The sequence below is a fragment of the Macaca nemestrina genome, chromosome 16 (assembly GCF_043159975.1).
Source record: "Macaca nemestrina isolate mMacNem1 chromosome 16, mMacNem.hap1, whole genome shotgun sequence".
Classification (NCBI taxonomy): domain Eukaryota; kingdom Metazoa; phylum Chordata; class Mammalia; order Primates; family Cercopithecidae; genus Macaca; species Macaca nemestrina.
In genome coordinates this window covers 93,531,801-93,675,979 of record NC_092140.1, presented here as the reverse complement: position 1 = coordinate 93,675,979, position 144,179 = coordinate 93,531,801, and the positions used below count along the sequence as shown (strand labels likewise).

The following is a 144,179-nucleotide window of genomic DNA, read 5'->3' as shown; positions in this document are numbered from 1 at the left end:
CTTTGAGTAGGAGAGTGGCAGGATTTCTTTGTTTTAATTTTTAAAAATGCTACTCTGGCTATTGTTGAGAATGGCTAATAGAGTGTAAGAATAGAAGCCCCCCAGTTTTATTAAGTTATATTAGTAGTCTAGACAATTTGTTCATTCATTTCACAATGAGAGTGATAGAAATTGTGAGAAGTACTTGGATTCGTGAGGTATTTTGAAGTTACAGTTAGTAGCCCTTGCTGACGGATATGGAAGTGTGAGGGAGATGAATCAAAGATGACTCCTAAGCTTTGAGCTAGAGAAACTGAGTGAGTGGTGTCATTTACTGATATGAGGGAAGCTGGGTGGGACATATTCTTCAGGATAAAATATTTGGTGTCAGGGTTCATCAGTTTCAGCATGTGATTTATTAGTATTTACATAGTCTTTGGGTGCTTTGGATATTTGGATTCCAGTCCTTTATGTGAATTTCTGTTTGAAGGTGGAAACAGCTTCTAAAAAAAAAATGTAGGCATTTTACATCATCTGGCATTTCTAAAATCTGAAAGCATGTAACTATTAAGAATTTATTATAATACCTCCAATTCATCATTTCTGAAACTAAATGAATAACCTTTCCTTCACAAATCTGATCATCTTTGTATGTCTGAAAATGGAATTAGTGTCTAACTAGTAATGCAAATCTATAAATTTGCTTTAATTCCTGTCCCTTACACCTGTATACAGACTGTCATCAAGTCCTGTTGAGTTTACCTCCTGATTATTCCTTGAGTTTTTCTACTTTTTTCCACCAATCTTCTTTAAGTTCTCATCATTTCTTTGCCTCTTTGTTGGTCTCACATTTACTCTTGCCCCGCCTCAAATTCATTTTCATAATGTAGCCAGATTGTGAAGTACCATGATTTCATCTACCCTCCAGCAGCAGCAGCAGCAGCAGCAGCAGCAGCAGCAGCAGCACAGTAGCAAATAATATAAACCTTTTATCCTTTCAATGGGATAAAATTTTAAGACACCACTGATTTTAGGATAATGTGCCTAAATTTATATACTTTTAATATAAATCGCTTTTAGGATAATGTGCCCTACAAAGCTCTACATCATGGGTCACTCCTATTTAGCTAATTCTTCCGTCATATTTTGTGTTTTATTTCATTGATTTCTTTTTCTAATTTTTATCTTTTGCCTGTACCAATATCTAATTCACTATGCCGATAAGTTTTTATATTTGGTCCAAAAATTCTCCAAGTCTTAATTTTAAAAACGTCTTGGTCATTCCTTGGCTATTCTTGTTATTTTTGCTTATTCAGTATTGAGTCTTCCCACTGAGATAGATTTTTTTAAGGCCCTCCTTTCAATACAGTTTTTATTTTCTTCTTAGGAATAGGCTTTGCACCTTTTAAAATGTTTTATGGGTTGTATTATTATTACTTGCTATTTCCATTATTTTCTAATTGGTATAACTGCTATGCTTTTTTTTTTTTTTTCTTCTTTTGAGACAGTCTTGCTTTGTGCAATAGAGCAATCTCAGCTCACTGCAACCTCTGCCTCCCAGGCTCAAGCAATTCTTGTGTGTCAGCCTCCCGAGTAGCTGGGACTACAGGCTTGTGCCACCACACCCAGCCAATGTTTTGTACTTTTAGCAGAGATGGGCTTTCACCATATTAGCCAGGCTGGTCTTGAACTTGTGGCCTCAAGCCGATCCACCCACCTTGGCCTCCCAAAGTGCTGGGATTACAGATGTGAGCCACTGAACCCAGCTGCTATTTTGTTTTTAGCTGCTTTGTTGAACTCTAATTCTAACAGCTTTTCAGTTAATTATCTTAGATTTGTTAGATAGATAATACAGTCTGCAAATGGTTTTGTCAGTATTGTTTCATGTTGTTCTGATATGTATACAAAATGTCTTTCTGGTCTAATTAGCATTGGTTGGTTCCTCCAGAGCATTGTTAAATAGAAAGCATTCTGCCTTTTCTAATTTAAGACAGTTTCTATTTCTAATCAGGTTATTAAAAAATAAAATCTGGAATATATGTTTAATTCCATGTTTGTATGGAAGTTTATGTTTTTAAAAATATAATTTAATGAATTATATTAATATACATCATATATAGAATAATCCTCGCTTTGGTAGGACTAACTCAGCTTGGTCATGCTACTAGATTCAGTTTGCTAACATTTTACTTAGTATTCTCATGTCCGTCTGAGATTGCTTTATAATTTGTCATACTAGCATTATTCCAGTATTGATGTGAGGAGTTTTTGTTAGCCTTCTAGAATGAGTTGGAAAGTTGTTTGTGTTTTTCCATAAACGTTTATGTAGTGTAGGAGTTATTTGCTTCCTGAAATTTTCATAGAATTTTTAAGTTTTATTTGGTGCTTTCTAAAATTTTAAGTAAAAAAGTGTTTCAGACATGCAGGAAATAATACAGCAGACATTGATTATCTCATTAATAGATATTCATGATCTAATTTCCCAAGTTTAAAAGATACTAACGATGCTGTGTTTCAGTTTGCATTAACTTCTCCCCCTCAACACACACACACAGGCGCACACAGATGCACACCCTACCCACTTCCTGTGAGTGAGGAATAAGATCTCAGAAACGTTTAGCAAGCTGTGTTTCTTGGGTTTGAAGGATATTCTATAATTGTGTGTGTCACAGACGCTGTGGAGTGATTGATTTGTCTCTGTCCCCTTGGTGGAGAAGATAAGCTCACTTATATAAAAAAGCTGTGCACAAGCTGCAGTCCCTTTTTTGTTTTATCCTAATAATGTGTATCATTTTCATGCATGTGTTCATCTTCATTTTACTTATGTGCATTTAAAATAGCTAGGACTATTTCGTCTTTTTAGATTTTTTTTGGAAAAAAGACATCATAGTTATCATTTTGAAACCTGTTTTTCACCCAACACCGTGTCTTTGAAATATAGCCATGTTGACATTCGTTGGTCTCCATTTCTTCACAGTATAACATCTTTTAAAATGGGATGCTTCCTAAATCAGTGGTGTCTTAAAATTGGCAGCATTTGCTTAATGACAGAATAATGCTGTACCTTATAATTGATGTTATCTTGGATTTGATTACATCCAGTAGTTAATTCCTCATAATTACTGTAAAGCATTCTGTTGTTGGAATATACGACAGTTAATCCATTTTTCTATCACAGTTAATCATTTTTCTTATTGGTAGATAATCAGGTTGTTTGCACTTTCACTTTTATAAGCAGTTCGAAAGTAAACATCTTCCTGTCTCATAAACAATTATTCTGAATGGAAATGTTGAATTTAGTAAATACGGGCATTCTGCTTTCTAGGTATTGTCAAATCGCATTCCTAAGTAGTTATATTACTTTATGCTTCCGCCAACAATGTGTAAGAGCTTCTGGCCGGGCGCGGTGGCTCAAGCCTGTAATCCCAGCACTTTGGGAGGCCGAGACGGGCGGATCACTAGGTCAGGAGATCGAGACCATCCTGGCTAACACGGTGAAACTCCGTCTCTACTAAAAAATACAAAAAACTAGCCGGGCGAGGTGGCGGGCGCCTGTAGTCCCAGCTACTCGGGAGGCTGAGACAGGAGAATGGCCCGAACCCGGGAGGCGGAGCTTGCAGTGAGCTGAGATCCGGCCACTGCACTCCAGCCTGGGCGACAGAGCGAGACTCCGTCTCAAAAAAAAAAAAAAAAAAAGAGCTTCTGTTTGCTTTTCATTTTTAGTTTGGTATCAGTTTGAAACTGTATTTGTGTTGTGAGCTAAGGATCTTACTTTCTCTTTTTCAAATGGATAGCCGTTTGCCTCAGTACCATTAGTTATTGAATAGTTTATTCTTTCTACTTGACTTACAATGCTCTGTCTGCCGTATACTAAATGCAGGCAGTTAGAGGTTGAGATCTGTTTCTAAGCTTCCTTTTCTATTGCATTAGCTTATGTATGTAGTATATTTACTGTAGTTTCATAGTAAGGCATTTCTTTATTAATACTCTTCAAAATTGTCCTGGCTATTGTATTTTTATGCCTCTACAAGAATCTTTAGATCATGTTGCCAGATTCTGGGGAAAAAATCTTTAGGATTTTTATTAGAACTACTTTAAAAATACATATTTGGAGAAAATGGCCATCTTTATGATATTGAATCTTCCCATTTATGAATATGGCTGGTTAGTTGGTCAGTCTCTTTGTATCGATCTTGCTTTTTTTTCTATCAATAAAGTTTTACAATTTTCTTCATAACAGTCTTGCACATTGTAACTTTCTTTAAAAGTGGCTTTCTAATTGTTGGTGGTGGATAAGAACACTAGTTTAGTCTCCATATCATCTTACTAAAAACTGTGTGACTCCTTTGGTGCTTAGTAGATTTTTTTAGGAGCTGAAACTTTTATTGCCTTTTAGCTGCTTTTATGGTTGGTTAAGCCAGATTGTTCCTTCTACCTGGCTCAATTTTGGTAATCATCTTTTCCTTGGAAATCATGCATTTCTAGGTTTGAAAATTTGTTAGGAAAAGTTTTAACACAGGCTGTTTTATTTTGTCAACCTCTGCAGCATCTCTCTATATTTTGTTTTCTTGAGTCTAAGTTTTTTGTCAACATTTTTTCCTTTGTCATTGGAATCATTAAAAACTTCCAAGAAGCAGCTTTTAGTTTTATTGTTTGAGCATTTATTTCTATAATTTTTGCAGTGATATTGGTTTCTTTTTTCAACTTCACTTGCACTTAGTAGTTCTTTTAGTCTCTTGGGTTGAATGTTTAGTTCACTTACATCTTGGTCTTTCTTGTTTTCTAATATATGCATTCCTCTTCTAAGTACTTCTTGATTATATCACATAGGTCTTGTTTGGTGGTGTTCCCCCTTTTGCTCATTACTAAATAATTTGCCATTTTAGTTTTGATTATTAAGCCTAGTGTTTTTTGTTTTTTTATTTGTTTTTGTTTTTGTTTTTTCCTCTCGAAGGAGGAAAAAAATTTGGGGAAAGGCTTGAAGGGAGGGGCGTATTTTTTATTTTATTATCCTTTTGTTATTCCGATATAGCTAAATTTATGGGCCAAGAATGTCACTTGTATAATTTTGTTGTCTGTATTACTGAGAGATTTTTCTGTGGTTTTATGTATGCCAAAAAGAAGGCTTATTCACAGTGCCTTGTATCAGTTTGTGTGTATCTGTATTTTAGATTGAGCTTGTTTATTTAGGTTACTTAAATTTTTATATCTTGTTTTTATTGTCTGTCAAACTTTCTGGTTTAGGGGAGATGGTTTTGTTAATGTCTCCCACAAAGATTATGAATATTTCTCCTTGTATTTGTATCAGTTTTTACTTTATATATTTCAAAGTTTTGATGTGAGGAGTCCTGTGACTGATACTTTATTCTTGATGCATTGTATCATGTCAGCAGTATTAAATACCTGTTTTCTTCTCTTTAATGCTTTTTGATTGAATTGTATGGTCTTAATCTTGCTGTGCTTTTTATTAGTATTTGATTCTCCTTTTTATCAACTTCCCTGTGTCAGTTTGTGTTCCATCTGATTAAAAAACAGCATTTAGCTATTTTTATTATTTATTTTTTTCCTCCATTTTCTCTGTTCTTCTTCTGGAGGTCTTAGAGTTTTTGACATTTTAGAGCCAGCTGTCTTCCACATCTCAGCTTTACCCTGGCAACATTTTTTTCCAGCATGTGCTTCAGGCTATAGTTCTTTCTCAGGATATACTTTTTTCCCCAGAATTTGTCAAGATTTCTACATTTCTTTTTCTCATCATTGCGGATTTATCTAGTATATGTCTGTGTTTTTATATTATCTCCCATCGTTTTATGAGGGAGGGTAGTTGCCAGTAATCATTGTTCTGTCTTGATCCTATGGTGTCCCTCCCTGATTCCAGCACTTAGGTTTTATTCTTACCTGTTTTTTGGGGGGCACAAGAGTTTCATAAACCTGTATTCAATCCATCATCTTTGAGTCTTCCTCAGCTGCTTCTTAAAAGGCTGTTATCTTATAGCGTGTCATTATGCTACTACTGTTCATCTCATAAGTTGGAGTCACTTCAGTTCCTCAGGGCTTCTGCTAGCCACCCCAGTTGGAGAGCGGCTCATTTTTTTGGAGCTATTATTGGAGCGTGTCAGTGACTATAACCCGTCCTTTTTTTAGGTCCTGTTCATGACTTCTGTATATCCCTTCCTTTTTACTGGCCCCTGTGACACTATTCTAACAGGGTTTTCTTCCTGCCTTTCTCTATCCCCCTTATTTTCACTGGTGGTTTTTCTTCACTTATTACTTAATTGGCATTGCAACTTAATGTAAGAGTCATCAGCTTTTTGTCTTGTTTTTAAAGATAAAAAATACTTGTACTGACTTTTATACAATAGTAGTTGTACTTCTATTATCCCTTGAGAAAATATATATGTATATAGATAACAGACATACTACTTTGGTAGAGCCATATCATTAATATACACTGATTTTAAAAGCACTTGCTTTGAAAGATCTCACTCTACTACCTTCTTTAATCATCACAACAACACATATATGCTTGGATAAGTATAAGGCAGATAAATGAAGTAAATCTTGCAAGGAAGCAATAACATTTCATAAATTTACCTATTCTCAAGGGTACTTTTTTTTTTTTTTTTTTTTTTTTTTGAAATGGACTCTTGCTCTATCACTGCTGGAGTGCTGTGGCGTGATCTCTGCTCACTGCAGCTTCCACCTTTTGCATTCAAGCGATTCTCGTGCCTCAGCCTCCGGAATAGCTGGGACTACAGGCGTGCACCACCATGCCCAGCTAATTTTTGTATATTTAGTAGAGATGGGGTTTCACCATTTTGGCCAGCTGGTCTCGAACTCCTGACCTCAAGTGATCTGCACACCTCGGCCTCCCAAAGTGCGGGGATTACAGGTTTGAGCCCCTGTGCCCGGCCTCAAGGGTACTTTTGACTATACCTAAACTTAGGCAGTAACTTTAGATTTGCCATGCTCTGTAAGTTTTTACTCCTCTCCACGTACATTTGAATGATACTACATTTATGGGGAAAATATTTGACACTTCATATTGGTGTAGATGTGTTTATTACTTGTGTTAACTCCAGGTGTAAAGGAAAGGGTCAATAGCCAATGGAGCCTTCATTCTACTGGCTCTGCAAACGTAATAGATGTGTGATCACAGGCAAGTCATTTTTATCTGTCTCCACTACAGTTTCCTCATCTGTCAAATAGGCAAAAAATAGCTCTTAAAAACTAAAGTGTCATCAATCAAATATGGTGTGTGTGAAAAATCTTTGTAAAGGATAAAGGACACTACAAATAATAGTTAAAATTGTTAGCCTTTAGTTATCAAAGCATATGTCATGAATTCAGTTCACGGGGATCCTTGCCCACTTGTGAATAAGAGGGTAAGAGTTGGTATTTAAAGAAAACAACTGCAGAGATATGATACAGATATGTAGCTATAGATATCTCACTGAGATTTATATGAGTCAGAGCTGGAGAATATCCAAGCCATGTTACCGTCTTCCAGTATCCACTTCTCATGGGCTCTCAAATACCGGACAGTTGCCCATTGCCTGCAGTTCATCTTGCCAACTGGTTTTGTTTTGATTCCTATTATTATGTCTCAGGCTGTAATCTCATCCAAACCTGATTCTGAGACCAAGTTCTGTGTCTTCTTGCCTTACCCTCTGCTTTTGACCTCTTAAACTAGAGCTTATTTTAAATTGCCCAACTTGATTACACTGTAGATAAAACTAAATACTGTGACTCTGAGAAAAAGTAAACTTTATTTGTGCTACAAATTATTGGCAGCTCAACTCTGATGAGTAATTCCCAGTCTTTGTCCCTTGCTGACTTCTGGACTTTATGATCTCTAATGACTGGTTATTTGTTTTACTTATTTTTATTTTTTAGAGACAGAGTCTTGCTCTGTCACCAAGGCTTGAGTACAGTGGTAAGTGATCATACCTCACTGCGATGTCGAATGCCTAGGTTCAAGCGATCTTCCTGCCTCACCCTCCCGAGTAACTAGAACTGCAGGCGCATACCACCATGCCCAACTAATTTTTAAAAATATTTTTCATAGAGACAGGGTCTCCCTGTGTTTCCCAGGCAGGTCTCAAACTCCTGGCTTTGAGCCATCCTCCTGCCTCGGCCTCCCAAAATGCGGGGATTACAGACATGAGCCACTGTGCCTGGACTAATTACTGATGATTTGGATTTCCTGTGACTTCATCTTCCTTTTTCTCTTCCCACCACAGCCCTTCTGCCCACCATCGTCATTGTGATATCTCATTTTTTCAATTACCTGGGATATAGAGTGTCAAGGAGTCCTGAGTTTTTCACTTTTTAAACAGAAGACATTTTACTTTCCATGCTGTTGCAACTGTTGAAAACAGGAGGATTTAAATAACTAGGAAACTTCAGTTAAGAGAAAGTTGGGGGAAAGCCTAAGTTTATACCACGAAGTAGGAAGAATATCCACCAGATATTTTTGGACTAAAACCAAAATCAATTGGGGTAGACTTTTCAAGCTCGAGAATGAATTCTCTGAAAGCGTCACCACTCTGAAAAACCCACTCGAAGATTCGCTGGTAGGTGTGACAAAGATGATTAAAGGGCTTCCACTGGGCCCAGGACACATTTTGGACACCCCTGCAGTAACTCAGTTCATTTATCCTAAGTGACAAGGGGTGTGGAATTGATAAATCTCGTTGAAACACTGCACTTTCTGCATTCTAGCCTTCGAATATATCTTGAAGTGAGAAATCACCAAGGAAAATACAGCTGCACAACCCACTTGCAGGTGGAGACTGAATTCAGCTGAGAGAAACAACAGATGGGTCTCTAGAGAACACATGACAGGCTTCACTGTCAGCCATGCCTACCTCATGCTCTACGAGGCAAGGCAAAAACTAAGGATGGGATCTGCCCCCTACTCCTCAGAGAGGTGCTATCATGAAACTCAAGTTGAAGCTACCAACTGTTTCAGGTGGCCAATCTCTTACAATGCTATGGATTTTGTAAACAGAGGGCCTGGATAGTACCTGCCCTTCTCAGAAAGTGACTAATGGCAAAAAGGAACCAGCAGGAGAACTATGAATAGTTACCACAATCCAACATCTCTGCCTTCCTACTCACCTCTGTCCCCCTACAAAAGAAAAAAACAATAGCTATCAAAAGGATATCCCAGGAAAGACTTCAGACATTCTCCATACAAGCAAATAAATTAGAGAACTTGAATTCTGAAAAAGAGCTCAAATAACTCATGATGAGATAAAAATGAAAACTGTGCAAAAAGTTACATATCAAAGTGTATAAGGGGTCAAAATAAGGTAGATCTAATAGAGATGTTACATACGGTAATTTTGAAACAATACACCTTTTCAAGAAACACTGAGTCGTGTATGGAAATTGGCTATGAAGCCAAAAGAATCTCAAATTACAAAATTAAAAATGAATTAAAATGAAATATCTAATTACCTGGAATTTTTAAAAAATATTCTCAGGTCAGGCTGGGCGCAGTGGCTCAAGCCTGTAATCCCAGCACTTTGGGAGGCCGAGACGGGCGGATCACGAGGTCAGGAGATCGAGACCATCCTGGCTAACACGGTGAAACCCCGTCTTTACTAAAAAATACAAAAAATTAGCCGGGCGAGGTGGCGGGCGCCTGTAGTCCCAGCTACTTGGGAGGCTGAGGCAGGAGAATGGCGTGAACCTGGGAGGCGGAGCTTGCAGTGAGCTGAGATCCGGCCACTGCACTCCAGCCTGGGCGACAGAGCGAGACTCCGTCTCAAAAAAAAAAAAAAAAAAAAAAAAAATATTCTCAGGTCAAGGAAAAAAATGACAAATATTTATAAGGTGGCTCTAATAAAAATATGTACTAAAGGCAGAGTATTGCTATACTATATATATAGCTGAGACTGGCTTTGCAGCCATACTCGGTTTCATCCTCAGTTTTGCTGCTTACCAGTTGTGTAACCTTGAGCAAGTTGTATAACCTCTCAGAGTCTCAGTTCTGATGGATTTAATAAATGTAAAGAAGTACATGGCACATAGTAAGTGATCAAAAAATATTAGCCATTGCTAGTATTTTCCAAGATGGCGAGTGTGGCTAAATGGAGTAAAGATGGGAGTTTTATATGAAGTCAGGGGCATGGAAGCACAGATGTAGGACCTTGTGGACTATTAGAAGGACTATAAGCAAAAGCCATAGGGCTTTTGAGTGAGATGGGAAGCCACCCGAGGTTTTGAAGAGAGGAGTCATATACTCTGACTTCCATTTTAAAACGATCCTCTGGCTAGTGTGAGAGGGGAGAGCTGAGGCAGAAAGACTAGTTAAGGAAGCGGTTGTGCTAATCTGGGTTATCTGTGACTGGAACGGCCTTGATAGATGAGATGGTAGTAATGGATGCAGTGAAAAGTGCTTGGGTTCTGGATATATACTGAAGGTAGAGCGAACAGAATTTGCTGATATATTGGGTATGAACTGTGAGAGAAAGTACCTGGCCCACGCACTGGAGAGAGGAGTTACCATTAACTGAGGAATACTTGTTATTACCAAAAAACAAGGCTAAACCATAAGAAGAGAATAAATAGTCTTCCCAAAATATGGTTGGGCTCTGAATTCTCCAAGGAGTTATGAGCTGTACTTAACTCATAGCTGACCTCTGTGGGAGTCAGCCTGCACCCAGATCTGAGTGGGATTGGAGCCTAAGCTGACTCCTGGGGACTTCTGTTCACTTTGTTCATGGGACGATAGCCCCCAGCCTGTGGGAACCTTCGGATGATTGGACAGTGGACAGTCATGCACATCTGGCAGATGGTGCAGGAAGAAACTGCGAAGTGACGCTTTCTCCACTGATAGGAGTATGGGATGAGAACTCTCTCTTGTGAGATCACCATTCAAGTTGGGGAATACTGAGCCTTGCTTCTGGGGATCAGCTGGCTTCCAGCTTTCAAAGAGGGGCTAGGAGCTGTCCTTGGTGAATATGGAGAGGAGCAAACTGAGTAAAGGCAAATGTCGGAGGAAGGAATTTGTCAAATGAAATTATGTTCATTGTGTAATCTCACCTTTTTACTACCTCATTCAAACAATGATATATTTGATGTGATTGGATTTGTTTGGGCATATTGGTGGAGAAACTAGATTCCCTGTACAAAGTGACACAAGGCAGAATTGGAGCCACAGAGACACTGGCATTACTGTTTTTGGTATTTAGTGAGTTGCGAAATCACAGGTGACTTTTGATAGAGCAGACTTGGGGCACTATTGGAGTGGGGGAAAAGAAGGCAGAAGCCAGACTGCAGTGGGGTGAGCAAATGTGAGTTCAGGAAGTGGAGATAGTGGAGGCTGATTTGGAGAAGTCTGGATAAGGAGGAACAAGGAGATGCCCTTTTTTTTTTTTTTTTAAGGATAAACCAGAACATTTTTTCCCATTAAACATACATATATTGGGGTACCTGCCCACAGCCTTTTTAGTCCGCCCTGGCACATTGCTTCTACTGAGTTGGATGATCTTGTCCTCCATCTGATGCTACCTCACAGGGAAGAGTTGGCTGTCCACAATGGCCTATCTATGCACTGATTGACTTGTTGACTTGTTTGGATTTTCCTGTATGAATTAGAAGACACAGACATAGTTTTCAGTGAGTCATGGACAGTAAATAAAAAATCCATGGGCTACTCTGGGCCATATGGAGAGGAAGTTGAGGGAAAGCCTGCTGCAGGACAAAGGTGGGCGAGCAGATGTGTGGAAAGAAGAAGAGAAGTCCCTAGAGATTCCGTGAGAGAGAGGTGGCCTCAATCTGAATCCACCCCTGCACCTTCTGAGCCCTGTGGCCTTGCAGTAACCACCTCCCCACTTCCTGTTGTTCAAACTGGTTTGAAGGGATTTCACTTTCTGCAGATGAAAGGACCCTGACTGGAGCAGTCTTCTTGGACCTCTTCATCTTCAGCCCCTTTTTGCTCAGATGTGTTGTACAGATAAATACCAGAGTGTGTGAAGGTGCTGTCTTCACCACGTTATTCTTTTCTCTTTTTAGAGACACGTTCTTGCTCTGTTGCCCAGGCTGGAGTGCAGAGGCACGATCACAGCTCACTGCAGCCTTGTACTCCTGGGCTTGAGCAGTCCTCCCACCTCCGTCTCCCAAGTAGCTGGGACTACAGGTGTGTGCCACCATACCTGGCTAATTTTTCAGTATATTTTGTAGAGACTGTATCTCACTATGTTGCTCAGGCTGTTCTCGAACTCCCAGAGTCAAGCAATCCTCCTGCCTCAGCTTCCCAAGTTGTTGGGATTACAGGTGTGAGCCACCCTGCCTGACCTCCATCAAGCTATTGTTCTCCTGCTCACAGCTGTCTACTACACAGTGAAGTGTAAAATCAACAAGCCTTTCACATCCTGCTTCATCCTACTTTCTAAACTTTTTCATCATATTTTCTGTTAACTTTACTTCTGCCAGACTGCCTGTCCCTGGCATTCAACATACTGTATATCTACACCCTTAGGCCTGGCTTACATCATTCTACTTGCCAGTGATCTAGGCCCTTTGTATTCAAAGTGTGGGTCAAGCAGCAGCACGGACATCACCTGGGAGCTTAAGAATGCAGAATCTCAGGGCCCACCCCAGACCTCCTGAGAATCTGCTTTTCAATAAGATCCATGGATAATTGAAATTCACCTTAAAACTTGAGAAAAATTGGTCTCTGCTGCCGGTGCAAATATCTCTTCTGCTTTAAGTCCTAGCCTAGGGGTTGTTTGTCCCATTATATTTTTTTTCTGACTGTATAGTGATAGTGGTTCGCCTCAACCTGAATTCCTATAGCACGAGAAACAAATAGTAATAGTTTGAGTACTTGCTGTGAACTGATCACTAGAGTAAGCTCTTTGTATGTGTCAATTACTCCTCACAACAATCCTGTGAAGTATGTTTATCACCATTTTATGGATAAAGGAACCAAGACTTGGAGAGTAACTTGCCATGTTCAAACAGCTCGGGTCAGAGCCAGAATTTGGATTTAGATCTTTCTGATTCTTGAGCCCACAAAGCATACATATCTTTATAGTATCAAGACTGAGAAAACCAGTCATACTAGAGCATATGACTCTGAATGAATACCTCAGAGTATTAACTGTAATGACTTGTCATTATCATCTTGCTAACTTACAGCTGTGAAATTATCTGTAGAGGAAATTAACAATCCATTAAAGAAACTGATTACTTTATGGCCAACCCATGCATAGCTTCTGCCACTTCTTAATTTTAGTGTTTTCACCATTTTGAGGTGGAACATCGTACAATTTGTCGTCTGTGCTTCTATAAAACAGAGACTTTTAAACGTTTAAAAAATACTACATAAAACTGCCACAGTGCGTTGCACATAATAAACATGTAACAAATATGTACTGAATTCATTTGATTCTCACAATTAATTGTCTCATAATCATCCCTGATTCAATCTCTAATAACACATCCAACACTGAATTCCTGGGCTTTCCACCCATGCCTACCTCTAAACCCAGTCCAGCCTCAGCTTTCCCCAGCTCTGTCTGTAGCAATTTCATTCTTTTAGTTATTCATGCCCAAACCCTGAAGTCGACTCCGTTTCCCTCACACATCCTTTCTAGTCTGTCAGGAAATCCCATTGACTCTTCTTGCAAAATATATCCAGGATCTAATCACTTCCACTGCTACTTCCATCCAAGCCACTATTATATCTTACCTGGTTTATCAGTTTGCTAGGGCTGCCATTAAAACTACTACAAACTGGGTATCTTAACAGAAATTTATTATCTCACAATTCTGGAAGCCAGAAATTCTGGAGACCAAAATTAAGGTGTTGGTAGGGTTGGTTCCTTCTGAGGGTTTATTCCAGGTTTTTCTCTGGCTTGTAGGTGGCTGTTTCCTCCATGTGTCTGCTTATATCATCTTATGTATGTATCTGTTGTTTAAATTTCCCCATTTTATAAGGACATCAGTCATATTGGATTAGGCCCACCCTAATGACCTCGTCTTAAAACCTCTGTAAAGACTAAATAAGTCCAAAAAAGTCACATTCTGAGGTAGTGGGGGTTAAAACTTCAATATATCAATTTGAGTGGGTAGGGGCACATTCAACCCATAACATCAGGACTGTTGCGGAAGCTTCTTACCTGGTTTCTCTGCTGCTTCTCTTGTCTCCCAGAGCCCATTCTCCACACAGCAGCCAGAGTTACCCTTTTAAAATGGAATTCAGGTCATATGTCTCTTTTGCTTAAAATTCCCCAATGCATCAACATTGGAGTGAAAGCCAAGGTCCTTACAATGGCCTCACAGGCCCTATGACCTCGTCCCTGTCACATATCTGACTTTATCACCTCCTGCTCTCCCCTCACAGGCTGTGCTTCAGCCCCCAGGCTTCCTTGCTGCCCCTCTAATGTACCAGGCAAGTTTCCTTCCATGTCATAGCACTTGTATGTTGTATTTCCTCTTCCTGGAATATTCGTCATCCAGGTATAGGTGAGTCTTGTTCTCATCTCCATCAAATCTACTCAGATGTTTCTGACTCAACACAGCCTTCCTGACTTCCTAATTTAAAATGTCATCCCCTGCCCCAACCCTCCTTACTACTCTCTTATGCTTTACTTTTCTGCATGGCACTCACCCCCTTCTGGTGTATTGTAATAGACGCTCACATTTTGCTTATTGTCTGCCCCTTCCGTTAGAATATGGCTCAGCGGGGTTTGCTCTCTGTTGCAATCCCAGGGTCCAGCACACTGTCAACTAGCAGACAGTCAATACATGGGCTAAATAAAAGAATCCTGTTTTAGAAATGTTGGAACTGGAGGACAGAGAAGTTAGGCATTTTTCCAGGTTACACAATAAGTTAGTGACAGAGCTTGGAGTAGAACCTTGGAGGCCTCTTGGTTCAAAGCTCTTTGTGTCATAACCAGACCATAAATATTTTCTTTGCTATAATGACATCAATATATATGCTAATTAAAGCTTAAAATACATGTTTTAATTTTTAAAGTCTGTCTCCTGCTTGCAAGCTGTTTCTTTTATTCTTTGAAACGGTGTGTCGCTCTTGTTACCCAGCCTGGAGTGCAGTGGCATGATCTCGGCTCACCACAACCTCTGCCTCCCGAGTTCAAGTGATTCTCCTGCCTCAGCCTCCCGAGTAGCTGGGATTAGGCACGTGCCACCACTCCAGGCTAATTTTTTGTGTTTTTAAAATAGAAATGGGGTTTCTCCATGTTGGTCAGGCTGGTCTCGAACTCCCGACCTCAGGTGATCCGCCTGCCTCGGCCTCCTAAAGTGCTGGGATTACAGGTATGAGCCACGCGCCTGGCCTGTTTCTATCTTAATAGCCAATTTAGATCATTGCATCATCACTCTAATTAGTCTAACCCTAACCCACATTGCAAGTATCGTTAACAAGGCTCCCAAATACAAAGCCTTTCTCTGTTGACTTAGTGGCTGCATCTGGACTGTTAAGTGACACCAATAGTGTTCTTTTATTAAGATAATTATAATTTGTATAAAGTAATACATAAACATGATTGAAAAAATAAAACATGGAAAGTCCTGTAATGAAATGTCCCAAACTCTCAAGGATAGTATATTCTTGAATCCTTACCCCCACCCCAACCCCGACCATGCTTTTCCCTGAACCTGGCTCTCTGGAGCTTTCTGTCTTTCTGTTCCAGGACCGATGCACAGCTCTCATTCTGTGACCTTCCTTCTTTTGGGTAGATTCTACTGTTTGTTTCCTAGATCTCACATCTTCCTCTTAGATTATTTCCTTATTTTGCTGGAGCTCATCCTCAAGTAAGTTCTTGAGAAAGGGTTATGGGAAGTAAATTTTGTGAGTACTTGAATGTTTGAAAATAAATTTATTCTACATTGATGCTTGATTGTCATTTGCCTGGGAGCACAGACCACACCTCTCTAAGAAGTGCCAGTGGCAGTGGTGTGGCTCCCTGGAGGACTCAGTCGGCCACAGGTGAGTGACTGGAAATAGATGGGCTTGCCTCCTTCAGCTGCATGTCCCTCCTTCCCTGCCTGACCTCTGATTCCTCACTCCCTCTGTCATGTGTGCTCTCCGTAGCCTTTGGAAATGTTGGCCTTTCTTTCTTTCTTTCTTTCTTTTTTTTTTTTTAAGATGGAGTCTTGCTCTGTCACCCAGGCTGTAGTGCAGTGGCAGGATCTTGGCTCACTGCAAGCTCTGCTTCCCGGGTTCACGCCATTCTCCTGCCTCAGCTTCCCAAGTAACTGGGACTACAGGCGCCCGCCACCACGCCTGGCTGATTTTTTGTATTTTTAGTGGAGATGGGGTTTCACCGTGTTAGCCAAGATGGTCTCCATCTCCTGACCTCATGATCTGCCCACCTTGGCCTCCCAAAGTGCTAGGATTACAGGCGTGAGCCACTGCGCCCGGCCTGGAAATGACAGCCTTTCTGACCCCTGACTCTTGGCTGCTGTCCCATCCCAGTGGCAGCTGTCTTCCCTGTGGCTTTCTTTCTTGAACTTCACTGCTACCCTCAGTTCAGTTCATGCGTCACGGACACTTTAATACACTCAAAGATCTTAGGAAGGAAAAGTGTTGCTGCAATTACAATTTAATAAAAAGGAAAGTACAACAGAGGTAATTAATCCCTCTGCCTGTAAAGTTGTCTACAGGCAGACAACTTTCCCCTGCTACTGCTCAAAAAAAAATTTAAAGCTGGAGAATTCTAATACAAAGCGCAATGAACTTAAGTGGAAATGGTTTGCATTTGAAGAGATTTATTTAGTTGGCAGAAGGATTATTTCAAATAAGGGGCTTCCTCCATAGATTTATGTGTTTAGAGGTGAGTGAGTGAGTGGCAGAGCTGTTCAGAGCTCAAGGAGGTGGAGCCACAGCCAGCAGAAGACGAAATGAAAGGCAGACCACCCAAACATGGTATGATTGTGCATGGGAAAGTGTGAATGGGTTTGAGAACTGGTTAGAGAAGATATGAGAGATCTTCCATATAAGGGAAGATGTAAAGTAGCTGACTGTATGGAGGGAGAGAGGATATATTGGAAAAATGCTGTGCTGTGAGCCCCCCACTGCCCCTGCGTAATGTGCTGAGCGTCCTGCTGCCGGCCTACCTAGCAAGATCTGAGGGGTCAGGGGAGAGGAGCAGGGGGTGGGGTGGGCGTGAAGGTGGAGGGAGAGCAGCCAGTCTGGGCAGTGCCTGGGAAGCACTCCCCTCCCCTCTGCTGGCCTGGCTGGTCTACAGTCCAGGATCCTGGGCAGTGGATGTAGAATCTGGGTAAGCGGAAGGCCTGGGGTCACTGAAAAGAGATTTTGTCCAAGAGGGTGGCCTAAGATGAGGACTGCTCAGAATTGTAGGGGATTCCAAAATTAAGAGGGAATTCTAGAGTGGGTGACTGAAGGAGAGCCACCCTGAAGGGGCGTGGGGGGTAGGTGGCTCAGCAGGAAGAAAAAAAAGCGTAAGAGGGAAAGAATCTGCCAGAAGCATCTGCCCAGCCCAGAGAGCTTGCCCACCACCAAGACACAAGTAGGAGCTTGCTTTCCCTGATCTCTATTCCTTCCTTGTCGCACCCTCTGGATTTGCCATGTAGCCTTCAGAAATGGCTTTCAGCCATTGTGGACGTGGGCAGGAAGGGAGAAAAACAGCACATCTTCCCCGCAAAGCAGGCCACCCACCTGCCAGCCTTAGCTTGATAGAGGAGGGCAGAGGGAAGGGAGGTGAGTGAAGAATTCATTAATATATTGGACCAAACATTTCAAGTTTGAACTGAAGATGAATGGTTTCAAGTAACCATAGAGTTTTGTATATTTAGTAGTGGTGAGAAAGGGCGTGGGCTTGCTCTCATTCTGAGGTTATGAATAACTCCCCCTCCCCATTCTGAGGTTATGAATAACTCCCCCCGCCCCCCCCCCCCCCCCCCCGCCCCGCCACTGTCTAGGTTATAAGGCAGAGTGGAAAACAGAAGAAGAAGAAACATGGAGTTTGAGTGCACCTCAGTGATTATGCCACATCAATGTACTTGTAACAAGAGCTTTGGCAAGATTCTTTTATGGCTACACCCAAAGCCTTGGGCTCCTCCAGCCCCACTTCCCATAGTTCTCAGGAAAGACTCAATGAAGCTGGAGAGAAGCAGAGGGAAGGGCAGTCCAGTGCTCTGCGCGGTGGTGGGCCGGGGCCAACAGGGGAGAGGGCAGACTGATAGGGGCCATGTGGGTTAGAAAGAAAATATTCATTAGCACTTCCGGAAAGTTCTATGATGAATACACTACACAACACATTATTTTAGATCTCATTAAATGACATATGTTCTAGTTAGAAACCTGTAGAAAAACCATAAAAATTTAGAACAACCTAAATGTATAGAACAGAGAATAGAACTGAGTAAATCGGAGTTTATTCATATGACAGATTAATTAAAAGGGAAATGGTTTGAGGCCAGGCAGGGTGACTCACGCCTGTAATCCCAGCACTTTGGGAGGCCAAGGTGGGCGGATCACCTGAGGTCAGGAGTTTGAGACCAGCCTGGCCAACATGGTGAAACCCCATCTCTATTAAAAATACAAAAATTAGCTGGGTGTGGTGGCGCATGCCTGTAATCTCAGCTACTCGGGAGGCTGAGGCAGGAGAATTGCTTGAACCCAGGAGGCAGAGATTGTGGTGAGCCGAGATTGTGTCACTACACTCCAGCCTGGGTAACAGAGTGAGACTCTGTCTCAAAAAAAAAAAAAAAAAAGAAAGAAAGAAATGGTTTGTACTTGGCAGAAGGATTTCAAATAGGGAACTTCCTTAATAGATGTATGTATGTGTTTAAAGATCGGTCAATGAGTAGTAGAGCTGTTTTGAGCTCAAGAACATGGAGCCACAGCTAGGAGAAGGTTAAATGAAAAAAATTCTCAAAAAAGAAAAGAAAAAGGAAAATACCCCACCAAGATCTCAGTCACATTCCAAATCAAGATCCCTCACACATCTCGCTCACTTTCTCATCTTCAACTTAGATGGCGCCAGAGATCCCAATCAAGATCCTATCTAGAAGGCAGAAATCTCCAGGAAGAACTCCACCAAGACGAATGCCTGCTCTACCCAGGCCTAGGAGAAATAGCTGTGCAGTGGGAGGACGAACGCATCCATCAGCATTCTTGTCCAGGAGTAGCTCATCATCCTGTCCTGTCATTTCTGGTCACCACCAAAGAAGGCTCCCAAAAGGACATCTAGTTTCTAGTTAAGGCGATTAACTAGTGAATACACTAAATGCCATTGAATTGCACACTAAATGGATGAATTGTATGGTATAGGAATTATACATCAACAAAGCTGTATATATACTCTGTGTGTGTGTGTGTTTATATATACACACAACAGAAATTCTAAGGAACCAAGCAATCAATCTAAGAAAAATTGCCAAATAATGGAGAAAATAATATGGTTCATTTAAAAACACTTAAAAGGTAAGCTAGAAATATGCCATATTAATAGATAGGAAGAATCATGTAACAAAAAATGTCAGTTGTCCTCAAATTCAAAACAATTTGAATACAAATCTCATTTGTATTTTCAGGAAACTTGACAATTCTAAGATTTAGGTAGAAAAAATAGAAATAACCAAGACAATCTAGAAGAAGAAAAAGATGGGAATGATTCCCCTATCAAGGCTTAGGATGAAACTTTGCTAATTAAGACAATATGTTGTAGTGCAGGGATAGAAAGTTGACTAATGGAACAGATTAATGAGCCTAGAAATGGACCTGTCAATCTTCGGAAATTTAATTTATGGTAGAGAGGACAATGCAGATCAGTGGTGGAGAAGGAACTGTTCAGTAAGTGGTGCTGGGGCAATTGTCTATCCACTTAGAAAAATATGAAATTGTATCTCTGTTTCACACTATATATCAATATAGATACCCAATGGATTAAGGGTTTAAGTGTGAAAATAATTATTTTAAAACTTTCAGCCTGGGCAAACACTGTGAGAGCGTGTCTCTCCACACACAAAAAAATTAAACAATTAGCCAGCTGGTGTGCGCCTGTAGTCACAGCTACATGGGAGGCTGGGGTGGGAGGGTTGCTTGAGCCCAAGAGGTCAGGGCTGCAGTGAGCTGTGATTGTGTCACTGCACTCCAGCCTGGGTGACAGAGCAAGATCCTGTCTCAAAAAAGAAAAGAAAAAATTTTTAGAAGAAAATGGAGGGCAATATCTTTATTACCTTGGCATAGACAAGGATTTCTTAACTAAGACATAAAGGAAAATATTAAATTTGACTACATTAGTGTTGAAAATTTTCTGTTTATTAAAGGACATCATAAAGAAAGGGAAGAATCAAGCCCCAATCTGGGATACAACTGCAACACATATAACTGACAAAATATTAACATCCAGAGTTAGCAAGAACTTCTGTACAGCAAAGACAAGACAAGGCGGTATAAGAACAGGCAAAACACTTGCGCAGACTTTTCACAAAGAGGAAACAGATGGTAAATAATCACGCTCAACCTCATCACTAATCAGGGAAATCTAGCTCTCAACTAGAAATCATTTTATACCCAGCAGATTGGAAAAATTAAGAAGTTTGCCAATCTGAGTTTCGGAAATGATGTAAATGAAAGAAACTCGCACGACCAGTAAGAATATAAATTGGTACATTGGAAAACAACTTGACATCATTTTGTAAAGCTGTACGTTTGTATATCCTATGACAGAGCAGTTCGACTCCTAGTATATTCTCTAGAGAAGCTCTTGTACATGAGCGTCATGAAACGTAAAAGAATGTTTAGTACAACCCTGTTGATGAAATAGTGAAAATGAGTGAGCATGGATGAGTCTTAGTACCAGAATGTTGAGTGAGAAAAGCTAATCTCAGAAGACTACATACCTAATGAGACATTTTTATGAAGTTCAACAAGCAAAATGAAACCCTATGTTGTTTAGTGATACATATGTTATGAAACTATATATACAAGTGTATATGTATATGACTCTGTATCTGTATATATAAAAAGGTAAGGAAATGATAAAACCTAACATTCAAGAAAGAGGTTATATCTGGTGAGATCACAAGGTTGGGATATAAAAGGAGTACATAGATAGAAGCAACGGTAGTGTTTCTGTTCTGCTTAAATTTCATGGCTTAATAATGGACACTTCATTTATTATTATGCTGTGTGACACATTACATATATTCTTCTTTATATATTAAATGCATTAGATAAGATACACATGACAAATGCTTGCTTTAATTCTGGACTCAGATATTACTGTGCACATCAGGTGGCTGTGGTGGGTAGAACGGGGAGGGCAGCCTACAAGAGCTCATCAGTACATGAGGGCCTGAGGCCCCTCCACCCAAAGAAGGAGCCAGCTCCTCCACCCCCACATCAGGGTCTAGGATTCCTAAAGCAAAGAGGCATTTTCAGTAAGGCTTGTAGTTTTTCTCTCACTTGATCTGCTCTTAGGCCATGTCTGTGTCCTAAAGAGAGAGAGGCCTGTAAGTAAACAGAAAAAGGTCCGTTATCAAAAAACCTCACAAGTCTCTGGGGTAAAATCTGCCCTGATTTGGAACACCTGTAACTGAATAGCGTGTAAAAAGGAAAGGCAGCCATTTCTCCCTCTTTGCAGAGCTCCAAGTGCACTGTGAGGTGTCCGAGGTGAAAGTGATGGCCCAGGATGCCTTCTCAGGAGAGTGCAGGTCTGGGGAAGTGGCCCTCATGCCTCTTTCATGTGACAGTGCCCCTAGGACACTTTAGGTGCCAACAGGACTCTGCTGGGTAGAGGCTCAATGCCCAGGGAGTGTCATGTGAGACCAGATCCTGTGTATCCACAAGAGCAAGTAAGAGAATGTTAGCCAAAGCAGTCTGGAGCAAGAAAAACAAAACTAGCGGCATCACTTTCTGATTTTAAAGCTACACTAATCAAAACAGTGTGATACTGGCATAAAAAACAGACATGTAGGCCATTGGAACAGAGTAGAGAGCCCTGAAATAAACTCACTTATATATGCCCAACTGATCTTTGACAAGGGTGCCAAGAACACACGATGGAGAAAGGACAGTCTCTTCAATAAAAGGTGCTAGGAAAACCATATATTCACATGCAGAAGAATGAAATTGGGTCCTTATCTTGCAGCACATAAAAGTATCAATTCAAATGGATTAAAGACGTAAACATAAGACCTGAAACTAAACTACTAGAAGAAAACATACGAATAAACATTCTTGATATTGACCTGGGCAGTGATTTTTTGAATGTGACACCAAAAGCATGGGCAACACAGGCAAAAATAAGCAAGTGGGACAACATCAAACTAAAAAGCTTCTGCACAGGAAAGAGAATAACCAACAAAACAAAAAGGCAACCTAGGTAATGGGAGAAAATATTTGTAAACCATAGAGCTGATAAGGGGTCAATATTCAAAATATATAAGAAACTTAAAACTACTCAGTAGCAAAAACAAACAAACAAAACGAACAAACCAAATAACCCAACTAAAAAAATGGGTAAAGACCTGATTAGACATTTATCTGAAGAAGACATACAAATAGCCAACAGGTGTATTAAAAGGTTCTCAACATCACTATTCATCAGGGAATGCAAATCAAAACCACAATGAGCCAGCACTTTCCACCTGTTAGAATGCCTGTTATCAAAAGGACAAACAATAACAGGTGTTGGTGAGGATGTGTAGCAAAGGGAATACACACTGTTGGTCGGAATGTAAATTAGCACAGCCACTGTGGAAAACAGTATAAAGGTTTCTCAAAAAATTAAAAACAGACCCAGCATATAATCCAGCAATTCCACTTCTGGGCATATATTCAAAGGAGATGAAATCAGTGTGATTTCTCAAAGTGATATCTGTACTCCCATTGCAGCACTATTCACAACCACCAAGATATGGAAACAACCCAAGTGTCTGTTGATGGATGAATGGATAAAGAAAATGTGAGATATATACACACACACACATATATATATATATGCAATTAATACTCTATTGTGTGTGTATATATGTATATATTATTCATAATATATATGTGCATATATACACATCAGCCACAAAAGAGAAAGAAATCCTGCCATTTGCAACAACATGGATGAAGCTGGAGGACATCATGTTAAATGAAATAAGCCAGACCCAGAAAAAAAATACTGTATGATCTCACTTATATGTGGAATCTAGGAGGTCAAACTGAGAGAAGCAGAGAGTAGAATGATGGTTGCCGGGGGATGGGTGAGAGGGGAGTAGGGAGACGCTGGTCAAAGGGTACAGTTTCAGTTATGTGGGATGGATACCTTCTAAAGAGCTATTGTACAGCATGGTGACTACAGTTAATAATACTGTGTTATTATATATACTGAAATTTGCTAAGAGAGCAGAGATGAACTGTCACCACACACACACGAGTAACAAGGTGAGGTGTGGATATGTTAGCTTGATGGTGGCAACCATTTCACAATATATACATATATCAAAATATCACATTGTACACTTCAAATGTATACATTTTTATTTGTCAAGTATACCTCAATAAAGCTGGAGAAAAAAATAATAAAAAAGAGAAAGACCCTTGGAAATGCCTTGAGGTACTTGGTGACGGTCAATCTTCTGACCTCGTCTGTATCCACAACCCAGGTTACATTTCTGTTTAAGAGAATGAGGTTGTATTTTTGTTTACTGGATTATACAGTGTCAGCATTGGTCATAACTTTCTCTCTCTCTCTCTCTCTCTCTGTATCTAGCTCTGCTTCCCTCTCTTCCCATCTCCCTCCATCCTTTAAGTAGGAATGTTGTGCTGGTCTTGGTTTCCACGCTCTCTCTCTCCCCTATGGCTCCCTCACTCTGCCTTGGCCTGAGCGAGCGTGAATCACTTCTGCTGGGGTGTGCTGAACTGCTTTTGTTCTCAGAGCTGTGATGTGAATGTGACTGCTTTAGTGTTTTAATTTTGCCCTTTCTCTGGTATTGTGCTTCTGAACTCAATATATTCTAAACAAATCTCTTAAGAATTTCTACACAATTGTTAGTGTTTTATGTGTAAATGCCAAGGTTAACAAACTGCTCTGAGAAATTTAATCATAAACTGAGTAAGCTTATTTGAAAATTGAAAGTGGTATTTTATTTGCTCCTAAATATATTTACACATAAAGAGAACATAATGTGATGCCAGACCCCAAGAGAGACTGAGCACATATTAATTGATGCTGATGGCAAGAGCTTAAGTGTATCATTTCATTCAAACTAGGCAGATCCAATTTAATTCAATAATGCAAATCTCTACACAGCTAATGGTTGACAAGCCTTAACAATAGTCACTTAGGTCAGACAATAATCTAAATATGAAAGTTTTGAAGCACTTCTTAGAGATCATTGCAATCAGTTGTCCTATAATGTAAGGATGTACTACTGTTCTTCAACAGGCAACATGGCCTTTCAGAGTTCAGTTTTCTTAGATCAGTTTGAAATGAGATTGTCAGATCAATACATTGAAACTCTGAAATGGTAATCTCACCATTCAAACGATTATAGCTGGCTGTTTAAAACTTGCATTTTGTAAGGTAAACTTTTTACCATGGGAAGTCTGGAGACATCCTTAGATTTTAGCAGAAAGCAACAGCTTGGTTAATTACATGAACTCTGTTGGGCTACTTATTAGAATCCTATTAGGTTTGTGTCAACATGATATAAACATTGATTGCTATCTAATCTCTGTGGATCTGGAGAATTAATGTTCTGATTACAAATAGTACCTGTGTGGTAAGAACAACCCTGCTGTTAATAGGAATAATTGCTGTGAATATTTTTGATGGTAAAACTGGTTTTGAACCTTCAAGATCAGTTTTAAAGACCTCAACATGAAAGGATAGCAAAGAGAATACACATTTCTTTCTAGTTAGAGCTTTTGTTAGGTTTAGCTGCCTTGTGTTTACATATCAGGTTTTTATTCTTTGCTCTATTGCTGAACAAAAAAAAAAAAGAAAGAAAGAAAGAAAGAAGAAAGAAAGAAAAAGAAGAAAAGGAAGGAAGGAAGGAAGGAGAAAGAAAAAAGAAAGAAGATCTGGAACCAAACCAATTCCCAGTGGCTTAGAAGTAGACTTGTTAGCATATTTGAATATAAAATTAGAATTCAAATTCAAAATATCAAGAAGATGAATTGTTGGCAAAACAAGTAAAAGTATGTTTATTGGGAACAAGATTATATTTCAGTGGCAAGCCTAAGGGAGTGAAAAGAGCCATGGATTAAGAGCGAAAAGATGCCATCCTGGCTAACACCGTGAAACCCCGTCTCGACTAAAAATACAAAAAACTAGCCGGGTGTGGTGGCGGGTGCCTGTGGTCCCAGCTACTCGGGAGGCTGAGGCAGGAGAATGGCGTGAACCCGGGAGGCGGAGCTTGCAGTGAGCTGAGATCGCGCCACTGCACTCCAGCCTGGGCAACAGAGCGAGACTCCTTCTCAACGACAACAACAACAACAACAAAGAGTGAAAAGATGTAGGTTCTAGCACTGGCTTGAGATCCTGAAAAATTCACTAAACCTTTCTTGGCCTCAGTTTCCTTATGTGTGAAATGGCTGAGACCTGGTAGTCTGTAATGTATCTTCCCAGCAAGAAAAAATGTATTTCCCTGAAACAAAACTGAGAAGGGATTCATTACATACAAATACAGAAGAATTGCTAGGGTTCCTAGTGGTAGATGAGATGACCATGTCATATAAAAGAAGATTGTTCTTGTGCTGAGAGGCAGCCCTACGGCATCTCTCTTCATTAGACGCCCACTTGTGTCCCTCTGAATCACTCTCTGCTCTTCAACCCTGTGGATGAAAAACGACATAGGTCAATGTCTCCAACTGCTGCTGAACACCTACATTTCACCGTCTTACCATTCATTGGGCACTCAGCATGCAGCCAACTATTTTGAGGAGTGCAATAGTTATACTATGTAGGAACCTCAGGCTTTGGGCTGTACCAAATGCTGTCATGCATTACAGAAGTGCAGCTTCATGTCACCCATGACCCTGGCACAGGTTGAAGTGCTATATGTTTCTGAACATGCCTCTCCAGAGCATGACTTCTCTCATCAGAACTTTTCCTCTAACCATGACCCTTGGGATCATTTGTTAGTTCACCTTTCCTCTTTCCTGTTCCCTGGAGATGCTGGGAATCTTTTCTACCTGGATCCAGGGGCTGTCTTTTGGGCCACAGTATTGTAACACCATATATGTACCCTGAAGCATGCTCTCCTTTTAAGTCTATATCTATATCCATATCTATCTTTTGTAAAATCTCCAAGAGCATGTATAAATGTCCAGGACACTTTATATTATTGGTACTGTTTACCTGGTTTGCATGCTCTGAGCACCAGAATCTTGAGGGTAATAGAATAGTTACTGGGGTCTTTAATAGAAAGTCTGGTTTGGTTGCAAGAAAAAGAAAACTCCCAACTCAATTGGCTTAAACGGAAAGAAGATGTACCACATGTAACAAGAAGTCTGACTCCAGTGTTGACTGACTCATGAGCTAAACACATCATTGAGAACCTGGGGTAGGTAAAGTAATAATCCAAGTTCAAACCTCTCAGCATCCTCGCTTGTCCTCATCGTTGCAAAATGGCTGCAGCAGCTCAGTCATCACATGTCATTGTGATCATGTCAGCAGAAGGAAGGGGATTTTCCTGTGTGTGTGTGTTTCTTGCTGTTAAAAAAAAATACCCTTTTTGTATTGCCCTCCCCAACCACCAGATTTTTATTAGTATTTCAATGACCAGAGTTGTATGCCCATGCCCTCACCAGTTACTGGTAAGAGGAATAAAACTATCGTGACTCCTATTTATTTTTTAATTTTTTTTTATCGTGGCTCCTATTTAATTGCTGTCTTGTTTTATTTCACAAGTTTATTCATATAGGCATAATAAGAGGTGTTAACTAACACATAAATACCTTTTTTTGGGGTATGGCTAACAAAGCTAGAGCCATATGATATTGAAGCTTTAGAATGAACTTTTTTTCTGGAGGCTTCGCACAGTCCCTAGAGGGGTAAATTTCTTATATGTGTGAGAAGAATTTTTATCATTGTTGTTAGCACTATTTTCTCTGAGATACTCATATTTGTTAATATTTCTGGCCTGCTAGGAAGTGAATTTACTGTCTGTGAGGCCTAATGTCACAAGTCATCTAGTAGATGAGTTTCCTAGGAAGACTTTGTAGATGTCATTCCCACATGTCTTTGTTCTTTAATAGTGAGCTTATCATATCTAATTAAAAGGAACTGTTGGCATAGGCAATACCCAATTATATTCTGGTAAGAAAGGGAAATGATCATAAGTATTAATTCCCTCCAGTGGTGAATAAGCTATATCAATTTCTTTAGTTATTTTTAAAAATTTAGGAAATAGAAAATTTCATTGTGAAAAATAAAGAAATTATAAAGTCCACTATCCACATTATTTAATCTTTGTTATTGTTTTGTTGACGAGGCCCATTTGCATGTCCTACTCTACAAAATTGTTATTTTAAAATTGTCTTGATGACATATTAGCTTATAATTTATATCTCATGGGAGAAGATCGCTCATGGGATTTTTTTCTTTTGAATTTTGACAGTTCCTTTGGGACAAAATACCAGGTAAAGACTGCTTTATTCTAGTGTGTGAGTAGGTATAATCTGTTAAACTAAGGGTGAAGGATAGATTAAAAATAACTTTTTCTAATGTAGATTCAAATAAAATATTAATCATAATGCAAACAGTTCATTTAGTCCAATAAGTCCTAGGTAATTTTTGTTATGCTGAGCTTGAGCTTTTGATTTTTTAATAGCAGTTTAATACCATGAAGTTCAGCTTTTTAAAAATGTACAGTTCAGTGGATTTTAGTATATTCACAAAATGCTGCATTAATCACCACAGTTTTATTTCAAAACATTTTTATCACCTCTAGAAGAAACCTCTACTCACTTTTCCCTTCCCTCAGCCCGTGGCAAGTACTAATTTACTTTCTGTTTCTATGTATTTGCCTATTCCGAATATAGCACATAAACAGAATCATAAAATACATGTCTTTTTGTGCCTGTCTTCTCTCACTTAGCACAATACTTTTAAGATTCATCTGTATTGTATAGCCTTTATCAATACTTCCATTGTATGGATGTGCCACTGAATTAGTTTCCCATGGCTGCTATGACAAATTACCACAAAATCGGTTGCTTAAAACAACACACATTTATTGTTTTACAGTTCTGGAGGTAGAAGTCTGAAATCAATTTCTCTTGGCTGAGATCAAGGGTCAGTACGGCCATACTTCATCTACAGACTCGGGGAGAGTCCATTTCTTCACCTTTTTCAGCTCCTGGTGACTGCTGGCATTCCTTGGCTTACGGCTCCTTCCTCTGTCCTCCAAGCCAGCATGTAGCATTTTGCTTCAGTTGTCACATTGCCTTCTGTTCTGTAGTCAAATCCTCCTCTACCTCCGTCATATGGGGACCCTTTGGATTACATTGGGTCCACCTGGATAATTCAGAATCTGCTCCCTATTTTAAGGTCCTTAAGGTAGCCAGGCATGGTGGCTCATGCCTGTAATCCCAGAACTTTGGGAGGCTGTGGCAGGGGGGTCGCTTGAGCCCAGGAATTCAAGACCAGACTGGGAAACATCTCTACAAGGGGAAAAAAAAAAATAGCCAGGTGTGGTGGCATGCAACTGTAGTCCCAGCAACTTGGGAGGCCAAGGTGGAAGGATTGCTTGAGCCCAAGAGGTTGAGGCTGCAGTGAGCCAAGATGGTGCCACTACACTCCAGCCTTGGGTGGCAGAATAAGACCTTGCCTGAAAAAAAATTCTTAACGTGATCACATTTGCAGAGTGCTTTTGCCATATAAGATAAGAACCACAGGGATTAGGGCCACTGGAGGCCACTATTCAGTCTATCAGAACCACGTTTTGTTTATCCATCATCAATTAACGAGCATGTGGTTTGTCTACATTGTTGCTGTTATGAATAAGGCTGCTCTAAACATTCATTTACAAGCTTTGTGTGGACAAGTGTCTTCAGTTATCTTGGGTGTATACCTAAGAGTAGAAATGTTGTGTCACATGGAAACTTTATGTTTAACTTTTTGAGGAATTGCCACAACTATTTATTTATTTATCTATTTAGACAGAGTCTAGCTCTGTTGCCCAGGCTGGAGTGCACTGGCGCAATCTTGGCTCACTGCAACCTCCGGCTCCGGGTTCACGCCATTCTCCTGCCTCAGCCTCCCGAGTAGCTGGGACTACAGGCACCCGCCACCACGCCCGGCTAATTTTTTGTATCTTTTAGTAGAGACAGGGTTTCACCATGTTGGCCAGGATAGTCTCGGTCTCTTGACCTCGTGATCCACCCACCTCGGCCTCCCAAAATGCTGGCTGCACCATTTTCCATTTCCACTATCAATGTAAGAGGGTTTCAATTTTTCCACATCCTTACCAACATTTGTTATTGTCTGTCTTTTTGATTATAGCTATTTCAGTGGACATGAAGTGATGTCTCGGTGTGGCTTTGATTTGCATTTCCCTGATGACTAACGATGTTGAGCATCTTTTCATTGGCTCATTTATCTGTCTTTCAAGAAATATCTATTCAGGTCCTCTGCCTATTCTAAAATTAGGTTATTTTGTTGAGTTGTAACAGTTCTTTCTATATTCTAGTTAGAAGTCCCTTATTAGATATAGCATCTTCAGATATTTTCTACTGTTTTGTACATTGTGTTTTCAATTTCTTCATGTTGTCCTTTGAAGCACAAAAGTTGTTAGTTTTAATGAAATTTACCTATCATTTGTGCTTTTGGCATCCTATCTAGTACCATGGTGACCTACTATGGTTCAGACCAATGGGAACCACCCCTTTTGACACATATAGCTGTGTGGGTTATCTTAGAAAAGCAGGGCTAGAACAGGCGTGGTGGGTTACGCCTGTAATCCCAGCACTTTGGGAGGCTAGGGCCGTCAGATCATGAGGTCGAGAGATCAAGACCATCCTGGCCAACATGGTAAAACCCCATCTCTACTAAAAATACAAAAACTTAGCTGGGTGTGGTGGCGTGCACCTGTAGTCCCAGCTTCTCAGGAGGCTGAGGCAGGATGATTGCTTGAACCTGGAAGGTAGAGGTTGCAGTGAGCCAAGATCGTGCCACTGCACTCCAACCTGGAGACAGAGCGAGACTCTGTCTCAAAACAACAAACAAACAAACAAACAAACAGAAACATGGCTGGCCATCACCAGGGTCCCCTGCAGGTCCCCCAGGTCAGGCAGTTCTTTATTGCAGTACTTGGATGGCTTTTAACCTCAGAACTCTATAAAATCACAGAAAAATTACTTCAATATGACAGAACCCAAACTAGGAAATAAGATCTCTTTGCAGTTTATGTTACACACACACAGGTACTCTCTCAACCATAATTAGACACAGCAAACCATAAATAAGACACAGCGGGGCTCGCATGTCACCTTCCGTCTCTCTCATGAGGGAGCTGGAGGGCGCCTTCGTCAGTGTGGCTGGGCATGGTTTCTGGTTGGATCCTGTCCAGCCTGCTCCTCTGCGAGCTCCCTGACTTGGGAGCAGTCCTGTTCTGTACTGATCTCACCCAGCAAGTTGCTTCCTCCTTTTGAGCCTTTGTTGTCATGTGTATTAAAGTCTTGGCCTCCACTTACTCTCAATCTGTGTTCACCGAATCAACTGCCCAGGGCTGTTGCTAGTGTCACATAACCTGGGAATGGCTTTACAAACAAAACAACACCCGTTCCTGGGACCCGTGGTTCCTTTCTAGTCTCTGACCTGCATTCAGCTGCCTCTCCATTGCATCCCTGCTTTAGCCACAGGAAGGGTGCTTTCTATTCAGCATCTTTTTTCTTTAATTCAACAAAAACAAAAACTTCCAAATTGGATCTTCTCTTGTAGGGAAACGCAATGTCTGTCATTCCTGGGGGCACCCCAGTGGGCATCTCTGCAGCTCCTGTACCTCGCGGTGCTCACTCATTGTGGTATGTCTACTGTGCACAGGTGGGACGAGGACCCCACAGGGCCTGAGAGTCACGTAGTAGGTCTTCAGCAAAGGCTGACTGAATGAGTACAGGTTCATGATGGAAACTGAGATCCTTAGAAATGGAGTAACTCTCTCTAGTGGCAGAGGACGAACTAAGTGGCCTTTTCTAAGTGAGTACTCATCAACCTTTGGGGGAACAGATAGCCAGTTTCATTACAATTCACTTTGCAATTGATTGGAAATACTGAATTTATTATTCAGTTTACTGATGAAATGGAAGCAACAGTCCCCTGCAGCGTGTGTGTGTGCACGTGTGTGTGTGTATGTGTGCGCACGTGTGTGTGTATGTGTGCGTGTGTGTGTGTGTGTGTCTATGTTTGCTGAAGGAGGTGGCAATGTATTTAATAGTAACTTCAGTATCCAGAGCAGACATTTTCTGCTATTGGTTTTGATTTTCTTTTATGTTACTAGATACATTCTTAACAGGATCTTAATGTAGTTAAGTCAGCTTATAACGGCTACGGGAGAAAATAGGCTGCTAGACAGCACATTATAATTCCCCTTCTGAGAAAGGAATTACAGCAAAAGCTGGACCCAGTTGTAAGAACATTAAACTTATAAAAGCAGGAAATTGCTTCATAGGGTGTACATGAATTAACATCCTCTTTGCACTGGTGGTTTTTCCATATAGTACATCACTCAGGCTCAACAACACACAAGTATGCTTTTGTAGCAGCGAAGATTGCATTGCAAAGCTGTATCATCTACTGAAAAAAAGAAAAGAAAAGAAAAAGAAATACCCAAAATAGTTTGGGCTGGTCCAGGAACGAAGGACACTTTAAAGATCGCCTTTCTCCTGAACTCCTACCCTGCCCTCTGCCCTTTCTTGTGGACTGATGGCCTCTCGTGAGTTGGCAGGACTTACCTATCTTGATCTTCTGGTCCCATGTACAACTCGTGTTCTTACACCCAGAGGATCAGAGTCAGCCTAGACAGCCCAACACCATGCAGACAACCATGTCACGGACACTTCAACTCAACTGCAGTGTCGATTTGTTTGCATAGAGGAGCCAGCACTGTAAACGCCAAGCAACATCGCTCTGTGCAGCACAGTCAACCATCTTCGAACTCACCAGAAAGTACCTGCGAGACTTGCGGACTTTTGAGCATATTGCATTGATCATGTTGAAAGGTAGAGGCAAAAAGAACCTGTTCCTCCCGGTGTAGCAGTTTTTATTCTTTTGATTTTGAATAAGAGTAACATTTTTTGGCCAGCACTTTGAAAATGGCCCTCTCTGAAGAATGGTTCTCTGGCATACTTATAAATGGGCGGTAATATTTTTACTTTGGAATGACCTGCAAGGAGCTCCATCTTCCAAAACAGGTGGAAAGGGCATTGGCTCTGGAATCAGAAAAAACAGGTTTAGCTGCAGGCTCTTAACACAGGTGGCCATACTAATCTCCGTACTGTTCCAGTTTTAGTTCGTGTACTGCCAAGGCAAGCACAGCCATAGCCTTTTAATGTGTTTCCTGGCTTTACTAATACATCCACAGAAATGGGGAAGATTGAAAAGATTTAATATTTTTAAAACGCAGATCTGATTCTGTCACTCTCACCCCCACCCTGATTTCCTCAGTGGCGTCCCACTGCACTTGGAATAAATTCACACTCTTTGCCATGGCCTAACGGCCCTGCGCAACCTGGCACTTTCTACTCTCAGACCTCACTTGATACCTCCTTTCCCTGGCCCCCAGCTCCAGTTATAGTCTCTCTCTTTCCTAGAACACCCCAGGCTTGCTCTGCCTCGGGGCCATTGCACTTGTGATTCCCTTTGCTCGGAACTCTCTTTCCCTAGAGCTTCAGCTCTTCATTTGCCTGCCTCTCACCCTTCAGATATCAGCTCAGCTGGGTGCAGTGGCTCACACTGGAATCCCAGTGTCCCTGTGTGTCGGGAGGCCAAGGCAAGAGGATTGCTTGAGACCAGGAGTTTGAGACCAGCCTGGACAACATAAGGAGCACCCCCCTCACTACAAAATTATCTGGGTATGGTGGCGTGCACCTGTGGTCCTAGCTTCTTGGGAGGCTGAGATAGGAGGATCACTTGAGCCTGGGAGGTCGAGGCAGCAGTGAGCCACTGCACACCAGCCAGGGTGACAGAGCAAGACTCTCAGAAAAACAAACAAACAAACCAAAAAAACCAATCCCATTCCCTCACCAAAATTCAAATATCTAGCTCACATGAAAGTAGCACCTTTTCAGAGGTGATAATTTTTTTTTTTTTAAGTCAACTTTTATTTTAGGTTCAGGGCATACATGTGCAGGTTTGTTACCTGTGTATATTGCATGATGCTGATGTTTGGGGTTCATAATTGACTCTATCCCCCAAGTAGTGAGCATAGTCCCCAATAATTAGTTTTACAACCACTGTCCTTCTTCTCCCTCCCCCTGTATTAGTCCCCAGTGTCAATTGTTGCCATCTTTCTGACTGTGAGTACCCAATACTTAGCTCCTACTCATAAGTGAGAATATGTGGTATTTGTTTTTTTGCTCCTGCATTGATAATGGCCTCCAGCTGCATCCATGTTGCTGCAAAGGACATGAATTCATTCTTTTGATGGCTGCATAGTATTCCCTGGTGTATATGTACTTCATTTTCGTCATCCAGTCCACCGCTGATGGGCACCCAGGTTGATTCCGTGTCTTCACTATTGTGAATAGTGCAGCAATGAACATAACAAGCGCATGTGTCTTTTTGGTAGAACAATTTATTTATTTTTGGATATATACCCAGTCATGGGCTTGGTCTAAGTTCCTTGAGAAATCTCTACACTGCTTTACACATTGGCTGAAGTAATTCATGTTCCCAGCAACAGTGTATTAGCATTCTCTTTTCTCCACAGCCTTACCAGCAGCTGTTGTTTTTTGACTTTTTAGTAATAGCCATTCTGACTGGTATGAGATGGTGTCTCTTTGTGGTTTTGATTTGCATTTCTCAGAAGTCATTGTTGACCACCCTATTTAATGTGGGCCCACACCCCAGTTGCAGTCACTCTCTACCATATTTTCCTTTTATTTACATCTTATCTCTTGTCACAATCAGAAGTTCTCTGAGCTATTTGTTTACATATTTGTTTTCTGTTTCCCTCCCCAAGAAGTAAACTCAATGAGGCCAGGCATCTTGCCTGTCTTGCTTTCATGTCTTCAGTGCCTTGGGAAGTCTTGACATGTGGTCAGTGTTCAACAAATATTAGTTGAAAAATTAAATAGGAGGTGATATCAGGAAGATGGTGGAGTAGGCAATACTAGCCTTTGTCCTCCAACAAGAATTAGAGAGCTATCCTTGAACAAAAATAGCACCAGCAGGGCTCAAGAGTCCAATTAAAAACCTGCAGCAACATAGTGGAGCAAAAAATGGAGAATAACCACACAGAAAAGATTGCTGGGGAGATCAATACGCTGGAGACAGCTGGAGATTACGAGGGACAAAGAAGAAGGGCAGGGGCTATGGGTATCAGCTCCCCCGTGGGTGCCACTGTGGTCTCATGCTTTGTGCTCTGTGGAGGACACTGACAGCTTTCGCCACTGCGAACCTCAACAGCCCCTGCAGCAGCTGTGAATACCCTAAAGTTTTCCCAGCAGAGGGAAAGTGCTTGTTGCATGGACCCCAGCAGCCTGCTTTGAAGAGGACACCGACAGCTTTTGCCACTGAAGTAGCCCAACAGCCGTTGGTACAGTGGACCACCCCCTACTCCAAAAGAGGAAAAGAAACTGGTATTGGACCATCCCCCCAAAGAAACTGGTGTTGCACCCTCCTGAACTGGGGCTGCTCCCCCACCAAACCCCATGCATGCCCTGGGTCCCCCCCAGAGTTTTGGGCGCTTTATGTGTTCCTGTGCTTCAGACAACAGAACTGCTGTCATAGTGGGCTATAGACTGCATTCCAGACCCTGGAGCTCCTGTAGCCCATGCCCCGGACCCTGGCTCCCCAGCTGCTGTACTAACACCCACTCCTGGCACACCATCGCCAGCACTGCAGTGGAGAGGGAGGGCGGTGCCTGCATCCCAGGCACCAGGGCTGCTGCTGTCTCAAACCCAGGGGTCATGGGTCTTCCACAAGTACCTGAATTCCCAACGCCGGCTCTGTGGCTACCTCGCGGTTGCTGCACACCAGACAGTAGTGCCACTGCCACCATGAACACGCCTGAGAGCTGGATCTGGCTTCAAGAGGGATCTGTTACAACTTCACCTGTGGGAGAAGAAGAGATCAGGAAGACTCCAGCATCCTTCACCACCCCATAAGCCCTTGCTGTCTTTGTAGACCCTTGCAGCCTTGGCCACTGAGGACCCCCGCCTCTGTGCAGTTCTGTCAGCTGAGGTGAACATTAGTGAAGATTATAGGGAAGGTCCTGGCCAAAGGGATCTCCTGGCACAATAAAAGGCAATAGTTAGTTCTTGCCTATCAATAATTACTTTAAATGTGAATGGATTAAATTCTCTAATCAGTAGACATAGGATTTAAAAAATAGGATCCGACAATATGCTGTCTACAAGAGTTTCATCTTAGCTTTAAGGATAGAAATAGGCTGAAAAAGATCTTCTCTGCAACTGGAAAGCAAGAGAGGGAAGAGGTAGTTATATCAGACAAAACAGACTTTTAGTCAATAACTGTAAGAGGAGACAAAAATGTCAATATGTAATGACAAAAGGTCAATTTATAAAGAAGACATAATAATTATAAACATATATACACCCAACACTGGAGCACCTAAATATATAAAGTGAATATTAAGAGATCTGCAGGGAGAAATGGAGAGCAATGAAATAATGGTAGATGACTTTAATACACCACTTTCAACAGTGGATAGATCATCTAGGCAGAATACTAATAAGGACACATTGGACTTGAACTACGCTTTAGACCAGGGGTGTCCAATCTTTTGGCTTTCCTGGGCCACATTGGAAAAAGAAGAATTGTGTTGGGCCACACATAAAATACACTAACACTAATGATAACTGATGAGTTAAAAAAAAAATCACACAAAAAAATCTCATAATGTTTTAAGAAAGTTTGTGAATTTCTGTTGGGCCACATTCAGAGCCGTCCTGGGCTACATGTGGCCTGCAGGCTGTGGGTTGGACAAGCTTGCTTTAGAACAAATGTACTTAACAGATACATGCAGAACATGCCATTCAAAAACAGCAGAATACCCATTCTTCTCAAGCTTGCATGGAATTTTCCTAGTATAGATCATATGTTTTATCAAATATCTTTTCTGACCACAATGCTATAAAACTAAAAATCAACAACAGGAAGAAAATTTGAAAATTCACAAATACATGGAAAGTAAAAACACTTCTGAATAACCAATGGGTCAAAGAAGAAATCAAAAGGGAAATTAAAAAAAATTTTTGAAATAAATAAAAATGAAAATACAACACACCAAAACATATGAAATACAGCAAAACAGTTCTACAAAGGAAGTTTATAGTGACAAATGCCTACGTTACAAAAAAAGAAAAACCTCAAACAAACAATTTAACTTTACGTTTCAAGAAACTAGAAATAGAAGTGAAAAAGAAGCCCGAAGTCAGCAGAAGGAAGGAAATAATAAAGACCTGAATACAAATACATGAAATAGAGGCTAGAAAAACAATAAAAAAGATCAAGGAAACCAAGGGTGGGGCTTTTGAAAAGATGAAATTGACAAAACTTTAGCTAGACTAAGAAAGAAAGAGAAGACTCAAATAAATAAAATCAGAAATGGAAAAGGCGACATTACAACTGGCACCACAGAAATACAGAAGATTATAAGAGACTACTCTGAGCAATTATATGCCAACAAATTTGGTAACCTAGAAGAAATGGATAGATTTCTTCAGGTATATTTCTATATGTACCCACATAGGTACATATAACATACAGAAATCTGAAGAAATAAAAAATCTGAACAGACCAATAACAAGTGATGACATCAACTAGTAATAGACAGTAATAAAAAGACTCCATCAAAAAACTGTTAAACTAGTAAACAAATTCAGTAAAGTTGCAGGATACAAAAATCAACATATAAAAATCAGTGGTGTTTCTGTACACTAACAAGAAAGTATCCAACAAGGAAATTAAGAAAACAATCCCATTCATGATAACATTAAAACGAGTAAAATAATTAGGAGTAAATTTAATGAAAGAGGCAAAAGATCTGTACACCGAGAACTATAAAACATTGATGAAGGAAATTGAAGAAGATACAAATAAATGGAAAGATATCATGTTCATGGATTGAAATAATTAATATTGTTAAAATGGCCATACTACTGAAAGCTATCTACAGATTCAATGCAATTTCCATCAAAATTCCAACGACATTTTTCATAGGAATAGAAAAAAAATTCTTAAATTGATACAGAACCACAAAAGATCCCAAATAACCAAAACAAATTTGACAAAAAGAACAAAACTAGATTTTAAATTATATTATGAAGCTATAGTAATCAAGACAATATGCTACTGCTACACCCCCCAAAAAACCTCAGACATATAGACCAGTAGAACAGAGAGCCCAGAAACAAACCTATAAATATGCAGTAAAGTAATTATCAATAAAGGCACAAAGAATACACAATGAGGAGAGGATAATCTCTTCCATAAATTTTGGTGCTGGGAAAATGGAATATCCACATTCAAAAAGAATGAAATCAAACCTTTTTTTTTTTTTTTTTGGAGACAGTCTCTCTCTGTCGCCAGGCTAGAGTGCAGTGGCACCTCTGCCTGGTGGGTTCAAGCGTTTCTCCTGCCTCAGCCTCCCGAGTTGCTGGAGCTACAGGCATGTACCACCACGCCCAGCTAATTTTTGTATTTTTAGTAGAAATGGGGTTTCACCATGTTGGCCAGGATGGTCTTGATCTCGTGACCTTGTGATCCGCCTGCCTCGGCCTCCCAAAGTGCTGGGATTACAGGTGTGAGCCGCTGAGCCCAGGCAAGCCCTTATCTTATACCACACCCAAAAATCAACTCAAAATGGAATAAGGATTTGAAGGTAAGAACTGAAACTGTAAAATTCCGGGAAGAAAACATATGGGAACAGTTCCTTGACAATAGTCTCAGTAATGAATTTTTTTGATTTGACACCAAAAGCGCAGGCAACAAAAGCAAAACTAAACAGATAGAACTACATTAAACTAAACAGATAGAACTACATTAAACTAAACAGAGAGAACTACATTAAACTACGAAGTCACAAAGGGCATATAAAGCACAGCAAAGGAAGCAATCAACAAAATGAAAAGCAGCCTATAGAATGGGAAAAATATTTGCAAACCATGTTCCCAATAAGGAATTAATATCTTAAGATCCATGAAGACTCATACAACTCAGCAGTAACAAAAGCCAGATCACCCAATAAAAAAATGTGCAAAGGACCCGAGTAGACATTTTTCCAAAGAAGACATATAAATAGCAAAGAGGTATATGTAAAGATGTCATTAATCATCAGGGAAATAGAAATCAAAACCACAACGACATGTCACTTCATACCTGTAGGGTGGCTATTACAAAAACGTTAAAAGTTAAGTGTTGGTGAGGACGTGGAAGAAAACGATCACTTATACACTGTTGGTGGGAACGTAAATTGGTGCAGCCATTATGAAAAACAGCATGGAGATATTGCAGAAACTTAAAAATAGAACTACCCTGGCCAGGCGCTGTGGCTCACGCCTGTAATCCCAGCACTTTGGGAGGCCGGGGCAGGTGGATCAAAAGGTCATGAGTTCGAGGCCAGCCTGGCCAACATGGTGAAACCTCGTCTCTACTGAAAATACAAAAATTAGCTGGGTGTGGTAGTGGGTGCCTGTAATCCCAGCTACTCGGGAGGCTAGGCAGGAGAATCGCTTGAACCCGGGAGGCGGAGGTTGCAGTGAGCTGAGATCATGCCACTGCACACCAGCCTGGGCAACAAGAGCAAGAGTCCATTAAAAAAAAAAAAAAAAAAAAAGAACTACTCTGTGATCCAACAATCTCAAGTCTGAGTATATATCCAAAGGAAATGAAATTACTATCTTGAAGAAATATCTGCACCCTCGTGTTCATCTCAGCATTATTCACAGAGGCCAAGATTTGGAAACAACATAAATATTAGTGGATGAATGGATAAAGAAAATGTAGTATGTGTGTGTGTATGTGTGTATATATATACATATTTCATTTTATATATACACATACATTGTATATAAAATGAAATATTATTCAGCCAACAAAAAGCTACCCTGACATTTGTGACAACATGAGGATGTTATGTTAAGTGAAATAAGTCAGACCCAGAAGACAAATATTGCAGGATTTCACTTACATGTGAATTTTAGAAAAAAAAAAATTGAACTCATGGTAACGGAGACTAGAATGGTGGTTACCGGGGCTGGGTGGTTACCAGGTAGGGTAGGGATAAAGGGTACAAACTTTGTGTCCTAAGAGGAATCAGCTCTGGATACCTGAACCACAGCACAATGACTATAGCTAACAACAGTATATTGTACACTTGAAATTCTCTCAGGGAGTAACCTTGTGTTACCAGGCACACACAAAAAGGACACTATGTGAAGTGATGGATTTATTTTATTTTAGTTTATTTATTTTTTATTTTTTTTCTGAGACAGAGTTTTGCTCATGTTACCCAGGCTAGAGTGCAACGATGGCATGATTTCGGCTCACTGCAACTTCCGCCTCCCAGGTTCAAGCGATTCTGCTGCCTCAGTCTTCTGAGTAGCTGAGATGACAGGCGCCAGCCACCACGCCTAGCTAATTTTTGCGTTTTTAGTAGAGATAGGGTTTCACAATGTTGGTCAGGCTGGTCTTGAACTCCCGACCTCAAGTGATCCACCTGCCTCTGCTCCCAAAGTGCTGGGATTACAGGTGTGAGCCACCACACTCAGCCAGAAATGATGGATTTGACTGTGGCCATCATCTTACCATGTATACATATATCAGAACATCACATTGTACGCCGTAAATACACACAATGTTTCTCAATCATACCTCAATAAAGCTGGCAAAAAAGAATAAATTCAATTCTATCATCTCTCTTCTTTTTAAAATTTTCACTGACTCTCCTGCCCTCGTACACACATTTGTACAACTAGACACTTCCTAGCACGTGTAGATACGTTTCTTAAGACTCTCATTCAATCCTCACTCATTGATTTACTACGTTATTCATTCATCCATTCACAAACCTATCTGCCTACTTCTTTCTTCTATGGGCTCCTTGAGGACAGAGTGAATGCGTTTTATCTTTGTGTTCCAAGCACATAGTGGGGATGTAATACATCTTTCTTTAATGAATGAATGAATGAATGAATGAATGAATGAATGTTTTCTCCAGAGAGCAGAAGTGAGCAGAGAGTTGGCAAGTGAATTGGGAGGAGAGAAAAATATTTTTAAAATATTTAAAAAATCTAATATGATGCTCTGTGGCATTACATGTGCTTCCTTATATAATTACTGATTTGATCCTCACAAAATCCCACAAATGGGAGCAGATAATACCATTTCCCTCCAGAAATGAAGGGCCAGAGGCCTCGTGAGTTTGAGTCTGGACTGACAAAGTTAGCAGGTAGTGAATCTAAGACAAAAGCCAGGTTATTGGATTCCAAGGGCAGTGCCTTTTGCATCCATCTACGGTGTGTGTGTTTCTGATACAACGCAATAAGATGGATGTTCTCTTTTTTTTTTTTTTTTTGAGACAGAGTTTCACTCTTGTTGCCCAGGCTGGAGTACAATGGCGTGGTCTCGGCTCACTGCAACCTCCGCCTCCCAGGTTTAAGAGTTTCTCCTGCCTCAGCCTCCCAAGTAGCTGGGATTACAGGCACCTGCCACCACACTGGCTAATTTTTGTATTTTTAGTAGAGACGGGGTTTTGCCACGTTGGCCAGGCTGGTCTCGAACTCCTGACCTCAGGTGATCCACTCACCTTGGCCTCCCAGAGTGCTGGGATTGAGGGTGTGAGCCACTGCGCCCGGCAGAGATGCATGTTTTTTTTGTGGCTGATGCACATTTGAAGGCGAATCCACAGAGGACAGCTGACATTGCTTTAGGCAAGTGCAGCATCACTGGAATAACAGCGTCACTGCAAAAGGGCTGGGGGGAAGACCCACTTAGGTGTACAAAGACATGGGATTTTTGGCTCATTTGTTTTGAATCAAGATTCTCAGCCAGGCGCGGTGACTCACGCCTATAATCCCAGCACTTTGGGAGGCTGAGGTGGGCGGATCATGAGGTCAGGAGTTCAAGACCAGCCTGGCTAACATGGTGAAACCTCGTCTCTACTAAAAACACAAAAATTAGCCAGGCGTGGTGGCGAATGCCTTTAATCCCAGCTACTCAGGAGGCTGAGGCAGGAGAATTGCTTGAACCCAGGAGGTGTAGGTTGCAGTGAGCTGAGATTGTGCCACTGCACCCCAACCTGGGCAACAAGAGCAAAACTCCGTCTCAAAAAGAAAAAAAAAGAATCTCAATTTCATTCCTTGACTAAAACAGGAGCTGAGAAACAAATGAAGCATGGGTCAGGATTGGGGGTAGTGTAGGGAAAAGAGTGGCAAGAGTGGGGCATGGTGGGCTAAATGAAGCCAGCAACCTTGAGGACTAGAGAAAGCTGGGTGCTACTTAAAGGGACAATGAAACTTTGGTGGCAGGAAAGTGGCCAGAGTGCCTTGTGCCAAGGTGAAGGATAAAGTGAATGCCCCAAGGCAGGCACTGGGAGCCGGTGTGCCAATACCGGACATTCTCCACATCCACAGCAGTGTCCTGATCTCGGGAAGCCTCTGCAGGGAGCCCTCAAAGCATGGCTGTATGTGTTTCCTATGGGCTCTTTTACTCTCTGTGTACCTCAAGCTTTATCTTTGAACAAGCTGGACTATTGTCTACACTGGATCCTGAGAGCAAAATGCCGTGAAGTTGCAACTTCATTCTTTTCTTCCTTCATCCTTCGGGCAGGGCGCTCTCGCTGTGTCTCAGTGTCCCCTCTGGGTGGTGGAGGCACGGGGATGAGGACCGGCCAAGGAGTCTCCCTGGAGCCCTTGAGGGAGCTTGGAACATAGACAAGTTCCCCTGGCTGTTCGAGGCCATTTCACCTTCGCCAGCGGTTCGTCCCTGGGGGCTCGGCAGCAACCTTGCTCCGTGTTGGTTGCCTATTCCGAGCACTGGCCGCTGCTGTGGCTGGTAAAGGCGTTTTTGGAAGTCCATATTACACCCACCAGCTTCACCTGTCCCTAAAATTTTGAGCCCTAAAATTTTCCTCACTTCTTCAAACAACCCGCAAATGTTGCTGCTTTTCGTAATCGGGGATTTTTCCTAACTCTCCCTCTCCTTCTTTCTTTTGCAGCACAAAATGCCCATGGGAATCACACCCCTGACATCCGTCACCACCCTTTCAACAGTGGCCCTCAAACCTGTCTGGAAAACGATGACAGCTGAACTATATCATTTATAAATCATTTATATAATACCAAAGTGCTGGGATTACAGGCGTGAGTGGGGGCAATTTTAAATTAAGAAAATTCTGTCAATGAACGTAGTCCCCCCTCCCCAAATGGAGATGGAGGAATGATGAAATCCTGACAATGGAGCCCCTCGGGCTGCTGTTGCGAGGAGGCAATATCTTAAGGAAGAAGTAGAAAGAGGGTGAGAATAACCTGGATTGAGCACCTGCTATTGGCCAAGGCTGGGGCCTTACAGTTTTCACCCAGGAGTCATTGCAGGTGGGCCCAGAGGACTGCAGAGAGTCAGAAATGGAACCTCCATTTCTAACTAATAGGAACCTCCATTTTTATGCTCTAGAGGAGAGCTGAGAAGAAGCTGGAAAATATTGTAAGAGCTAACACTTATAATACTGCTTCTGTTACACCAAGCACTGTTTTAGGTGCTTACATATATTAATTTGTGGAATCCTTGCAACACCGTGCCAGTAGGTGTATTTGAATTATCTCCATTTTACAGACAGGAAAACTGAGGCACAAAGAGTTAGTTGCCCAAGGTTACCTAGTAAAGGTGGGATTTACACAAATTATGCTTTTTCACTGCTGCCTTACACCATCTTGCTGAGAACTTCTCCACATACCACCAGTATGCTGGTTCATTAAGTCGTGTGTTTGTGTGTGTGAGGGTATGAGTGTGTGTGTGCATATGAGTGTGTGAGCCAGGGGTGAGCTCTAAGTGCCGGTGGTGCTGAGACTGTTTTGCTCACTGCTTTGTCCTCAGCACCTAGCACAGTGCTCAGGAAATGTTTGTGGAATCGATGCAGGAATAAATACACTTAGATTTTTCTAAGTACAGGCTCCTGTAGCTCCTTTGTTAGGAGTTATTTTGTGGCTGTCATTATGGCCCGATTTTCTTTTTTCATTTGGGTGAAAAATGATTTTGGCATTTAAACAGCATGACTTCATTATTGATTTAAAAAAAAAAAATCTGTCCCTACTATCAAATTCCCCTCTTGGCATTTTGTTACTCTGGATATATTTAGAAGCATCTTCGTAGTGTTCTCCTTCTTTCTTTTGTATCTAGGATGCATTTTAACAAGGAGTATTCTATGTATGCAAAATTGTTGTCTTTTTATTTTTGTTTATCTCCTGCACTCCATAATCGAGGTTAAGAGTATGCCATTTTGATAACAAAGAACTTTCTTACTATCTTTTCGATTGACTGAATAGGCAAAGGAAACACCATAATTGTGTGAAATGGTCTGATTTAGAAACCAATTATAAGGAATGTAATTATCTACTAATGAAATATGCATGTAAGTCCTTGCTTTGCTGCTTCTAATGTCACTGTAGACAAATGTGTAGCCAGGAGAAAATTCACATAAAGTAAATTGAAAATCACCCATTTCTAGATTATGACTAAAAATCTCATGACACCTAACAACTCAGAATCAAAAAGAATACCTGTTTTTCACCTGCAAGTGTCTCACTGTGTGTATGTGTGTGTATGTGTATGTAATATGTATGTTTACATGTGTGTGTGCAAGTATGTGTTTGTGTGTATATGCGATATGTATATGTTTACATGTGTATTTGCATGTGACATGTATTGCGTACATGTATGTATATGTATGTGTATGTGTGGGTGGGTGAATGTGTATGTGTATGTATGTGTATGTGCGTATGTGAGTTTGTATGTGAGTGTGTGTGTGCATATGTGTGTGTGGGGGTGAGTCTGTATGTGTATGTGTGTGTGTTTCGGGTGTGTATGTGGGTGTGTGGGTGTGTGTATGTGTGTGTGTATGTGTGTGTGTATGTGTCTGTGTGTATGGGAGTGGGTGGGTGAGCTTGTATGTGTGTATGTTACGTGTATGTATATGTGTGTGTTGGGGGGGAGGTGAGTGGGGCAGTGGGGGCTCAGACAGGGTTTTTTCTGGTTAAACCTTAAGGTCCACAGCTCCCCCTTTCTGTCTACTGATAATTCTTGATGATTTAATCTATACGTTTCTCTGGGCTACAAAGCCGGAACTCTAAGGTCCTTTTTTAAATTATAAGAACGAAAATAGAAGAAAGCCCCTTTGGTTCTCTTAGGAAATGCATGATTGAGGAACGGCCCGTTGTCCTCGTCAGTTTTCGTAAGCCGTGCACAGCGAGACAAGGGCGCAGAGGCCTGGGAGCCGGCGCGCTCCGGCGGCCTGGGCTGTCGGCTCCGGGGGAAGCAGCAGACTGTGCTTCGGAGCGTTCGCCCTCTCCCTCCTCGGCGGAGCGCTTGTGAAACGTTTGCTACAGCTGGGGCAGGGGGGAGAAGGCAGGGTCAAGCTGCACAGCCCCAGGGCAGCGGCGCCATTCTCCGTGGCGCCAACAGACTGTGAGTGGGATGCTGAAATGTTTGGGTCGCATTTCCCACAGACGTTTGCCTCGCCCATGCCTGTGATATCAGACCACGTTCTCCTTATCCTAAGCCAACCAAGCTTGCCTTATTAAAATATCCTTCATGCCTTCTTGTCCCCACTGCAGTGCTCCAGTCTCTTCACTTCCTGAATTTTGTCAATTCTAAGACACGTTTTGGGTACATTTGAGCATCTTTGACATGGGGATGCCTCTTACAGTCAATGCTGGTCATAGTTTAATTGGTAGCGTGGGAAATAACATAATGGTATACTTTATAATCTGCGGTGCCCTAGGTTTGATGAACTATGACAGCATCTCTATGGGCTTTGCAAAACTGCCTCCCTTTCCAGCCTTGTCATATGCTACTGCTTCACACAAACCCTGTCCCGAAGGATGTTTTGTGCTGACTTATGTCCCTGGAACGCACTTTCTTCCCGGGCGATCTTTGCTCTAGTTTTTCTCTGCCTCTGACGCTTTCTATTATAGCTTCGTCTCTGCCTATGGAAATCCGTCTTCTTCAGGGCCAGCTCAAAGGCTTATCACCACCTGGAGCCTCCCCCCATGATCCCATCCGGAAATCATCCCTTCCTGCCCTCAAATCTTACAGGGATTTGCTCGTGCTTCCTCGTGGCATTTAGAGGCCTTTTAAAAACTAATAATCAAATTATTTCTCTTTCTTAATAAATTCTTATTCTTATCTTTCTTGGTATTTGGAAGCAAAGATATATTTTTATTCTCAAACAGTTGATTTTTCGTGGGCAATGTGGTAAGGAATGTTGGGCAAAACTCAACTCCAATTCAGATGGAATATCTGCAGTCAATTTTATGCAAAACCTTTCTATTTTTTTAAAACACTTTTTGAGGTATGATTGAGATATAAAAACCTGTACATACTTAATGTATACAATTGGATGGGTTTGGAGATGAGTACCATCAGCCTTCCAGATCTACAGTTTCTGCATCTGGGGATTTAACTAACTCGAATCAAAAATATTTGGAAAAAATATACAAATAATACAAATAAAAACAATGCTGTATAGTAACTACATAGCATTTGGTATTATAAGTAATCTAGAGATGATTTAAAGAGTATAGGAGGATGTGCGTAGGTTATATGCAAATACTATATCATTTTATATCAGGGACTTGAGCATCTACAGGTTTTGGTATCTCTGGGGGTCTTGGAACCAATCCCCCCTCAGATATTGAGGGACGACTGAAACTGCCTTTGCAAAAATTATAACTAAGGAAATTATGACAGTGAAAGAGATCAGACCTAACTGACTCCGTCTTGTTCTAACCTTTAAGCTGTCCTTGTTCATTGCTGGGCATAGGCTGAATTGACTTTGGGAAGGAGTTCAGTTTATGGATTCCTTAACTGCTTTTGTTCTGAAACAAAATGGATAATACCCCCCCTTTTTTTTTTTGAGGCACAGTCTTTCTCTGTCCCCCAGGCTGGAGTGCAGTGGTGTGATCTCGGCTCACTGCAAGCTCCACCTCCCAGGTTCACACCATTCTCCTGGCTCAGCCTCACAAGTAGCTGGGACTATAGGCGCTGGCCACCTGGCCAGGCTAATTTTTTTTTTTTTGTCTTTTTAGTAGAAACGGGGTTTCACCGTGGCCTCGATTTCCTGACCTTGTGATCTGCCCACCTTGGCCTCTCAAAGTGCTGGGATTACAGGCGTGAGCCACCACGCCTGGATAATCGCCTTTTCTTGAAAAGACCTCTTTCCGGCCTGGGGACCAGTTTGCCTTTGCAGGACTAACAAATCAGCTACAAGATTAGAAATTACAGTTTAGGAGTCATGCAGCCTCTGGTTCCAAGAGTCTGAACATCCCCAACTTGCTCCTGGGGATAACATCATTACTGTTAAACCTAAGAGCAATGCTTGAGATATTTTGCAGCCCCTGCACTGGATGGATTAGCTGACACCATCAAGACCGGTAATTTGGCTCAACCAGTTCTGCGACCCCACTCAGGAACAGAAGACAGCAAGAAAACCTCGCTTCGACCCCTCCCCGCCAAATTATTTTTTAAAACCCTACACGAGGCCCGGTGGCTCATGCCTGTAATCTCAGCACTTTGGGAGGCCGAAGTGGGTGGATCATTTGAGGTCAGGAGTTCAAGACCAGCCTGGCCAATATGATGAAACCCCATCTCTGCTAAAAACACAAAAGTTACCCAAGTGTGGTGGTGCATGCCTGTAGTCTCAGCTACTCAGGGGGCTGAGACACAAGACTTGCTTGAACCTGGGAGGTGGAGGTTGCAGTGAGCTGTGATTGAGCCACTGCCCTGCAGCCTGGGTGACAGAGGGAGACTTTGTCTCAAGAAAACAAAAAACAAAAAAGAAAAAACTCTGGTCCCTCCCCAAATGCTCAGGGAGACTGAGTTGAGTAATAATAAAACTCTGGTCTCCCACACAGCCGGCTCTGTGTGAATTACTATTTCTTCATTGAAATTCCCCTGTCTTGATAAATTAGCTCTGTCTAGGCAGCGGGCAAGGTGAACCCATTGGGTGGTTACACATTTGGGGGCTTTCCTGGGATTGCCCTTGTGGTTACCTGACCATGGTTTGGTAGCCCCCCTCTGGCAATAGATCCAGAGGCCAGCCCAAGTGGCTGCCTAGTTCTCTTGGACTGGGGGCTGACTCTATTACCATCTCTACCCATGGCGCACTGCCGACCCAATGTATATGGATTTAATTGCAATGGAGAAATAGTCCTGGGGAAACATCCCATAACTGTAGCCCTATCACGGGGTGTGTCTGTCTGTAGCCCCATTGCAGGGTGTCTGTCTGTAGCCCCATTGCAGGGTGTCTGTCTGTAGCTCCATTGCAGGTGTCTGTCTGTAGCTCCATTGCAGGTGTCTGTCTGTAGCCCCATGGTGGGGTGTCTGTCTGTAGCTCCATTGCAGGTGTCTGTCTGTAGCCCCATGGTGGGGTGTCTGTCTGTAGCCCCATTGCAGGGTGTCTGTCTGTAGCCCTATCACAGGGTGTGTCTGTCTGTAGCCCCATTGCAGGGTGTCTGTCTGTAGCCCCATTGCAGGGTGTCTGTCTGTAGCCCTATCACAGGGTGTGTCTGTCTGTAGCCCCATTGCAGGGTGTCTGTCTGTAGCTCCATTGCAGGTGTCTGTCTGTAGCCCCATGGTGGGGTGTGTCTGTCTGTAGCCCCATTGCAGGGTGTTTGTCTGTAGCCCCATGGTGGGGTGTCTGTCTGTGGCCCCATGGTGGGGTGTCTGATTTGGTGAGTATTGTAGGTGCTGTCCACAGCCCCTTTCTTCTCCCGATGTTGGCCTCTCTGGAGGTGCTGTTTTCTCTTGGTAGCCTCCTGGGGTGTCTGTCTGTAGCCCCATCATGAGGTGTCTATTCGTAGTCCCATTACAGATGTCCATAGCTGTAGCCCTGTTACAGGTGTCTAATTGGATGGAGAATAGGGGACTTGTTTGGAGGAACCCTCTTGGTTTGAAACTGGGGCTGGAGTCTGTGTCTTGAAGGCCTTCTGTTCCTTTTACTTGTGTGTGTGCGTGCGCGTGCGTGTACGTGCGTGCGCGTGCGTGCGTGTATGTGCGGAGGGGAACCTTGAAGGAATTGCTGACGAACGAACGCCCGGCAGGCCTAACTCAGGGTGACTGCTCTTCCATTGTGCCTATGGGAGGTTCTCTCTCCCCCCTGTGAGTGGATTAAAGACAACGGGGACCAACAGGAGAAGGTTTGAGCCTTGCCAGGTCGATATTGGGTGCTGAACCAGGTGACGACTGTCTGGTTGACTTGTATTTTGCCTCGGCTGGGATGAAAAATGTTAATTCCGTTCCCCATGCAACCTGCTGGGCAGCATCTTGCAAAGATAAGAATCTCTTGCCTGTGGTTCCGTAAAACAGAAAAGGGTGATTTTCTTTTGTAAAGTGGCTTGACCCCCACAGCCATGGCACAGGGAGCTGGGTCATCAAAAGCCGCTTCGTTTTTCTGGAAGCTGCAGAGAAAGGGAACCTGGAAACCTAGTATGCCAGCAAAAAGGGTAAGAATTTCTTACCGGACAAGTTTCTGGTATTTCTCTTTCTCTCTCTCTCTCTCTCAGTCTCTCTGTCTCTCTATGTGTGTGTGTGTGCTTGAGTGCGAACAGTAAACAACACTGTTTGTCTCCTCTGCAAATGCAGACTGGTCCCCAGGCAAGAAGGGAGCCTTTTTGGGAAAGGGTTATTATCAATTTTGTTTCAGAGTCAAACCATGAACTGAATTTCTTCCCAAAGTTAGTTCAGTCTATGCCCGGGAATGAACAAGGACAGCTTAAAGGTTAGAAGCAAGATGGAGTCCGTTAGGTCTGATCTCTTTCACTGTCATAATTTCCTCAGTTACAATTTTTGCAAAGGCAGTACACCATATATCTGTGAAACCATCGCCACAGCCAATGCTATAAACCTCCTTCAAAAGTTGCCTCTTACTCTATTGTTATTTTAATGTGAATCTTTCCATTTAAGGCTCAATTGGAAGATATGAAAATATAAGTAATTCAGAATATTTTACCCTAAATATCTTATTAATTTTTCTAAAAATTCCAGATATATTTTTTCAAATTAAAAAATTTCAGGGAAAGTACAGAAATTAAAAGATTTTAGGCCAGGCGCAGTGACTCATGGCTGTAATCCCAGCACTTTGGGAGGCTGAGATGGGCAGATCACCTGAGGTCAGGAGTTTGAGACCAGCCTGGTCAACATGGTAAAACCCCTTCTCTACTAAAAATACAAAAATTAGCCGGGTGTGGTGGCAGGCACCTGTAATCCCAGCTACTGGGGAGTTCAAGTTCAATCACTTGAACCCGGGAGGTGGAGGTTGTGGTTGCCAAGATCACGCCATTGCACTCCAGCCTGGGTGACAAGAGTGAAACTCTGTCTAAAACAAAACAAAACAAAAAATGGTTTTAATCTGAATTTTTTGTTCTTCCTTCTCCAGTTCTAAGCCTTTCATTTTTGGCATTGATGGGGCTAGGGAACTAGCCCATATTCTGGGGGATTTGCCTTAAATGCCAGGATGAATGTTTGGGTTCAATTCTCCTTAGCTCTGAGAAGCCATGGAAGGTTTTGAAGTGAGGGAGGTGGCTGAGAGTGACACCAGTTGGGTGGTGACTGTATTTTTCCCTGTCATGGCCACGGGAAGATGAGCATGGCAGCAAGGTCCTCCACACCCAGTCAGCCCACAGTTAGCGCTTTGACTGTGTGTCAGAGAGAGAAGGAACGCACGTGTTTGTGCGGAATGCATAGCTGGCACTGGGCTTTCCATACTGTATGTAAAAATGAGTAAAGCTTTTGACATGCCCTAGGTTAAAAGTGTCAAATGTTGAGTCTGAATGAACCGAAGGATGGGAACACAGTAAAAGTAGATAAATAAGATAGAGACATGATTTTAAGAGACTAAATGAGGAGTTCAGTTAGGCTCCCCAAGGAAATCTGTACTGTCTTGTGAACCCCAAAATATCTGAGTCAGGTCTCAATCAATTTAGAAAGTTTATCCTCAGGAGGTCCTGACAACATGTACCCTTGGTGGTTGGGGTACAGCTTTGCTTTTATACATTTTAGGGAGACATGAGACATCAGTCAATACGTGTAAGATGTACATTGGTTCGATCCGATCTGGAAGTGTGGGACAACTCGAGGTTGGCAGGGAAGAGTTATTATCAGTAGAAAGGAATGTCTGGGTTATGGCAAGGGGTTGTGGAAACCAAGGTTTTATCATGCAGATGAAGCCTCTAGGTCGCAGGCTCTAGAGAAACTAGATCATAAATGTTTCCCATCAGACCTAAGGTCTGTGTTGATGTTAACGCTGGGGGGTATCTAATGAGGCATGTCCACCCCCCTCTTTCATCATGGCCTGAGCTAGATTTTCAGGTTAACTCTGGAATGCCCTTGGCCAGGAAGAGGGGTCCATTCAGCTAACTGGGCCCCTTAGAATTTTACTTTTGGTTTACAGTCTCAGCCTTAGATGAAAAACTTCTTTAAGTTGTTATCAGCGTGTCCGCCTCAGTGTGAATGAGTTTCAGTTTCCACAGAGTAGGTTTTAGAACAGCAGGGGTGAGGAGCTCTCTGCATCACTGGTGTAGGGAAAGGGTGGCTGGGGAGGAGGCTCCTTCCCCATGAGCCCAAAGCTGTCCTGGAGGAAGAGTCAGGGGCCAGGCCTGCTCCTATTTTCCTCTGGGCAAGGGCTGTGCTTGCCGGGTGACCTGCAGGTCCCTGAGAAGCTGAGTTCCATCTCCAGCACCTCCCTTGGAGGACATGCAGTGAATCAGCCACTGTCAGCCTCTGCTGGGTCTGAACGCGCTAATAAGGTGGCCTTTGCAGCACACGCCTTGCACGCACCTTCATCAGCCCTCTTTCCACAAGTCTTATTTATACCTGTGATGCAGCACATAAAGAAAGCTGGGTGAGTCACTAAGCGCTGTGGTGAGAAATGGACTTTCTGTCATTTCTCCTGGAGACACCGAGAGTTAATATTGCACGGGCGGTGAGGCAGCCGATGTCATCCGGCAAATAAGTATTCCAGTGTGTTCTCACTCCCCCATCACTCAAGATTCTTCCCTGCAGGAAACTCGCAACCAAACAAAAGGGTTGTTTTCTTACTCCCTTAGGTGACAGCAATATTGAATCATTGCATTGATCTGTCTTCTTAGGGCTGGCTTTGTGTCTTTGAAGTGAGAAGGGGATACACAGTCTAACCGCACATTTTAAGAGCTTTGCCTTGTTTTTCAGAGCACTGCATGGCAATGGTAACAAGCATATACTGTCCACAGAAGGCCTTGTGGTCTCCCCACGGAACGGTTTATTGGCAATGCAATTTTCTTAATTCAGCTCCAAAGCAATTAAACATATTGAGCATCTGTTATGGGTAGTCACGGGGCGGGGCGGGGGGAGTGCAATAATGAATAAGAAACCATGGTTCACTGTGAGTTTCATTCATTTCTTTATTCAGCAAATCCCTGTTCTAGGCACTGGTGACACCACAGGGAATAAAATAGAAAATGTTCCCGCCTACAATGTTGTTTTAGTATAGCAGGGGCAGGAATCCGTCTCATAGCAGGTAGTGATATGTCACAGGAAGCAGGGTGGCCCAAAAGACTTCTCTGAAGAGGCGGCATTTGGGTACAATTTTGAACACATCAGTGAGTGAGTGTGGGTTACCTGGGGGAGGAAGCCCCTAAGTGAGGGCAGAGGCCCTGAGGTGGGAACCTGTCTGTTGTGTCTGAGGAACAATGAGGAGGCAGTGTCGCCAAGCTTAGGGGGCAAGGGGGGCTCTGCCGGCCGTGAAGGTCAGAGAGCCAGGCCAGAGAGTGCAAGGGTTAGGGGCCACTTCTGGACCTGGATTTTATGTCGTTTCATTTTAAATTTTGCATTTGGGTTTTTTATTCTTTTTTTAGCATATGGGACTTTGAAAAGTAAAGCATTTTACTGAAGCATAACCAACACAGAAACATACAAAATCCTCAATGCATAGACACAGCACTTGTGTCTCTGTTATACTTGTGTAATCAGTACTCAGTGAGAAATCGAATTTCACCACTGCTCCCACCCTAGTGGCCTGTCTCAGTCACCCTCCCCTCCCCACGGAGAGCCACTACCTGATTTCTAGAAAGATAGACTGAGTCTGAACTTTATGTAAGTGGAATCATACAGTATGTACTCTTTTATATTTGGTTTCATTCATTCAGTGTTATGGTTGTGAGATTCTTTCATGTTGTGGGTTATAACTGTTCATTCTTGTTGCTATTTTCTGTTGTATGAACATTCCGCAGTTTATTTGTCTATCCATTAGGGTTGTTTCCAATTTTGGGCTATTACAAACACAGCTGCTAGGAGCATTCATCTATGTGTCTTTTGGTCAATATATATATATGTGTGTTTCTGTCAAGTACAATAAACCTAGAAGTGGAATTGCTGGTTGGTGGGCCATATATGTGTTCAACTTAGTAAATATTGCCAAATATTTCCATAGCGCTTGTATCAGTTCACTCCCATAAACATTAAATAAAAGTTCCCGTTGCTCCATATTCTTGTCACCACTTGGAATAATTCGTATCGTTTTAGCCATTTTGATGTATATGTAGTGGTATTGCATTGTGATCTGAATTTGCATTTCCCTGATAACTCATGAAGTTAAGCACCTTTTCATATGTTTGTAGGCCATAATTAGGAAATCTACTTTTGTGAAGTACCTGTTCAAATCTTTTGCTCAGGTTTATTTCTGTTAATTGACTGTCTTTTAAAAAACAGTTTATAGGAATTCTTTGTGTATGCTGGACACAAGTCCTTGACTGGATATTCATATTTCAAGGAACTTCTCCCACTCTGTGGTTTGCATTTTCATCTCTTAACGATATCTTTTAGGGGAAACTTTTTTGATTTTAACATAGCACATAGGTTTTGATGATAGGCCTCATAAGTAAGTTACAGGGTAATACTGGCCTCATAAGTGAGTTGGGAAGTATTCCCTCATCTTCTATGTTTTTTTTTTTTTTTTTTTTGAGATGGAATCTTACTCTATTGCCCAGGCTGGAGTGCAGTGGCTCAATCTCGGTTCACTGCAACCTCCATCTCCCGGGTTCAAGCGATCCTCCCTCCACAGCCTCCTGAGCAGCTGAGACTACAGGTGTGCACCACCACGCTCGGCTAATTTTTGTATTTTTTAGTAGAGACGGGGTTTAGCCATGTTGGCCAGGCTGGTCTCACACTCCTGACCTCAAGTGATCCACCTGCGTTAGCCTCTCAAAGTGCTGGGATTATAGGCGTGAGCCACTGCACTCTGCTCTGTTTTTTAAGAGTTTGTTAAGAATTGGTTTGAATTCTTCAAATGTTTGCTATAATTTCAGTGGTGAGGCCATCTAAGTTTGAGCTTTTTTTCTTTGTGTATAGTTTATTGATTACTAATTTAATCTATTCACTTCTTATAGATCTATTCAGATTTTGTATTTCTTTTCAAGTCAATTATAGTAGTTTGTGTCTTTCTAGGAATTTGTCCATTTTATCATCTAAGTTATCCAATTTATTGGCATACAATTATTTGTAGTATTCCTTTATAATCCTTTTTATTTCTGTAAGACTGCTAGTCTTACAGAAATAATGTAAGAAAATGTAAGAAAATAATGTAAGAAAGAATGTAAGAAAAATGTCCCCTCTTTTATTTCTGATTCTAGTAAATGGAGTCTTCTGTCTCTTTTTTTCTTGATCAATATAGCTAAAGGTTTATCAATTTATTTGATGTTTTTGAAGAACCAGGTTTTGGTTTCATTAATTTTGTCTTATTTTTCTGTTATTTTCTTTCATTGATTTCTGCTCTGATCTTTATTATGTCCTTACTTTTGCTTGATTTTGGTTTATTTCGCTTCTTTTTCTGTGTCTTTAGATAGAGGTTTAGGTTAGGTTATTGATTTTAGATTCTTTTTCTTTCTTAATATAGGCATTTAGAGTTAAAAATTTCCTCAAATCACTGCCTTCACTCCATCCCATGAGTTTTGGTATGTTGTGTCTTCATTTTCATTTAGCTCAAAATATTTTCTAATTTGTTTTGATTTCTTATTTGATCCTTTTTTAATTGAGAAGTGTATTATATTATTTCTACATATTTGTGAATTTCCTGAATTTCTTTCTGTTACTGATTTCTAATTTCATTGAATCATGGTCAGATAATATACCTTATATTATTTTTATTCATTTAAATGTATTAAGATTTAATTCATGGTCTAGTATACGGTGTATACAGGAGAATGTTCCGTGTGAGCAATGTATATTCCATTGTTTTTGGGTATAGGATTCTATAGATGTCTGTTGGACCTAACTGATTTATAGTGTTGTCCAAATTTCTATCTCTTTTCTCATTTGTTTCCTAGTTGTTATATCTAGGAAATAGATATAACACTATCTATTGAAAACGAGGTGTTGAACACTCCCACTATTATTGTTGAATTGTCTATTTTTTCTTTCATTTCTGACAGTTTTTGCTTCATATATTTTGGTGCTGTGATATTAGGTACGTATGTATTTATAATTGTTATATCTACCTGATGGATGAAACTTTTTATCGTTATAAAATATTCATGTCTGTTTTGTCTGATATTGGCATAGTCATTCTAGTTTTCTTGTGGTTTCTGTTTGTATGATATATCGTTTTCCATCTTTTTACTTTCAATCTATTTGTATATTTTAATCTAAAATATGTCTCAGGTACGTAGCTAACACATAGTAGGATTTTTAAAAATCCAATCTGACAATCTCTGCCTTTTGATTATATTGTTTAATTCATTCACATTTAATGTTTCTAGTTGGATTCACATCTGCCATTGTACTTTTTTTCTATGTGTCTCATGTCTTTTGTTCTTCAATTCCTTCTTTACTGCTTTCTTTTGCATTATTTAAATATTGTCCAGTGATATATTTAAGTTTCTTTAATTATGTTTTCACTATGTTTAAAAAATTTCTTTACAGTGGTATCTCTAACACTTACCATATTCACCTTGGTTTATCAGAATCAACTTCTGATTTACACTAGCCGATTCTAGTGAGATATAGAAGCATTACTTCTGTATAGATTTATTCTCTTCCCCTTCTTTTGTGGTACTATTATTATACATGTTACATTTATTCATGTTAGAAACCCAACAATACATTGCTATAAAAACTTTGTCATTTGTAATCATTTTTATACAGCTTTGCTTCCACCCACCTCCTTTTTTCTATCTTTGACAAATATGTTACACAGAAATACATTACATTATGGAGATTTAATGTAGATATCACATTTCTGTATGTTATGGGTTCAATAATATGAGGAGTCTTCACAAAGTTCATGGAAAATGAATATTATGAAAAACTGTATAGATTTCAAACCTTTTTTGTAGCAAAATAAACTTGTACTAATGTTTTATTAATGTCTGAATAGTATGTAGTTTGAGTTGATGTTGAAGATGGAGACCATGGTGCAGACTATCCACATCAATTTTTGGTGTCCTGATTAATGTACCAATTGAAGAGAACTAACAATAGTACTACAAATAATGCCAACGCCACAGACCTCTCAATTGGTTCAGCTTACACAATTCTGAAGAATTGATGTTGAGCAAAGTTTCCCATTGGTGGGTGCCAAAACTGTTGTGCCCACATCAGCTGCAGACAACAGAGCTTTCGATGGAAATTTTAAGCAAGAGGTATCAAGATCCTGAAGCATTTCTTTGAAGAATTGTAATAGGAGATGGAACATGGCTTTGCCAGTACTATCCTGAAGACAAAGCACAATCAAAGCAATGGCTACCAAGAGTTGGAAGTGACCTAGTTAAAGTAAAAGCAGACCAATCAAGAGCAAAGGTCATGGCAACAGTTTTTTGAAATGCTCAAGATATTTTGCTTGTTGACTTTCTGAAGGGCTAAAGAACAATAACACCTGCTTGTTGTGAGAATGGTTTGAGAAAGCTAGCCAAAGTTTTAGCAGAAAAGTGCCCAGAAAGCTTCACCAGAGTCCTGCTCAACTACTATGAATGCTTTTGTTCATTCCTCTCATAACACAAGGGCAGTCTGGGGAGAGAGTTTTGATGGGAAGTCATAAGGCAGCTCCACCTTACAGTTCTGATTTGGCTTCTTCTGATTTCTTTTTGTTTCCTAATCTTAAAAAAAATCTTTAAAGGGCAACTATTTTTCTTCAGCTATAGTGTAAAAAAGTGGCTCCTAAGTGGGGACATGTTTAACTAACCAGGGACTACAGTTCTTTAGGGTTGGACTAAATGATTTGTGTCATCACTTACAAAGGTATCTTGAGCTCGATGGAGCATATGTTGAAAGGTAAAGTTTATACTTTTCATTTTTATCTTTTAATTACATTTTTCCATAAACTTTCTGAAGGTCCTTTGTATATTATATACATATTATTTTATACAATTGCTTTTAAAATCAGTGAAGAGAAGAAAGGAGAAAAAAATTGTTAAACTGTCTTTTATAATGGCATAATTATCTTCATTGTTGCTCTTTGTTATTTTCTTGCAGATTTGAATTACTGCCTCGGGTCACTTGCTTTCAGCCCAAATCTGTCCACTTTTTTTTTTTTTTAGTATCTTTCACTGGTTGATTCTCCTCTGCCCACCCAGAGTTCATGTTCTCTAGGATTTAGTCTTTGACTTTCTTCACTGCCTTTGAGCAAAAATTTGTTTTCTCATGGCTTCAATTTCCACGTAGTTGACAAGGACCAAATTTGTGTATTAATCTTCAGTCTTTATTTCTCTTTTGATCCCCATATCCATCAATTTACTATATAGCTCCTCCTACATATCCCTCCCCATAGGGTACCTAACACAAAATGTCAAACCAAATTCATTACCTTTCCTAATTTTAAAATTTATGCCATGGGATTCCCCCATCCATCCCAGACTACATATCTACACATATTCCTTTATTGCTTTTCTTCCTTGTCTTCCCTAGACCCAGTGCTCACTGTGTTCTTCACAGCATCTCTGTGAGGCTCCTGTCCCTCCTTTCATACTCACCTCTCCATCTTGATTCTCTTCCTCTGCTTTTATAGCCATTTGTGTAAACTTTTACTACAGTGGCTCTCAACTGGGGACATCTGGCAACGTCTGAAGATTTTGGTTGTCACAACTGGCAAGGGGGTAGGGGAAAGTACTACTGGCATTTAGTGGGTAGAGGCCAATGATGCTACTAAACATCCTACAATGCATAGGGCAGCCCCCACAGCAAAGAATTATCCAACTCCAAATGTCAACAGTGGCAAGACTGAGAATTCCTGTTTTAATGCAAAAAGGAACAAGTTCAGATTTTTTTTTTTTTTTTTTTTTTTTGAGACGGAGTCTCGCTCTGTCACCCAGGCTGGAGTACAGTGGCCGGATCTCAGCTCACTGCAAGCTCTGTCTCCCAGGTTTATGCCATTCTCCTGCCTCAGCCTCCCGAGTAGCTGGGACTACAGGCGCCCGCCACCTCGCCCGGCTAGTTTTTTTGTATTTTGTAGTAGAGACGGGGTTTCACCGTGTTAGCCAGGATGGTCTCGATCTCCTGACCTCGTGATCCGCCCGTCTCGGCCTCACAAAGTGCTGGGATTACAGGCTTGAGCCACCGCGCCCGGCCCAAGTTCAGATTTTGTAGCAGCTGAACAAATATAATTTGGGGGGCCTCTTTAAGCAAAAATATAAAATCACAAATAGAAAACTGGCTAGATTCTTTTTTTTTTTTTTTTTTTTTGAGATGGATTCTCACTCTGTCCCAGGCTGGAGTGCAGTAGTGTAATCTCAGCTCTCTGCAACCTCCGCCTCCTGGGTTCAAGCAATCCTCCTGCCTCAGCCTCCTGAGTAGCTGGGATTACAGGCACGTGACACCACACCTGGCTAATTTTTGTATTTTTAGTTGAGATGGGGTTTCACTATGTTGGCCATGCTGGTCTCAAACTCCTGACCTCAAGTGATCCACCCGCCTCGGCCTCCCAAAGTGCTGGGATTACAGGCATGAGCTTCAGCGCCCAGCTGAAAATTGACTAGATTCTTTGTTTGGGCTGCTATAACAAATGACCACAAACTGTGTAGCTTATAAACAAACAAACAAAAAAATTATCTCTCATAGTTCTGGAGGCTGGGGAGTCCGAGATGGAGGTGCTGGCAGCTTTGGTGTCTGGTGTTGGGGGTCTGCTTCCTGGTTCATAAATGGCTGTCTCTTCACCGTGTCCCCACAGGTGGAAGGGACAAGACAGCTCTCTGGGGTCTCTTTTATAAGGGTAATAATCCTATTTGTGAGGGCTCAGCCTTCATGATCTAACCACCTCCCAAAGTCCCCATCTCCAAGTACCATTACTTTGGGGATTAGATTTCACCATATGAATGTGACGTGTGGAGGACTGGGGTACAGACATTCACACATAGCAGCTAGGAATGCAAATGTTTATCTAGCATAAGAAAAGAAATCACAACAAACTACTGGAGTTTTAGATATCCAGGTCTCATTCTTTAGAGATATTTTTAGGGACATTTTCAGAAATGCCTCCTGTTTGCAACCTGACTTCCACTCCCCACATAGACCACCCCAGGAACCAGTCTAGTGCAAGTAAAGAGCCCAGATGCTTAAGCTTCATTATCTTCAGGATAAATCTGCTTCTGACTGTATCATTTGTCATATTTGCATTGCAATTGTCTATAGCAGGAAGGGAAAGACTAGAAACCTAACACAATTTGCTTCCTCCTTCTAGAAGATGTTCATATGCATGAGTGCGTGTGTGTGTATGAGTGTGAGTGTGTGTGTATGTAGGTGTTTATGTATCTGTGTATGTAAGTGCATGTGTAAATGAGTGTATGAAGATGTGTGAGTGTGCATGCACATGTGTGTCATGAGTCAAAGCATAAATGAGATAAATCTCAACTGCATCTTTCTGCTCAGAGGTGCTATTAAGAGAGGGAGGGGCCTGAGAATCTGATCCCATTAAAAGACTGTAATTTGCACTGCCAACACCTGGAGTCTTCTACTAGCTGGCTCTTGGTTAGCAGTTAACCCAGTGAGCCTTCTCATTTATAAGGCAAGATCTGGAGAGGTACGTGGGCAGGGAAAGAACTTTTCATGACAAAGTCGGAGAGAATCAGGTTTCTCTGCCAGGGAGAGAGGGGAAGCTGGGTGCTCTGCTGGAATGACCCCAGCAGAGTGGTTTCTGGAGTGAGATCCAGGATGCAGGCCAGAGCGGTTTGTAAAAGTGACAAGGCCAGGTGAGCTATGGAGGAGGGAATTTGGAAGGTGCAGAAACTAAGAACCAAAGATGAGTAGGCGATGGGAGGGTGTTGAGCTCAGAAAGGCTGTTTTTATTAAAATATTACAAAATGTAACTTCCCAGTATTGGTGACATTGTGAACACCTAGGCAGCCTGATTTGTTCCTGTTACTGTCTCCTAACATGGGAAGTGAACTCTGGAAAAGAAAAGGGCCTTCATTTGAGCACATCTAAAACATCTGACATCCAGCACAGCAGGGGGCTTGGCTTTTGAATTAATCAATCAATGACTGAGGGATGAATAAGGATGGGAGAGAATCAAGAGAGAATAGAGAGACTAGGTGTGCTAGAGCAGGCCAAATAAGCTAGAGTAATCAAGGCCGGGATTAGACATGAAATCCACAAGATCAAATGCAGCGGGCTGAGACGTGCAGCAGCCACATTTTCCTGGGCAGAGAGGTGAGAGCCCTGCAGGGTCCAATCCAGCTGGGCTGTGAGGACGCAGAGGAGGATCTTTGTTCCGGCTGGGGACTCTATTTCCAGGCTTTTTTTTTTTTTTTTTAAGGCAGCCACTGACCACTTGCCTTGATTATAAGAAATATTGCTTGAGTGACTTTGCTTTGCTTGGACAACACTCAGTGAAGCGATGATGTATGACAACCAATGAGAGCAGTTGTAAACCCATCCCGGGGCCAGCAAGATAATATTGCTGTGTTCTCCAGAAGGTTCCTCTCCAGAGTTTACTATCCTTCTTGTGGCTATAGTTGAATAAACTTACATTTGACTTAAAGGAAGGTGTTTATCTAAGCTGTCTTCCTTTTAGGAAAAATAATGGATACAATGATGTGCAAATCCACTGAGCACCTTGGATGTCAGAACCAGAGGGTCACGTGCCCCTGAGATTTTTTTTTTTTTTTTGAGACGGAGTCTCACTCTGTCACCCAGGCTGGAGTGCAGTGGCGCGATCTCGGCTCACTGCAAGCTCTGCCTCCCGGGTTCACGCCATTCTCCTGCCTCAGCCTCCAAGTAGCTGGGACTACAGGCGCCCGCCACCGCGCCCGGCTAGTTTTTTGTATTTTTAGTAGAGACAGGGTTTCACCATGTTAGCCAGGGTGGTCTCGATCTCCTGACCTCGTGATCCACCCACCTCGGCCTCCCAAAGTGCTGGGATTACAGGCTTGAGCCACTGCGCCCGGCCTGCCCCTGAGATTGAGTGGACTATTGGGGGATGGGAAAAGTGGGGGTGGGGTGAAAGCCGGCAGTTATGTTCAGATAGCACAGCCCTGGAAATGGATCTTAATTCATTTCACATGCAATTCCAGTGTGCTACAGCAGCTGAGCCCTGTCTGCATTTGCTTGTTTATTTAGCAAAGGGAAATGTCCCTAGCCTAGCAGACTGCACGAACTGTTTGCCTAGAGACAGTCACAATAATTGAGCCAACCTGGAAGGCAGGAAATAAGGCTCTAAGAGTAGGTTTTGGTTTCTTTATTTAAAGAGGTATTTAAAAAAATGGCTATGCAATTTTCCATCTCCCCAAAGTGAACCATTTTTTAAGACTTTCTCTGTTTTGTAACTCTTATTTTCTCAGTGTCACATAAAAGGCCCTCAAATAAATATTGCTTCAATACATTTGGTTTGTTTCCAGTGTTTGCCTTTTTTTGTTTTGAGACGGAGTCTCACCCTGTTCCCCAGGCTAGGGTACAGTGGTGCCATCTTGGCTCACTGCAACCTCTACCTCCTGGGTTCAAGCCATTCTCCTGCCTTGGCCTCCTGAGTAGCTGAGACTACAAGTGTGTTCTATAATGCCTGGTTAATTTTTATATTTTTAGTAGAGATGGCATTTCTCCATGTTGGCCAGCCTGGTCTTGAACTCCCAGCCTCAACTGATCCACCGCCTTGGTCTCCTTAAATGCTGGGATTATAGGCATGAGCCATCAGGCTTGGCCAAAGTTTTTGTCTTTTTAAGCAATGATGCATTCAGCCCATGGGTACCTGCAAGGTGTGCATGCATCTGATTACTTCCTTGGGATAAATTCATTTATTCCTACAAATAAATGAGAGCACCTTAGGGTGTGTATAAATCACTTGGTGGGGTGGGTCTTATTTCAACACAGGATCTGATTCCACAGGTCTGGGATGGGGCCTGAAAGTCTGCCTTTTTAACAAGCTTCGTAGGCATGCCAGTGCTGCTGGTCTGGAGACCACACTTCGAGATCCACCCCCTTTCACAGTCCCACCTTCCCCCACTGCCTCTTCTACCCTGTAGGGTGCTCTCCTCACTACTCACACATGTGCCTCATTGATGCCGACATTTAGGTCTCTGCTCACCTGGGTGTGGTCGCTCATGCCTGTCGTCAGCATTTTGAGAGGCTGTGGCAATAGGATTGCTTGAGGCCAGGAGTTTGAGACCAACCTGGGAAACATAGCAAGACCTCATCTCTGCAAAAAAATTTAAAAATAAAAAAAATAGCCAGGTGTGGTGGTGGGCACCTGTAGTCCCAGATACTAAAGAGACTGAGGCAGGAAAATTGCTTGAACTCAGAAGTTCAAGGCTGCAGTGAGCTATGATTTTGCCACTGCAATCCAGCCTGGATGATAGAGTGAGACCCTATCTTTAAAAATAAAAAAAATAGATGTTTGTTCATGTTGAAATCTCACCTGAGGGGATACAAATCCTATACTTTCTTGGAAGCCCAGCTCAAGCTCCATCACCTGTGCTCAGTGGCAGAGCTCACTGGAGCACCTGCTGTGTGCAGGCTCTGTGCTGAGGGTCTGAAATTCAGTGATGAGCAAAACGGATGTATCCCAGTCCAGCAGGAAGAGAGAGAAAGTAGCAAATACACAAAGCAAATCAACACTGCAAACTGTGTCAAAGTCTCTGGGGGAAAAGACTCAATAGAAGATCAGAAAAGGCACCTTGAGGAAGCAGGCAGTGAAAGCAACCCCTGAGGAGGATAAGAGTTAACTAGATGAAGAGATGGGAAAAGCATGCCAGGCAAAGGGAACAGCACATGCGAAGACTCTGAAGCATAAATGAGTGAGTCTCTCACTTCTCTCCATCTCCTCTGATTCCCCACAAACAATCAACTCTGTGTGGCAACACTTAGCAATTAGCCTCATGTCTTTCTCTCTCTGACATTTCATGGATTAGCCTTGTCTTCCCAATTAAACTGGAAGCTGCAACCATATCTCATCATTATTTTTTCTTTAGGGCCCTGAAGCACAATGAGAAGGACAGAGTGGATTAAAATAAAAAGGCATCAGCTGCTTGGCCTGAGGCCCAATGGTGCATGTCCCCTGGAGCTCCCAGTGTGGGTCTTAATTCGGTGATGGGGTTGAAGAGCCACTGCGTGTGGGCGCCAGCCAGCTGCAGGCGGATGTCCAAATACACAGAACAGACCATTTCTACCTTCACGAGTGAGCTACCCCACTGGGGTGCAGGTGGGGAACCTTCAGTTTTGGCCCAGGTGATTCTGTGAGGCCCTCCTGTGCAGCAGGCTTGTTCCCACTCACGGAACAGTGTGTATCAAGCAGATATGACCTTGCTGACAATCTGACCCTCTTTGTAATTCCATCGCCGAACTGTTGATTCACAGTTTCCTTGCAGCCTTTTGCTGAGTGTGACTTAAATCATCTGTGACATTGATTCAATGACAGGAGGCTCACGGCTCAGGGGAAAATGTGCTGTGGCATCAGAGTGGGCAGAAAATGTCCACCTCCTCCTGTTTGTGCAAACATTTCAGATCCAAATTCAAGGTGCTCTCACCTTTGGCTCTGCCTGACTCATGAACTAATTAGTCATATTTGCAGCGAACCAAGCAGCGCTGTAGGAACGACCTGATTTATTTCCTCTTTCAAGAATTTGTTAGCAGCCTGAGCCAGAAATATCTATGGAGCACTTACCATAGACACACATCTGGGAGGGCTGAGATTTAAAAATGAAGGGGAAAGTGGGCAGGGGTGATTCTTTGGTCATTAAACTTAACTTATCAGGTATGGACAGGCAGGTCTCCGGGGAACAAGAGACACATGTTACCTTCTGATCCACGGCAAGAGTGACCTCAGCTCTGCTGTATTCCATGCTTCTGGCTTTTCACAGGCAAACTAGAGCTCAGTGGGGTGCCCTATGGGGAGACCATGAGGCAGGAGCAGAAGCAGAAGCCTTCTAGAAGAGCCTAGCATATTGGAGACCAGAAGAAAGCAGGAGAATAACATTTTATAGCATTGTATTTTGTGCATATTTCACCATGCAAATAAGAGTGTGACAATTAGGTGAGGGCAATAGGGAAGGATAAGACCACATTCATGTTGTCAGTAGTGTTTGGAGAGAGGAACACCAGGACACTAAGAAGAAATAGGTACTCAGGGCTTCATAACTCTAGTTCCATAGGCAGATCAGGCTTTGATTAAGGACTGTACTCCTGGAATAAGTACAATCTTCCTTCATCTTCTTCTGCCTCTTCACTTCACCGAGTTTTTATTTATTTATTTTTTGAGATGGAGTCTCACTCTGTTGCCAGGCTGGAGTGCAGTGGAGCGATCGCGGCTCACTGAAACCTCCGCCTTCTGGATTCAAGCGATTCTCCTGCCTCAGCCTCCCGAGTGCAGCTGGGACTACAGGCACGTGCCACCATGTCCAGCTAATTTTTGTATTTTTAGTACAGATGGGGTTTCACCATGTTGGTCAGATGCTCTCTATCTCTTGACCTTGTGATCTGCCTGCCTTGGCCTCCCAAAATGCTGGGATTACAGGTGTGAGTCACTGGGCCTGGCCACTGTTATTCTTAATTCTGGTGCTGCTCAGTGCTTGGACACCAGGACAGAGTTTACCAGGCAAGTGTCCTTATGTAATGTGCGCATAATGTAATCATTGCTTAACTTGCAGGGTTTACTTTGACAAATGATTTGCTCTCCATAGTGCCTCTTTCGCCTGATTTTTATTTATTTTTATTTTCTATTTATTTATTTTTATTTTACTTTAAGTTCTAGGGTACATGTGCACAACGTGCAAGTTTGTTACCTGTGTATACATGTGCCATGTTGGTGTGCTGCACCCATTAACTCATCATTTACATTAGGTATTTCTCCTAATGTATCCCTCCCCCCTCCCCCTACCCCACGACAGGCCCCAGTGTGTGCTGTTTCCCTTCCTGTGTCCAAGTGTCCGCATTGTTCAGTTCCCACCTATGAGTGAGAACATGCGGTATTTGGTTTTCTGTCCTTGCGATAGTTTGCTCAGAATGATGGTTTCCAACTTCATGCATGTCCCTACAAAAGACATGAACTCATCCTTTTTTATGGCTGCATAGTATTCCATGGTGTATATGTGCCACATTTCCTTAATCCAATCTATCACTGATGGACATTTGGGTTGGTTTCGAGTATTTGCTATTGTGAATAGTGCCCCAATAAACATACGTGTGCATGTGTCTTTATAGCAGCGTGATTTATAATCCTTTGGGTATATACCCAGTAATAGGATCACTGAGTCAAATGGTATTTCTAGTTCTAGATCCTTGAGGAATCGCCATACTGTCTTTCACAATGGTTGAACTAGTTTACAGTCCCACCAACAGTGTAAAAGTGTTCCTATTTCTCCACATCCTCTCCAGCACCTGCTTATGCCTGCTTTTTTTAAAAAAAACTTCTGGTAGCTCTTCCAGTTAAAAGACTATAGTCTTGTCTGTGACGGGGTGTGTGTGTGCGCATGCACGTGCAAAGGAGGGAGCGGGAGAGATTAACGTTGAGTCCATTTGTTTAGAACGTTTTGGACTTGACTATCACCAGAACTAACAGCCTACTCTTCAAAAGGAGCCTAATTCTTTATTTAATTAATTAATTAATTTATTTATTTATTTATTTGAGATGGAGTCTCTCTGTCACCCAGGCTGGAGTGCAATGACGCGATCTTGGCTCACTGCAACCTCTGCCTCACGGGTTCAAACGATTCTCGTGCCTCAGCCACCTGAGTAGCTGGGATTACAGGCACCCAGCACCAAGTCGGCTAACTTTTTTTATGTTTTTAGTAGAGACAGGGTTTCACCATGTTGGCCAGGCTGGTTTTAAACTCCTGACCTCAGCTGATCCACCTGCCTTGGCCTCCCAAAATGCTGGGATTACAGGCACGAGCCACCACGTCTGGCCCCTAATTCTTTTACAAACCAAACAGGAGCAGTCTCTGTGCCTTTGCAGTGCCTAACAGTAGCAGAGGCTGTTTATAAAACGTGGGTCCTCTGGGCACCATTTGAGCCGCGGAGCCTCTAACTCTGAGATAACTTGGTGATAAAGGGTTAGCACATCAAGGGAAATGGGTGTTCCAGTTTCTGTTCCCATCTTTGACCATTTTTTCTAACAACCTGTTTTTAATTCACTGTATTCTCTAAAACCTACCAAAAAGACTGCAGGATTCTGCTTGTAGCAGAATTCTAGAGTCCCAACTACCAGTAAGTAAAGAAAAAACAGCAGCTGGAACACAAAGCCCAGGGAAGACCAGTTTTCAGATGCGAGTGAGTCTGGCTGGGGTTAGAAACTCTGTTACAGCAGGGCTGAGTGGCCTATAGGCCGGCTGCACACAGCTTACTCCGCAGTCTGGGGAGAAATGACAGGAAAGTGAGAAAGCCAAGTCTGTGGTGTCATTCCTCAAACTGGCCCAGATATGCACTTTGTGTGTAGGTACGTGTGGCAGAAAAATGATGACGATTTCTTCCTGGGCATTCCTCTAATTAATAAAGCAGATACAGGCTGGGCGCAGTGGTTCAAGCCTGTAATTCCAGCACTTTGGGAGGCTGAGGCGGGTGGATCACTTGAGATCAGGAGTTTCAGACCAGCCTGGCCAATGTGGTGAAAGCTCGTCTCTACCAAAAATATAAAAAATTACCTGGGTGTGGTGGTGGATGCCTGTAATCCCAGCTACTCGGGAGGTTGAGGCAGGAGAATTGCTTGAACCCAGGAGGTGGAGGTTGCAGTGAGCTGAGATCGTGCCACTTCACTACAGCCTGGGCAACAGAGTGAGATTCCGTCTTAAAAAAAAAAGCAGATACGTCTAAGATGTTCAGCCCTAAATTGGTCCTTACACAAAACTCTTGCTCTACTCAGCTGTGAGACCCTGCTCACCCCAGAGTTTGCTTTCTAGGAACCTTCCAGATCCCCTAGATTTGAATTTCAAAGAGCTTTCTCAAGGGCCTAGAAGTCTATCAGTGAGCCTAGAAATATTTAAAACAGGATGGAACATGAAGATGATTTGTCTCATCTGTGAAAACAATTTCTGAAATATCTCTGGTGGGTCAGGGTCATGGCCAAGGTGGGAAAAGCAATGGCTGCCCAAAACACAGGCTTAGACGATCCCATAGGAGCACATGCTCATCAAACCCTTGATTCAGAGTCTTGGGAGGAAGATGTGCAGAGGTGGAAGAAGCCTGGGACCCAGGGAACAGTGTGGAAAGCAGGACCAGGAGAAGAGTGGGGAGAGGAGAGACAGTGACTCATGGGGTCACCTCCACTGTTGTCTCCAGACCTTTTGCTACTGAGCACCTTGAATGTCCTGGGCGATGTGCTGGTTCCGTGGGGTCCAACGATGCCGTGACTCAGCCCCTCCCACCTGCTTCTCAGAGTCTAGTGGAGGAGTGGAGTGAGGACTGCAACTCTTTTGAGTGCATGGAACACTGTATTATGATAGAGGTTTCATAAGCGCTCTGGGAACCCGCAGGAAGGAGAGAGTCATTGTATCTCGGGCCAGAGGGAAAGCCTTCGTGGAGAAGGAAGCTGAGTTCTTGCAGGAGACTGTTACCTAAGCCTGGGTTCTCCTCTCGGATGAAAAGCCGGGGGAGACCGGGAGGAACAGAATTCTTTTTGGAATACTACAGGGACTTGAAATAAACTCAGGATACTATTGGCATATGGAGACTGTCACCAACTATAAATAGAGACCAGAAAATGTATTCCGAATGTAGAGGAAATCTATAATCTTTGTCAGCATCGAGGCATGTTCCACTCAAGCTGGAGCACTTGGCAGGATCCATTGACCGATCGCTTTCCTTCCACAGGGAGGCTGATAAGCTGCGGAGCCTGGGAGTCTGACATGGTGCTCAGTACTCAGTGCTTGATGCTGAGTATTCAGTGCTCGGGGCTCAGTGTTCAGCACTCCATAGTCATATGGAGGACAGAAGACACTCTGGGACGTTAATGGTTTAATGGAATTCATAGGCTTCTCAATAGCTTAAGTATATATGACAATTATAACTTCCACTCTTCTTGTAGGGAAATCCAAAGAAAACAATTCTTTGGGCTGTAAGTGCTTTCGGCATTTTTCAGAAAAAGCAATCCTGGAATGAAAGAAGCAGATGACGGTTCTGATCCTACTTCCTCTCTGGCCTCAGTTTCCTCATCTGTACCAAGAGGAGGTGGGACCAATGAGGCACAGATATTCCTTTCTGCGGTGACATTTTCTCAGTCTGAGCTCTATGCAACCCAGCAGCTGTTTGCAATTACTTAGCCAGGCAGGGTATGTTCTCTCCCCGCCATACTTCCGCATCTGCCAAACTGAGTTCTTTTTTGGGGTAACATCTGCTTTTATTTCCCATGCGAAGTTGTCTCAGTCGACCACAGAAATGATTACATACTTATTCTGAAGTAATCAGTTCATCCCAAACCTTTTCAACAGGATAGCAAATTTCCCTGGGAAAGGTGACATCTCAGGAACAGAGTTACTCTGGGGTACCATAAATCAGGGAGCTTACCAGTGAGTGTCCTTGACTTTGGTGGGGGTGTGGAGGAAAGGCGGAGATGACCCTGCCATTTGAGCCATGCTAGACCTGAAAATCAGCCTCCTTTTCCTCCCCACTCTTCTCTCCTTTAGAGCTGAGCCGTGGGAGTGGGGTGTGGGAGGTGACTCAGACGGAGAGCCAACTCTAATATAAAGTTTATGGTCGCGTAGGCAAAAGGAGCAAGAGATTTTATTACAGCCAAGAGTAACAAAATTAAATACATTCTATTTCCTTTGATATGTACCTAAAATTCATAAAGTAAGAAAGTAGTAAAATGAATAAACAGTATGCTTGCAACGATATCACGTCTTTTTGAGCTCTTTTACATAACGTGACTAGGGAGGTAGGGTCCAGGGGTGGTGTAGGATGATAGGAGATGCATAATAATTACGGGGAAGTGACTAAGGGTCTGTATAGCAGAAGACAGTACTGGAAAGATAGACTAGCTGTTAGATCTTGGATGACCTTGAATGACAGGCTGAGGCTTTGTAGTCATTCTTATGGTAATTCATCGCAGGGCTTTGAACACTCGGTTTAGTTGGATTTCATGTCTTTCTTATCTCAGGCTGTCCACTGTGAGGGAGAGGGAGCACAATGTATCATCTACCCCGGGGGTGTAGTGTTCTGAGCTCTGAATACTACCTTCTTTTCCCCCATATGATGGTTTGGCATAAACGTTTTCCAGGGAACGGGAGTTTTCCTGTGTCTGGGGGTATTGTTAAACTTTTTAAAGGCAATCATTATGGAACTGATTTGTATTTATTTGGTTAACTAATGTATGAAACACCTGCTGTGGGTCAGATACTATGTTAGCTTCAGGGATACGACAAGTAAATTATGGTCCCAGACCTCAAGTACCTTACAGTGAGGAGAGAACCACTAAGAGATCATTATATTATAATATAGTAAGTGAGATAGGAAAACCACCAGGATTTGTGGGATGATAGAGGTTCAAAGGAAAGGCTTCTTAGAGAAGATGAAATAGGCCCTGTGGGTTAAAGGATAGCTAAGAATTCAGTAAACAGGTCAAGAGAGGTGCAAGTGCTTTTCAGACCGGGAGATCAGTTTGGTGTGTATGGTTTGGTGTTATTAGAACGGAGTGCTTCAGAGAGAGCAAAGCCAAAGACAGATTGTCACACTTGGGAACTGAAAGGAACGGGAAGAAGTGGAGGCAGGGAGTGAACAGGCCTGTTTCAATAAACATGCTGGTTCTACAACTACGTAGAGCTAGAAAATCTCAAATCCTTCTGCAAATACCCAGAAATTCTGGAAAAAATATAGCAAATAATCCTTGTTTTTTGAATGACTAGCTAGCTTTTTGTGAAAGAGAAGAAATCTCTTGGTTTTAGAAACAGAGAAGACTGAAAACCAGAATGGTAAGCTCTTGTTTATTACCTGGGTTAGGAAAGCGGAGGGCAAAGAAGGCCGTCAGTCTCTGTAGTTCAGGAACTTGGATTTTAATGTCCATTTGGCGACAGGACTTGAGGCCATGAGCTGATGAAAAAGAGCTTCAAATGAGCCAAACCCTTCCTTTAATCCAGATGCTTAAATGGCTATACCCTCAGCAAAAGGTTTGAGTAGGAAAATCTGTGCACTGGCACAGAAAGATAAAGGAAGCTAGTTTGTCTTTGAGTAGAGAAGAAGAGACCCTGCTTCCCCCACATCCATAACCACAAGACCACGTTTCATCCAAGTTTTGGGTAGTGAATTGACACTACCCATGTAGTCCAAATCAAACTACCACTACCCAGCAGCCAAACCAATTTTTTTTTTTTCCATAAAATCTGGTCCTAGATTGGAGATATAGCTAGGACTCTGCAGGAATGAATGCAAAAATGTCCTGGAGGGAACTTGTGCATGCAGGAAAGAGCTGCTGTGTATAATTTTAAATATTATCTAAATATTTTAAATATTAAATTAATTAATAACATTTTAAAAATTCAAACATGACCAGGTTACTCTATTGCTCAAAATGCTTTCTTGACTCTGTGTGTGATTCACCAGCAAACAGTAGGACTCTGTTTCTCCACTTCGGTAACAGATTGTTCTGCATTGTCTTCCCAACGTTAAGAGCAAACCAGTGCATTTATATTTGTTGTTTTATAGTTACACAAAGTGCTATTACTCAGGTTCTCTCTTTTTACAGATTTATTTCTGGAATTGCACAAATATTTACTAAACACTTTCCCATCAGTGCCTTGATTCCACATTCATTCCAACTGCTTCTCTTTCTTTACAGAGAAACTTGAAAGTTTCTTAAAAGCCAAACTTTTTCAAAGAAAGACTTACACTGAAATCTCCATTTTCTTACCTCTTATTCATGAGCCAGTCCTCTTTAATCAACCTGAACAGCTCTCATTAAGATCACTGCATCATTAAATCCAACAGAACTTCTTTATTTTCATCTTACTGGCTTTCAATAGCGTTCAACCCAGTTGACACCCCCACTTCTTCAACAACCTCTTCCCTGGGCTTCCATGAAATCATTCTCTCTCCTCTCATATGTAATTCATTATCCAGCCTGTTAACTTGCTTTCTTGGTTGTCTCTTAATTCTTTTACTACACTTCAAGCTACCTTACCTCTTGCATGGATTACTACAGTGGCTTCCTAATTGATTTCTCCTCTTTCCTCATTCACTCAAATTAGTTCTCCACCCTCCAGACAGAATAATATTTAAAAAATTCAAATGTGATCAGGTTACGCTAGTGCTCAAAAGTATGTAATGGTTCACGATTGCTCTTAATATAATGATCAAATGTCCTAATATGGCTTAGGAGACCCCACAAGCTCTGTTGCCTAGGACTCCAGCCTCATTTTTACATACCACTCTTTGCTTCTTGCATGGCAGCACACTGGTCTTTTTTCCCCAGTCTTTCAAATTCACCATTTTTCTCTTGCAAGTGCATTAGCTTTTGCATATGCATCACTTCTTGACCATCTACTTGGTCAAGGCCTACCCATCTTTAATTTTTTTTTTTTTTTTAAAAGAGATGGAGTCTTGCTATGTCGCCCAGGCTGTTTTCAAACTCCTGGGCTTACATAATACTCTCTTCCCAGCCTCCTGAGTAGCTGGGACTGCAGGCACATGTCACCTACTGATCTTTTAGCTTTTACCTCAGAGTTTACTTCCTAGAAGAGGACCAGCTAATGATATATGAATAATTGAATTAATTCTAAGGAATGATAGAATTAGTCAAAGACCATTCTGCAACTGCTGATATAGTAGTCATTGATTCAACCTATGGATCCTCAATGGATGCTGAAACCATTGCGGGGGAAAGGTTATTGAGAAACATATATATATATTGGGGGAAACATATATATATATAAAAACATATATAACATATATATATGGGGAAAGGTTACTGAGAAAAAAAATATATATATATCCCTGTTTGTAAGTTTTCAAAATAAAAAATTACGGAAAAATAGGGAAGGCAAGAAGGGTTTCTGTGGTATAGGATTATAGTTGGAGTCATAATTATGAATTCATATATATACACACACACATATATACAACGCTATACATTGTCTGCAGGTATCTCCCCACAGACCATCTCATATTACCAGAGAAAGATATGTTGCTACATGGAGAGGCTTGGTAGACACCAACTTAACCAAGTGATTTCATTTAGCCTTCCTAATAGAGACAGCCTGATATGGTGTGCCTCCCATTGAGATGAATAAGAAGGACATAACTTCACCAATGAAGTCCTCTTGCCAAAAATGTTTAACCTGAATTGAATAATAATGAAATATTAGGTAAATCTAGGATATGAGATTTTTTACAAGATAACTGGCTGAACTCTTCAAAAGAGTCAATGTTATGAAAAATAAAGTAACAACAACAAAAAAGACGGGAGACTAAAGACTCAAGTGATTAAAAGAGATTAAAATGATTTAACCCAATGCAAATGTGCACTCGCATTGGATTATAAAACAAACAAAATCCAAGGAGATACAAAATATTTAGGACAATCGGAAATTTGAACATGAACTCTATATCCTCATATAAGTATATGAGTATCTCAGATATGAGTATAACAAATAAAAATATTTAGGAAAATTGGGGAGATTTGAATATGAACTTTATAGTAGATGATATTATAGAATGATTGCTGATTTTCTCAGGGATGTTAGTGGAATAGAGGTTATGTAGGAGAGTGCGTTTGTTCTTATTAAATACATGCTGAAGTGTTAAGGGTAAACCGTCATGGGATCTACAACTTATTTTCAAATATTTCAGCCAAAAGAAAAAAAATTCTCTCTTTTAGCAAACCAAACATAGGAAAATAGTTGATGAATCTAGGTGAATAGTATATCCTATATTCTTCCTGTTCATTGTACTATTTTTTCGACTTCTCTGTAGGCTTGTAATTTTTAAAATAAAAAGTTAGGGAAACATAGGGAAGGCTAGAAGGATTTTTGTGGTGTAGGATTAGTTAGAGACACAATTATAAACTCATGTTTAGCTTAATATAGGTACAAATGGATACATATAGAAATAGTTATAGTTGTGTGTATAAGCAAGGGTTATTATGAACACACGCATCCCCCGCTTGCTGTGTCATCTGGGAAGACCTAGAAACAATGACACCCCAGTAGCAATGAGCATAGCTAGCCTCCGGTCTTGGTTCCTTCCTTCCTTCCTTCCTTCCTTCCTTCCTTCCTTCCTTCCTTCCTTCCTTCCTTCCTTCCTCCCTCCCTCCCTCCCTCCCTCCCTTCCTCCCTTCCTCCCTTCCTCCCTTCCTCCCTTCCCTCCTTCCCTCCTTCCCTCCTTCCCTCCTTCCCTCCCTCCCTTCCTTCTTTCTTTCTTTTTCTTCCCCCTTTTCCAAATGTCATCATTTAATTGAAATCTAAAACAACTTCAACATTTTTCCTGTTTTGGTTATAAAATCTTTCATGGAGTTTGAAGTTATTATTCATTTTCATATCTTTCTAAGTGACCTACGCATACTTTTATGTACAAAACCATCTATTTTAATTGACTATATTAAGATCTGAAACTTCCAGACTAGTATAGGAGGTTCATTTTCATAGTTTCACTGTTCTTTCCAACTAAATAAGTAGCTTCTAAAATTATCAAAAAGATGTTTATTCTTCTCATCAAGGGAAAAAAACAAGTAAAATAAATTTCATAGTCAATTAGGCAGTTATGCTAAAGGACAGTAATGTATGTGTAGCTGAATCCATAGTATGAACAGAAGGAACGATGCAGTGAAGGACTGCAGTCCAGGTCTTGGTTTCCACTAGCATTCACCAGTAAAAGAACCAGGGTTCTTTGGAGAAACAGTTGATTCTGTGACTGGGGTAGAAAGTAAAGAAAAAAAAAAAGGAACCTCCCAATGGTGGGTGGGTGAAGGTGTCAAGGTACTACAGGAGGTGACTGAAAGAGTTCCCAATAACCAAAGCTGGGACAACTTGAGCAACAAAATCAATGTATAACCCAAAGCATAAAATAGATATCCATGAGTCCATAGTGAATAAATATTTATATAGTTAAATGCTGAGGAGAGAGAATAGATATATCTCCCGTGCAGACAACTTCCAAGTAATTTGTGTAGCTATTTCACCCTCAAGAAGGTGGAGTGTAACTCCTCACACTCTTTAAGTTTTTAAGTGTGGGATTCCCAGAGTGACCTCCTTCCAAAAAATACAGTTTGGAAAGGTGGGGAAAGAGTAACTTTACAGTGAAGGAGGCTGATGGACACTACCTCAACCAGCTGATGAGGTCAACATCAACAGTCATGACTCATGTTGCCATTACATGGCCTCAATATGATGTAGTAGAGCATGAACTTTAGCTAGTTAATGATGTATCAATATGTTTTATTGATTATAATAAATGTATAAGTTAATGGTAGCAATAGAGATACTGGGTGTGGGGTGTATGGGAACCCTCTATTATGATCTTTGTATCTTTTAAAATAAATCTAAAACTATTCTAAAATAAAAGTTATTTTAAAATGTCAAAAAACAAAAAAAAAAAAAAAAAAAAAACAGGCGGGGGGCAGATAGGAAGATGCTTACTTCTCCAGGGAAGCCTTTCCTGACTCCTGAGGGAGTCAGATTCTCATTAGGTGCTCTTGTGGCACTGGGCTTTTTCCTTTATGAACCAGCAGGCACATTTACATCCTTCTAGAACATAAGCTCTGAGGGCAGAGGTTTGGTTTTCTTCTCCACTGTGTCTTCAGTGACTGGAATCGTGCCCGGCACAGGGTAGACTCTGGGTAATATCTGTTGGGTAAATGTGTGAGAGCACATGGGTTTTTTATTAATGACTCTCTAATAGTCTGTAAGCTTCAGGAGGCAGGGGCTTGGCTTTGCTCACCCTCAGGGCCTGGCCAGAGTTGGTGCTCAGGAGTGCGAGATGCATGAATAAGTGAACACCAGGTGTGTGCTGGGCACGTGGATATGATAAGCAAGACTCAACCTGGTCTACGCTTGGCTTTGTAGGACAGAATTGGCCAAGCTGGAAAGCTGGGAAAGCCATTGTTCATAGGGGAGGAGATCTTCCTCTTGCGTGATGTCTACACAGGCTTACACACTCTCCCTGGCCAAGGAGTGAGGGGACTAGCTGTTTCTCCTCTGGGCTGGGGAAGTGGTTGGTGTAGACCGCTCAGGCCCGTCAGACCTGCAGGAAATAACAATGAGTGAGAGGCCAGTTGGACGCCATGGTCAGGGCAGCCAAGACGAGGAGCAGTCATGGCCAGTGAGGAGTTACAGGCCACATGAGGGCAGGGCCCACATTTGTCTCTGTCATGGTTGTAACCTCAGGTCTAGCACAGTATCTGGTGTGGTAAATGCTTGTTATGGGCATGTCTCCCCCTAAATTCACATACGGAAGCCTCAACCCTCAGTACCTCAGAATGTAACTGTATTTGGAGATAGGGCCTTAAAGAGGTGATGAAGTTAAAATGAGGCTCTTAGTGGGGTCCTTGATCCAGTCTGACTGGTTTCCTGATGAAGAGATTTGGACACACAGAGACACCATAGGTGCATGCCCAGAGGAAAGCCCAGGTGAATGGTAGCCAGAGGAGGCCGCCACAAGCTAAGGGGCGGAGTCTCAGAAGAAAGCAATCCTGCTGCAGCTTGCTCTTGGACTTCCAGCCTCCAGAGCCATCAGAAAATACATTCCTATTGTTGAAGCCGCCCAGTCTGTGGTATTTGCTCACGGCAGCCTGAGCTGAGGAAGGCAGTGCCGTGTAGACACCAAGGAAGTGACCCAATGCTGAGGCTGTGGACCTGTGCCCCGGAGGTCGAGGGCAGCCTTCCTAAAGTACTTCTTCTTGCACTTTGAATGGCTGCAGACCACCTGGGGCTCTTGTTAGAAGTGGGATTTCTGGTTTTCAAGGTCTGGGATGGTACCTGAGCTGTTGGATGTCTAATGAAGTCCCAGGGGAAGCATCAGGTCTGTGGGCCACAATTTGAGCAGCAGTGTTTGGGAGCACTAGCTTAGGAGTCCTGGAGTCTCGAGGTTTGTCTTTGAATTGGACCATCTTTGGTGACTTTAGAAGAAAATGGTGGAACTTATTCAAATTCAATTCAGCAATTACTTTGAGCAATTTTTCACATCAGACTCTGTGCCAGCCTGTGTGCCCCTCCAGAACACGGGGAGGGGTGGCAAGACAAGGGCCTGCCCACACCCCAGGCTGTCTTTTGTCGAGGAGAGCCAATTTTATTCCGCTGCAGGTATAAAGGATGAGGTTTGCCCATCAGTCATGCAGAGCTGCTAGGGAGACAACTTTTTCATCAAAGCTTAAGAAAAACTAGATGAGATTTTGAAAAGAGTGGGAGGCAGCTGGGAGTTATTTGTTGATGTCGGTGACCTTGGTAATTCCAAATGAGATTCTCTTTCATTTTTGTGCCCTTGGGTCGGGCTCCTTCTGCCGAGGCATCATTCTCCTCCCGTACCTTGCCTGTGAGGATGCCGTGCTGACTGTCAGGGGTCAAAGTCAAGCGTGTCCCCCCCACGGCCATTTTAATACACCTTCCTCTCTGCAGAAGCAATCAAGACTCCTTGAGGAACAATGGCATGAACAGTTTCTAGCGTTCACGTGAATCAATAACCCAGTCTTCACGTGACTCATTTTCCAAAGCTCCAGGAAAACAATTTGTGATGAAAATTAGGCTGGGCGCAGTGGCTCACGCCTGTAATCCAAGCACTTTGGGAGGCCGAGGTGGGCGGATCACCTTAGGTCAGGAGTTCGAGACCAGCCTGGCCAACATGGCAAAACCCCGTCTCTACTAAAAATACAAAAATTGGCTGGGCATGCTACTGCATACCTGTAATCCAGCTACTAGGGAGGCTGAGGCAGGAGAATCGCTTGAACCTGGGAGGTGGAGGTTGCGGTGAGCCAAATTGTGCCATTGCACTCCAGCCTGGGCGGCAGAGCGACACTCTGTCTCAGAAAAAAGAAAGAAAGAAAGAAAGAAAATTAGGCCTGAGCCATTGCTGAGAATTACAAGACGGTGGCATTTTTGTTATTATTCACTAATAAATCTATAATAACTTAAAAAAAAAGCCCAAGTGACTTGGTTGTCCCGTGAAGGCAGACACTGGGCTCCTCTGGATTGCCCTAGTGAGCTGGGTCAGGCTGGCAGAGCAGAGCTTTGAAAGGTGCGGGCCAGGCCTGGGGAGAGGCCTGCAGCAGATTCTGCAGGAAGGGGGCCCTCTCTGTGGGACGTCTTGGGTAGAAGCTAGGATTTCTGTAAGGAGTTATTTATAGAGGGCACTGGGCCCATTGAGTTTTTGTTTGTGTTTTTCAATAGAAAGGACCCACAACCACAGTATCTGCTCTTTAGAGTAGAGCCAGCCCTTGGCCCCTAGGAGGGTGCCCCTGGCACTGTGGGCCTGGGAGCAGAAATGCCCTTCAGCGACTCTGCTCTAAACACAGCCTGCAGCTTCTTCCCAGGGCACAGGGAGAATCCCGAGACCCACCCCTTGCTTGTCACTGCCCCTCAGCGGGATTCTGATCAGAGAAGGGTCATTAGAACAAATTCGGGGTTCTGAGACCTGGCCTTCCTCATTTAAAAAAGCCTGACAGCTTTCACCCTTTTTCCCGGCTCATAGTGACATGCCAATTTAGGTGTCAGGCAGGTGCAGTTTCATCCAGAGACTGGGTTCAGCATGTAAGGTTCTGCCCAAATTATACCTCAGCGACTCGTGGAAAGGGCAAATCAATCACTAGAAACACCAACTGAGAGCAACTAATTTAACTGTATATTTAATGTATAATCTGGACATTACCAAATAGACTCTCACTGCTGCGGCTCCTCTGCCTTTTTGTCGTTGCTGTTATGATCACTATTATTATTATCATGCCTCCTCTTCCTGGCTTATCAAATGAAAGCTGTCTCTCCTACCAGCCAAGGCTAGTTACTCCACCTGTGGTTCAGACCGCCCTGCCCTCATCCATCATCTCCTGGAGCGTGATCCTCTCCTGTATCTTCAGCTCCTTCCTCCTAGGCAGGCTGCCTCGTCTCTTTGTCATCGCTAAACCGAGTTCTTTCCTCGCTTTTTAGTGGTTGAAAAGAAAGAACATCCGATTCGGAAAATAAGGCAAGCAGGATTTATTCTCTGGCTAGAGAAGGAGGAGTGAGCACTCGCTCCCAAGACACCTCCCCCTCCCGGAGCTGTGGGGAGCTGGGGAATTTTAAGGAGTTTTGTACGTGCGGGGAGGAACTTTAGACGCGCAGGCGCAGATCATGAGCATGATTCCCCTTAGGGCGCATTTTCAGGAAATGGCGGCCATGTTCTTCTGGACGTGGGGGTTTTAATATGATAATGACCTGTTAATGATCTGAAGGTCACAGGAGTCGCTGGTTCTGGGTTGCTCTGGTTTTGAGCAGTCCTTCTCTTCCTCTGAGAATGGTGAAGGGTCCTGAAGCTCCTCGTCCATCTGGAGTCTTTGTAAATGAGCATAGCTAAAGATTAAGGGACTAAAACAGATTGTTTAAGAAACAATACTGAGCCTTCTCAGGTACCTACTGCTTAAGAAAATAATGAGCTTTTTCAACTGTGTTGCCTTCTCAGCTATTTCTCCAGGACTGCCCTGATAACATCTGGAAAAGCCTCTGTGCTGGTGACAGTCAGGGACAGGAAGGCTGAGTTTCTGGTGCCTGGTGGTTAATGGTGACCTTGATGGTGGTTTCCTCAGCAGGCTAATTCTGCAGAATGGTTTGCGTATTGTTCTAGAAGCAACCTTGAGTCTATTTCTCCAACTCATCTTCCAGCAGATTCCATTATTTCAGTGAATGAACACTTGCCTTTATCAGAGACTTCTGCCCCTCATCATATAATCAGGCACACCTCTCAACTGTCCTGAACATTTCCTCAGTCGTATACCTCCTTCCAACTAGCCTTCATTGCAGTCAAGCATCTTAAAAGCTTCAGTTCTTGTTTCTGCTACCTTATCCTCTACTTGATTTACCCATCCTGCAACAGTTGAGATCTTGCCTTCACCAATCTATGGAAATCACTGTCACTGACCACTTTGTCACTGACCACTTTGTCATCAAATTCAGTAGGGGCTTCTGGGATTTCCCAGTTCTTGTCATACTGGACTCTCATGGCATAGAGAGAATAGCATAGATTTCCTCCTTCCTTCCAGCATTCCACTTTGCTGTGTCCATCAGAAGGCAGTGCAAGCTGTAGAAACCTACTTCTATAGTTACTCTTCTTCAGAAATACCATCTAGTAGTTTTGCCTCTCCACTGGATAAGTGAAACCACCTCCTAAAACCTTTTCACCTGAATGACCACCTCACTCTCTAGGTGGCTTTCTTGCCTCAAGTTGTCTGTCATAGATATACAGGGAACCATGTGCTTGCAAAGCCACTGGGAGAGCTGCAGGACCAGAAGTAGGGCTACCACTGCCAGGATAGAGCTTCAGAGTTACCACTGCAGGTGCAATCAGAGCAAGAAAATTGCTGCTGTCATCACTGCCACCTTCACAGACACCCAGGCCTGCAAAGCCAGTACCTAGACAGGAGAATCTGGCCTCTGCCACACTGGCATATATTAGAGCTTGTCTGTTGGCCAGCTTCAGGCCTGAAGGAAGGCCTTTGTCTCCCATCCACCTGCCAGGTATATCTTATTGGTAGAACCTAAGTTACATAGAATCTAGCTGCAAGGGAGTCTGAAAGTACAGCTTTTAGTCTTTCAGCCTCTGTAATACAGAATAACATAGCATGGAGTGAGATGCTAAGGGCCAGTTGATTAAACCCAGTATTACTTTGGTTCTGTGATTCCTTTCTCTTTCTTGGATCACGTCTTAACAATTTGATTATTCCTTCTCTGCCTACTTTATGTACTCTTATTCCTCAGCTTATTTCTTAAACTCATTGTTGGCCAGGGATCTCCCTGCATATCACTTTCCTTTTCATCCCACTTATTCTCCTGATTGAATTATCATAGTTATGCCTATAATCCCAGAGCTTTGTGCATATTGCCAGCTCCCAATGCACATCTCCAGCTCTTACACTATCGTGGGCTTCTGACCTGCACTCCTGTCTACTGGGCATATCCACATGGTGATCGCACAGAAACCTCAGACTCCACATGTTCAAAACCAAACTTACTAGCTTCTCCAAGCCTGTCTGCTTTGTGTTTGCTCCCTTGATTAGTGACATATGCCCAGTCATCCAAGTTAGAAGCCTAGTGTCAACCTTGCCTCCTCTCTTTTACCCCCTACTTCCAAGTCAGTTACCAGGTTAGTTGGTTTGGCTTCTTTTGTACCTCTCATATCCTTCGTTCCTCTCTGACACCATTATCACTGTTCTCATACAGCACTTTTTCCTCTCTGCTGCATAAGTGAAACCACCTCCTAAAACCTTTTCACCTGAATGACCACCTCATCTTTTAGGTGGTTCTCTTGCCTCAAGTCTATCACCCTCCCCTTCCATCCGTCTTGCTCATTCACATCATTGTGGTCTTTCTAATGGGAAAATCTAAATAGGCATATTAATCTCCTATGGAAAACCTCTTCCATTTCCCTACACTTGTGGAATTAAGTCTAAATTTCTTAACAGAGTGTTATGGGTTAAATTGTGCCCCCAAAAAGATAAGCTGAAGACCTAATGCCCAGTATCTGCAAATGAGACCTTATTTAGAAATAGTCTTTGCAGATTTAATCAAATGAAAACAAGGTCATAGAGGATTAGAGTGGGCTTTAGTCCAACAATTGTTGTCCTGATAAGAAAAGGGAGGCTGGGCATGGTGGTTCATATCTGTAATCCCAGCACTTTGAGAGGCTGAGGTGAGAGGATCACTTTAGCTCAGGAGTTTGGGACTAGTTGGGCAATGTAGTGAGACCCAGTCTCTATAAAAATTAAATCAGAGGCATATACCTGTAATTCCAGTTCCATGGGAGGCTGAGGTGGGAGAATTACTTGAGCCCAGGAGTTTGAGGCTGCAGTGAGCTATGATTGCACCACTGCACTCCAGTCTGAGCAACAGAGTGAGCTACTGTCTCTGAGAAACAAATAGTAACAAACAAAGAGAAATTTGGACAGAGACAGACATACAGTAAAGAAGGCAACGTGGAGACAAAGGGAGAGATTGGAGTGGTACGTCTACAAGCCAAGGAAGGCCAAGAATCGCTGACAATCATCAGAAACTAAGAAGAGGCAAGGAAGGAATCACTCCTGGAGCCCTCCAAGAAATTATGATCCTGCCGACACTTTGATCTTGAATTTCTAGCTTCCAGACTGTGAGACAACACATTTCTGTTACTTAAGCCACTCTGTTTATGGTACTTCATCGCAGCAACCCTAGAAGATCAATACACATGGCTTCATTGTCTTCATCTACCTGCTTATCTCATCTCTTGCCTTCCTCTCAAGTAAATCAGTCAAAGGAAAGCCTCTCCCTGCTTCCAGCCTCTGGATCCTCTCCTTTGCCTCTGAGCTTTTGCTCTGGAAAGGGTCCCTGCTTTGCTTGCAGACTCCTGCTCTCACCTTCCGAGGTAACGTCTATCCCATCCTCTGCAGGCTTCCATCATTCACACAGATTAACCATTCTCTCCTTGTGAGCTCTTGGCGTGCACCAGCAGCATAATATGGATAACACTGGGTGATAATTATGTTTGTAGATTTGTTTCCCGCCCTAGGCCAGGAGCTCTTTGAGGGCAGCAATAAGCAGATCTTTCCATCTTTCATATTCAGGGTAGAACCTGGAAGTTAGTTGGTGACCACTTGCTGAGTGATGGTCCTTTGATCCCAGGTCACTGGATCATATTTCTGAGAGGGTGCCTTCTAGAGTTGGTGAAATGTGATACTAAGTGTACAGGTGGGTACTGGCAAAATGTGAAGTGGAACAGTTAGCAATCCTTGTTCTTGAAGGGGACTGGTGGGTCCCCAAGCAAGTGCCTGCTGTTCTTCCAGCACTCCTGCATTCCAGAGTGTGCTCTGTGCCAGAGGCTCAGGACTGGCCATGCGGGGCATTATGCAGAGTGTGGATATATAGTATTTATATTTTATGGACTGTCACTGAGAAAATGGATTTTCCACTCAGACTGCAATCTGGTATTTCTGGGCCGTAGGAGAGGAGAGTGAATGTCAGGTTGCTGGATGGTTCCTTTTAGCCTGTACAAGCAGCACTGTGTCAAGTTCAAGTTCATGTGCAGATCATTTGAGCTCCACTGGAAATTGGGTGTAAGTGAAGGGGTGAGTCTTGACATCTTGCCTTGCCTAAGCAGGCTACTATCAGAACAATTGGTAATGCCTTCCTGAGAATTCTCCATTTTTCTATTCTGTCTCCTCTCTGGTCAATTCTGTCTGCTGCTGTTATATTTCAATCATGTCACTCTCTGTCCCCAAATTGTGAAAAACTCCACATGTCACACAGGATAAAGTTCAAGCCTCCACATACTCTTCACGTCTCTCTTCTCTCTGGCCTCAGTCTGTTACCGGGCTCACTGCTGGCTCCCCTCCCTTCTCTCCTGTTCTTTGTGGTAGGCCTTCCACTTAAATGCAGCTGTTGAATTGCTGTTCATTCTTCAAGGTTGAATGAGATGGCACTTCTTCCCTGAAGTCTTTTTGGTTTCCTGATGGAAGCCATTGCTTCCACTTTAGGACTCAGAGAATTTTGTTGATATAGTCCATCCTGCTCTACACTGGTTTCTTTTATGTGAATTTCTTCAAGTGTTACTGGAAGTAGGAAGTAATTTCAGTGTAACTGAGAAATTGTGATAGTTCCCTGTGACTTTTCTCAGTATGTTAATGTTTTCCAGAAATGAAGAGCATGCCTTCTCATAATTAGAGAGCAATATATGAAGACATTAAGGAAACAGTCAAAAATCTATAGAAGTGCCTTGCTTTAGTGCAACTAGTGGCTAGTTTGGTGTATTAGTCTGTTTTAATGCTGCCAATAAAGACATGCCCAATGCTGGGTGATTTATAAAGGAAAGAGGCTTAATTGACTCACAGTTCAGCATGGCTGAGGAGGCCTCAGGAAACTTACAATCATGGTAGAAGGGGAAGCAAACATGTCCTTCTTCACATAGTGGCAGGGGATAGAAAAATCAGTGCCCAGCGAAGGGGAAAGTCCCTTACAAAACCATTAAATCTTGTGAGAACTAACTCACTATCATGAGAACAGAATGGGGGAACTGCCCATTCAGTTATCTCCATCTGATCAGTCCCAGGATGTGTGGGGATTATGGGAACTACAATTCAAGATGAGATTTGGGTGGAGACACAGCCAAACCTTATCATTTGGTGACCTCAGTCACCACTATTCTTTCTACCTTTAGGTGTTCAGTGAAGCTGTGTTGATGAAGAAGTTGCAAAGACATTTACCCATGTGTTAAGACAATGGGTTGTTAAAGAAAGCCACAGTCCAGATCAGATGTTTAATTATAAAAAACAAGATTTCTGTAAGAAGCAAATGGCATCCAGAATCTACATCTTGAAGGAGATCATGGTATCCCAGGGTTGAACACTGCACAGGATTAACTGGCTAATTCTGGGCGCAAATGCTGGGAGGGTCTTAACTATGCTCCTAATTTTGTTAGAATGTTTACTCTTTTTGTAAGTGGTGTAGATGCAAAGTTATATACTTCTTGAATGATTTTCACCCAACCCTCTCCCCCCAGGGTCTGTTATTTCTAGTGTGTACTTGTGCAGAACCCCAGGTTTTTCAGAAGCACAGATATGGTGTAATAGTGGAGACTGCTGTAACGTACATCTGTCATACATCTTTTTGTTGCTTGTCTACTGATGTCTCACTTTTTCAATCATAAAAGCAGAAACCAGGCCTTATTTTTTAAAATATATTTTCCACAATGGTGAAGGGGATATTTTCATAGCTTTTGACAGTTGTAATGGTTAGTACTGAGTGTCAACTTGATTGGATTGAAGGATACAAAGTATTGATCCTGGGTGTGTCTGGGTGGGTGTTGCCAAAAGAGATTAACATTTGAGTCAGTGGACTGGGGAAGGCAGATACACCCTTATTCTGGTGGGCATAATCTAATCAGCCACCGGCGAATATAAAGCAGGAAGAAAAATGTGAAAATGTGAGACTGGCGTAGCCTCCCAGCCTACATCTTTCTCCCATGCTGGATGCTTCCTGCCCTCGAACATTGGACTCCAAGTTCTTCAGTTTTGAGACTTAGACTGGCTCTCCTTCTCCTCAGCTTGCAGACAGCCTACTGTGGGACCGTGTAAGTTAATAATAAACTCCCCTATATATATACCTTATTAGTTCTGTCCCTCTAGATAACCCTGATACAACAGGTGTCTAGGTGAAGACACATCATGTTCTCTTTGAAATTGATTGAGCTGATTTCTTGTCTAACTTGGTGTTCTCAACAGAGCAGCCATATTTTCAATATAAGAGTAAATGTTCAGGCAAGGGGGTTCTTCCTGATAATTTTGCATAGGGGTTGACTCAACCTTGAAGATATATTAGGATCTCCTAGAGGGCTTTTAAAATGTGATTAGTATTGGGGCCATGCCCCTAGAGATTCTGATTTAATTTGTCCGGAGTAAGACCCATGAATGAGGGCTTTAGGAAACTCCTTATATTAGTCTAACGTGCAGTAGGATTGAAAACCACTGGTGTAGACCATATGTACTATAGAAAGAATAATAGGCCAGGCATGGTTGCTCATGTCTGCAATCCCAACACTTTGGGAGTCTGAGGCAGATGAAGTGCTTGAGGCCAGAAGATGGAGACAAGCCTGTGCAACATAGTGAGACCCCCATCTCTAAAACAAAACAAAACAAAACAAAACAAGAAAACACTCCAGCGTGGTAGTTAATGCCTGTACACCCAGCTACTCAGGGGGCTGAGGCAGGAGAATGCCTCGAGGAGCCCAGGAGTTTGAGGCTGCAGTATGCCATGATCACGCCACTGTACTCCAGCCAAGGTGATAGAGTAAGACTCTGTCTCTGAAAAAAAAAAAAAAAAAAAAGAAAGAAAGAATAATACATTAATTCAGCCCTGACCAAGATGGTTTGGCTTTGGGATGCAAGGAGGAGTCCTATCACCACAAGGGGGTGATGGTTCTTTTGCTGCAGAGATCACAACTGAAGGCCCTCGTACCCTTCTCAAAGACCTTCAGCCTCTGGCTCTGCTGGACTTGTGGTCACAGCTTCACTAAGGCTAACAATCCAGCTGCCTTCACTTTACTGACCCTTCTAGAATTCTCTCTCACTTCCCTTTGTACTTTCCTACTCCTCCTCTGGGATTCCAATTTTATTTCATTCATCTTTCTCCGTGTACTTTTAGGGTTCCCATCTGAGTTCGCTTCCTGCTCATCATCTCTCAACTTTGGATCTTTTACATTCCAGCCATTACCCTCGCTTTAACAGTTTAACTATCAGCCAAAAATGCTTTGGGAATTCCCAATGGAAGCTCTCTGATATTTCTATTCGTCCCACAGGAAGCTGTTGCTGCTTTAAAATAACTTATTTATATCTGACCCTTTATAGTAAACTGTTTCTCTTTAAAAATAAATTCTAATTACCTAAGGGAAAATTCGTGAAGACCTGAGCATGAAGAATAAAGACAGATCTTCACATTCTTCTAAAAGGAAGTGTAAACACCACTACTTCATCAGGGCCTTACCAAGAAATTTGATATAGTGGTAAATCCAAGGCTTTGGCCATCAGAGAGATCTAGAGTTAAATTATGACTCTACCACTTATTAGTTGTGTGATCTGGGACAAGTTATTTGTGATTTATGATAACCAATTTTCTCATCTGTAAAGTAAGTATAATATCCATTTCATCATACTGTAAATATTTAAAAATTAAATACATGCAAAACAGGAGATTTGATTTTCTTGTCACACAGAGTAATTTGTATGAGACTTATTCTTCACCATAAACAGTGATAAAACTAGACAAAATATACAAGGCAATTACCTCCAGGCACTGGACAAAGGTAAAGAGTGATCCCTGAGAGTAGGGGAATACATGTGGTGAGCCCTACATTCATCCTAGTTCTCTAACTGGGAGCACTTTCCATACTATGCTTCAGGGAGGTAGAACCCAAGCACAGCAGCAGTCTTTCTGACCAGGGTGGCAGATACTGGAATTGGTTTTTAAAGCAGCTGAAATTGGTGACTAGGGTACCAACAAAGGGAAGTGTGTAGGGTGGAAACTTTGAAATTCTGTGTGGAATTCACTATAGGTCTGTGGCTAAGAGCTGGTATATAACACACATAGCAAGACTCCACAAGTCAAATTGAGAGCTACTGTATATCTGAGAGAGAGAGAGAGAGAGATACTCAATGTGCTACAGTGTTGGGAGGCATGGAAACTCTAGCTAAGCCAGAGAGGGGAGGCAATACTGAGTGTCTCAGGCAATAAGTGGAGACTCAAGAGAGGCCACACATTGATTAAGAACCATACCCTAACGTAAGATTATGACTTAGGACTAAGGGTAAAACCAAGCTAGACCTATCCTGTTATAGACTAAACATTTGTGTTCCCTCTCCCACCCAAATTCATATGTTGAAATCCTACCCCCAGTGTGATCGTATTAGGAGGTGGGGACTTTAGGAGGTAATTAACTCATAAAGGTAGGGCCCACATGAATGGGAGTAGTGCCTTATAGAAAGAAACATGAGAAAGAGAATCTCTATCTTGGCCATGTGAGTGTACAAATAAGATGGCTGTCTGAAAACCAGAAAGAGTGCCCTCATCAGTCACTGGACCTGCTGGTGCCCTGGTTTTGCATATCGCATCCTCCAGAACCATGAGAAATAAATGTTTGCTATTGAAGCCACTCAGACTATGGTGATTTTTTACAGCAGCCTGAATTGCCTAAGGTACAACTTAACAGAATTAAACTGAACCTGACAAGATAAAAGAAGCCAACAGTTATTTAACTTCATACCAGAAAAAAATTCACCACCTTTTAACAGAAAATGACATAATACAGATTCCATATAATATTCTATTACAGTGTCTAGTTTACAATAAAAATTACTGAACATGTGAATAAACAGGAAGATGTAACCCATAGTCAAGAAATGAAAATAGTTCATTTAAACATATTGTTGAGATAACATAGATGTTGAAATGAACAGACAAGGACTTTAAAGCAGCTATTATAGCTCTCTTCAAGGATTAAAGGAAAAGATAGTTGTAATAACTGAACAGATGGAGAATCTTTGTAGAGAAATGGAAACCAGAAGAAAGATCTTATAGTATTATAAGAAAAATATCTGAAATAAAAATTAACTGTGTGGGATCAATAGCTGACTGGAGACTGCAGAATAAAATGTTGGTATATTTAAAGATGTATCCATAAAAATTATTTAATCTTAAGAACATAAAGAAAAGGGATTGAAAGGAAGACACAGAGTCTCAGTGAATCAGGAGATAATATTAAGTGATCTAACATGCATGTAATGGGGGCTCCAGGAGTAGAAAAGAGAGAAAATGGGTAAGAAAAAAATATTTGAGGAATATTTGAAGAATTAATGGTTGAAAAGTTCTAAAATTTAGTGAAAAACTCAACCTATAGATCCAAGAAGCTTAGTAGACCCCAATTGGGATTTTTTTTTTTTTAAACCATGCCAAATTTAAGTATGTTAGAGTATAACTGAAATTAAAAAAAACTGTCAGCATGGACTTTTATACCTAATGACAATATTTTAAAAATATTATGTGAAAAGCAGTTCAAGTAAAAGCTGAGAGAATTCATCTCCAGCATACGTGCATAAGAAATGTTACAGGAAGGTTTGCAGACTGAAGTAAAGTGCAATCAGAGAGGAATTTGGATTTATGGGAAGGAATGAAGAAAACCTAAACTGGAAATTACATGTGGGAATATGAAGACTATTTTTTTCTCTTAAATTTTTAAAAAGACAACTCAGCGTTTAAAACAAAAAGGATATTATATTATGCAGTTTATAAAATATGTAGAAGTAAAACATATAAAAATAATAGCACAAAGAATGGGAGTATATGGGGACTGTCTTCCTACTTGTAAGTTGTAAATTTTTACATTTCCATGTGAAATGGTAAAATTTTAACTGTAAACTGAGCTAAATTAAGGATGAATATTATAATCTCCAGAGCAATCAAAAGGTATATCTAAAAAAAAGAGGAATTAAAATGAAATACTAAAAATAGGCAATTAACCTATGATAAAATATGAAAGAAAGATCAGAGGAACAAAAACCACACAGCCAAAGAGGAAACAAAGAGCAAGATCATGGACTCAAAACCAACCCTATCAATAATTATATTAAATGTAAATAGCCAGTCATTTCAGTTAAGGAAAGATATTGTCAGACTATATTAAAAATAAGGTTCAAATATATGCTATCTACAAAAGATGCACTTTAAATATAAAGACACAGAGATTGAATGTAAAGGGATGGAAAAAGATATACCACACAATGGTAAGCATAAAATTAAAGTTAGAGTGGATTTGAAGGTAAGAAGTATCATCAGAGATGAAGAGACATTGCATAATGATAAATATATATTCATTCAGAAATAGGAATGAAAGAGGCAATATTATCTCAGATCCTATAGACATTAAAGAATATTAAGGGAAATGTTATGAAACTCTATGCAATAAACATGATAACTTAAAAAGAACTGGACAAATTCCTTGAGAAACACAATTTATCAGAAATGTAGAGGCCAGGTGTGGGGGCTCATGCCTGTAATTCTAGCATTTTGGGAGGCTGAGGCAGGTGGATCACGAGGTCAGGAGTTCGAGAGCAGCCTGGCCAACATGGTGAAACCCCGTCTCTAATAAAATACAAAAATTAGCTCAGTGTGATGGTGGGCGCCTGTAATCTCAGCTACTCAGGAGGTTTAGGCAGGAGTATCACTTGAACCTGGGAGGCAGAGGTTGCAGTGAGCCAAGATCGCGCCATTGCACTCTGGCCTGGGCAACAGAGCAAGACATTCTATTGAAAAAAAAAAAAGACATTCTAAAGACATACATGTCTCCTGTGAGAATAGTGAATTCCACATCTCCCTGAACTTTCTGGGCCTGTAGAAGTAGCCCACTCAACCGTGATAAAGGCTAGCACCTTTCTTGCTTAAACATAGTGAAGAGGCCTCTGCCTTGCAATACAACATATACTTCTCTCAGGATCTATTTCCATCTCCTCTCCAGGCTGTCAGATGAATAATGGGTTCAAGTGTCAAGCCAATCTGGCTACATAAGAATTGGTTCTGTTTAGGGAGGAAAGGCACTCACTGAAGGAGCCACAGGTTCTCCACATTTACTGGCAGGAGCTGAGAAAGTCTATGTGGCACTAGATTCTGAGGAATGGTTCAAGGGTGGCAGAACACATACTTGGAAAGGGAAAATTTATTGATATGTTAGCATTCTCTAGGGATAAGGACTTAACACCCTGACATGGTACTAGTATGGCTCATGGTGGAAGCTTGGAAAAAGCGATGGCGCAAACAAAGTGAAGTAGAAATGTCAGAATTGCTGTGGCAGACAGTGGAAGAAGTCCTAAAAGGTGTAGAAAAGTGGGCAGGATACAGTTAAGACTAAAAGGTGTAGAAAAGTGGGCAGGATACAGTTAACATGCTACACAAGGGTGAAAAACCCACCAGCCAATCCCAGAGGACACCATGTTTACCAAAGAGACAGGTAATGCATGGGTGAGGGCCACCGCCCAGGCTGATGGTAGGCAACTCTATTAAATAACTGGTCTCCTTGATGGTAATGTGGATAAGACCCTGAATAACAGAGGCCAGATGGCACTACGTTCTTAATGAGCATCAAAGTTGAAAGCTGCCTTGTGGGCATGAGATGCTGAGCTATAGAGATGAGTAATGGAACATGGTGTCCTATGGGCAAGAGAGATGGGCTGCCAACAAGGGTATTGTTCAACTGAAGCAAGTTAAAGAAATCAAGGATAAATTACCATGAGGCTAAAGGCAGCTGCCCCAATAAATTAGCGTAATCCCTTGCCCTATTTCCTCATTGGAACCAGTTTTCAGGCCTAGAGCCCACTGACTGAAGGAGACACTGGGTCTCCAGGAGGAGGAAGAACCCTGCCACACCACAGCAAGTATATATGATGAGTCTCTCGCTCCTTCCCCCAGGGACCTATGGCCATTTACTTGGGTAATTGTACACCATGGAAAGGTGAATAACCAGCTGTTTCAAGGACTGTTGGACACAGGTTTTGAGTCACTGGTACCTGCAACTGAAGCATCATTGTGGACACCCTGTGAGAGTGGGGACCCATGGAGGCCGGATAGTGGCTCAGATTTGTTTCACGGCTCTCTTATCAAACCCAAGCTCCCTCCTGGTGGTCACTTCTCTGGTTTCTGGACACATATTTGAATGTGTGTCCACATTCAAACATGGTAGTATGGTAGTATGTAAACTACCACATACTTGGTCATTTAAAGAATTCCCACACTTGAGCCCAGAACTATGCTATAAAAGCTAATATAGGCCAGGCATGGTGGCTCACGCCTGTAATCCCAGCACTTTGGGAGGCTGAGGAGGGTGGATCACCTGAGGTCAGGAGTTCGAGACCAGCCTGGGCAACATGGTAAAACTTGTCTCTACTAAAAATACAAAAATTAGCCAAGCATGGTGGCAGGCACCTGTAGTGCCAGCTACTCAGGAGGCTGAGGCAGGAGAATTGCTTGAACCAGGGAGGCAGAGGTTGCAGGGAGCTGAGATCGCACCATTGCACTCCAGCCTGGATGACAAGAGCAAAACTCCGTCTCAAAGAAAAAGCTAATATAGTGGGGAAGACCCAGTGGAAACTACTGAATCTTCACTCTGTCCCCAAAGATAGTAAAACAAAAATCATATTGTATCCAGGGTTGAATGGTAGAGATAGTGCCACTCTTAAAGATCGAAGGGCAGGGCCTCATGGCTCACACCTGTAATCCCAGCATGTTGGGAGACCGAGGTGAGAGGATCACTTGAGGCCAGGAGATTGAATCCAGCCTAGGCAACATGGTGAACTACAAAAAAAGTTAAAAAATTAGCTGGGCATGGTGGCAGGTTACCTGTAGTACCAGCTACTCAGGAGACTAAGGTAAGAAGATCACTTGAGTCCAGGAGTTCAAGGCTGCAGCAAGCTATGATCACATCACTGTACTCCAGCCTGGGCAGCAGAGTGAGACCCTGTCTCTAAAACAAGTACATAAATAAATTAGTTAAAAAAAAAAAAAACAACTAAAGGATGCACAAGTGATTATCCCCTCATGTGTACATGTTGCTCACTTGACTGTCTCCTACAATCCCATATGGATCCCAGGAGTGGGCTCCCACCAATTCAACTAGGTCGAAGCCCTAATTACAGCTACTGGGCTAGATGTAGTATCATTACCATGGTAGATGAACATGGCCTCTGGCTCATGGCATATGGCCATTCGTCTAGCAAATGTGTTGTCTTCTCTCCCTTTCAGGAGAGAATACCAGAAGCAGTTTGCATTAATGTGTGACAAACAACAGTATGGATTTACAGTCTTTCTCTAGGTTTTATGCTAACTCATGCCCTCTGTCATAATATAGTCCCATGGGACCCAGCTGTCTGGACATTCTAGAAAACATTATATTGGTCTAGTATGCTGAGGAATTATGTTAATTGAACTGACGAGCAAGAAGTGGCAAGTATGTAGGAGGCCTTGATAAGACACATGCATTCCAGAGGGTAAAAGATAAACCCAGTAAGGTTTCAGAGGCCACCTTGACAATGAAATGTTAGTGGTCTGAGGTCCATCCAGTGGTCTGAGGCATGCCGGGATATTCCTCCAAAATAAAGAACGAATTATTTCTTCTTGTACCTTCCACTAGCAGAAAGGAAGCACGATGCCTGACTGGCCTTTTGGGTGTGTGGAGAAAGCATAGTCCGCACTTGGGCGTAATGCTCAGACCCATTGACTGAAGGATGTGGAAAGCTTCTGGCTTTGAGTGGGATCCACAGGAGAAAGGGCTCTGGGGCCTGGATTTGGCAGACTTTGCCCAATTTGATAGTAATTGGATAAGGACAGTGGCAAGAGGCCATGGCCTGAGAAGGCATGGTGACTAGGACTCAGATCTCTTAGGAAGGAAGTTCTGGCTCACTCCACCAGGCAAGTCACTAGAACAGCAGACATGCTAGTCTAGGGTGAGGGAAAGGTAGAATGGGTGGTAGAGGAAGGAAATCATGAATGTCACGTGTGGTCTGAGACCACCTGCAGCAGCTGGGGCTGTAGTTTGTCCTGTTAGCATTCAGAATCCTGAAGGAGCTATTCCCAGAGTGGGTAAACTTACTATACAAATCAAGTGAATACAAGCAGTACAAGGGCTGCACTATAGTGGAGTCTGTGCTGGTCACCCAGATGCCCCCTCTGGGATGGAAGGGCTTATTTTCCTAGCTGCTAGGGGTGCTGGCTGCTGGCTGACCCCTACCCTGGGTGAAGCCCACAGTTAATCTTGGGTCAAGGTGATGTTTCAAAGGCTAGACCATGTGGCCTCAATTGGTGACATCTATGAAAGACCCTCCCAGTTTCAGAGCTCTCTGTGGTGTCTGCTGAGGCCTCTCTTGCAATTGTTTTATGGTTCAACTTCTTTCCTTGCCCAGGTCTGCTCTCTAATTCCCTGATAGGTGTTGTTTCCAAGATCATGCCCCAATATGCTTCCTGTACATGAGGGGTTTTCTCAAATATTTTCCCTGGGAGCAGACCCACAACACTAGGAGATCCAGTATGTCATAGCCCCATCCACCTTCCCCTGGCCATCAGATTTGAAGCATTTGGAAGTCCATTGATTGATAGAGTTCAAGCCCATGTCACAACTGGTCCAGAGTCTACTGACCCACCTGTGGTCATTTCGCTGGTCTTTAGGTATATAATGTAAATAGATATATTAGTAGATAGAAGCCTCAAATTGGTTATTCTACTTGTGATTCTCTGACCCATAGGAAAGGCCACGTGGAGGTCTCTGAGATGGCCCTCACCCTTTCCCGCATCTCCAGCTAAGATAATAAGTCAAAAACAAAATCTGATTTTGGTGGGATGGCAGAAATTAGTATCCCCCACAGCCCCAACCCCTGCCCCAGAGATTTGCAGGGATGGTTGTCTTGACTTTATCCCCATGCAAGTCATCTGCCTGACAATGGGCTACTGTGAATTTAATCAAGTGGTAGCTCCAAATTATAGTTGTGTGTATATTGTATCTTTACTTGAACAAATTAGCCCAGTCTGTGTCACTTAATATGTAGCTTAATATGTAGCTATCAATCTGGCAAATGCGTGCTTTTCAATTCCTATCAAGAGGAAGGATCTGAAGCAGTTTGCATTTACTTGTAATGGACAGCAGGATACATTCCTTATCATGTCTCAGACCTATGCTTTTGCTATTGTCTGAATATTTGTACCAACTTGAAATCCATATATTGAAATCCTAACCCCCAAGGTGATGATATAAGGAGGTGGGGCCTTTGGGAGGTGATTATGTCATGAGGGCAGGTCTTCATGATTGAAATTAATACCTTTCTGGAAGAGACCCCAGAGAACTAGCTAGCCCCTTCCACCAGGTGAGGATGCAATGAGAATGTGCTGTCTATGAGGGATGAACCCTAACCAGACACCAAATCTACTGGTGTTTCGATCTTGGACATGTTGATTTCAATCTGGAGGAGCAGGCGGCAAATACTTTGGATGCCCTGTTAGGACACCTATATATCAGAAAATAGGAAATAACTCTCACAAATCCAAGGGCCTCTCAGATTAGTGAAATTATAGTGATCCAGTTGCCTGGGGCAAACTGATGCTCTATGATGTAGCTGTGGCATACCAGAATGTTTTATGGTGTCTTTGACAAATATCACTGGGAGGGCTGCAGGGCAGAATCCTAGGGTTCTAGAGCAAGACCTTGCCATCTGTATCACGGAACTATTCAGCACTCGAGGAGCAGTTTTTGGCTTGCTACTGGGCCTTGGTATAGACTGAACAACTGACCATGCGACAGCAGGTGGCTGGAGTCTTCCATCATGTCTTGGGTATTTTCAGACTTACCACATCAGACAGGTGCAGCAGCAACCCATCATACCATGGAAATACTACCTTTGGGACCTGGGCATCTCTGGAAAACACAAGTTATAAGAATAAATGGTCCATATCTGTGTACACCTATCTCTTTTGCACCAGTGTCTGCACTGTGGTCTCATTGGTGCTTCCCTAAGACCAGCTGATGAAGGAGGAAAAGTCTTGGACCTTGTTCACGAGTGGGTCAGCTCAGTGAATCTTGGACCTTGTTCACGGGTGGGTCAGCTCAATGAATTGGTACAATTGATATGTTGCTACATTATAGCTCTGCTCAGTGATGGCTCTGAAAGACAGTGGTATGGGAAATTCTCCCAGTGGGCAGAGCTTAGAATAACATGCCTGGCAATCAATTTTGTGTGGAGGGAGAAGTCTGAGGTAAGGAAACACTCAGATTAATAAGCAGCATTGAATGACTTAGCTGTTCAGCCAGAGGCTTAGGATAGGCAAGATTGGAAGCTCAGAAACAAAATGTCTAAAAAAGACATGTGTGATACATCTAGGGGAGTGTGAGGACCTTTCTATTCTCATCAGTGCCAACGAGAAGCATCCTCTGCACAGGAGGCACAGAACAACCAAAGGAATAGGACGATGCATTCAGTGGAAATCAGTGCAGACCCTTTCCTTGGTCACCCTAGCTCTTGCGTAATGAGGCTGTGGACATTTTAGTAATGGAGGTGGAGACAGAGGCTATGCATGGGCCCAAGAACATGGGATTCATTGCAAGGCTGATCTAGCTTCTATCCTTGCTGACCGTTTGAACTGTCAGCAGCCAAGACTGGTGCTGACAGTCAGCAAGGATAATAGCTAGATTCCTTGATATGGAATCACCTGCTAGGAGACCAACCGGCTACCTGGTTGCAGGTTGATTACATTAGGACTCTTCCATCCTGGAAGGCATGCTGAGTCATCCTACTGGGATGATTTCAAACTCTAGGTATGGGTTTCCTTTCCTGCCTTCAGTGTTTCAGCTAGCATGATTTTACAAAAGTTCTCAGTCTTTTTGATTTGTCATCATGGGATCCCACACTATACCACCTCAGACTAAATGACCTACTTTACAGTGAAGGAATGTGACAATGGACACATGACTTTGCCCTCCACTGGTGCTACTGTATTCCACATCATTCAGAAGTTGCTGGCCTGATAGAATGTTGGGATGGCTTCTTAAACATGCAGATTACTTGTTAACTTGGAGATGATACCCAGAGAGGATGGGATACCATTCTTCAAGATGGCATAAATATTTTAAACCAGTAACTAGTATACATTTTTCTCATAGGTAGAATACACAGGTCTGGGAACCTGGTGTTGAAGCAGGACCCCGTGACCTTGCCTTAAAAAAAAAAGTGGCACAAGTGGATCTGAGTGGTACAAGGGCTGGACTGTGACAGCCTCTCTTAGTGCCCTGCTCACATATCTGGGATCCTAGCATTTCATTGCATTCTGGATGACTTTCAACTCCCAGTATCTACTTCTTTGCACTGGAGAACTTTTCCTGCAAGTGCAGAAAGCTGCTCTGCCTGCTTGCCCAGCAAGCTGGAAACACTGGGGAGTTAACAGCTCTCTGGAAGCAGCCCTCAGCCAAAGGCAGACAGAAGTGAATACCCCAGGTCCTTCATCAGTCAAGCAGGATAGCTTTGAGGCATGCAATTTGCAGTTTCTTAGAGTTTTCCTGTGAGATTACTCTGTAGCTGCCCATTGTTTCAGCTGGTTTAATATGCACACTTTATTCGCTGCTTTTTCCTCTCTCTGTCACTTTTCTACTTCTCTGCAATTTTTGCTTGTGACTTCCAAACAAAATACTTACGCTCAAATCCTTGTCTCAGAGTCTGTGTCTGGGAGAATCTAGCTGAGATAGTTTCCTACAATGTTTCTACCTTTATTCTCCACTTGTGCGGGTTTCTTACTCATATGTCCCATTCTGTTTTATCATATGTCATCTTTTGAATTATGTTTCCCAGGCAATAGACCCCTACAGTTCATTTCCTTCACTGAAGGCAGTCTAGTCCAGAACAAGTAGACAAATATCACCTGGGGCTAACTGAAAAATGGAACTCAAGTATCTAAGGCAGTTTAACAAAAGCCACATGCAATTAGTAGTAGAACTGGGCATAGATATGCCTTTTCAAAGACAACAGAGCTGGCATAAGTTTCACCAGGTTGGGAATACAAATAATAACCTTAGGCCGCCCTCTTGCCTGCAAGATCTTAACATCCCTCAAAGATGATACCAATTATTTCTGAGTGATTGAGTCCAAGTTGGCATTCCAGAATTTGGGTTCTTTCTCTCCCTTTCTGGCTCCCTTTCTAGTCAACATCCATGGCTCTGGAACTGGCTGGTGTGTTCTTGGTGATAATGCCAGTGACTTTGCCTAGGGGATTGTCTCTCAAGGCTGTGGCTCCTTTGGTTCATGACACAGTCCAGGAAGCTGTTGAGCGTCCCTGTCAGCCGTCATGATGACGTCTCTGGTGAGAACACCCATGTCCTCACCAGGGGTCTCTCTCTGAAGCTCTCAGAGCTGCCATTCCTGGGGTGCAGGAATAGTCCAACCAGACCCGCAGAGCGTGGCCCCCTTCCAGACTTCTGAAGCTGCACGATTGGTGCTTGAGTTTTCATTTCACTCCTCAAGAGTATCTCCTTTAGCTTCTGAGCCTCATCCCCAATTCCCTGACAGCCACCGATTAAGCAAAGCATGCATATCACCCCAAGAACAAACAGCAATTTTCCTGCATAAAAATGACTGAACCCATTCTTAAAATATAAAATGAAGTAAAATTTCCCCAAAGGCAACTCAATGTATGGAGTAGAAAGTGTACTTTACATGCAGACAATATTTTTTTGTGAGCACAAAGAGCTTTTCAGTCTCAAGAACCACAGCTGTGTCTCAAAAGCCTCTTCTCCAATTATGGTCCTGGCTTGATATTTACATACCCAAATGGCCCATTTGAGCGGTTTTCCAGAAACAAAGCGTCCTCCAATGTCTTCCTCTCTTTCCAACCCAAATTACTTAGAAATGGCAATGCTTCGCCTCCAGCTTCCCTTCCACTCCACACAGATTTCCTTCATTTCTATAATTTTTTTCAGTGATTTTAGGGCCAAGTTTTAAGAGACCAGCAGTATGTTCAAGGGATCATCTCAGGCAAATGTCTTAAAAATGGACCGTTTCCCCTGCAGTGAGGGAGGGAGGTGGAAAGTCCTGTAGCCTTCCTGGACAGACGAGACCATGGATGCTGACCAACCCAGAGCCATAGGCCTGGGCCGTTCTCCAGTACATTCATGCAACTAAAGTCAGCTTTTAAGCACAGCCTCATGTCAGAGACACTGTCCAGGCTGATGACAAATGGTCTTTCTGACTCTAAGTGCAAGACCGTTCTCTGATGCCTTTTAGAAAAGATGCTGGAATTTTGAGGATGGCAGGGCCACTTCCATGAGTGTCCCTGTGGGGACCAGCTCTGGACAGCAATTGCCAACCACCCCAGTAGGAAAGTGACCATTACAAACTTTCTGCAGGTGAGACAGACCTGCTAATCATTACAGAATGGCTGAACCATGTGCGGATGGCTAGGAAAAAGCAGTCATTTTCAATGTGAGTTTTAAAGCCTTCACCAAGTCCCTTGCCAACCCAGCTAATAGAAGGGAGGCTTGGGAAAGCTTACTCATCCTGCTTAGACCAACTTTGTTCTGCCTCCTACTCAGTCATAAATTGCTGCACAGGCTGTGCTGGCTAAATTGACATTAAGAGTTATTAAAGGAATGAGTCTACAGTTCAGGAAATGTGCATTCATGGTAGGCTTCTGCAGTCTTAGGAAGAGCCAGGGCAGGGCAGGGGAAGCTGAGAGTTGCAGGGGTGGGGACTCACAGCTTGGAAAGCTGGAAGAAATCCTGGTGCTCCTGGAGGCCCGGTGTCTCCCATGAAGGAGACACAGCCATAAAGGAACCCGATGGTGACTCATGCAGCCTTGTATGTGATACTGACTGATGGTCTGTGGGTTTATGTCTGGTTTCCACACACAGGTTTGTGTATGCATGTCTTCCTCCAAAAATCATCATTTTAATTTTTTGGCGGCCTGGTGGTATTCACCTTGGAGGGTGGGTGGAGGTTCCTCCTGTCTGTATATTGGCAGCTGTAGCTTCCTGTCTACCATGGCCCATGGGTCTCCCTACACCCAGAAGCAACACTTGTTCCTCTGTGTGGCTTGGTTAACATGGATCACACCCAATCTGCTGTTTCTCTTGCACCTGCTACTTTAACTCTTGTGGTGTCACCTATGCGTTTGTGTATAACTCGTTTTCCCTACCAGATTGTGACCTCCTGGAGTACGGAAAATATCTGGTTTTCTCACTGTGCTATGGAGACAGTAGGTGTTCCACAAAATTAGTTTGCATGAGTAATTATGGAGCTGCTTCTGGGGCTGGCATCTGGAGGAAGACAATTACCTGTTACTTTAATTTTCTGTACAGGGAGAGCAGATATACTTGTTAGAATTTATTGTAAAACAAGATGAAGCTTGTCTATGACTTAAGCAGCCAAGATGTGGTGCCCAGGTTTTGTTAAAAGGTTTACTTTGGCACTTTTCCAGATAACTGTGTTTGCCAGATGAGTGACCACTGGATAGTAGTAGTGAAGGTTTAATGACATCTTTGCTGTATGCCAGAGAACTTTCTGCAGGTTGTATGTGCATTAACATGTTTAATTCTCACAACAGTTTGAGCTAAGTTCCCCATCACACCTATTTTACAGATGAAGAAACTGAGATAGGCCAGGCATGGTGGCTCACGCCTGTAATCCCAGCACTTTGGGAGGCCGAGGCAGGTAGATCACGAGGTCAGGAGTTCGAGACCATCCTGGCCAACATGGTGAAACCCTGTCTCTACTAAAAATACAAAAATTAGCTGAGTGTGGTGGTGCGTGCTTGTAATTCCAGCTACTTGGGAGGCTGAGGCATGAGAATCGCTTGAAGCCGGGAGATGTGGGTTGCAGTGAGCTGATATTGCACCACTGAACTCCAGCCTGGCGACAGAGCAAGACTCCGTCTCAAAAAAAAAAAAAAAAAAAAAAAAAAAAAAAAAAAAGAAAAGGAAAAGAAAAAAGAAACTGGGATATGTAGAGATTAAGTACCCCACCCAAGATCACATAACCAGAAAATTATGGAGCTGGGATTTAAGCTCAGGCATTCTGACTTGAGAAACTGTGCTCTTAACCAGTATGCTATAGGACCTCTCAAAAAACTTTAAACACACTGACCCACCCACCCATCCATCCTCTTATCCATCAAATGTTTAAGCCCCTTTGAAATAAATAGCTTATATATAATGACTGTATCTTTAAATCTGCTACTCCACACCTCTTCTCAATGCCTTTCTTAGCTCTCAGACTTGGTAGAGGGCATCCACAGCGAATAAAACCTCTGGCTAGGCTTTTGGAAGCAATAAAGAACACTGGAAAGGATGACAGTAAGTTGGAGTCCGCTAAGTTTATCCTGGAGAAATCAAGAGAAGGACTTGCTGGAAATTATATGATTTGGGATACATTTGAAAATTCTAGGAATGATTTTCTCAGGCAGCATTCACACTGGGTAATGTCTGGGAGGAGTCTTTCTATGTTTTCTTTATTATGTTCCATATGTTGGTTTGTATTTTTCTATTTCATTCTTCCAAAAGTTATAAAGGATATTTTTGCCCATTAGTTCTTTATTAATAGAGTATCTGCCTCTTCTACTATGATTTGAATAGTGTACCTTTGGTCTAACTGAACCATCCAGGGCTGCTTAAAATGGGAAAAGGGGAGATCTGGGTCTGGTACAGTGCTAATCTCACAGGGACGGTTTCCTCACTTGTAAAGTAGTGGAAATAAATGAGATGCCCTCTAAGTTCTGTCTCAGTTCTGAGTCTGGTCCTGAGTATTTTTAGCCACATTTCTGGAAGGCTCACCTTCCTACACATTTTTCTTAACGTGCATATCGGAACTTTTCGTCCTTGGCACTGGGTTTTTGGCATAACAACATCTTCAGTCCATCCTTCCTATCTTGGAAAATAACATTCAGGAAAAGGGGTGATTTAATTTTTCATTTTAGACCAGTTGAAGGTTCTTCTGGTCTTACAAGTCTTCTCTTTATTCCTTTCCCTAACTATTGAGTGGGCAGATTGTCCCAGTCAGCAAATAACCTTTAAATGCAGAGGACTCACCCGCAGCTGCTTCCAGAGGCTGCTTGCAGGCATCACTTTGTAGATGAACAAGTCTTTTAATAGGAATAAAATGCTGGTGCTGCCTGCTGGTCTGTTGGCACATGTCCCGGAATTCTGCTAATGTTGCTTTCATATTCAGGATTTGGATTTTTTTGTCCTCATTACCTTAACACCTCTTTGCTATTAAAAAAAAAATTCAATGTCAGTCAAAGATGAAAACAACCAGAGTCAAGGCAGTAACAGCTTAGTGATTCCAGTAATAATGTGCTAACATCTGCTGGATACTTACTATTTGTCAGGCACTGTTTTAAGTGCTTTGTGTTCATCAGCTTGTTTGATTTTCTATGAGGTAGACATGATTATTCTTTTACAGTTCCTCAACAAAGGCACAGAGAAGTTAAGTAACTTGATTACGGTCACACAGCTAATGGTAGTTTTCTGAACTTTGGCTCTTAATACTGGAGATGGGGTGGGGGTAGGCAAGATCCTGCTAAAGAATAAAATGCATCTCAATAGACTTGGAAGACTGTATTTGGTGGAAGATTTGCCCAACTGTATTCTAATAGCTTTAAATCAGCACTTACTGGGGAGAGAAGGAAAATATTTCTAATCCTGGATGCTACAGAATGGTGGGTATATATAATATTTTCACTGCAAAAATATTTATGCAGTATCTGCTATATATCAGGAATGCTGCTAGGTGATTTAGAAGACTAAAAAGAGAGGAGTTACGTGTGCTTCCAGAAAAAAGAAAAAAAAGCCAAATGATTGGAAAAAACATTTCTGGTTTCTGATGATTTTATACAAATGCACAGAGTATGGAAAATAATAAAACCTTGCAGATTTAGAAACACCTAGACAATGGCCCAGCACGGTTGGTCACGCCTGTAATCCCAGCACTTCGGGAAACCAAGGAGGCGGATCACTTGTGGTCACGAGTTAAAAACCAGCCTGGCCAACATGGCAAAACCCTGTCTCTACTAAAAATACAAAAATTGCCGGGCGTGGTGGCGGGCATCTGTAATTCCAGCTGCTCAGGAGGCTGAGACGTGAAAATTCCTTGACCCTGGGAGGTGGAGGTTGCAGTGAGTCGAGATTGTGCCATTGCACTCCAGCCTGGGTGACAAAGTGAGACTGTCTCAAAAAAAATCCAAACTAACCAACAAACAAAAAAACACCCAGACAAATATCATCTTTCCTATATGACCAAGATGGAATGGGGTAGGACTGACAAATAGAATGGATGGGCTCCAAAGAAACAGATCTGGTAGGAGGCAAGTGACATTTGTCAGACCAGGAGATGTGACACACTGGAGAGAGAAAAAAGCTGGACATGTTGGTCAAGGACATTAGCTGTCAGGAAACCATCTTTCACAGAATACAGAATGGGAGCCTATGGCCAGAGATGTCAGAAGGAAGAGCTGTCGATTGAAGGAAGGCTTTAATAAATTAAATAAAGGCAATCAGACCCTAAGAACCCACAACCAAGAGATTGGTGGACAGGTAAAGACATGGTGGGATGGCCCAGGGAGCTCAGTTCATTTCGAATATCTTGACTGGGTTTTATAAAGGCCAAGTTGGGTGACAGAAGCTAATATGAATGCCCATCAGCTAAAACCCAGAAAGACCTGAATGAAAATGGATAGCAAACACCACATTCTAACTGTAATTGTAACAAGAAGAAAATGAAGGAAAAGTGGTTTCCATTGCTTTCAGCAGGTGATAAAATAGAAACATTACAGTCTAACTAACTGGTAGAATCCTTGCTTGTTATTGAAAAAATTAATTTTAAAAAATTTATAATTGACACAATAATAACATATTTATGGGGTACAGTGTGATGTTTCAATGCATGTGTAATTGTATACATCAAATCAGGGTAATTACCATATGCACACTTTAAACATTATCATTTCTTTGTAGTGGTAGCATTCAAAATCTCTTTTAGCTATCTTGAAAGAATCCTGGCTCTTTGATTAACTGAAGCAGGATTGACCAATGGATTCACTGAAAAACAGAGGGAGAGCTTAAAACATTCTTGGCCCTACCTTATTCAACATTTAAACTTTTAATTTTAAAGACAAAATATAAAATATGCATTAAAGAGGAAAGAATAGCCCTAATATTAATTACATTTTAATATTATATCATATTAGTTATGTTATATGAATATAATAATCACAAATGTAATCAATGATATCAGTTGTTACATTATGCATAGAGTAATATGCATACTCTATGCATATTAATAGTATAATAAGTTTCCATCTACCCAACACCCAGATTCTAGACTTAGCATGATTGTGCTATACTTGCTTCATTTGTCCATCACGTGTTCTTTGTTGAGGTATTTTAGAGCAAATCTCAGAAAGCATGTTATATCATCACCATATAATTCAGCAGAAATTCATGAAAACAAAACATTTTAAAAAATAACACAATGATTGCATGAAAAGTTACAGTAATTCCTGGTACCTTCTGACATCTTGATTGTCTCAAAATGGCTTTTTAGTGTTGATTATTTAAACTGGGATCTAAATAAGATCCTCTTATTATATGTGGTAATTGGATCTTCTCTCTTTAACCCAAGAGCAGTTTCCCTGTTTCCCCGCTGCATATGTTTTCTTTTTTTTCTTTTCTTTTCTTTTTTAAATTCCAGTTACTTGTTTAAGAAACCAAGATAGTTTTCCCATGGAATGCCCATATTCTAGAATTGTTTGTTTGCTTTCTTGTGGTGTCATTTAAGTTGTCCATCACATTTCCTGGAAGTGCCAGGGAGGTTGATTAGATTCAGATTTTTTTTAATTTTTAGCAGTAAAGCTTTGTAGGTGGGACTTCACATTTCATATTACAGCACACAGGAGGCACATGATGTATGCCTGTTCCAACTTTAGTGTTGCTAGTGTTAAGGGTGACAGTCAGTCTTTCCAGTATAAATTCCCCCTTTGATAGGGTGACTATAGCAGTTTTCATGGATCTGTCCCAGTTTGTGCCTATTCTGCTGGTGGCCTGCTCAGTGTAATCATTTGTTCTAGATTTTTAATTTTTAAACAAACTATTATTATTAATAATTGCACTAACCTCAACCAAGATGATTTCCACTTCATATTTCCAGCTTCCACCACACCCTCATCTAGAAGTGTGGGATACACATACGCACTGAGCAGAATTCTTACTTTATCATGTGGTTAATGTGGAAGGCAACCAGTGATAACCCACTTCCAGATGGAATGTTCTCTTTCAAGGACCATGCAGGGTGTTTGTTGATAAAAAAAGGTGTGCTAAGATACAACTAGCTGGAGATGGCTAACTCCATCCAATTTCAGATGGTGGTGGAAGAGAGATTCAATGTTACTGCCCTCATCAGACACTTGGTTGACCACACAGTTGGACAATGGCCTGTGCTGTGGCCACCAGGCTGCTGGTCACTGTGGTCATTGAGAAATGTGGGATTATAAGATAGGTGTACAGTAAATGTGTATAGAAGTAGAGGCTATGCTATTCTGCCATGGAGAATAGGAAAAGTAGCCTGAATACTCTGGCATTATCATTTATTTTATGGTTAAATGACTACAGCTATTTATTTATTAAGATAGGGTCTTGCTCTGTCACCCAGGCTGGAATACAGTGGTGCAATTATATCTCATTGCAACCTCTGCCTCCCAGGCTCAAGCAGTCCTCCTCCCTCACCCTCCTGAGTAGCTGGGACTACAGGCATGCACCATCATACTTGGCTAATTTTTTGTAGAGACAGAATCTCCCTGTCTTGCCCAGGCTCTCCCTATCTTGTCCAGCTTGTCTCTAGCTCTTGGACTTGAGCAATCTGCCTGCTTTGGCCTCCCAAAGTGTTAGGATTACAGACACGAGCCACCGTGCCTGGCTTATTTATTTGTTTTTGATGAACTCATTGGTAGCAAAAACCTACAAAAATGGTGATCTATGTTTAATGAAAACTTAAGTAATACATTTTTTTACTTCTTAAAAAAGTTGATAATGAATGTGTAACTTGCCACCAATGTTTGTCAATATTTACCACCCATCAGCGGACCCATGATATTACTGACTGTTACTGGTGGAGAGTCTTGACTAGGAGTTGTATGGGTTTTTGGTGTGTTCATCAAAGAATTGGACAAAATGCACAAACCAGGCAATGGAAGGCAAAAGCATAGATTTATTGAAGTGAAAGTACACTCCACAGAGCAGGAGCTGGCTGGAGCAAGAGGCTCAAGAGCCCTAGTTGCAAATTTTCTGGGGTTTAAGTAGCCTTTAGAGATTTCCTATTGGTTACTCCCTGTTTAAAAGAAAACTTGGCCTGCCACCAGTTGGAGGCTGAAGTGAAGGCTTGGCCCGGGACCAATAGAGGCTGAAGTGAAGTTATACTCTATGCAAATGAAGACTTGGCCCATGACCAATTGGAGGTTGAAGTGAAGTTACCCCCTCTACAAACAAAGACTGGGCTGATGACCAATCAAAGGCTGAAGTGCTCCCTGTCTCCAGATCGTATTCTGCCTCACTGACCACATAAGAAGCAGAAGACAAAAATCTCATGAAGAAACTTCAGCATGTGCTTCAAAAATTGGTGATTATTTTAATAAGACTGTGCCTAAAGATGACAATTTAGCACCTGCAGTTGCAGAAGGTGCTTTTACACATTACTTGGTTAATCATTACTTTTCATTTAGATCAAATAACTAGTCTTCTAAACTAATCTTGCTCATTTGAAATTCCAAATTTTCTTTTTTTTTTTTTTTTTTTTTTTTTTTTTTGAGACGGAGTCTCGCTCTGCCGCCCAGGCTGGAGTGCAGTGGCCGGATCTCAGCTCACTGCAAGCTCCGCCTCCCGGGTTCACGCCATTCTCCTGCCTCAGCCTCCCGAGTAGCTGGGACTACAGGCGCCGCCACCTCGCCCGGCTAGTTTTTTGTATTTTTAAAGTAGAGACGGGGTTTCACCGTGTCAGCCAGGATGGTCTCGATCTCCTGACCTCGTGATCCGCCCGTCTCGGCCTCCCAAAGTGCTGGGATTACAGGCTTGAGCCACCGCGCCCGGCCTGAAATTCCAAATTTTCTCATTCATTTATAGAAAGTGAAATGATAGCTATTTATATTTTCAAGACATTAGCAGAACTTTGTAAACAGGTAAATGAAGATTGATTCAGATCAATGTCCTTAGAGTCTTCAAATTGAAGTTAGTTAATCCCAATAATGTTTGTGTTTTTCATCTGCTTCATGGAATCAAAATAAAGCTTTTGGAAGTTCACTCTTTGAAGGGAACATTATTGTAATAAAGTTATTGTAAATAAAGTTTGATATTAGAGATATTTATAGTTTTAAAGTTAGTTGTATTTATGGTGATAATGACAAAAACAAAATTTGGTAGGAACAAGTATTGTGGTCAAAGAATGTTTTTACTAAAATAAGAGCCTGTGAGGCATAAGTCTGTTACACACACATGATTATAATTTTATTCAAACAAGCTAAAACATTTTACTAACCAAAACAGAAGCTGTCATTATCAAAATTTACAAATACTTGCACTTTATCACGGTTGCAGTATTTGAGCTACAAGATTTTCTTTTGTATCTTTTTTTGTAAAAAGATGATGCTTTCTCTCTTCACTGCCAACTATGGGCCAGAGTTGAGTTATGCTTGAGGCTTTGAAGAATGACTTTGTAAACTAACCTTTGTGTTCCACAAGGGCATTGAATTTTCTATTTATCTTTCTGATAAATTTGGGTTATAGTTTGTTTAAAATCAACTGGAAGTTTTTAATTATCGTATTCAAAGGATGACACATGAAAATCTTCAGCTTTTAAAGTTTTTGGTGAATTGTAATTATTGAGAGAAAAGCTTGCCTGGGAAGGCATTAGAATTCACCTTTATAAAAAGTGAGAGAAAAACAGAACAAATTAAACAATGAGAATTCAAACTATATTTAAAATTTGATTTTGAGTTACTATAATTGCACCTTGGACTATATTGAATTGCAGGAAGAACTTTTTGATGAAGTTTTTACTTTAACTGTAAATCTATATTCTGTATTGAAAGAAGGTCTTTGATTTGCAGCTCCTACCTTTGGTGAAACCTTGAAAATAATCATAGAGACAATGTATTTAATGAGTTTTACCTTGTAGAAATAGTTGTTGAAAAATAGAGGCAAATAACAAGTCTTTAAAAAATACTAGGGTTGAAATATTTACACACTTAAAAATGGACAACGCATTCCTTTTTTTTTTTTTTTGAGATGGAGTCTCACTCTGTTGTCTGTTGCCCACGCTGGAGTGCAGTGGTGCCATCTTGGCTCAGTGCAACCTTTGGCTCCCTGGTTCAAGCGATTCTCCTGCCTCAGCCTCCCAAGTAGCTGGGATTACAAGCATATGCCTGGCTGACAAAACATTCTTTACATCTAAGAACAGGGTGTCAGTGGAAGTGCTGAGATGGCAGGTAAATTCACATTTTTAATGTATCTCATGTGAGGACAAAATATTATCCTTTCCCCAAGGCACTGACTGTTTTTTCCAGGGGATCCTGCCATACTGGGGACTCAGTGTTAGCCTCTGAGTTTGGGGGGTTGGGTACCCTGGAGTCGTGGTGGCCAGATCAGACATGGTGAAGGAAGATCATGCTGTTGAGCGTGCACAGCCTCCATGGAGCAGGCCCTGGAGTGGCTGACTGACAGGCTTTGAATGGGCTTTCTTTTCCACCTGGCTACTAGGACACTCCTTTGTCAGGAGTGTCTCTGGCCAATATATACATAAGCCATAAACATCTTTGGGTTCCATGCTCATTTTAAAAGAACCACCTATGTGTCTCTATCCCAGATGTCCTTGTCACTAATTTTTCAATTCTTTCCAAGTCTGTGAGCAAGCAGCCAAGCCATTAGCTGTTGCCTGCGAGTCATTACAGATTTGTATCCCAGGCCATTTCTCCTTCTGCATGAAGAGGAAGACTAGATGTACCACTCGAAGTTCTGCCCACCAGGATAATTTGCCTTCATCACTGCCTTTCAGGGCCATCTTTAAAAGTGTAGTGCTAAAGGCATCCACATCTGGCTCACGCCTGCACACCATGAGGATTCATTTGTAGACAAGGCCTGTTGTTTATCTTTTCCTGCTAACTGGATATAGGGCACTCGCCCTGAGGTCACAGGTGTGGGTAAGGGTGAGGTGGTGGAGCAGTGGCTGCTGGAGTCGGGGCAGTGAGAGGCAGCTGTTGGTGCAGTTTGTGCATGCTTTCTGGATCTTCTATATACCACTTCCAATTTGTCATGGAATGTTGCTGTACATGTCTGACTTGGTGGTTTGGTGAATTTAATTCATGCTGGACAGTTGGGTTGCACTGTCAAGTTGGTATCCCCTGGTGAAGCGTAAAGCCTCTATCAGGTCCCAGTAGCCAGACATCAGCTGCGTTTAGTATGGAGAATAGTTGTCAGCAGAGGAGAGCATTTGGGGCTTGTCAGCCACCCCAGTGGAGCTCCGCAGACACTCTCCATACCATTGGGTCTGTTGGTAATAAGGTTTAAGTGGCAGGGCAGCTTGCACCACAGTATCAACCTGCTGAAGAATCCTCTTTTGATTTCTGCTAAACTCTAAACTGTCAGCCTTATGGTTTTCCTGGCAAATGAACCGTAATCGCACATACTCATACTTGCCATATATTGCTTCCCCAAACAAAAGAGGGCCACCAAGCATCGTGCCTTCTTTGTGGAAGTTAGTGCAAAGTGCAGCAACCTGGCTCTTACTTTAGAGGGAAGTCCTGCCACACCGCACTCCACTGGACCCCTAGAAACTTCACTATTACAGGCCCACGTGAAGTTCCACAGGGATTATCTCCTAACCTCTGGCATGCACATGTCTCCTTAGGCATCTAGGATCCTTAATATGATCTGATCATAAGACCAATTAGTATAATGTTGTCAATATAATGGACCAGCATGATGCTCTGTGAGGTATCAAGTTCATCACACTCTCTCCAAGCTGTGTAGATATAAAAGCTGATTTAGTCCTGAGGATCAGGAGTCAGGTAATAGTAAATGTTGGCCCTGACAGTAAAGATGCTACAAATTAAACTGCAGCTTTGATTGTCATTATCATCATCAGATTTTGTTTTTGATAATCTGTGGTCATTCTTTATAACCCAACTGACCTTTGTTTTAGGCAAAACTGTGATAAATTAGGGATGTGATGGGAACCACCATTGCTTTGTCTCTCGGGGTTTTGATGGTGGCACTAATCTCTCAGTCCCTCCAGATATGTATTTTGCCTTTGCTTTTCTACCTTGGCTGAGAGTGAGCACTGGGGAGAGGAGGATAGTTGCTGGGGTTTCCACTTGATTCTTCCTACTGTAATTTAGCCTTCACTCAACAGGTTAGGAAATGAGTATAGAGATTTTGCTAGTTACTCTGTTATACCTATTTCTGCTGCACAATACATCTGGATTTGGGGATGGAGCTACCAGATAGGTCCACAGCCCCATTGGTCCTACAGTTACATGGACCTGGGTCACAGTTGTTTCCAACACTGACTTTCATTAGGCCCTGCTCTAACAGGTGCCCTACACTGGGATTTTAGATTTCTGTGTAGCCAATGTGTATATAACCAGTGAAATCTAAATAAGGTTTATGGATCGTACCAATGTTGATTTCTTGACTACACTATCGTACTACAGTGGTGTAAGATTTCAGCATTGGGAGCAGGGGAGTTGTGGGCAGAGCTTCCCTGTAGGTTTCTCTGTAATCTTGTGAATCTACAATTATTTAAAAGAAAAGAAAATGTTAACAGGTGTAAAAGTGTTTATTTTGCTAGGCTGTTGAGAGGATTAGAGTAAAATGCATGTAGTATTATAATGTCTAGCACAGAGTAGGTTTTTAATCCATTATATTCACACAAACACAGACACACACACACCTCTGAATGCTTGACATTCCTAGCCTCCTACCAGCGAGGCACGAGCTTTGAGTTGTCTGTGCATTGGCTGTATTGTACATGCCTCACACTGTATTCTTATTTTCCCTTTTGAACCAGGGCATCACTGGTAAAGCAGCTGTCTGAGATAATGCCTACATCGTTGGTCTCTGGCCCAGGGAGCTCCCTGGCTACTCTGGGGTGTGCTGGTAGCCACAGACTCACTCCACAGTACCTGGGCTGAGTGAGATCCAGCTGGTCAGCCTCACCCATGGTGGTGAGGGTGGTGGTAGAGGTGACAGTGGGAAGAGTCAGGTTTAGAAATAGAGGCTCCTGAGATGAGGATGCTGAGAAGAAGGCCAGGGGGCGATTGGAAACTCCACCCTGGCCGCACCTCACGGAACTGTGGCTCTGGCCACTCATGGGCAGTTCTGCTGCAAAAGATGGGCCGCTGCTCATCTTCCTACTGACGCTTGTTGAAGAGCTTGGGCACGATGTCTAAATATGTAATTAAAGTTAATCTTGTTACCATTACCTTATTCATTACAGTGATTTTCTGGTGGCTTTTATGGATCATTGTAAAACTGGTTTTGAATGAAATATGTCTCCTCACTTTTTCCGTCTTAATTTTTAAGACTGCCTATGTTCTTTGGTTGCTAAGTAACATGCCTATAATGTGTTATCACAGTGGCTCTATCTGAATAATTTCAGTAATCGCTTAGGAGATTGCTTTAATAGTATATCATCTTACATGGGAAGAAATGACTAATTCTAGGCTGTTTGGAGAAAACTAACTGAAGCATTTCCTCAAAGACAGGAGGTTTGTCAGCCAAGGAACTTAAAGACAGAGCACATAACCTCTAACTCAGGGCAGTTCTTTTTCAGAAGTTTCCCCCCTGCCTCAGTGTCTCCAGATAGAACACACCTGCTCCAGGGACTTCGAAAGTTTTAAAGAACCAAAGGACCCAGAAGAGGAGATTTTAAACAAGGAATATTTGAGAATATTAAGGAACATTTTGTTGTCATGACTGGGAAAATTGCATTTATTACAACCCCATAAATACAGATGTGAAATGCAGAAGTAAGGCAGTGTTGGTCTTGTGAAAGCTGGGCAGAAACACGAGCAGAATTAACTATGGAGCTATCATTACGGTTAACCCATGGGAGCCCCTGGATCTGAGAGCAATCAGCGACACTGCAGATGCAGCTCTCTGAAGCTGAGTTTTCTTCTTCCTCCTAGATGAGCATCCTGGAAGAGGAAGCCAGGAGCTCAGAAATGTGTTCATCTCAGCTGGAGACCAACAGGACTAAGACTGTGAATTTGAGCCCCAAACGGAGGCAAAGTGAGTGTTGTTCTCATGTCCAGACCCTACTCCAACCCTGACCATGTCATGGAAGTCTACAGTCTGGTTCGGGTGTACAAATGGCACGAGACACATTCAGATTTCTCTTATTCTGCAGAAATGTCTCCCTCAGTCTTCTCTTCTCACTTCTTGACTGGCTGTTTTCCCTACTTTAGCACCAAACTTTCACTGTCTCCACGGTCTCACCTCTCATTCTCTTTTCATCCAGTTGTCATCTGGATCACCACCCTCCTTCCCAACTAATGACTAAACTGCTCTTCTTAACGTCAATCTGATGTCCCTAATGCCAGCTTCCCCCGCCTACCTTCAACCCTCCACCTGATGGGTATCTCTGCTGCACCTGCTGTGGGGCACTGGCCTGCCCCTGCTTCTTCTCTCTTGGTCTTTCTGCAACTCCATTTCCTACTTCTCCTCCTATTTCTCTCCATGTTTCTTCTTGGTCTCCTATGCTGCCTCCTCTTTGTCTTTCTACTCTGTGATTGTTGGTGTTCTGAAGGATTCATTCCTTAGCCCTTCCTCTCTTTGCCTCTGTCCTGGTCACTCTTCCCTGACAAATCCAGAACCATCTTATTTGTGGTACTTTGTGCCACATGCCATACAGAGATGAATAAAACATGATTCCTGACCTCACAGCACACACTAGATCTGCAGGGAAAGATAGGCAATGAAATAAGGAAAAGTAATAAAATGTTAGTGATTCCATGGTACAAGTTTGGATGATATGATGGGGGCAAAAATTCATTCTACATGAAGACAAAGAACAGGCAGAACAATGCCCTACTAGAGAACTTACCATGTAGCATAATAGAAGTGAAGGGTTTTCAGGTCTAAGGCATGCATAATAATGCACACAGAAAATGAATAAACACAAGTGTGTGTGTGTGTGTGTGTGTGTGTGTGTGCGCATTTCTGGGCGGAGGATGGAGTGTGCAAGGAGGGCTTGGGGTAGCTGAGGCAGAATGGAGGAGACATCTAAGTGTCTTGGGGCAGTGCTATTTCCCAATTACATGAAAATATTTCTTTATTTTAATATCCTGTACAGCCATACAGGAACATTGCTGCCTTCCTCCTTGGACTGGGAATTCCATGAGGACAGACTACATCTTAATCATTTCTGTGATCCTAGCTCTTAGTATAGTACTCTGTTTATAGTGAGTGACTGATGTTTTGTGAACTAAATAGAGTGCAATTAACAGCTTAGTAAAACCCTTCACCTCTATTCAGAAAAGCAACTCAACTCACAAGAGTACATTGGCAAATGAGTCATGTAGAATAGGTTTGGCTGTGATAACAAATAATCCCAAATCTTAGTGGTTTATTACACAGAGGCTTATTTCCCACACATATGACTTGTCCATCGCAAGACATCTGGGGGCTCTGCTACATATCTCCTCTCTCAGGGACCCAGGCTGATGAAATAACCACCATCTGAAACAGGTGGTCAACACTGCAGAGGAAAAAAAGAGAATGTGACAAATTGTGCGCTAACTCTTAAAGCATATGCTGGAAAATGAAATGTCACTTTGCTTACATTTCATTGACCAAAGCAAGCCTTATTTGATGCCACATTTTCTTTTATGAAAGACGGTCTTCATAGGTGCAACATGATTGCTAGCTGTGGGCCCCATGCTTTGCTAGGATCTGTCGGGGAAACAGGGATAAGGGAGTGCCCCTGCTCTTTGGAGGATCACACTATAGTGAGGAAGATGGGTATATAAACAGATGTACTGTAATAGGTCTTGCAGGGGGAATGAGCTTTTAATGGACTGTAAAAAGATTTCTCTCTCTCTTTCTTTCCCCTTCCTTCCTTCCTTCCTTCCTTCCTTCCTTCCTTCCTTCCTTCCTTCCTTCCTTCCTTCCTTCCTTCCTTCCTTCCTTCCTTCCTTCTCCTCCTTCTGATTCTTCTTCTTTTTCTTCCTTCTCCTTCCCCTCCTCCTCCTCCTCCTCCTCCTCCTCCTCCTTCTTCTTCGAGGCTGATCAGAGCTGATTGCCACCTCTAGGTTAACTCCTGGGCTCAAGTCATCTTCCCGCATCAGCCTCTTGAGTAGCTAGGATCACAGGTGGATGCCACCATGCCTAGTTAATTTTTAAATATTTTATTATTATTTAGAGAGGATCTTGTTATGTAGGCCAGGCTGGTCTTGAACTCCTGGGCTCGAGTGATCCTCCCTCCTTCGCCTCCCCAAGTGCTAGGATTACAGATGTGAGTAGCCACACCCTGCCAAAGAGGGAGTTTCTGCCATAAACTCCACGGGGGTTCAATTTCATGCCAGCTTACCAGCCCCTCATATGGATAGCATACAGGCTTGAGATCTGTGAACCTCTATATCCAACATATATTTTTACATTTGTACTATCAAGCATTGTTGGGACTATCTGTTATGTCTCAGTGTCTCCTCTCACCCTCCAGCTAGAGAACAAGGACACCAGGACAAACAGACACAATTCCATTAGGTAGCACTGGTCTCTGTCACCTCAGTGCCTAGCAGTGGTGGTAGAAGGTGGTACTTAATATGAGGACGTACTTGGCACATAATGAATGAATGAGCAGATGAATGAATGAATAAATGAATGGCCATTCTTATATTAAGTACCATCCTTGTAGCTTCTCATTTCTTGTTCTTCCAGGAGTCTTCACTCAGTTCCTGGGTACACACCTCTCAGTTTGGACATGGATTTCATTGCCTGTTTTCTCGCTTTTCCTCTGCCTTTGTTCTTAGCACATGGCTTCTGACAAATGGCATTACGGTGACCCTTGTCATTGCAGCTTCTGTTTGTCTTCCAGGGTTTCTCCACCTCTCACACTCTCTCGCCCCCTCTGAATTGAGGCCTGATTCACGCTGCAGTGTTCATTCTAAGGAGCAAGAAGCAGCTGGAAAATCCACACTGTTTTCTATGTTTGCTGTGGGTACTGAGTGGAATAGCACTCCCCCAAAATTCATGCCTAGCCAGGATCTCAGAATGTGACCTGATTTGGGGATTTGAAATCAGAATGTCAAAGAGACATCTGCGCTCCCATGCTTTTTGCAGCCCTCTTCACAATAGCCAAGACGTGAAATCAATCTAAGTGTCCGTCAATGGATGAATGGATAAAGAAAATATGGTGTATAGACATAGTAGAATGATAGTCTTAAAGAAGAGGGAAATTCTGTCACTTGTCACAACATAGATGGACTTGGAGGACCTTATGCTAAATGAAATAAACCAGGTAGAGAACAACAAATGCTGCATGTTCTTACTTATTTATGGAATCTAAAACGGTTGAGCTCATAGAAGCAGAGGGTAGAATGGTGGTTCCCAGAGACTGCAGGTTGTTCAGGAGAGTGTGGAGATGCTGATCAAAGGCTACAAAGTTTTGGCTAGAGAGGAGGAATAAGTTTAAGAGGTCTATTGGTCGGCGTGGTGGCTCACGCCTATAATCCCAGTACTTTGGAAGGCCGAGGTGGGCGGATCACGAGGTCAGGAAATCGAGACCATCCTGGCTAACACAGTGAAACCCCGTCTCTACTAAAAATGCAAAAAATTAGCCAGGCGTGGCGGCGGGCGCCTGTAGTCCCAGCTACTAGGGAGGCTGAGGCAGGAGAATGGCATGAACCCGGGAGGCGGAGCTTGCAGTGAGCCGAGATCACACCACTGCACTCCAGCCTGGGCGACAGAGCGAGACTCCGTCTCAAAAAAAAAAGGTCTATTGCACAGCATTGTGGCTGTAGTTAATAATAATGTATATTTCAAACTTGCTAAAAGTAAATTTCAAATGTTCTCACTACAAAAAATGAATATCTGAGGTTATGAATATGTGAACTGCTTGACTTAATCATTCCACATTGTATACCAGTATTATAACATCATATTGTACTCCATTAGTATATTATAAAATTATAATTTGTCAATTTACAAGGACTAAAAAAGAAATGTGACCTTATTTGGAAATGGGGTCTTTGTAGGTCAGATGTAATGAGTTAAGACAAAGTCATACTACAGGAGGATAGACTGTAATTCAATGACTGGTGTCCTTATAGGAAGATAAAACAGGAACACAGACACACAGACAGACAGACACACACACACACACCCCACCCCATCACCACCAGCAACCATCAGAAGTAGGAAGGGGAATGGAAGCTGTCCTTAGAGCCATTAGGGAGAGCCTGGCCTCTGGAATGTGAGAGGGCACATTTCTGTGGTTTTAAGCCACTCAGTTTGTGGTAATTTGTTAAAGCAGGCCCAGGAGGCGAAGCCTTGTTGCTCTTGTCTGGTTTTGCACTGGTAAATGAAGAAGCAGCTTCTTTTCCCCATCGGTCTTCCCAGTCCCAGCACCTGGGCAGGTGCTCCAGCCTCTGAGCTTTTGCAAACTGAGAGGGCGAGGCAAGCGGCTTTGCGGTAGTCTTCCCAAAGGTCCTCAGTCCAAACACCCATTCCCTGTGGGCTCTGCTTCCTCATAATGGCCAAGTTGTCTTCGTGGTGCTCAGGTATGATCAGATGAGAGCTAAAGGAAAGGCAAGGAAGAAATCTCCCTAGGTCTTTAGAGGTGGGGGCCAAGAAGGAAGGGTCAAATGGGAACTCTGTCTTCCAGCCTTGCTCTCTGGGGCCCTGAGAAGGTGGTTAGTGAAATGGTCAAGGAAGTCATAATAAATGTCCTTGTCCTACAGGTTCTGTCATTCTCACGGCTCAGGTCTTCTTTCTTGTTCTCTACCACCCCCACCCCTCTCCCAGCTACCACAACTCCCCAAATGTAGAATTAGTTCACTCCTATAAACTAATGCCAATGGCTCATAGGAGGATGAGTGGCAGGAGTAATGCCAATAGCTAATACTTATTATGAAGTACTTACTATGTATCATGCAGCCTATTTAGTGATTTACAAATAGTAACCCCTTTTATCCTCACAACACCCCTATGGGGTAGGTGATATTATTATCCGCACTTTATAGACGAGGAAACCAAGACCCAGAGAAGTCACACAACTTGCCCAAGATCACGCAGCTAGCAAGTGGCAGAGGAAGGATTTGAACCTGGCTAGTCAGACTACAAAGCCCCTGTAACCTGATGACTACTATTCATTCCAATTCAACAGACCTTCGACTGTGGCCATAAACATTTCTAAGATATGACTATTTTTAATCTACAAAATGGCAATTTCATATAGTTCAAACCACACATACCAAGAATCCTGAGCTAAATTCTGTACGTAACAAGCACAACAAGATGGCTGGGATAATGTAATTCATTTTCTTCTTTTTCTTAGCATAGCACCTTCACACATTAGGTATCATACGATGAGAATTGATTGTGGAGTAGGACAAACTTTGATTCAGATCTGGGCTCTGTTACTTACTGACCATGTGATTTTATATACAAGTTATTTCTCTTCTTTGAACTTCAGTTGAACTTCCTCTCTGTTATCTATAAAATATGGGATATTACTTCTTACATCACAAGGTGGCTGTAAGGATAAAATGAAATAATGTGTTCAAAAGTATCTAGAGCACAATACATATTATGGATAGGAAAGGGAGACACACTGCACCCAACATCCAGTAACTTACAGTCAGGAGGAAGGAACAAAGTTATTTGTAAATAATTCTTACACGATGCACAGCTGGCCAACCGGAAGATGGCCCACCAGAAATTAAATTTGGGTTCTTCTCTCACTTGACAGAAGTTGCCAGCTGCTTCTGGTGTGTGCGTCAGTGGACAAATGCACGGAAACAGACCTCCCGGGAAGAACTGATGGAGGTGCTAGTGGAGGGTGAGTGGTCCCCTCATCCCAGGAGAAGTGTGTAAAATAAGCCTTTATTTCCTGAGTGACTGAGGCAAAACCACCTCAGCTCTAGGTATAACCGGTAGCCTAAGGAGTCCAGGGTTTCCTGGGAGGGAAAGCAGTGATATTCCAATCAGAAACATTAGTAAACCGAGGGTAGCACTGCAATTCAATTGATGTATATCAAGAAAGGCAGGGTCAGCAGGCTAGAGAGGAAAAACAATGGCAGTCTGGTGGGTCCAAAACATTTCTCCTTAAATTATGCTATAATACTATATAAACAAAAATTGCTACAAGTAAGATTTGCCCTCAAAATTATCCTCAGAAAAGAGTCACTTATAAGAAAAGTTTCTTATATTTCAGGGCATATACTCAATTACGTAATTGTGAACAACAACCTTTTCTCCTCTTTGTTGAAAAGAGCATTAGCCTGATATAACCTCCATTAATTCTAGTTTTAGGCACATATGAGTCATCTGATGGAATGAGAGCTGGAGAGAGATTAAATAAAATTTACCAATTGATCCAGGGAGGAATGGCTTCATAATAGCATGTCTTCAGTATTGTTTCAAGTAAGCCTTTGAAAGATCACTTAGAGGCCCGGCACAGTGGCTCACGCCCGTAATTTCAGCACTTTGGGAGGCCGAGGCAGGCAGATCACTTGAGGTCAGGAGTTTGAGACTAGCCTGGCCAACATGGCAAAACCCTGCCTCTATCAAAAATACAAAAATTAGTTGGGCTTGGTGGCGTACACTTGTAGTCCCAGCTACTTGGGAGGCTGAGGCAGGAGAATTGCTTAAACCTGAGAGGTGGAGGCTGCAGTGAGCCCAAATCACACCACTGCCCTCCAGCCTGGGTGACAGAGCAGGACTCTATCTCAAAAAAAAAAAAAAAATTACTTAGTAGAGTGATACAGAATGTGGTTCCACCGTGAAAATCAAGAACATCAAGATTATGCATTGTGTTACTCTATGATCAAGATTATGCATTGTGTTACTCTATGATCAAGATTATGCATTGTGTTACTCTTTTTTCATGGTTGTTGTAACAAATTACTTCAAATGCAATGGCTTAAAACAACTCTGACTTATTAGCCCCCCAGTTCTGGAGCTTAGAAGTCCAAAAAGCATCTCACTGGGCTAAAATCAAGGTGTCCAGAGGGCGGTGTTCCCTCTGAAGTTTCTATGGAAGAATCCCTTATCTTGCCTCTTCCAGCTCCTGCAGGCTGCACGCCTGACTCACGGCTGTCTCTTCCATCTTGAGAGTAGGTTGGGTCATTCTCGTATCACATTACTGTGACCTACCCTTCTGCAGTCTCTTCCACATTTAAGAACCCCTGTGATTATATTAGATGTTCCTGGATGATCCAGGATAATCTCCATATTTTAGGGTCAGCTGATTAGCAATCTTAATTCCGTCTGCCACCTTAATTCCCCTATGCTATGTAACCTAACATATTCACAGGTTCTGGGGATTAGCACGTGGACATCTTTGGGGGTTCATTATTTTGCCTACCACGTGCACCTATAAGATTAAAAAAATAAAAATGAAAGGACCTCTCCTAACATAATGAGAATGGCTAGTTGAGGTCTGGGATAAATACCCTCTGACAATGCAATGTGTCAAGCAACACATATTACCAGGAAGTTAATCTACTTGGAAAATTCTTAGATGACTCAAAAGTCATTTGTTAGAAATTGACTCTGATGATCAAGAAATATAAAAATTTGGATAAAATTGTTGCATAAATGAGAGATGAGAAAAAGCAATATTTAAAAAACAGTATGAGTAGTTCATTAAATATGTTAAGCAGATATTTGACTATTTTTGCTATACCCCTAAGGGTTATATATTTGAGTTAGTCAAAACACTTATTTTTTAGGTATTTTTATTTAAAAGCAGGATCCTCTGGTATTGGGATCACCTTATATTTGAGCATATGATAAACATTTCTTTATTATAAAATTAATATAAGATCTAAATAAAAATTCAAATGGTCAGGGGGTACATAGCTCCTTCTTGTCTTTCAGGCATCAGCTCAAAACCTCTTCTTCAGTGAGACTTTTCCTATGCCCATGTACTCTCTATCAAATAATGTCAGCTCAGGCTGCCATAACAAAATACCACAGCCTTATGGCTTACCCAACAGGAACTTATTTTCTAACAGTTCTGGAGGCTGCAAAGTCCAAGATCAAGGTGCTGGCTAACTGGGATCCTTGGTGAAGGTTCTCGTCCTGGCTTGTAGATGACTGCCTTTTTGTGGTGTCCTTAAAAGCCAGAGAGAAAGAGCAAGCTCTTTTGTGTCTCTTCTTATAAGGGCACTAATCCCATCACAAGGGCCCTCATCTAACTCTGATCACCTCCCAAAGGCCCAGTCTCCAAATATCATCACAGTGGGGATTAGGGCTTCAACATAGAACCTTGGGGGGCTACAGTTCAGTCTCTTGGGCTTGGTGCACTGTACCAGTTCTCATAAACTTATTACTTAAACTATTACTGAATATGTAGTATTACATAAACTTATTACTAGTTGAAATTAGCATCTATTTAATTGCTTGCTAATGGCACACATCCCACTATTAGAACATAAACTCCACCAGAGAAGACCATGTCAGTCTTTCTCAATAGCCCCGGTCTTTGAGCCTCTATGAGCTGTCCCAGAATGGCACCAGCCCTTGAAACAAACTAGTGATTGATTTTACTGACCTATTTGCCAAGAAGACTATCTCACAATATCTTGACTACTTATAGACTTTGCCGTGCTTTCTCCACAACAGAGTAGAAGGAATTATACCAGGATTGATTAGATGTGGAGAGGACCCAATGATGGATACATTCAAGGACCAGCAGTGCTCTTCAGAGCTGCGTTGCTCAACTTTACAAAGTGAAGACATTTATGTGGCTTATGCCTCAAGGCACTGCTCATCTGGCCAGTCAAGTGAAAAATGAATGGTGAGGATCTTTCCCTGGCTGCAAGCCCGTATGTTGATGATGAAACAAAGGCTCCGAGAGGATGAGTGACGAGCTTGAGATCTCAGCTCTAGGGACAGAAGGAATTGGGGTTAGAATCCAGGTTCCCTGGCTCCCACTGAAGAGCATCCTCATGACAGCCCCACTGCCTCTTCCCGTTTTAGTTGAAAAGCCATCTAAAGCCAGCCTCTGCCCAGATGCAGGCTCCAGTAGTTTTGGTGTCAAAGGCCATCCTTTGCCATTTGCCCAGAGGGAAATGGAACAGAAAAAAGTTCCAAATGTGTTCCCTGGTGTGCTGTGTCTACTCATCGCCTGCGTGGCTTGGCAGAGGCAGCCTGTGTTTGGGGCTGAGAAGACCTTGTTCCCTTTAGTAGTTGTGAACATGAGGTTATGGCAAGAAAAACCTAACCAAGGAAGGAGGAGAGGAGTGACTAGAACTAGGATCATCAATCCAGCTGGTTCATAGGGTTCATTGGGAATCCACCCTCACTCTGAAGGTCTTCTTCAATCAATTTCCACCATTTCTGTTGAAAACACAGACACACTACTAATGTATTCATTAGAGAATACACTTTTTAAAATTGGCAAGTAAGCAAATGGTGAGCAGGCTGCATTCAGTATCAATTTGTTTTCAGAGAGTAAAGCAGGCGAAAGACAACTTCCTCATGAGCGCTCTTCTCACTTGAAATGCATACTGAGAAAGGAATGAAGCGCGGATTTAATCCAAGGCTTGGGTCATGTGTCAGGGCTCTGGGACGGCAGCACTGCCAAAGTGCCTTCAGATAAACAGAGACTGTGTCTGAAAAGCCTCCGTGGCCATTTGCAGTCAGGCACAGTCATGTAAGATTCCTGAGGCCTCTGGCAGGCTCCATGGTGGAAACACCAGCAGGATTGGCTCAAGCCTGAGTCTGGGAAGAGCCGGGCATTGAGGTCACACTCCTCCTACTGTCCCTGCACATGTGGGGAGGCAGAGCTCCCCTGCTGGGTGAGAACACTGCTCCTGGCTGCAGGGGCCATGGAGCACCCCACTTAGTGCTGACAGCACCCTACATCCCACATCCACTCACTCTCCACCAAGGACTTCCATGGCCACCCCACTGTGTACAGAGATATAAGAAAAAAATGGTGATACCAGTTGGAATGGTGATCATTAAAAAGTCAGGAAACAGGTTCTGGAGAGGATGTGGAGAAATAGGAACACTTTTACACTGTTGGTGGGACTGTAAACTAGTTCAACCATTGTGGAAGACAGTGTGGCAATTCCTCAAGGATCTAGAACTAGAAATACCATTTGACCCAGCCATCCCATTACTGGGGATATACCCAAAGGATTATAAATCATGCTGCTATAAAGATACATGCACACGTATGTTTATTGCGGCACTATTCACAATAGCAAAGACTTGGAACCAACCCAAATGTCCATCAATGATAGACTGGATTAAGAAAATGTGGCACATATACACCATGGAATACTATGCAGCCATAAAAAAGGATGAGTTCATGTCCTTTGTAGAGACATGGATGAAGCTGGAAACCATCATTCTAAGCAAACTGTCACAAGAACAGAAAACCAAATACCGCATGTTCTCACTCATAGGTGGGAATTGAACAATGAGAACACTTGGACACAGGGTGGGGAACATCACACACCTTTGCCTGTCATGGGTTGGGGGATTATGGAAGGGATAGCATTAGGAGAAATACCTAATGTAAATAATGAGTTAATGGATGCAGCAAACCAACATGGCACATGTATACATATGTAACAAACCTGTACGTTGTACACATGTACCCTAGAACTTAAAGTATAATTAAAAGAAAAGAAAAGAAAAGAAAAAAAGGTGATAGAGGTGGTGGAGGAGAGTAGAGAAGGAGGCAAAAGGAAAGCACAGTGAGTGCGTTTGGGGAGGGAGATTGGGAGTGAATGCAAAAAAGTGGAGCACATGGCATTGGTTGCTTAGCGAGCCAGATTGCATCATTGGCCCCACATCGTTACTTTTCTTTTTGTTTTCTTTGAGAGACAGAGTCTCACTGTGTCACCCAAGCTAGAGTGTAGAGATGATCATAGCTCACTGCAGCCTCCACTTCCTGGGCTCAGGTGATCCTCCCACTTCAGTCTCCTGAGTAGCCTGGACTAGGAGAGCACACCACCACATCCAGATACTTTTCCTATTTTTTGTAGAGACAGGGTTTCACCGTGTAGCTCAGGCTAGTCTCAAACTTCTGGGCTCAAGCAATCCTTCTGCCTTGGGCTCCCAAAGTGTTGGGAATACAGGCATGAGCCACTATGCGGGGCCACATCCTCACTTTTCCTTGGACCCACACTCTGTGCCAGGTGACTTTGCAGCTCCTTCCACTACTAGGTTTCTCCAGCCCTGACTTCAGGTTTGGCCATATGACTAGCTTTGGCTGATAGAATGAGACAGCAGGTGACAGTGTCCTGGTCATCAGTCTAGACGGTAGGAGGCCCTGCATGATCCTGCTTGCATTCCTGTGTCTGGGCCTTTGCTATGAGAAGAGAATTCCTCAGTAGCCTGCTGGTCCAGAAGGAGGAGGGACTCGTGGAGCAGAGCCTAGCTCCGTGTGGACGTCCTGGTGATCTATAGTTTCTGAACAAACTCAACTGAGAGCAGCAGAACCATCTGATGAGCTCAGTGGGATCTGCTGACCTCTATGTCCAAGAGAAACAATAAATGGGTGCTGTTTTAAACCGCTGAATTTTGGAGGTTTGTTGCATGTTGATAGTGTGAGAGTTGCAGATAGTAGGATGAAATCACTTTTGTCAGACTCAGGCAAAATAGAGCTGGGAAGGCCAGACGGAGAGGAGGCTCATGCTTATGTGTCTGGGGTAAGAACTACTTCCAGGGACTTTCTAAAAACCTCTGGAGTCCTTCATGCATCTCCTGCTTTGATAAGGTTCATCATCAGACCTTCTTTAGAACTGCGCTAATTCACATAACATGTTCTTGAAAGAACAGTTGCCTGGTGATGACATCTCCACCAACGAACTGACAAGAACTCTGGCTTCAAACCTCTGGAACCGATGAACTCTGTTTCCAAGCAGCTTGGGTAAATCTGTTGTTTGCTAATAAAAGTCCCCTTACCCTTCCCTCACTGAATGCATTGGTGGCTTGCCATTTCATGCATTCCAGATTATAATCTTATTTCTATTCCTGAGTTAACCCAGCATATTTAGAGATAATTTTTTCTGGTGTCTTTTTTGTGTAGTTAACTGATATACTTGCCTAACAGCCATACACCTTTCGTCCTTGTTACATAATCCTGTTCTTTTAATGATGGCAGTGTTACCATTTGCCACATAATTTCTCTTTTAGGCTTTTTTTTGTTTTTTTTTTCCAGCTAGGGATGACCACAGGATCTAGTTTTGGCCAAGCAGACGTAAAAGGAAATCTTATTTCTGGAAAAGATTTTCCAGAATTTTTTTTTGTATAGTTAACTGATATACTTGCCTAACAGCCACACACCTTTCTTCCTTGTGACATAATCCTGTTTTTTTAATGATGGCAACGTTACCATTTGCCGGATAATTTCTCTCTCAGGCTTTCTTGCAGCTAGTTTCTTGCAGCTAGGTCCTGGTTTCTTTCAACCAGGACCACAGGATCTGGTTTTGGCCAAGGAGACATAAAAGGAAATCTTATTTCTGGAAAAGATTTTCCTCCCTGGTCCAATAGCAAAGTCCTTTTCTGTCTGTCCCTTTCTTTTCTGCTTGGGCATTGGCGTGACTACATAATGCCTGGAACTGCGGAAGCCATCCGGTCACCATGAAGTCACAGGTTCAAGGATGAAGGATTTGCACACTGCGGGTGCCCAGACAGAAGGATGAGAAAAGCCTGGGTTCTTGATCACATCGCTGAGCAGCAGACAAACCCTGGGGCCACCTACATCCAGCCTCTCATGTGGGAAACAGGAATTATCTTTATGGTTTTAACCACTGTCTGTTAGATTTTCTGTTGTGGCAGAAAAAGGAATTCTTCAGTGGCAAGGGACATGATGAAGGTGGAGGAGAGAGTGTGGGTGATAAGTTAGGATGTGTGTCATAGGGCAGTGAAATGAACGTTGTACTAAGAATTAGGAGACCTTTTCCTATTTAGTAGAGTGACCCTGAGTAATTCGCACAACTCTCTTGGCTGCAACGTCCTCTTCTGAGAGAAGAAGGCATGTACCTGGATGATCTCTAAGGTTTTTACAGTTCTAACATTGATTCTGAACCTACTACAGCAAGGGCTCCGGGTGCCATAGCTGGGCAAACATTCACAGAGGATTTTGGAGAACTATTAATTATGTTCAAGGAAAAGATTGAGTATAGTGGTTTTACAGCAAATGCTTAGCTCTGGGCTTGCAGATAATGAGTTTCTTTTTCATTTTTGACTTTGTGCCTCATGTAAGTATTACCTGCTCTAGGGTACTTCCATGAGAGTGCTCATTAGAGGCTTCATTTACAAAAAACGATTTGCATGCAAGGGGCAAATGCTTCCTCTTCAGCAGCAGGTGTTGTGGGATGGAGAGAAACATGCTGGCTAATGCCTTGTCATTCAAATTCACAGAAATTTCTGGTATCCTGGGCAGGTTGAATACCATTCTAGGGAGAGAACGAAGGGAACACATCTGAATAAATTAGTCTATTTAGTTTTTGGTTCTGCAGAATAGAGCCTTGGCAGGATCCCAGAGAAGCATCAGCAGGGGGAAAAATCACGTTATTTTCTGTTCTAGCCAACAGCATTTTCCTGCCCGGACTGTGCAAAATGAACTTGCTTAGCTTTGCAGCCTTCTCCAGCTGCTGTTGTTTCTCTCTGGCCTTCTGGTCACATAAGGCCCTGGCTCAGTTAGGTTTATTCCATGCTATCATTTTTCTCCCACACCATTTTTCTTTCATCTCTCTTTGCACTTCACCACAATGATATTCATTAAGCTCTTTTTCTTCCCTTTCCTCCTACCTTCTATTCTCTCTTCTTTATCATCCCCCGCCCCTTCTCCATCATCTGCTATGTTGTGAAAGCATTCTTTGACATTTCCACATCAATATTCCTAAAATCTACCAAGAATTCTGGGGAACACAATTGCTCAGAGGGGATCACAATTGTCTAATGTAGTCATACAAAAGTATTTTTTACCAGCTACTATTTGCTGTTCAAAGAGAAGTCCAAAGCTAGGATCCTGGCATGTTGCATAAAAGTAGAGTTTGGAAGAAGGGCTAATTCTAGAGTAGAACCAGGGCAGGGCAGTGGAGACCCCTTGAACATGTGAACTGCATTCATTCGTAGACACGTTTTACATTTGCCAAAGATGACTGCAAAATTCTCGAACACTGAGCTTAAGACTATAAAGGGAGACAAATCACCAAATGCACCCCTTGTCATAGATGGAGCTTTTTTTTTTTTTTTTTGAGACAGAGTTTCACTCTTGTTGTCCAGGCTGGAGTGCAATGGCATGATCTTGGCTCACTGCAACCTCCGCCTCCTGGGTTCAAGCAATTCTCGTGCCTCAGCCTCCCAAGTAGCTGGGATTACAGGCACGCGCCACCATGCCTGGCTATTTTTGTATTTTTAGTAGAGACAGGGTTTCACAATGTTGGCCAGGCTGGTCTCAAACTCCTGACCTCAGGGGATCCACCTGCCTTGGCTTCCCAAAGTGTTGATTACAGACATGAGCCACTGCACCCGGCCCCAGATGGAGCTTTCATAGAGGAGGAGCAGATGGAGTTGTCAAAGCAAAAATGTCCACTTTCAGCCACATTTGCCCTAGCAGGTATCAAAATCAACGTTGTGTCTCTGCCTAACCAATTCTAAGCAACTGAAATGGACCCAAACACCAAACCCCTATGCGCCCAACCAAAGACTCTTGCTTGACCAGTGAATGACTGGATTTGTTTGAGTTAATTGGGTTCAGGCCTATGGATTCACTGGGGCCACCTGCAGTGCTGGTGTTCAAACCTTAATCTGTGAGCCGTCACTTTCTAGACTGAAAAATCCCTAACTTTCTCCCTCTCTGCTAACTATTCAGTGTATTTCTTTGCTAGTGTGTGCTTCCTTGCCTGGAAAGTTAATAAACTTGGTTTGGTGGTTTTTATTTATTTTATACCTCTGGTGGCCTAAGTTTTATTATTTTTCAGAATGCAGGCTGTCGGGGAGCCAACTATCACTTAATATCTGGCAGTGACACAGAAAAAATTCTGAGCATTAAGACCAACTGAAAGAAACTCCCAAACCAAACCAAACCAAGCCAAACCAAACCAAACCAAACCAAACCAACCAAACCAAACCAAACCAAACAAAAAATATAAACCAGTAACAGCAGCAGCAACAACATAATAAGAACAAATCTCACTCATCAGACCACCTTGCTGGGAAATGCTACCCAAAATAATTTCCTGACTCAAGCCGTTTAAACTTGGAGTTGATTTCAACTGGACTAAGCCAATTTCAATAGTGGTCTAGATTTGAATACTGCTTCTAGATGTTTGTGTGACCTCCTTGTTTGGTATAGCATTCAAAGTCTAGTAGACTGGTAAGGAACCAAGGCCATAGGGCCGGGTGCTGTGGCTCCTGCCTGTAATCCCAGCACTTTGGGAGGCCCAAGTTCAGGAGTTTGTGACCAGCCTGCCCAACAAGGTGGAACCCCGTCTCTACTAAAAATACAAAAAATTAGCCGCGCATGGTGGCAGGTGCCTGTAATCCCAGCTACTTGGGAGGCTGAGGCAGGAGAACCACTTGAACTCAGGAGGTGGAGGTCGCAATGAGCCAAGATCACACCACTGTACTCCAACCTGGGAGACAAGAGCAAAACTCTGTCTCAACAAACAAACAAACAAACCCCCAAGAAAACAAAACAAAAAAAATGAACCAAGGCCATAAGGTTAACAAAAATCACTTGTCTGTTACTTTTGAATTATTCACCATGTGTGCAGCACAATCTGGTGAATTTAGGTGGAAGCTGTGCATGTTTGACTTTTGTTCTGTGAAACATGGATTTGCTCAGAAGAATCCTTCCAAAATTTAGGTCATTTTGTTTTGTGGTATTATTAAAGGAACCCAGGAGATTTTCAGTTCTAACTGGTGCTTCTACAGCACAACTTTCAAACCCTGGGTATTTTCTAAATCCTGTACATAGTTCCTCACTGAAGGAAACATCTGGCACTTTCCCCATAAGTGTACTTTCCTCTTACAACAAGATGCTGTTATGATGTGCTTTCCCCCTCATGGCAAATTACTAATGTGCTTCATATTTGAGAAGAGAGTTTGCTGAAAATGTAGCAGAATTTATTTGATGTACATCTTGCGGTAGCCTTAAAATATTACAACCCAATCTTGTTTCTGCCTCTGGCTGTTCCGATCTTTAAAAGATTTTGGTTTTTAAGACCAAGTACATGATGCTTTGCATGTCCTGAATAAGATTGTGATCCAATGTCTTAGATGGTGGCCTTCCCTCTTATTGCTATCTTCAAGTAAAGTTTATTCAGTGCCTACTGTTCGGGGCTTTATCCTGGGAATACACGAAATAATGTTTGAGTATCTTGCCTCTGCCTTCTGGGAGTTCAGCTTAAGCCATCTTCCTTCTTCCCTCCCTCAAACATTTGTTAACAGGCAGAAAAATGAACATAAGAGGAATTCTTCAATAATTTAAGAGACAGGCCAGAACAAAGGCTCCTCCAAAGAATGAATGTTTAATGGCATGTTTCCAGAATGTAGGCTGCAGGAGAATGTGCACCCGGGGTGGGAGTAGATCAAAGGAAGGAGGTTAAATTATGGTTTATTTCTGATCCTTTTGTAGAATTCTTTCTGCAAGACATAGTTTCTTGGAGGATGTATCAGTTATCAATCGCTGTATAACAAGCCACCCTAAAACTGAGTGGCTTAAAAAGCACAATGATTTATTATCTCTAATGATCCTGAGGGCTGGAAATCTGGCTGGTTCTGTTACTTGTCTTGCCTGGACTCACTTACTTGGCTGTCGTCACCTGGGAGTTTGGGGATGAGGGTCTAAGATGGTACCACTTACTGTCAGCAGATGGTGCTGACTGTGGGATGGAGTATCTCTGTTCTTTTTTACACAGTCTGTTATCTTCCAACAGACCAGAATGGACTTCTTCACAGCATGGTGGTCTCAGGATCCTAAGACCTAACCTCCAGAACTTGCACGATGCTACTTCTGCTACATTCTATTGGTCCAAGTGGGTTTCAAGGACCTTCCAGATTCAAGAGGTGCAAAAATAGACTCCATCTTTTAATGGAAGAACCAAAGGGACATAGACCCAGAAAGCCATGATTCACTGTCATTATTATAACAATCTGTCACAACAGAACTGGGGTCAGATGAAAGGGCATGAGGGGAGGGCTAGAAGATGCGGGGAGAATAATCTAAGAATTGAAGACGAAGACTTTCTTTAGAATCTTTGTTCCTGTCTGTAATTATAGGATTCTCATGTGTCAGCAAAGCGTAGGTTGTCCCCAGTTATTTGTTGCTGGGGAAACAGGCTCAAAGGGATGTATTAGTGAAGGAAAAGTAATCAATGCTAGCAATTTTATTAATGTTTGGCACTTAGGGGAAAATATGTAAAATGGAAAAGCAGAACAAATAAGAATACCAAAGAGATATGGGGAGGTTATGTACCCAGATGTAAGTACACTAAAACAGAAGATTTTATCAGGAAATTATATATACATTCTATGCTATATGTATGTATTTTAGCATGCACATGAAATTCTTCTGTAAGATAAAGTCAACTTAGGGTTGAAACTTTTAAAGGTGGTTTTCCTTTTTATAGCCCTGCAATTTAGGCAGGCCATGACAGGGCAAAAGACATGCGGGTCCTTTTATTCAAGTCTCTCAGAGTCACAATCATGAATTTCTTATACATAGTCAGGAAACATGTAACTCTTTATTAAAGGAATTTCACCTAAAATCCATTATAAACTCATTTTTTTAAAACATGAATTTTAGAAAAAATTCTCATAGCACATTTTATCCCTTTCTCATCAATCTTTAACTTTTCCTTATTCATTTTCTCTGAATCTAAAATCAACAGTTTTTCCAAGTAGTTTCTGTCTTAGCAGTTACTATCATTCGTCTGTCGATGCCACAAGAACACTTCAGACTTCCTTCCGAGGTTAGTGGACTTAATTAAAGAAACGGCTTTAGTTTTCTTTCCAGCATGCCATGTCTCTATTTTCTTTATCATGCAGAAGTGAAAAAATGTCAGATAAAAGAGGAAAGAGTCACAGAGATCATAGTTGTGTTTTTATCCACTGCTAGTTGACCCTTGAATTTATTTTTGCAGAACTTCTTTTCCTCCTTTTAGTTGACTTCTCTAACCAGAGCTAGTCTGAGTCTGAATGAAACACAGGCAGCTTACACTTTCTCCATCCGTCATAATCAATAACCACTTCCTTATAAGCTGTGGTAACTTCAGGCTTCTATGGCAACTTTCATGGTGGACCTACAAGAATTTTTAACAGTTTGAAAACCAATCTTAAAGGTCTGAAAGGGTGACTCACACCACTTTTATTACATAAATGCCTTCTTTATTCCTTGAGACAGGACAACTCAAGTAAATAAGGAAATAAACAAGAAAACAAAAATCACTCATTTGGAGATGATTACTCTTAAGTATATGTCTTAACTATGCCCCACGCTGAGACATCTTTTTGAGAAGTGTTCTAGTAAGTTCTAAATGAGCTTACCTAATTCTCTTCCCTCGACAGCCCTCAAATAACACAAACAACGGCCCTCTTCACTCACCAACTCAAGCAATGGTGTGTCTCCACCTGGTGTTGTGGCATGGCGGGTCTCTGTGGCAAGGGCTTTGTCTCCGTACTCTCTGTGAAGGTGCTGAAGATGATCCTGAGGTCCCAGTTCTCTGGAAGGAGTCTTGGGGGTAGTTAGCCTCTGCTGAATCTCGGTATAGCAGTGCAAGGTCAAAACCCCAAATGCACTCAATCTTGAGTTATTGAAGTTGGATGAGAAGTGAAGTCATTATTGGGCACAACATCTGGTGTTTCAGTCCCAAGGCCACAAGCAGAATGTTACAACCTCTGACACTTAATGATTTTGCATTTCATATAGCAGCTTAAGTTTTTCACAGCCTGAACTCAATTAATTTTCACCGCCCACTGTGGAGGTGGAGAGGGAAGTGCCATATATTTTTGCAGTAGATGTGATAGCCTGTCATTGATCACTCATTTGATTAACACCAAAACTTGGCCTGTACTTCAGGAGGACAAAGAAGCCTCCTGAGTGTCTGGTCTGTGGATCAGGTGCCTCAGGTCCTCTGCTCTCAACTATCAATCTTTTCAGTTGGCCATTCGGAAGGCATTACAGGGCAAACCATACGTAGTTGAGACCAATGGCCTGTGCCCATGGGCAGACCTGTCTGTTGATGGGCAGAAAGGACAGCTCTAGATAACAAGCATGTGAACGACACCCCCTGGTGTTGGTGAGGATGGATCTACCGGCACAGACATAAACTACTGTCAGGGCTGTAACAGGAGCAACCTTTCCTACCGACAGTGCTCAGGCAACAGAGTATCAGTGTGGTAATATATCATTATTCTAATTGGCTGTTTGGGCTTCATTGTATGGATATGCTATAATTTATTTAATCAATGTTTAAGTTGTTTCCAATTTTTCACCATTACAAAAATGTTTAATGACCATCCTTGTATATCTTTCTCTGTCACCTTGACCCATTATGGCCTTGGGGGGAAAAAAAATCCCATGAATGAAATTGTTGATTCAAACTTTAAAATACTAATACATAGGGTCAAGTGACCATCTAAAAAGTTGTGTGCTAAAATTATAAATCAATTACCTATGCTTTATTTTAGTATTTTAATTAAAATGTACATTTTTATGTCTCGATATTTGCTCCTTCTGAAATTTATTTAGGTAGAAATCAAGGTCAACCTCTAAAACAGGCTTTTTCTTGGAAAAATGGAAACTAGTAATTTACTCCATGAATCGTATTTTTAAAAATTAAATTCTACTTCAATAGTAAGAGGTGATAGAAGATGCTATTGTATTTCCTTTTTTGCTTCTTTGTTAAAGAATCAGGATTGAGGCCAGCTGTGCGTGTAGTAGAAAGAGTCAGCAGAATCTCTTTCTATTCCTTCCCTAATCATACCCCTTGAGAAAACTAGTTGCTGTTCCTTTCTTGTTTCTTGATCTTTTCCCAGACCTCTGCAATATTACTTTTTTCTCTCTGGCTTCTTATTGCCTGTCTTCATTCATTCTTACTCCTTGTCTACCACCCATTGCCAGGAGACGGTCCTGTGTCCCAAGAGCCTACCCTGGTTCCCGATGTTTAGTAGCCCTCCCCGCACAACATAGCCCAGTGGCCCGAGCTCTCACACGCTGCTCTGCCTTTGCTTGGGTTGTTCTCATTGCCTGGCATGTATTTCCCTCATTTTTCTACTTAAAAAACTTACTGCCCATGACTGGCTCAACTGTCCCGTCCTTGGAGAATATTCATTGACCACTCTCTGCCTCCCCCAGGAAGAACTGAATCTTCCCAAGGCTGTTCCCATAATACTATGAGCAGACTGCAGTGCAGGAGATCAGAATATGCCAGTCTTGAAGATGCCACTTTGGCTCAAGAATTATTTTGAGCTGAAGGTGATTGAGAAGCAGCAAATGGAGGAAAAGCTTTCTATCCTCCCTTTTTCTATCTGAAGGCAGAATATAAATTTCCCTTGCTGGTGTTGTTCCCCTTTCCTTTTCCCATATCCAGAGTTGAAAAATAACAATTATCACTAGAGACAAAAAGGGCACCAGGTTGGGTCTGCACAAACAAATGTTAATGAAATAACTCTTATCATTCATTAATTTTTCCCATATATTTACCGTTCCACAATTTACCACCCCTAGAAGTCCCAATCCCTTTTTGCTTGCTTTGTCATTTCTCCACAAATTTATTGCCTTTTGTTAAGATGGTATATAAACTCCACATTCTAACATTCCATTGAGTTACTCATCGCTGTTCTCCAATGAGTACATCTATTGCATATATAGATAAATTCTGTTTTTTCCTCATGTTAATCTTTTATCAGCTTGATGTGTGAGTCCCAGCCACTCAGTCAAAGAGGATAGATCGGGAGCTTCTTTCCTCCCTTATAGCAGGTACTGAGCTTACCTCAAAGTCATTGTGACTTCATGTCTCTTTCTTTTATTAGACTATGCACTTTTGCATTTTTAGTATTTAACGCAATACTTGGTGCAGAGTAGGTGCCCAGCCCATGGTTGCTGAATAAATGAATGAATGATTCACAGTGAGGCAAAATTCATAATTTTGCCAGAGGTTTGTCATCCTGACTATAAAGAGTCACATGCATGTCACCTCCCCACCCAGTTACCACTCTGACTATCCTTCCAAGTCTACATAGAAGATGGCTCCAGAATTTTAAAACTGACAAAATTCCTGTTCCTGATTCTATTTCTGACTCACTCTATCCCTTTACATTATTCACTTCCTGTCTACAATGGTGTTTGTTGGCTTCCAAAGCAAGGTGACCCTTGAGGGACGATAACAACTAAGGGCTTACAAATGATTTCAGAATACCATGAACTGTGAAAATGTAAATGCTGTTATGAATCAATAAAGTGGGTGAGGGAATCGAAACTGCTCAGCCCTCCCTTGAATTGCTAACTGCTTTATCTGCCAAATTAAAAAAGTACTAAAACCATCCCAAGGGGAGAGTCTTGGTATTCACTCTTCCTCATGAGTAATTTTTTAGTAAGAATAACAAATAATACAAGAAGCCAGAATTCCAGACAGGCGGGTTGGGTGGGGGTGTGGGGGTGGGAGGTTAGGGGGTTTGGGGCTGTCTCTCTTGCTCTAATTCCCACTTTTGGTGTGTTTATTTAAGCATGTGTTTGCAAAGAGAATGATGCATAAATTATTAGTACCCAAAGGCAGTTCCTGTGAAGGGAAGAGACTTTATAAATGTTGCAGCAACTTTTTTTCCATGGGGTGCTGAGGGGTCCTGAAGGGATCAAAAGCTGTTGTGGATGTTTCTCCCTTTATGTCCCCTGCTACGAGAAGAGGTTTCCTGGATATGCCCTAAGGGTTTGGGAAGCCCTCTCGTTTTCTCCTCTAGTCAAGCCACGGTCGACATCAGGTGCTGCTGGACCCCTGGCCTACCCACAATGGGTAGCTTATTATGGGAAATAATTAGCTGATTCAGTCCATGGCTGGAGGAGGGAGGCCATGCTGAACACGAACTAGTCTGGCGTGAGAACACGTGGCTTCCCAGCAGTCAGGCCTCAGTTACTACCAAGTCTAAACAAGGACAAGCAGTCTCTCAGGGAATGAAGGTCTCCTTTTAGAGGATGATTGGCTTTAGGACTAAAAGTGAAGACCCAGGTGTGCTGGCTTGTCTCATGTGCTTTGTAACCACGGCCTGCATGCCACCCTATATTATCGGATGCAGACGTTGGCTATGTCCTGAACTCCACTTCCCCACTTCCCGTCGAGGTGCCAGGGGTCCTCTTTTGACTTAGGAGTGTCCTGAGGGCCCTGTGGGGATGAGGAAGGGCCCATGGGGGTGGCAGCCACGGTGGTGCTCAGGGGCCTGGCGCTCATTTTGCAGATGTCACTGGGAGAGGGAAGAACAATTCCACCTGTGTGAAGACTGAGTGGCTGCAGGTTTCGGACTCTGGTCATGTGCAGTTTTCAAGGAAGAGGTTTGCATCCCACCCTGGGGAGGGCCAGCCTTACCCTCAGGCTGAGCCCAATGCCCCTTTCCAATGCCAAAAATAAGACCAAAAAGCTGTGCTCTGACATTTTTAAAAAGCTCAAATATTCATATACAGCCACATGCATATATAAAATGTGAAAACATAGTGTATAATTGTTTACAATAATCATGGGTGTGTTAGTGTGTATTTTATATGCATATGTGTAATATATGTGTGTGTACATTCTCATATTCTGAAGATAATACATACAGCCCCTTCTCTAATCACATTTTTTCCTGGAAAACTTGGGAATCATCCCCTTTGTTTCTAGTTTCAAAGACTCAAATAGGAAGGAAGAAATTCTTTTCAAGTTAAAGCAACACACATGAGGTTAAAACTGGAAAAGGCCCATTGAGATTTTTATTCAATTTATGCCTCATTTTAAAAACATGAGAAGTATTTTGGAAAGCACTTAGAATCTATTGGGTCGGGAGACCCTGAGTGGGCACTGGCTTGTCTGTTTGGGACGTGTTTACTGATGTATGAAGTGGATTGGGGGCTGGGGACAATCAGATCCTAATGGACTCCAGGAGGCTCCCTGACCCTTTTGTATCCATTCCAGGGTCAAAGGCTGATATATTTGTAGATTTCATTTTTGTGACTAGATCCCGGAACATACTGTTGAGTTAAACCACCCCTGCCCTGGAAAGGTATTACACACTTTAAAGAAACAGCAACCGAAATAACAAACTGAAGCTTGATGAAGCACTACAGAAAGACTGAAATCAATCCCTTTCAGAACATTGAGGGACCTCTGTGATTGGCAGCCTGGCCACACTGCCAGTTTGTTTACATTTTGTGTTCTATGGGTATGACCGCAGAAGGTTGACCCTAAAATGTAATCTGTTCTCCTATTTTAGAGGGCAACTCTTTGTTATGACAAAATAAGGATGGGCCTCTTAGCTTCTCGGATATTCCATCCAAGATGACAATGGTTTCCTTGTTGATAAACCTTAGGCCTGAGCTCCTCAGCTAAGTATTTCACAGGACAAGTATGATGGTTGGCCGTGGCTATTTTTTCATAAACACATCACATTTTGAATAACCTTGTGAACAAATATGTTAGGAGTTGTGTACAATTATGGTGGTTGTGGACTCTGTCTTAGAGTCAGTAGACAGTGATCAGCTACGGACTGGGCTGAGGGTCACAATAGAGGCCCCTGGTAATGGATATTTCTATAGAAATTTTTCGTAAGTACTGATGGGTTAGCTGGATCTTCTTCTGATAAGTCAGATTAAAAAATTATTTTTTAAGAGACAAGATCTTTCTCTGTCACCCAGGCTGCAGTGCAGTGTTGCTCTCACGGCTCACTGCAGCGTCGGCCTCCTGGGCTGAAGCGATTCGCCCTCTTCAGCTTCTTGGGTAGCTAAGACTACAGGTGAATACCACCACACTTGGCTTATTTTTAATTTGTTTTGTAGAGATGGGATCTTACTATGTTGTTCAGGCTGTTCTTGAACTCCTGGCCTCAATCAGTCCTCCAGTCTCAGCCTTCCAAAGTGCTGGGATTACAGGTCTGAGCCACTGCACCCAGCCTCAGGTCACAAGTTCTAGTGAGGTAAGATGGATGTATTCTCATGTCTCTCTTTTAAAGTTTATAGTTTAATGATTTAAAAAGACACATACACACGCACAAGTGTATCAGGGATGGCAAATAGGTGTCTCTTTCATGGAAATGCCAGTTGAGTGCTGAATACCACCCTGAGTTCTGTATTGAGAAGAATTACGAACCTGTGGGAAGGTCCTATGGGAAAAAATTGTAACAGTTGATTAGAGACATCCCCTAAGGGAATGATCATTCTTGGGGGTTGAGGGCGATTTTCTCTGCAAATATGAGGGCTTTTCTTATAGGGGGATGCTGAAGTAGTGTGGAAGAATGAAACGTCACATTGACGTGGGTTTCCAACCTGTCAGGTGCATTCTTACTTGATTCCAGCTTGTTAAAATAACTGCAGGGCTCATTCAATACATAGTAACAGCTTCCTCAAAACATAAAAAGTTCAACTAGAATTTGTGTAGTAAGTACAAAACAAACAACTCAACTGAAGACAGGAAAAGGGAAAGAAAAATAGTGAGTTCATTTTAAGCTAGTTATATAAACAACAATTAACATTAAGTTAAATTCCTATGTTATCCCTAAACTTACATTCGCCATGTTTCCTGATTTCCCACTATGAACTCAAACATTGTTTCACAAACTTTGACCTCCATAAACACAGGAAGCATACATTTTAATAGGGTAAAGATGGGCTTTGTAGTAAAATAATTTTGTAAAACGGCCCTTATCTCTTTGCATTTGATAGCAGGGAAGGAACCTGTGACTTATGAAGGAGGAAAGAGAAGAGTCAAATTTATGTGACTTGAGCCCTTTGCCTCAATCTGATTAGTTAGCAAATCGTTTTTTCAAATTGTTTAGTTCACTAAGCCATTAATTCAGCTTCCTTATCAGCACAGAGCAAGGCATTTTATAGCATAGCACCGGAATAAACAAAAGCACTTTAGCTCCAAGTGATTTGCTTCATCGTTTCACTAAAGCTGACTCTGTTGAAATTGTGTCTGATTTCATATTTTCCTCTCTTAAAGAAGGGCTTATGTTATTTTATTTGCCCATAAGTTAAAAAAGAAAAACAAAAATGATGTTTTCAGACACTGATTGCATCTTTTAGATATTGCATTCAGCTACTAGTCACAGATACCCAACGAGAGTCGCTTAAGCAAATTAGAAGCATATTTTTTCTGCCGTATGAGAAGGATCGATGATGGCATGAGCCCAGTGGCGCTGTGCAGTGCCAAGGACCCAGGCTTCTTGAGACTTCTTGCTCTTCATCTTTGGTCGCTGGCTTTCATCCTCAAACTCACCTCATGGTGCAAGATGGAAGGAGCTTCAGCAGCCATCATGTCTCCATTCCAGGGAGAAAGCAGGAGGAAGAGGGGCTGGTCTTCTTTTAAAAAAACTTTCCATAAGTTACACCCCACCACTGGCCATGTTCCAGACAACTCTCACTGGCCTCTTGTTGACCTCACCCACCTCTGTGGCCCTTGGCCACTCAGTCACTCCTGCATGGACTCTGATCTGGCCCGACAGCACCTTGCCTCCTGCCTGCGTCCTGCATATCTTGTTCCAAGGCTTCCCCATTGCTGCTGAGACCTGAGGAGCCACAGAGTCCACGTGATACCCATGCAAGCATGATCCAGAAATGCAGATGAGTTATTGCTTCACAGGCGGAGCTTTGGCCAAGGGGAGTTGAGAGCAGTCAGCGTGAATCAGATAAGCTCTTCTCCCCTCCAGTCCCCACTTCCAGTAGTTCATTTGCCTTTTGGGACAGGGCCCCATGAAATTAAGTAGTCAGTTACACTGTCTATCTTGGTAACATATCCTCATATAGGCTCCCTCTCCACCCCTGCCTTACTTCCCCTGTCCCTCATCTCTGCTTTCCTGGGATTGCATTCCCTAACAAATTAGTGGCACATACAGTTTTATGTCAGGTTCTGTTTTCTTGGGAACCCAGGCTGAGGCAGGGCAGAGCTTGGTGAGATGGCCATATTCCATTGCTAAGGGGGCCGAACAATGTAGTATTTTAGCTGGTAGTATTGACATCTCTAACAGGATCAGATTTATGTTGCTAAGGAAGGGTGGTAGAAGCCTCTGCTATGTTGACACACGGTATACAGAAAAGTAAACCCAGTGATGGCAGACAGTAAGCAGGAGCAGGGCTACATCAAGGACTGTGTCTACAACTGGCTCAGTCTCAACTGCAGTCCAAGTCGACATTGAAAAATTCCATTGGCTGCATTTTTGCTAAGCTGGAGATGCTGGTGCCTTTGGGAATGCAGCACAGGGACAAAATCAAAGTGAGACAAATTGCACCAGCTGAGATTGTTTTTTCCTCTTGAGTCTAGAAGAGTCCCACTATCTAGATGCAGCCTGCAGCTACAGTCCCCAATGGCATGGTGTAATTCAAGCTAAGCTGCTTCTAGAGAAGATGGTCTTAGGAGATCTTGGCTTCTGTGCCAATAAAGTGACTCAAGAGGCTGCTCAGCTGCCCCCAGAGGTCTATTATTTTTTATCAGGACTGTGGAAAGTGGGAGTTAGTATGTGCCAGTGGAAGTGAAGTAAGGTGGGGAGACTAGATGAAAATAGAAGTTCAAGATTTAAAAAGATTTAAGAAGCCTTACTCTCATGGGGCAGGGCCATTGGCACCAAGAAAGCAGCTGGTTAAGATGCAAGTGAGTTGGGCATGGTGGCTCATGCTGTAATCCCAGCACTTTGAGGGGCTGAGGCAGGAGGATGACTTGAGTCCAGGAATTCAACACCAGCCAGGCCAGGATAGCAAGACCAAGTCTCCAAAATAATAATAATTTTTAAAAAATTAGCTGGGCATGATGGTATGTACCTGTAGTCCCACCTATTTGGGAGGCTGAGGCAGGAAGATCACTTGAACCCAGGAGTTCGAGGCTGTACTGAGCTATCATGGTACCACTGCACTCCAGCTTGGGTGACAGAGTGAGACCCTGTCTCTAAAAGAAAAAAAATTAAACAGAAGAAACCAAAATAGTTGAAGTTGGAGAAACAAAATGGGGTTACCCAGAGACCTTTAAGGATGGAAGATGAGAACAAGGCCTAAGGAGTTTGATCTGTGTGGACATTTTTCTTGGTTGCGCATACAGGGGCTGGCACCTTAGCCTTGATTCTTTTGGGTTCAGTTCTTTTCTTCTTTCTAATTTTGGACATTACTTGCAAAACACAAAATATCTGGAAACCTTCACACCTTAAACATATTATTGATCAGTGAAAACCTAAATAGGGATTAGTTGGTAAGTCCTGACAGCATAGGACCCTTGGTTGTGGGGTGTGGGGATGTGGGGCTGGAATGTGGAAGAGAGCACCTGGGGCCTGAAGCAGACAAAAGGACACAGTCACCAGTAAAGAGCTGGCTGAAGTCCATAGCATTTGATTTCCTTCCATAAGCAGCTCATCAAAGCTCCAGAATGTTAGAAATACCAGGAAGAGTACAAACAGTGCCAATGATATCACAAAATCGCAGTGCAACCCAGATTGTCTTAATAAATGAGCAAAGCTAGGATAAACTTCACATCCTAATTTTATGAGGTGTTTCTCAAAGTGCAGAGAGAAAGGACGAAACCAGATAGGATGCTTTAGGCTGCAAGTAACAGAAAATCCAGACACAGTGCTCTTAAATAATATAGCCAGTTGCAGAGTTGGTTATTCAGAAGTTCAGCAGCATCTTCAGATGCCCAGTATTTTCTTTCTGTCCTTCGGTGTGGTTCTGCCATCCTTAGCATGCCAGCTGGGATCTCCTCTTGGTCCCAAGGTGGCTGCCATTGACCCAGACATGGAGCAGGAATGCACAAATGTTTGGTTCTCCAGGTATTTCTTCTCAAGTTCTGATTGCATCAGCAAGAAAACTTCTCCAGAATCCCTTCAGCCAACTTCCTGTCATGTCTCATTGGACAGAACTGCCCCTGCCCAAGCCTTACCCTGGAAGGGAAAAGGAGCTACCACAATTGGCTTAAACTTATCTTGATACACCGCTTAGGGCTGGAGCTGGGGCCCATTTTTCCCTAAAGCACTTAGCCATGTGGAGGAGGCTGGACACCTGGTGGAAATCTTAATCTTTCTGAGACTCAGTTCATCTGTGAGACTGAACTAATAGTTGTGTGTACTTCACAGACTGGTTGTGTTGAATAAATAAGATAATGGGTGCGAAGTGTGAACCACACAGCAAACGCTCAGCTAGTGGTTGCTATGATTACAGGAGTTTCAGCTCTAGAATGTGAATCATTCCTGTCACAGAAAAAAGATCACAGCAAGGGGAGAATCACAGTTGCAGTGCCTGTGGCACTTAGAGAAAACGTTCTTTCTGTTTGATGCTGACGCACTAGTCCTCACGCTTGTGTCTAAACAGTAGTCTTTCTATCTCCCCACAAGAATTCAGGGACATTTCATGATGCTGGCATTACAATTGTCTTGTCAGCTTTTGCTGCGACAGATGAGACACAGGCTGCAGAATTTGGACAGTAAGTTAATGGAAGATTAAGCACATACATTCCCTGTGTACTGCTCAAGGGAAAACAAATATTCTTTGAGGTTTCCATCTCTGGGGTCTCAATAAGCTGCCTGGCAGATAAGGACTGCATTCCTTACATTCTGACTGCATTCAAGGCAGGCCCTCAGGCTATAGGCCTGAGGCTCCCCAAGGCCTGTCCTGTTACCACTCTGGCTTCCCCAAACCGGGGGACAGACAGTGAAACAGGCATATGCATCAGACACACCGACCTGCATTTGAACACTGGCTCAGCCACCTACCAGCTGTGTGATTGTGTGCAAGTCACTGAACATCTCTGCAGCTCAGCTTATTATATTTTATTTTTTCATCTGGAAAGTAGGTTTAATACCTATCTTGTAAAGCTGTGAGGTTACAGATAATGCATGTGAAGTAGCTATCATCTAACATACATTCAATAAGTGATAGCCACTATTATTACTAATTGGGTACATTTTTGTGAATATACACATATTTTATTTATTTTTAACACCTTTATTATATTTGTTATGTTATATGAGGTATAATTTACATACAGTAAAATTTGTTCATTTTAAGTGTACGGTCTAAGAAGCTTTGGCTAATGTATATCCATGTAACCACCATCATAATCGACATATGGAACATTTCTATCACCCTAACATTGTAGGCAACCCTGACCTCCCTCTCTGGCCTCAGACAATCACTGATTTGCTTTCTGTCACAGGTTTTTTGCCTTTTATTGAGTTACGTAAAAATAGACTCATATTGTGTACAGCCTTTTGTGTCTGGCTTATTTCCCTTTGCATAATGTTTTTGAGATTTATTTAGTATCATATGTATATTAGTAGTTTGTTCCTTTATATTTCTGAATAGAATTTCATTTGCCAGTTGATAGACATTTGAATTGTTTTCAGCTTGGAGCTATAATTAATAGTGATGCTATAAACATTCACGTACAGTGTGTGCACATATGCTTTTATTTCTCTTGGGTAAATACCTTGAAATGGAATTTCTAGGTCATATGGTATGTTTAATTTTATAGGAAGCTATCAGCTGTCTGCCAAAGTGGCTGTAGCATTTTGCTCTTCCAGCAACAGTGCATGAAATTTACAGTTGCTTTAAATCCTCCCCAGTACTTGATATTGCCATTTATTTTAATTTTAGCTATTCTAATGTGTGACTGGAGGTGTCTTATGGTTTAAATTTTCACATCTGATAGCTAGTGATGCTGAGCATCTTTTCATGTACTCATTGGACATTAGTCTAACTTGTTTTTGTGAAGTCTCTGTTCAATCTTTAGTTCAATTTTTAATTGAGTTGTTCATCTACTTATTGTCATGTTGTAGAATTCTTGAGATATTCTGAGTTCGAATGCTTTACTGATATGTTTTACAAAAATGTCCTCCCATTTTGTGACTTGCATTTTCATTTTCTTAATGATACCATTTAATAAGCCCAAGTGTTTTATTTTGGTGAAGTCCAGAGTATTCAATTTTTCTTCTATGGTTTGTATTTTTGTGTGCATGTTATATCTAAGTAATCATTGCCCACCTTAAGGTAACAAAGCTTGCCTGGCCCGGATGTGGTGGCTCATGCCTATAATTCCAGCACTTTGGGAGGCCGAGTTGGAAGGATCGCTTGAGGCCAGGAGTTCAAGATAAACCTGGACAACACAGCAAGCCTCTGTCTCTAGAAAAAGTAAAAATATTAGCTGATGTGGTGGCATGCACCTGTAGTCCTACTTTGGAGTATGAGGCAGGAGGATTGCTTGACCCTAGGAGTTCGAGGCTAGAGTGACATATTGCACTACTGCGTTCCATCCAGGGCAACAGAGTGAGTCCCTGTCTCTAAAATAAACAAGTTAAAAATTAACAACAACAACAAAACAAAAACAAAGATTATCTCCTACTTTAGCTTTTATGTTTAGGTTTACAATCCAGTTCAAATTAATTTTTATGCATGGTGTGAGGTAAGAGTCAAGGTGCATTTTTTCCCCATATGGATATCCAATTTTTTGGCATCACATATTAAAAAGACTACCCTTTCCCTATTGAGTTACCCTAGCATCTTTGTAAAGAAATTGATCATGTAAGTGCGGATCTATTTCTGGACTCTATTTTTGTCCCATTGATTCATATGTCTACCTTTATGCCAATACCACATTGTCCTGATTAAAGTAGCTTTATAGAAAGTTTGAGATCAGTACTTTCCTTTGTTCCTTTTCAAAATATTCTGGTTATTCTAGAATACATTTTAGAATCTCAAATACATTTTAGAATCAACTTGTGACTTTCTATAAATAAGTCTGCTGGGATTTTGATTAGGGTTACATTGAATCTATAGGTCAATTTGAGGAGAAATAGCTTCTTAACAAGACTGAATTTTCTAGACAACAGAGATGGTGTATTTATCCATTTATTTATGTCTTCTTTCATTTGTCTCAGTAATATTTCATAGTTATTAATGTAAAGATATTGCATATGTTTGATCCAATTCGTTCCTAAGAACTTTTTTTGTTATTATAAATGAATCTTAAAATTTTTTTTTCTAGTTGTTTCTGGTATATAGAAATGTAATTGATTTTTTTTTCTTTGAGACAGAGACTCACTCTGTCACCCAGGCTAGAGTGCCGTGGCATCATCTTGGCTCACTGTAGCCTTAACCTCTCAGGCTCAAGCTATCCTCTCACCTCAGCCCCTCAAGTTGGTATGACTACAGGTGTGTGCTACCACGCCCGGCTAATTTTTGTATTTTTTGTAGAGACGGAGTTTCACCGTATTGCCCAGGCTGGTCTTGAACTCCCGAGCTCAAGGGATCCACCCGCCTCCCAAAGTATTGGAATTCCAGGTGTGAGCCACAGTGTCTGACCAGAAATGTATTGATTTTTGCATAGTCACCTGATTCCTGTGACCTTACTAAATTCACTTATTAGTTCTGGTAGCATTTTTTATGTTCTTTGGGATCTTATACATACATATTAATAATAGGTTATTTAAGAATATAGACAGATGAATTTCTTCCTTTCCAAACTACATGCCTTTATTTCCCTTTCTTGCCAATTGCATTGACTAGGATGTTGAGTAAAATGCGGCATAGAAGCAGGGGGAGCAAAAATCCTTGCCTGGTTACTGATCTTAAGTAGAAAACATACAGTGTTTCACCGTTAAGTATGATATCAGTTGTAGGATCTTTACAAATTCTGTTTATCAAATTAGAGAACTTTCCCTCTCTTTCTAGTTTGATTAGAATTTTTTATCATGAATGACTGTTCAATTTTGTTAAATACAATTTTTTGCGTCTATTGAGATGATCGTAGCTTTTCCTACTTTACTGTATTAGTATGATGAATTACATTGATTTTCAAACGTTAAATCAACCATTCCTGACATAAAACTTACTCAAATTTAATGTATTATTCTTTGCATATGTTGCAGAATTTGATTTGCTAACATATTTTAAGAATTTTTGTATCAATATTTATGAGTGATACTGTTTTCTTTTGATAGTTTTGAATGTTTTTGGTATTGGAACACTGGGTTTATAAAATAAGTTGGGAAGTGTTATGAGCTAAATAATAGCCCCAAAGATTTATGGATGCCCCAAGTCCCCATAATCTCTAAATATTACTTTTATTGATAAAACATTTTGCAGATATGATTAAGTTAATGTTCTTGATATAAGATTATCTTGAATTATCAAGGTTGTCTGTAAACACAATCACAAGTGTCTTTGTAAATTGGAGGCAGAGGGAGATTTCACACAGACAGCAGAGGAGAAGGCACACAGAAGAGAAGGCAATGTGATCAAGGAGACATAGTTTGTATTAATGAGACCAGAAGCAGAGGAATGCCAGCAACCACCAGCAGCTGGAAGAGGCAAGAGAAGACTTCTTCCCCAGACTTGTTAGAGGGAACGTGGCTCTGCCCACATCTTGATTTTGGCCCAGTGATGTTGATTTTGGACTTCAGAACTTCAGAACTGTGAGGGAATACATTTCCATTTTTTTAAGCCACCCAGTTTGTGGTATTTTATTACAGCAGCCTCAGAAAACTGATAGACAAAGTATTCCTTTCTCTGAAAGGGATATTCTGAAAGGGTTTGTGTAAGATTGGCATTATTTCTTTTTTAAAATATTTCTTAGAATTCATTTGTGAGGCACTCTGGGCATGCATTTTTTAATGCAAAAGTTTTAGAATGACAATTTCAAGTTTTAAAAATTAATATAGGGCTAGTCAGGTTTTCTATTTTGTCCTGAGTCAGTTTTGGTTATTTGTGTCTTCCAAAGACTTTGTCCATTTCATTGGTATAGTTGTGTTTATTGGCATAAAGTAGTTCATGATAATTTGCCTGTTCTCTTTTTAATGTCCATAGGATCTGTGGTAATGTCCTCTCCTTCATTCCTGATGTTGGTTATTTGTGTGTTTTCTCTTTTGTTCTTAATCAGTATAGCTAGATATGTATCACTTTTATTGATCTTTTTAAAGAGCTACTTTTAGTTTCATTAATTTTCTCTATCATTTGTCTAATTTTTATTTTACTTATTTTTGATCCTTTTGCTTTTACTTATTTTGAACTTAATTGGTTTCTTTTGTAGCTTCTTGAAGGAAAATCATAATTGATTTTAAGTCTTTTTTCATTTCTAATATAAGAATTTGAAACTATATATTTTCCTCTCACCATTGCTTTAGCTAACTAACATAAATTTTAATTTCTAGCATTTTCATTGTCATTTAGTTAGAAATACCTTCTGAGTTGTTTTGTCATTTCTTTCTCTGACCCATGGATTATTTAAAAATGTAATAATTTCCAAATATCTGGGAATTAAAAAATTTTCTGTTATTGCACTCTAATTTTATTCTTTTGTGGGTCAATAAACGTGTGCTGTATGAATTCATTTTTAAAGATTTTATTGTGATTTACTTTTTGGCTTGGTATATAGTTTATCTTGATGAAAGGTGCATGTGCACTTGACAATCCTACTGTTGTTAGGTAGAATGTCAATACATGCCAATTTGATCAAGTTGGTTAGTAGTTTTATTCAAGTTTTCTATAGTTTTACTGATTTTCTGTCTACTTGTTCTATCTATTACTGAAAGAGGACTGTGAGACTCTTAAACTGTTGTCTATTTCAGTTTCATTAGCTTTTGCTTTATATATTGTGGAGTTCTGTTATTAGGTGTATATAAAGTTATAATTGTTATATCTTAAAATTTTCCTGTCTCTAGAAAGCTTTCTTGTGTTAAAGTCTATTTTGTCTGATAATAATAGAGCCTCTTCATCTTTCTTATTCTTACTGTTTACATGCTATGTCTTTTTCATTATTTTACTTACTTTCTTTTTTTTCTTTTATACTTTAAGTTCTGTGATACATGTGCAGAATGTGGAGGTTTGTTATATAGGTACAC

The 144,179-nt window shown here is 42.0% G+C and overlaps 1 long non-coding RNA gene across 1 annotated transcript; it reads right to left on the bottom strand.

The window, feature by feature from the left end:
• Positions 1-28,141: 28,141 nt before the first annotated feature.
• LOC139359137 (uncharacterized) lies at positions 28,142-129,362 on the bottom strand. The gene is made up of 5 exons (XR_011614917.1): positions 128,734-129,362; positions 128,348-128,431; positions 124,613-124,736; positions 93,764-93,830; positions 28,142-28,591 (listed from the first exon to the last, which is right to left on the bottom strand). It is a non-coding gene; the product is annotated as an uncharacterized lncRNA (long non-coding RNA).
• Positions 129,363-144,179: the final 14,817 nt, after the last annotated feature.